This window comes from Cryptomeria japonica, chromosome 10 (genome assembly GCF_030272615.1).
Source record: "Cryptomeria japonica chromosome 10, Sugi_1.0, whole genome shotgun sequence".
NCBI lineage: Eukaryota > Viridiplantae > Streptophyta > Pinopsida > Cupressales > Cupressaceae > Cryptomeria > Cryptomeria japonica.
Window position 1 is genome coordinate 2,800,567 of NC_081414.1, and position 144,179 is coordinate 2,944,745.

Sequence of the window (144,179 nt, forward strand, 5' to 3'; positions counted from 1 at the left end):
ATTATTAACTTTGGGAGAGTGGGATGTACTCAGTGTTGATGATATTCCTCAATCTTCCCAGCATCAAAGAATGACCGAACTCCAAGGATACGAAGTATTATGAAAGCATGATGAACTTGAAACGGTGATAAATTTGAGGCCACTACAGATGATCCAGATAAATCTATTTGCAAACAAAAATTTTGAACTTTGCAAAATATGTGGGAAAAATATTTATTTATTGAACACTTAAAGCAAAAGCAACTAGAGATGTAAGACCTAATAATGTATTGAAAACCTAATGGTGGAAGAAAAGAAGCGGCAATCAAGGGGTCCCACCGATAAGGAAAATAATGTGCAATATGCCTTATGTTTTCAAGAAGGATAAAGATGTGGTAAATGAAGGTAAACGACATGAATTTTTCTTAGAATACAAATATAAAAAATACTTTACAAATAAAAGAAAGAGGTCAAAATATGAAAAAGTGATTTTTCAAAGTGAAAGGGGAAAGATTGTTAAGAAATTCCAATTACTTAATGCATACAGCAACATAAAGGCTAATAAGATTGTCCCATAGTTCAAGAAATTATTCTTGTGAGGATGTTTAACTCAAGGGGTGAACCTTTTTCATGAAGGTGGCAAAGGGGAAATAATTGCTTGTCAAAGTAAGATGGCAAAATAGAGAGTAATTTTATATGAAAAAGGTGATTATTTTGTGAAGCACATTATTATAGAGTATTTTTTCCAAAAGGGTGAAGATTTAAAATAAAAGTAATTATCAAAGGAGAAATATTTTAAGGTCAAAGAAAAGATTAACCGATAGATAAAGGTATGACATATGAGTGGGCAGTTACCATCATAAAAAGTATTATTATTCAAACCATGAAGACTAAGGTGATTAAAATTAATCAATTGAATACATTTGATTTAATGAAGAGACGTGTGCTTAAAGTAAAGGGATGTAACCCAAATATGTAATACATATATGTAAAACATTAGAAATCATTAAAGGGGAGGAATTGTCAATTGTAATCTATATAAAAAGAGATGTAATATATCATCAAATATGAATAAATAAAATACAATCAGTGTTCCTTCTTCTCTATTGTGTTGTAATAAATTTCTCTTCAGATCAGTTCTCAGCGATAACCATTTAAAGCAAGTGGTTGTTATCTTAAATCCTTGTGTGAAGATTTTATGTTATAATTGCAAGTTAGAAAAATATAGAGTGCATCTGAGACAAAAGGCAGCTATTTGCATTTTATTCCAATTGGTCTTTTTGTGAGAGTTAAATTCAATCAGTCTAACTATAATTGAAGATATCTAATTGTAACATTGAAGGTTAGGTAATTGACAGATCCATCCAAGGGAGGATTTAAAAATTGTCTTTCAGAGTTATACATAGGGTTTGCAAGTGAATGAATCTACTGCCCAAAATAAATAAGGCACTGGTTTAGTTGCATATAAAATTCAATTCAAGGTCAATCAAATCATTTTGATTTTTATATTTATGTTAGTAGGAAGCAGAAGTAGAGAATAGGACTAAGAAGTAAAGATAACGGAATCAAATCGAAGCAATAGTTAATCAGAACAGTAAGATAATTTATCCCAAAGATATATGTCACTTTGAGATAAACAACAGAGGTAGAAAGTACAATATACATATCTTCTATAAAAAACACCAAGTAAGAAGATCAGTTGGTGAGTAGGTACACCCGCCTAGGTTCTATAGATCCTGAAGTGAGGGAGTTAGCAAGGTCTTGAAAGGTTCACTCTATTAGTTTGCCAAATCAATTGGAAAGTTCGAAGATAGGATCAGGCATAACCTTAGAACTTTTCCAATCTGTTGATTTGAGAACCAACACACCTTGCTGACTCAAAAATAGTGAAGGGGGACCCGGTTGACAAAATATATTGTAGGCTATATAACATGTGTTGGAAGTACATTGACGGGAATTTCATGTACTATACCTAATCTAGGAATACATGTAACTAAAAGGGAACATCACCTCTTTTAACACTAGCTTATGTTGGAATACAAGTTTTTTAATCTTTACATGTATGTTTGCTTTACATTGTTTTGGTGATGCATCAAATCAAATGGCTTACTTTTTAATTGTATACCTCATTGTATGTTTCATGTATGCTCCATGTATGCTTTGTGTATACTCCCTACATGCTTCATGTATGGTCCATGTATATTTTGTGTATGCTCCATGTATGTTTTTTTATGTGTGTGATTCATTTTATGTGTCTTAGTATGTGTAACTCTAAATTATCTAAACATTGTTGACTTATAGAATCCTAATATTGGGGGCTATTACATTTATCAACCTAACAACATTCAAGGTTTTCAATGCTTCAATGAAAAGATTTGGCTTCATATATTGTCACCACTTACAATTTCACGCTAGCTTTAGCACTCAATTTAGCATGGATGTTTGTATCTAATTATAATGTGCATATTTCACTATTTTTATAAGAAAATTATTTTAGTCCCTTATTAATGAGCTTTTCAAGGACAGATCTCACTTGGACACTAGTGCCCCCACACTAGCATATATGTGATAACATTTCAGCAAGATAACAACATGTAAATTAATACTTTAAGAATGTGAAAGAAAGAAGAATCAGGCAGAAGAAAATAAATACCAATAGCTCCAACCAAAAACCTCAAAATCAATGTCATCTGAATCCAAACATCTAGGAAGATAACCAAGACCAAAGAGAAATCATGTGAATCATACACTTGTAGAATGTACTTCTACATACACCTCTAAATGCAAATTGTGCCAAGTCTGATCTCCTTCATAAAATCCAAAAGAAAATCCATAACAACACCTAACACATTCAATCACCAAGATCAAACATAAAATATGTATCATGTAACCACCATGGATGAAAACTTCTCACACCAAGAAGACCAAACCCAAAGTAACCATTTTAATATTAGGAAATCATCCCAATACACCATCTCCTATGATCCTCATTTATCAATTTCATAGTAACAAATGTGTGCAAGGAGATAACCATGTCATAACATCTCTCAAATTGAATCCTCTAGAACCCTCTAACCTTCGCTCAAGACCCATATCTACAAAAGATAAATCATAAAAGATAGCTCATCTGAAAGTAAAAATTGGCAATTCCTCTCACCATGATTCACTCCAAGTAAAAACTCCTCTCAAGTCTAAACTAGATGAAAGCTCCTCAATCTTCCTACTGAAACCACTCTCTCAGCAAATGTCTCTTAAACAAGAGGACATCAACCTCACCCAAGTCTCCAAGCATCCATGAGCACTTGTAACAAATCAATCCATGTCAAACTCCAAAATGCAACATAGCATTATCGTAAAGCAATCAAGCAAGTGATGGTAAACTCAATACCAAGAAAACCACACAAAATCAATTGCCATTGTTCCAACTGCATATCTACATAATGAAAACATGAATATAATCATGACATCATGATCTTGTTGAATACACCATATACTAAGTGGGGTGGAGGGTGAATTAGTATTTGCAAAACACAAATGCTTTAGGACAATTCAAATTCAAAACCTTAAGCATGTTAGCAGCAATGAATACCAATGCACAACAAAACACCAAAATTACGTGAAAACCCCAATAAGGGATCTTCATTTCCCACCATTTTGTGTTTTCTTCCTCAAATCTAGTTTTTCAAATTCCTCGTCATCAAGTTTACACATTATCAAGTGGGTATTTGTAAAATTGCCACCATAATTTAACATGTCTTCTGAGCTTTCTAGCCATATAATTTTTTTAGATTTGAACATTAACATAATAATTTTTAATTTCTTTTATCGATGCCTCTAAAGTTCTTAGAGACATGTGTACCATTTTTTAATAACTTTTTAACTACTTGTCCAAATTTGAAACAAATTATATATAATTGTTTTACACTTCATTCTTTACACTTCAAAAAAAAATTCAATTATTTTGGTGCAAGCTATGTGATGCGCTCAAGCAGGTACCTGATTTTTAGGATGCCCCCACTTTGAAAAATCGTTAAAAAAAATAAACTCAACAAAAATTATAAAAAAGACACAACTTCTAGTACTCACTCTTAACTATCTTTCTACCAAAGAGTTTTCTAAAATACTAAATGCAACTATAACTTTTTTGACATGCATGCTAGACACTGTTATGTTTTGCTAAAAAAATAGGAACACTTTTGTTTGCGTGAAATATTTGACCCCCTTAGTCTTATTCATTTTTTAAAAACTTTAATAGTTTGGAAATTAGATTCAAAATACTAGAATTCTTGTTCTTTTGGTATCTTCAAATTTTGAGTGGATGAGTCTCAAATTGCTCCTCCAAGTTCAAGTTTTGTTGATTTCAAAAAAAAAAGGTGGTCACTTATACCCCCTTTTTGTTCACCATCTTGGTGCATTACCCCTTTAGGAGATCTTTAGAGACTCTATCTCTCCATTCCCAAATGATCTTATAACAAATTGTCTTCTTCCCCTTCCACATGCACAATTCATACCTTTGATGATGATAGTATAGAGGAGATTGAGTATATTAGAGGTCTTGCATGTTATGATGGATCAAAGGCCTCTTCATGTTCCTACTCCTCACATTGAGATCCCATCTCAATGTTCATCAACTTCTATTGTTTCTGATCAAATTGGCATTGGCTAATGCATAGCTCCCATTAATTCAATGTAGCAAGACGTTATTCTTCCAAACACAACTACTTGGAATTTGTATCTTGCACACATATCATCCTTGTTTGTAGAGTCTCATATTATAGATCTAGAGAATTATTTTGAAGACATTCATCTCCTCTTTGTTGATAGCCATGTCAGTGTTGTCAGCTTATTTTCATCACCCATGGAGTTTGTTCTTCATCATTTTTTACAAAGTCTTGATTTGTCACCTCTTACATTGATTGGGCAATATCAACATCTATCATGGGCATAACAACATTTGAGCATTTTCCAAATTAGCACAAAGTATTTGGATTTAGATTCGCACATCTTTCATTTTATGGGAGTGGCTTTTCATATCTCCAATGGATTTGTTTCTTCCTAAAGGGAGAAATGTTGATTGTGGGTAGTGGATCATGTTTTGTCTTCAAGCATTCATCATTGGCACATGAGTTGCTTCTTCATTGAGGGGATTTCTATCCTCGTTTTCTCTCTCTTATGGGGGATACTCATTATACTATTGTGACAAAAACAATCATTTGGGGGTCACATTGAGTCCTTCTTTCCTTCTTTCTCTAGTACAATTATTTTATTTTCTCTCTTTTGGAGAGGAGTTTTCTCCCGCTAGGTTTTCTTTGTTCCTCCATTTGTGAGAGTTGCATTAGTTTGTACATGAGTACCTAATCAAGCCTTCATTGTCAACATTAATTCATGCATGCATTCATATTATCTCTTTAGCTTATCCCTAAGTTAATCTTAAGGGGGAATGTTGGAGTAATTAGAGCATTTATCTAATTATTTATTAATTAGGTCATTTATTACTTTTTCACTTTGTGTTAGTTCCAAATGTAGTTGAGATTAATTTAGCTCCTCCTTTACATTTCTTTAGGTCTCCTAATTTTAGCATTAGGGTTTTTCACCTAAGATTTCATTCATCCTCTATAAGGATTCATCATTCATTTTAATTGTATCTCTTAGAATCATTATTTTTTGCAATAATACATAATTCTCTAGTTGTTATGGAGCATACAATCTTTGCTTGATGTCTTTTGTGTGATATGTGTTTTGCTTGCAAATGAATCTTGGATCATGTGATTGATCATCAACTTCTAGAATTATATATCTTTGTATAATATGTGTTCTTAAATTAATTAATTTCTTCTTGTTATCTTATTTGTATCTAAGTTTCCTTTACTTTATTTGCTAAGGTTAAGTCTTATAATTTTTAAGTATATTTATTTTTCTAAACATATAAATAGCTTCTTTTGTATATTTAAATGGGATATTTATTTTGGTTTTATCCTTCATTTTATTTTTTTGTCATTTTTATTTGCATAATTTTGGATTTATGTTTTTGATTCATTTATTCCCTCTTAAATTATCAGGTCTTTAAATCTTTAAAAATTTAGTTTCTTAATTAATGATTATTCTTGTTTTAGTAGGCCTTGAGTTTTTATTTTTTAGCCTTGATAGATTTCCCTATTGTTTTGTTTCTTTGTTTTTGCATTTATTCCAACTTTTATGTTTTTTAGGAATTTGAGTTTCAATAAAAGGATTTTCTTTTGGTTCTTTTCATTTTCCTTTTTATTCTTTTGTTCTTTTTTTCTTTTTTTTCAACCTTGAATCGTGTACAACCTTCACCCTTCTACCTCTCTCCTCTTTTTATCTAGTAGTGGTCTACAAACTAGCTTCTTTCTCCTACAGAGGTTGTTCATCTCAATGATGGATCATGGAGTGTGATCTGAAACATTGATGCAAGAATTTCTACACAATTGAATCCAGAAATCCATTACAATTAATATCACAAACTATGAAAATTTGATGAGTTTAATTACAAATCTATGTTTACAAATTTATAATTTTATTCCTTCTACAAATAAATTATACTCTACTAGAGGATAACGATAGAGACAAAAAAAAAATGTATAGAGGGTGAGAAGCAGGAATTGAGGAAGCTGAATGGTCATCTTCCATTTCCATATTCTCACTTACAAAGCTTGGATTAATATCCTTCATCACCTTGTATTCTATGTGTAGCGTCCTAAAATTGCGACACTTGCAATTTCGACTGCATTTGGGTCTTCACGATGGCGGCGCAACGTTGAACCTGAATGGAGACCCCAAAACCTGTTTATAACACCAAAAACTGCATTTTTCTGCACCCTGGCTTGATCCCTCCTTGCACCCTGCTGTCTCGGGAGGTGGGAGGACCATGGCGCCCAGCGCCCTGGTCCCTGGCCCTATTTTGGGCCCGGTCTCTTTTGGGCATCGGGTCTTTAAGTTTGCAATTCGGGAAATAATGTTTCCTAGTCGGCCTAAGGTCGGGAAAATCAGTCTATCAGCCCTAATTGACTAGTATATAAACTACTTTTCCTCTCCTAGAAGGGGAGGAAGAAAATAAGCAAGAGCAAGACGTGGAAGCAATATTCAAACATTCAAACATTCAAGCATTCCTTCAAGCAATTGAGCATTCTAAGTCTCCATTCAAGGCTAAGTGTTGCATTCAAGACAAGGATTCAACCATTGAAGAGGAGATCACATACAACATACAACATACTACATACATTACACCTTCGCATGTAAGAATACAAACATTCTTACAACAAGGTATCGGTACTTGTTTACATTACAAACATTTACATTTACAGCATTCTCATTTCTTGGTTAATTCCAAAACCGGGGTTTGACCTAAAGGCAAACCCCTAATCCCTAACCCCCCAATCATCCTCTCTTTTTTGTGTGTAGGTTGCAGGTACGCGGCTATAATTGAAGATCTGGAATCCTTGTGCAGAGACGAACCGATCCCCCTTCGTTTTGCGGATTTTTCAGAGGACCGTGTGCATGCCGGGCGCCATCGTCCAGTCAACTTTCGCTCAAATTTGCAGAACAGCACCGTCTCGACATTTTACTGCTAATTCCAGGTCCGCAGCTTCATCCTGTATCCCTATCTTTGTTTATAAGCGAATCTTTCCTACTTTACATGCATTCCTAGTTCAATCTTTCTATCTACATTCTTTACAAAAGAGGGTATCCTTGCTATCACAACCCTTGAAACTCATTTAGAATCCAATCTTGCATTGTGTGGGATTGGATCTTGTGGGTTTCAACCCCTCTTTTGAATGTAAAGTCTCTCCTAAGTGAAAACCATCAACCCTAGTGACTCTCCCTTCTCTCTCCTTGGAGTTGGGGAGGGGAGAACAACTAGGGTTCGATTTTTCCGATTTACACTATGTTTTATTTGTTATCTTCTCCTAAATAACTCATGTTGTTTTTCCTTATTGGTTTCATTGCTTGGTTGTTTAGATTCATCTCTTATCTTATGTAGGTTCTTTTTAAATTTGAATGTTTGTGTTCTCCCTCCCGTTCCCTTTTTCTAGTGCGAGTGCTAATGTTTGTCTTGGCAAGACTCTAGGTTGTTTAGTAGTGGCATCATGCATTAGCTTAACTTATAACTTATGTATTATCTATTTTCTACATTTAACTCCCTCATATCAGTTTAACGGCTAGCTCTAGTGATGGTAAAAAAGATGAAATGCAAATTGATGCTACAGAAAACTCTAGTAATCCCATCAAACAAACCTTTGCTAACCCTCTTGAGTAGGATAAAGATAATCCGCTAGCCTCTCCTCGCTCACAAAAGCCATCTCATAAAGACACTCACCGGCCTAAGGCAAGAAAAATAATATTTGTCGAATGCTACAAAGAGGACTATCTGTTGTGTTTTTTAGAGATGCTTTATGCAAAGATTGTAAATTCCTCATTTAATGCATCAAATAAGGTAAAGCTTGTGAATTCTTCCTTTCTCCTAAGACCCTCAATAACTTGAATGCTTCAAATGAGATTGAAAAAGACCAAGTATGGCTTATATACAATTCTCATATGCCCTAATAAATCTTGCATTAAATATTCTTCAACTTTAGTAGCTTTTACTTACTCTATCAAACAACAACATGCAAAACCCTTTGCAATCCTCTGCAAGAACATCATTTGCTCCGAAAATCACACCAAAGGTTTTAATATTACTAGACTATTATGACCATAACTTCTCTGACCAATATGCTAAATATTTCAGCATCTGTGCTTTACAGGGGGGTAGATGAAATTTGCAAACATAGCCCCTCCTTAGGCAATACTCTTCAATTTAGTTTTCGGAAGAACCCATTGCACCATCTTGAGGTATAGATCCATTCTTCTCCTCACTTTCTTCCTTATTATCTGACTTCTTAACACGTCTCTTGTATCTTATTTCTTTCTTGTTCCATGTCAATCTTCTTCTGTGGAACAGAGAGACTTGTATTCTATCCTTTTCAAAACCTGGCAATATGTCCCTGCTTATTGCAATTGTAACAAGTAGGGCCATGTTGTAGACCATTTTAACTCCATCATAATTAAATTTGTACTCAATAGTATGGTGACCAAATTTGTTACATGTAAAACAATAACCATTGAAAATTTGAGCATTTTTAGCATTTTTTGTATTCATGAAGCCATTCCTTATCATTCTACTTCTACACTCATTAGTTTTATGTCCAAATTTGTTGCAAGCATAACACTGACCATTAAATGGTTGAGGTCTTGAGGACCTAAATGATTTATGATTCATCTTGGTTCTACACTCAATAGCTCTATGTCAAAACTTATTGCAAGAAAAGCAATTACCTTTGAAGGATTGAGAGTACCTAGTTTGAGCAATTTGATTAGGGACTAACCTTTTGAGAAACTTCTTCCTGCTCCAGACTTGAGTAAGGCTATTTTGGTAATCCTCTAACTTCTTGGATTCATCTTGTACTCTCTATTTCCCTTCATCTATATTGCAGCACTCTCCTTTTCCAAAACCAAGACCATCCTTGTCCTTAGGTGATTTCTGAACATTGAGCATTTCATCAAGCAAATCACTACCACCTATGAATTTCAATCCCTTTACAATTTGTTCTTTTGCGTATTTTCACTCCTTTCTTAAGGAAACAACTTCTTCCTCAAGCCTTGAGCATTCAACAGATTTTTTATGTAGCTTGTTTTCTAGACAGTTAGCGGTCTTCTTTCATTCTTCAAATTGAATCTTCAAATGGAATATTATCATCTTCTACTTTAATAATTTTACCATCACACTTTTTTATTTCTTCTTTTTCACCTTTTGGTTTGCCAATTTCATCTTTAGCCATTTTGAATTTGTCCTTGCTTTCATTATCCTCTGTAATTTGAGTCTTTAACCTAGCAATCGATTTTTCCGCTTTGAGTTCTAGCATCATCTAGGTCATTAAAAGCAGTCCTACATTCCTCTAGATTTATTTCTTCATCAGTGGGACCAAACATCCCAACCTATAGGTTCCATGGCATCTAAATTTGTTTATGAACCAAAAAATTTCAGACTTTCTCTAGACCCCATGTGTTCAAAATCGAGATCTACCTCAATTGTTAGATTGTTCCTTCAGGAACATCACTTTGATACCAATTGTAGAACACACACCGGATGTTGGGGGGACGATTCATTCGTTAACTTTTGAACCATTAAATTTAGATCTACAAAAATAAAAAACAAGAACAGAGCCATCACACAAGGACAAAGATTTTTACATGCAAAAGACGATAAGGGGAAAAACCATGGTGAGTATCAACTCACAATATATGAAACAACTATTACAATGTTTGTTTTAGGCTTATTGCCAAGGAAGCTTATTGTCACCTAGACTTCCAGGGTAAGGCGCACTGCCCTATGCCAAGATACAAAGACTTCCAAACTGAAGATCAATTCTTCAAGGTAAGATACAATAGCATTACAATGAACAACATATGGTGAACTTTTGTAGAAGATGCATCTTGGAAATGTTGATAGTGCAGTCCTCTTGTAGCCCAAAACTAGTCTGTCACTCTAAATTCGCACACTCCATGCACCTTTGATTCTATTTTTACTTTACACAATAGGGTATTTCACACTAACTCTCACATCTCCATCAAGATTAGTATATTTGCACACTTAACAAGTAGTTTGTTCTTCCTTATATATATCCATCTCTAACTCCCAAAACAATCAAGTAGGTCGGCTCAATAAGACCCAATAAGTGAAACGTGTGACAAGGCATAAGTCGGCTCGAAACACAATACATCATCAACAAAATAGGTTGTGAATCAACCCAAATCATAGTTGGCCTCAACAAATAAAAACACACCTTCAAACATTCTCCAACACAAATAGAATGGATCAAGAACCCGCACACCTAGTCGGCTCCAAACATCAAAGTTGCTTATCAAAATGCCTCCAAACAACATGAGAGCCTCCCAACACATAATGTGAACTAGGATCAAGACATGAAAACCAATAGAGTCATTCTACAATCATCTCTTGAAAGGATTAGCCATCAATTATTGATACAAAATAACTAACTCATTGAGCATGTAATCATTGTGTAGTCCTGATGGACTATTTAACAACAACATGCAAGAAACCATCAATCAAGGAACCAAGAGATCTACAATTCATGTCATGGATCCACTACACCATCCTTATCAAATCCTCCAATCTGCATGAGTATATCTATTAAGGTGAACAAATGCTAAGCACTCTTCTAATTGTACTGTAACATACTTCATTATTATTCTAAGATTGGAGAATCAAACACTTATTATAACTTTTTTAGTAGAAGATATTATCAATTGAAATCTTGACAGTAGACTGTTGGCATATGTGCAGAATATGTTGACATGATGATATTGTGTTGTCATTGATGTCAATATGCTGAAAGAATGAACCGGTAATATGCTCAAGAGAGAACCGATAATATGTTGAAAGAGAACCGGTAATATGCTGAAGAGTGAACCGGTAATATGATGAAGAGTGAACAGGTTTATTGAAGTTAAGCAACTGGCAAAGTGAACCGGTATAATGATGAGAACCGGTATATGTGCTAAAGGTGAAGTGGTTTAATATGGTATGACTACCGGTTGGTAGTCTCAGCTTCAGGGTTTCCGGTTGAAGTGTTTCGAGCCTGTGTGATTCAACCGATGGCATTGTGTGATGAGTTAGCAGTATAATGGAGATCATATCGTGTTGCCATGTTAGCCTCGTGCGCGTGAATGATCTTGCATGAAGGGAAGTGATCCTATCTACCTCGGGAATGTGCGAAGTCTCTGCAAATGGTGGAGAACACGTGATGGGTTATCACCTCCAAGAAGTGGTGAAGAACGAACAATGAAGAATGTCTTGAGATCTGTTCAAGACCGTTGTATTCAAATGCAAAGTGTTCAATGGTCAAGATTGAACCGACTAAATTGCTTAACCTAAATGTTTAGGGTTTAGGATTGATGTTGCCGACCTATCTGTTTCCTATAAGGTCAATGTTGTGTTTCATGTTGAAGTTGTTAACAAATGTTGTGTGTGTATCTAAAGTGCAAAGATACGTGATTCTTGCTAGACCAGATAAGAGGGTTGATACTTGCAGAATGTGTATGCAGAAGAAAGGAACTACAGCGGGTCTACATTGGCATTGAGTGCTATTACCAGATCATTGTAATACCCGTTGATCTCTAATCACTTGAACAGTTGGAAAATCCCTTATCAGGGTAGCTTTAACCAGCTTGTTGTAAATCCTTTAACAGGGTGACTCAAAGCCATTGAGTTCATAAAATCCTCTAACAAGGTAACCCCTAACAAGGTTTAACCCTTAACCGGGTATTCTAGCCATCCCTTAACCGGGTGACCCCTAACAAGATCGGTTCCTAACAGAACCTATTGTAACAATCGTTAACTGGACTAGGCTTCTAACAGAGCGGGCTTCTAAAGAGTTCAAAAACAGTTTGTGGGTATTCATCCCCACCGTGGTTTTTCCCAGTTGGGTTTCCATGTGAAAAAAAAGTGTGTCATATGTGATGTCTTTTTCATGTGATGCTTTGATGATTTCTGTTAAGAGGTGAATCATGTTGATCTAGCAAGTTATTATATTTCTGATGATAGATTACCTATTTATGCACAAGGATAATGTGGAAAATCTTTGTAGGTTGTGTGGTAAGATAAGTGTTTTCCGGTTTATATCTTTCACAGTCTCATTGTCCTTAACCGGTAGTAATTTGGTTTATGACCGGTGTTAGTGATTGCCAGTCAACCTCATTGTTTGCAGACAAACCGGTTCAGGAGAAGTTTTTGTACCTGTACTGATTCACCCCCCCCCCCCCTCTCAGTACCGGTTTGGTACTCACTATTCATCATTGTGTTATCAATTGGTATCAGAGCGTCCTCCAGGTCCTTTGTGTTGTAAGCTTAACCGCTTGAGGGAAAGATCTTATTGTAATGATGAAGAGGGAAGGTCCAAAGTTCAACAGAGAACTTTAAAATATGGAAGGACAGAATAAAGATATACATCAAAAGCATGGGTGCTCAACATTGGAGCTATGTTGAGAATGTTTATGTTATCCCTACCGATACTCTCACCGATGACCAAAAGAGAGAGATTCAGGAGAATGGGCAAGTCATGGAAGCCCTAATTAGTAGTTTGTCTAACATTGAGTTTATTGATGTCCAGGATAAAGAAAATCTCAAAGAAGTATGGGATACTCTTGAGAACATATATGGCAGTGATGAGCATGTGAAACAAGATAAGGAAGAAAGACTTAGAGGAAAGTTTGAAGACATGCGGATGGTTGAAGGAGAGACCATTCAACAATATGGAATAAGAATCAAAACTGTTGTTGGAGATATCAAGAGTGCGGGTGGTAAAATGGAAGATTCCACTGTTGTTAGCAAAGTTTTGAGATCCTTATTACCGATCTATGCAATAAGGGTGGTTGCTATTCAGGAGTTGAGGTCAATAGACAAAACTAAGGTATCCCTAGACTCCATCATTGCAAAGTTGACAGCCTATGAGCTAAATAGTTTTGATGGCAATGTTCAGAAGACCGAATCAGACTTTAGAGCATCCGCTGCTCCATCTAGAAAAGGCAAAGAAGCTAGTACCAGTGGTGAACCAAGACAAAGCAGAGAAATGGATGATGAGGAGATCCTGATGGAATTAGAAGTTCTTCTTGCCAAGAGACTCCCTAAGGGAACTGGTAAATACAAAGGTAAGCTTCCTCTGAAATGCTTTTCTTGTAACCGGATAGGACACATTGTTGTAAACTGTCCAAATGGTGATAGCAAGGACCAACTGGAAAAGTTCAAGAAGTTCAAAGGAGGAAACCGGAGAAACTGTTTTGTAGCAGTTGATGAAGGTGTCACTGATGAGGAATCAGAAGATGAAGAAAATGAGAATATTGTGTTTGTAGCAGTCAAGGAAGATGTGTCAGACAAGAAGGCTCTTGTCTCCCGCTTTGATAATTCCAATGAGTGGATTATTGACAGTGGTTGTTCTCACCATATGACTGGTGACCGGAGTAAGTTTATTTCTCTGGAAGAGTATGATGGTGGTGTGGTTCGTTTTGGTAATGATGCACCATGTATGTGTCAGACAAGAAGGCTCTTGTCTCCCGCTTTGATAATTCCAATGAGTGGATTATTGACAGTGGTTGTTCTCACCATATGACTGGTGACCGGAGTAAGTTTATTTCTCTGGAAGAGTATGATGGTGGTGTGGTTCGTTTTGGTAATGATGCACCATGTATGGTAAAAGGCAGAGGGTCCATATCTCTGAATGGAAGAAGCAGTGCTGACAATGTGTATTGGGTAGAAGGTCTAAGGCACAACCTTTTGAGTGTTGCTCAACTGAATAATAATGGACTCACTCTAGAATTCAAAAATAGAGTGTGCAAAATCAAAGGAAAGAGTGGTGAACTGATCGCTACCGGTATGGAGACCAAAGGTAACCTATTTCAGCTAAATGTTAATGTCAGTATATGTCTTATGGCTAAGTTTGAAGATAGTTGGATATGGCATAGGAGACTCTGCCATGTAAAATTTGACAATATTGTGAAGGCCAGTAAGATCAAGGCAAATAGAGGATTGTCGGTGCTGAGCAAACCGGAAAATCCTTTGTGCAGAGAGTGTCAACTGGGGCAAATGTCTTCCTCAACTTTCAAAGGTAAATCTTTCACTGCAGACAATTTACTTGATCTTGTGCATACTGATTTGTGTGGTCCTATGAAAACTAAGAGTGTGCAGGGAGATAGATATTTTATGATTCTTACAGATGATTGCTCAAGAATGATGTGGGTCACATTCTTGAAGGACAAGTCTAAAGCCTTTGGAAAGTTCAAAGCTTTCAGAGCACTAGTAGAAAAGGAAAGCGGTAGAAGAATCAAATGCCTTAGAACTGATCAAGGAGGGTAATTCACTTCCGGTGAATTCAACAAATATTGTGGAGAGAACGACATCAAGAGGCAACTGTCTGCCCCCCAGACTCCACAGTAGAATGGCTTAGCAGAAAGAAACAACCGGATTGTGGTTGAAGTGGCTAGAACTATGTTGATCCAAGGAAAGGTTGCTCACACCTTTTGGAGAAAAGCAGTGAGCACTGCAGTCTACACAATGAACCGGGTACTCATCAAAAAAAGAAAGGATAAGACTCCGTATGAGTACTGGACCAGTAAGACACCAGTGGTAAGCTACTTTAGAGTATTTGGTAGCAAATGTTATATCAAGAGAAGTGAACATCAGAGCAAGTTCAATGCAAAATGTGATGAGAGAATATTCCTAGGATATTCCACCAAGAGTAAAGCTCTCAAATGTTTCAATAATAGAACTCAGAGAATCATTGAAAGAATCAATGTTAGGATTGATGAAAACTCTGAGAAACCTCAGGAAACCGGCAGTGAGCATGTAGGAGATGAACCGATAGTAACCTTCTAGGAACCGGTTGCAAATCAGCCCAGTACCAGTAATTGTGCTCCTACACCGATGGATGTTGAAGCTGATGAAGATGAGGATGAAGAAGGAAAGCAAGAGGAATCTATTAAGAATATACCTAGGTATGTAAAACTCAATCATGATCCTAAGCAGATCATAGGAGACAAAGATGGAGGAATTCTTACAAGAAGAAAGGTTAGAGAAAACTCATGTATGATCTCTGAATTTGAGCTTAAATCATTCAAAGAGGCACATAAAGATGAAGACTGGATCAAGGCAATGGAAGAGGAACTTGATCAAATAGAGAAGAATGGTACATGGTCTTTGGTACCCATACCGGAGCATAAAAATGTCATTGGAACCAAATGGGTCTTCAGAAATAAACTGAATGAGGATGGCACAGTGGTAAGGAACAAAACCAAACTAGTATGTAAAGGATATGCCCAAGAAGAAGGAGAAGACTATGGAGAAACCTTTGCTCCAGTAGCAAGATTGGAAGGAGTTCGTATGCTTCTTGCATATGCAGCTTTCAAAGGATTCAAGGTATATCAAATGGATGTAAATATGCATTTCTAAATGGAATACTTGTAGAGGAGGTGTATATAGAGCAACCAGATGGGTTTGGCCTATTAGAAGACAGTGACATGGTGTGTAGGCTACATAAAGCATTGTATGGACTGAAGCAGGCACCTAAAGCATGGTATGAACACTTACACTCCCATCTTGTGAAGATTGGATTTGAAAGAACAAGTGAAGATAGCAATATCTACTTGAAATCAGAAGGAGATCAGATTCTGATCTGTGAAGTATTTGTTGATGACATAATCTTTGGTGGAGATGACAAGATGAGTCATGACTTTGCAGATGAGATGAAGAAGGAATTTGAGATGTCACTCATAGGGGAGATTAAGTTCTTCATTGAACTGCAGATTCAACAAATGAAAGATGGAATCTTTATTACTCAGTCCAAGTATGTCAAAGAGGTGCTAAAGACCTTTGGCATGGAAGACAACAAACCGGTTGGTACACCAATGGTGACCGGTTGTAAACTATCAAAAGAGGATGACTCAGCATTGGTAAATGAGAAGGAACACCAATCAATGATTGGTAAGTTGCATTATGTAGTGCATAGCAAACCGAACATTGCACATGCAGTGGGTATTACCGCTCGGTTTCAGAAAAGCCCAAGAGAATCCCACTTGGTAGCAGTCAAGTGGATTCTTAGATATCTGAAGGGAACTATTGACTATGGATTTTGGTATCCATACAATGATGATTTCAACCTGAAAGTGTTCACAAATGCCGATTGGGCTGGTAATGTGGATGACCGGAAGAGCACAACTGGTGGTGCATTCTTTCTCGGTGGTAGACTGGTCTCATGGATGAGTTAAAAGCAGAGTTGTATCTCTTAGTCTATAGCAGAAGCGGAGTATGTTGCAGCTTTTATGAACTGCACCCAGACTATTTGGATGAAGCATGTATTGAATCGCTTCAAAGTTCCTGTATCTAAACAGGTAAGTATATTTTGTGACAATACAAGTGCAATTAACATTTCCAAGAATCCAGTTTTACATGCTAGAACCAAGCACTTTGAACTCAAGTATCATTTCTTGAGGGAAAAGGTTCAAAACAAAGAGGTGATATTGGAACATGTTTCCAGTAAGGAGCAGTTAGCAGATATATTCACCAAGCCTCTACCGAAGGCTACTTTTACCTATTTGAGAGGTGAATTAGGAATGCCGCCCCTTCAAGAGGTAATCTAAAGGTTTGTGCTCCACATCAGTCAGATCTTACTTTGCTATATCTTTTCAGGATTGATGTGTTGAAGGATGCTACTCCTCAGGGGGAGCAGCATAGTGGAACAGGGAAGCTTGTGCCTCCACTTTGGCATTGTTGTCAAAGGGGGAGAAGATGTCAAGTGGAAAAGATATCTGCAGTATTAAGGAGAAGATGTGATGCAAAAAGAGAGATATCTTTGTATATTGCCACCAATGCCAAAGGGGGAGATTGTTGGCATATGTGCAGAATATGTTGACATGATTATATTGTGTTGTCATTGATGTTAATATGTTGAAAGAATGAACCGGTAATATGCTCAAGAGAGAACCGGTAATATGCTGAAAGTGAACCGGTAATATGCTGAAGAGTGAACCGGTAATATGATGAAGAGTGAACAGGTTTATTGAAGTTAAGCAACTGGCAAAGTGAACCGGTATATGTGCTAAAGGTGAAGCGGTTTAATATGGTATGACTACCGGTTGGTAGTCTCAACTTCAAGGTTTCCGGTTTAAGTGTTTTGGGCCTGTGTGATTCAACCGATGGCATTGTGTGATGAGTTAGCAGTATAATGGAGATCAGATCGTGTTGCCATGTCAGCCTCGTGTGCGTGAAGGATTTTGCATGAAGGGGAGTGATCCTATCTACCTAGGGAATGTGCAAAGTCCCTGCAAACGGTGGAGACCGCGTGATGGGTTATCACCTCCAGGAAGCAGTGAAGAACGAACGATGGAGAATGTCTTGAGATCTGTTCAAGACCATTGTATTCAAATGCAAAGTGTTCAATGGTCAGGATTGAACCAACTGAATTGCTTAACCTAAATGTTTAGGGTTTAGGGTTGATGTTACCGACCTATCTATTTCCTATAAGGTCGATGTTGTGTTTCATGTTGAAGTTGTTGGCAAATGTTGTGTATCTAAAGTGCAAAGATACGTGATTCTTGCCAGACCAAATAAGAGGGTTGATACCTGCAGAATGTGTATGCAGAAGAAAAGAACTAAAGCGGGTCTGCATTGGCATTGAGTGTTATTACCAGATCATTGTAATACCTGTTGATCTCTAATCACTTCAACAGTTGGAAAATCCCTTAACAGGGTAGCTTTAACCAGCTTGTTGTAAATCCTTTAACAGCGTGACCCAAAGCCATTGAATTCATAAAATCCTCTAACAAGGTAACCCCTAACAGGGTTTAACCCTTAATCGGGTATTCTAGCCATCCCTTAATCGGGTGATCCCTAACAGGATCGGTTCCTAACAAAACCTGTTGTAACAGCCTTTAACCGGACTAGGCTTCTAATAGAGCGGACTTCTACTGTGGTTTTTCCCAGTTGGGTTTCCACTTGAAAAATATGTGTCATATGTGATGTCTTTTTCATGTGATGCTTTGATGATTTCTTTTAAGAGGTGAATCATGTTGATCTAGCAAGTTATTATGTTTCTGATGATAGATTACCTATTTATGCACAAGGATAATGTGGAAATGAGGGTGTAGGTTGTGTGGTAAGATAAGTGTTTTCCGATTTATATCTTTCACAGTCTCATTGACCTTAACCGGTAGTAATTTGGTTTATGACCAGTGTTAGTGATTGCCAGTCAAGTTCACTGTTTGCAGACAAACCGGTTTAGGAGAAGTTTTTGTACCTGTACTGATTCACCCCCCCCCCACCCCCCTCTCAGTACCGGTTTGGTACTCACTGTTCACCATTGTGTTATCATAGACACCTAAGACACCACCAAGCATAGATACAAAACTGCAAAACCAAAGGATATAATGTGGTAGGGTGTGGAGCCAAATACATCAATTTTAGACTGATATTTTGCCATCTGATGAATCTCCAAATGGCTTTAACATCACTGACCAATCATCTCTCAAATATCCCAACATACATCATCTAATCTACCGATGTTCTATTTAACCAACCTAGTGACAACGCATTGCCATACATTAGCTTTGATATCAATGACAACACATATTGCCAACAATCTCCCCCTTTGTCATTGATGGCAACATTGTATGCATATCTACAAAAATCCCTCTTTGACAAACATCTAGTCTCTTTTTGCCTTATCTAGTATCTTTCCCCCTTACTTGATATCTCTCCCCCTTTGACATCAAGGATAAAGAGAATAATATTTACACCAATCATAAACAAAACTGTACATACTCCCTCTAACAATATGCATTCATTTCAAGATTCTCCCCCTAACTGTGTTATTCCTCCATTATCTAAAAACTTCCAAAAATGTACTGCAACACTCATACAAATCTTTGCATATACACAAGATAACACAATTGTCTTACTAGCAAGTAAATACAACTCACTTGGATGGACATAAAATGCTCTTGTAAATGACTTTGAGTTGTGACACTGTTGATTTCCACTCTTCTTTTGTCAAGGCAAGAATATAATTCTAACATTCAATCTCAATAGAAGATTCTCTACTTCATCCAGGGAACCTTAGATCAACAATGTTTCTAAGTTGGTTGTACCGCTTCTTTATTTGTTCTTTTAGGTTCACACGCAATGATAGTTGCAAGAAAGATTTTCAATTTGCACTTTGGTTACTTTGTTCTTATCATTCTTCATATCATATGCACCAGCTGACTACACAATCTGGGACTCAAGAGAGTCTATCTGATCATTTATGCTCTTTGTAAAAATTGACCACTTGTGACAAAACTGATATAGTGAAATGGCTCCATCTATACACTCCTTAAAATCATTCAAGTTGTCCTACAACTTATCGTTTGCAACTATACATCTGTCAGAGACATCATCTAATCTCTTGTCATTCACATTTTTCTCAATATCCCTCTATTTTCTTTCCTACAAAATAGATACATAATCCTTGAATGAATTAGTAAGAAACTACAACTATTGTACGCTTGGCAATGTTGCATCAATGGTTACCTCTGAAAGGCCTTCTTGCAAGATCTTTACTACCTCATCAACCAACTCTCTTTTTTGCATATGAGTTTGCAGTATCTCCTTCTGTGCAAAGTGGTGAAGAACGTCACCAAGATGTAGCTTATGTATCGGAGAAATGTTTGCCAGATCCACTTGAACTTGCTGAAATGGAACTTGACGTACTTGTGGGATGACTACCAATTGAAATTGTGATTGTAAGCTCAATAGGTCCTTAAATAAATCACCATAGGGGGATGAGGATCCCTAACCAATCTTAGAACTACTTTCCACCTATTATTCATCTTTCTCCTTTTCTGCATTTGTGTCAGGTTACTTTTCCAAAGTCTTCTCCACTTACTCATTAATATTTGCAGTGCTCACCAAGGAACTAATTTATCTTTGTTTTATTCAGTGTTCTCTAGAACACACTCTTCTTTCTTCACTTTTATATCTTGCTTCTCATTTTTCAGAGGGGGATTATTATCTATTTCTTATTGTTCTTTGGGAGAGATGTATCTTGTAAATCTTCTTCAACACCAACATATTACATTTTTCGATCTTCTCCTTCGTTCTTTGGAGCAACAATTTCCTCACCAATCAAAATGTCACCCAAGATGTCTTCTATCTTCTCCTCAATTTGCTTAATCAACCTCTTGATTTCTTCTCTATCATTTCCCATAACAATGTTGATTCTTTCCTTGGTCCTCAATCCAATAACTAGCACCTATGACACTTTTACTCTTCTCATGTGCAAAGATCCACTGGCCTTCTCTAAGGCTTGTTGTCTTATCTTCGCCTCTTCCAAGACTGCTTCATGTCTCTCCATACTCAAAGCATTGGCAGGGCTTTTAGGTAGCTCATCAAGGATCTCATTGAGACCCATATTGGAAGTCCTCATGTATAAAAAAATATCTTTATCAATTATTTTCTTGCCACCGTCAAGCACTTTATCATACGATTTTGTTGTTTTCTTCAAAGCACCATGTTGTACAATTGCACTCACAACAACAACAAGATCCAAAGGCCCATGTTTGGTCTCTTGTAGTGTAGCCTTTTTAGACTCCTCCTTTCCTTCACTTATATCTTTTGTACTTGCTTCTTCATTTGTCTCCCTTGATCTTTTCACCCTTTTTCTAAAAATAAATTTTTCATTTTGCTCTTCTTCTTCCTCATCATCATCATTAACAAGCTTCATTTTCTCTCTTTTTGTTTTCTCCTTTTGCCTAGGAGCTCTTTTCTCAACTAATTTTGCTTTAACGGGAGTTTTGGATGAATTGTTTGTTGCGTCGGAAGGTGGTGATATCTTCAAAGCAATGATAGAAGTAGCAACTGCAGACCTGCTAAGTTTTCTTGTAGCATGTCCTGAAATTCCTTCTATAGAGGGAACACTCTATGTAACCTTTCCAAAGGCTTCTGATACTCTTGGAAGATCATTTTTCATATACAATGCATACATTTGTTTTGCATGCCCTACTTCTGAAAAAAAGGTGGATAACCCTTCTGGGAATGATAATTCCTCATTTGAACAAATGGTTAAAAAAATGTCCCAATTCTGCCAATAGTTTTGGTCCTCAATTTGACCTAACTAATCTTGATGTTATGAACAAAAGTGTAGATACAAATATAAACTCTAATATTGAAGGAAATAATTTGGACATCTCACCTCAAAACACAAGGCCTTCTGAGTATGATATCCACAATATTTCTCTTGCAAACCACTTATTTGAAGGATATATTGAAGTTGTTAAAGTTGTGAAAAGCCAAGAACCCAAATTAGGTGTCTCCAATCCATTGGTTAACCCTAGACCTATAGACAAAGAGAATTTATTGGGAAAGAATAAACCCCTTCCAAAAAAATGCTCAATAACTGGCCTTGGAGACCATTATGTCTTAGGCTAAGGAAGCGAACTTTAAGAAAGATACTTGGGGTCAAGATGAAATGATGCTAAGCACTAATAATTCAAAGGCCTTGGGGCTTCTCCCCAACCATGCAACTGAGGTCCCAATTCTTAACTACTTCAATCCCATGTATTCAACCTCTGAAATTGAAATTGCCAAAATTACATTGGGGGGAACAAAGTAGTTGAAACTCACAAGAAGAGGAAATAGATTGAGAGGACTAAAAGTATTGAATCCCTAAAGTGAGGTGGGAGGAATCGAAAATGATAAGCAGCTAAAGGTAACTCCAAAAATGACAAGGTTCCACAATGTTTTGAGTGTACAAAAACCAGAAGTCCCTTCCCCAACCCCCTGCCTCTTAATGAGATTGAATATTAGCAATACAAAAAATATATTCTTAGTGCTTTTTATAAAGATCGACCTAAACCGGATATTCTTTGCCTACAAGAAATCAAAGTGGTAGGGTTTGAAAAAGACTATGACCTTAAATTTATATGGAATTCCACTAAGGCCTTTTCCTCCATGCATGAAAAGGGGAAAGGAGGATATGTTATTCTTATAAAAAAATAAGTAGGCTAAATTGGTGGTTGATTGTGGCTTATCCCCTTGTAACAGGATTGTCTGGGTCGAGCTTGATATTGAATCTGAAATTTTGGGTGTCTACTCCATATATGCCCAAATGATTACAATAAGAGATCTCAATTATGGGCTTGGATGACTTCAAATCCCCCTAAACTTAACTAGCTTATTGCTGGTGATTTTAATTAGATTGAACATAAAGAGGTTAAAATTGGAGGTAGAAAGTACAGCCTGAGTTGGCCTAGTGGTGGATAACTTGTACTCTTGAAAGAGAGATCATAAGTTCAAATCTTGAAGGGGGTAGGGTATGTACATCTTATCGGCTTCGGCCCATTACCGATCAAAAATAAATAAAAAATTGGAGGCAGAAAGGTTCTCTGAAGAGGCAATGTATTGTATTTTTGGTCTAGAATGAAGAGATCCGTATTTTTTATAGACCCCTTGGAGAATATGAAACCTCGGTTTAAAGACACGATTCAAATGGAGTAACAATCAATCACAAAGCGAAAGGATATACTCTAGGTTTGATAGGTTTTATGCTCATAAAAGTGTTTCTAGCTTCAAACTTGATGAAAAGGAGAGGGTTGTCTCTCTATTCCCTACCACAATGTTTGACCACTCTCTGATTGAGACTTGTGTGGAATTTGTTGGCCTTATCCCACTGTATAGGAGACCTTCCTCCTCTTGCTATAAGCTAAATACTTCTCTCCGTAATGACACTAATCGTATGACAGATTTTAGGGTTGCTACTGTGATTTCCAAAAGTCTTAACAAGGGATTTTCACTGCAAAACTGGGATAGTCTTGTCTCTCTTTGGAGGGACCTGTTCAATATTGTTAGTAAAAAGAAGGCTATAGACAGGAGAAATATTGAATTTTTCCTTCAAAACAAACTGATTGGTCTGGAGGGAGAGATTCAAAGGAACTGTGGGGACTTGTCTATGGAAAGAAAAGTTGCTAGAGCCAAATCCTTGCTTAGAAAGATCCAAAACTATCAACATTAGGGTGCTAGGATTAAAGCCAAAATGGCATGGCTTCATAAAGGAGACAAAGTCCCCAAATACTTCTTTAACATCATAAAGCAAAAGTAGAATCAAGAGAGGATAGGTCCCATCAATGTTGATGGTATCACATTTGGTGACAGTGAATACATGAAAAATATTTTTTATTCCTTCTTCAAGAATCTATTTTCATTTGAAGAAAACTCTAATTATGCTAATGCCAGGGAATTTTGCATGAAAACTATCCCAATCAAGGTTAGTAAAGAGGATGTTGATTCTCTAGATGAAAACATCTTAGTGGTCGAACTTGTTTCAACTATAAAATCCTTTAGCAATGGCAAAGCTCTTGGAGTTGATGATTTACTCATTGAGTTCTATAAGGCTAACTCAGATAGGATTGTAGAAGAGCTCTTAGAGGTGTATAATGAAGCTTTCAACACTTGTACCTTAAGAGAGAATATCAATAGAGGAATCATCAAACTCATCCCCAAGGGGGGAGACAAAAGCTTAATAAAAAATTCGAGGCCAATTACTTTCTTGAATGTGTCATATAAGATCTTGACAAAAATTCTCGATATCAAGTTAGGCTTTTTGTTAAAGAAAGTTGTTTCAATGACACAAACAGACTTCATCAAGGGGAGATATATTTTGGAAAGCCTAAGAACTAGCTAGGAGAGGATGTATTGGACTAGACACGACAATCAATATGTTGCTACGATCATTCTAGACTTTGAAAAAACCTATGATAGAATTGAGTGGCCTTTTATGATGAGCATAATGAAAGCTCTAGGCTTTCCCCCAAGGTTTTGTAGATGGATTACTATCCAATTTGAAGATTCTTCCACTCAAATTGACAAATGGTGATCTCACTGCCCCTATTCTACTTGAAAGGCCTATAAGACAAGGATGTCCTATTGCCTTGACCTTATTTGTGATTTTTGTAGATGCCCTACATTATGTTTTGAGAACATCATTGATCAATCTACCTATTGCTAGTACAAGCCTCCCTGATTGTAATGAACAACTTCTAAATGCCCCTTTTGGTAATGACACTGCTTTATTTGTTAAAATGAATAAGGATAACTTTGAAAATGTTTTGCATAGACTGGAGATCTTTTGTATGGCCTCAGGTGCTAAAATATCTAGCACCAAATCTTCTATTCTTAGTTGGGATCCACTTCCACCTAACTGGCTAAAAGATCAGAAATGGTAGTGGTTGGGACCTAATAAGGTTGTTTGATACCTTTGCATCCCTTTTTCTCTCTCCCCTAATCTAAAAGATATGTGGGAATGAGTGTATCTAAAAGTTGAAAAGAAGCACCAAAAGTGGCAAACCCACCTTTCATTGGCCAACAAAATTCAATTTGTCTAGAACATAGTTAAACTACTCGCCAAAGCCCAAAAAAAAAACTCAGGAAAAACTTGGCCAATACTCGACAAAAACTCAACAAAAAACTCGGGAACTTTAAAATTTGCTTAAATTTAATTAGAAATGCTTTTTTTTTGCAAAATTCAATGAGAAGATGCATCCCATGAGTCAACAAATGAGAACAAAAAAGAAACAAGCTAAGTCTGGATATATTTAAATGCAAAGTGGGTGCAAAATCGCATCCTCGTGAAGAATGTTGATGGCTGGAAGCAAAATAGTAAATAGCTTTTGTAGAACTAAAAGTAAATAAATATATACAATTACATCTTCCTCTTCCCAGCTCTAGTAAAAACTAGGGGAGAGGTAGAACTAGAGGGTCTAGTCCTAGAAATATGTTGTGGGCGTGATTGTGCCTCCTCACTCGATATGACTAGCTCAAATTGTGGCTCGTCCTCCATCTTGGATGTAGCTCTACCTCTAGTTGCACCTAGCATTGGTAATGACTCCTCATCCTCCTCAATGTCATCTAGTGTGAAACCAAATCCACTCTCCTCCTCCTCCTCCTCCTTTGTAGCCTACCTCTCCAAATCATTGATGTCATCCTCTATAAACAATGGAGGATGCTCTTGTGATGTCCAATCACTGTAAAGAACTATAACAACCAAATCAATTAGACCATCTAGTGCTTCATCTACCTTCCTTATGCACAACCGCAGATTATATTGCACAAAGACAAGGTCATTGAGGCATTTTTTAACTAACTTGCTCTTCTCCGTGTGGATGGCCTCAAACAAGCTCTAATTGGGCTCACAACTGGATGAACTACAAGGCTGACATAAGATTCTGAGGGCATTTTTTTTGAGATTTTGGGTATTCCCACCCCAACTTTGCCACCAAGCATCTGCAAAATAAAATTAGGTTGAGGGTAGCACCCCTTGTAGGGGTCTAAGGGTGAGAAAGAGAAGGGTAGAGAGATAGGTCTAGATCTTGGGGGAGAGAGGAGAACAGTAGAGAGGGGGATAGAGGAATAGCAATAGGGAGATAGATAGGTCTAAAATTCGAGACAAATAAAGTGAGTGAGATAGAGAGAGCGAGAGAATGTTGATAGGAGCATACTGATTATTGAAACAGATCTTCTAAAACCTGGAATTTGCATTATAACTTGTAGAGATTTGAAACCACTCAAACATCCTGCCAATATATACATGAAATATAACTTAAAAGTATAAGAAAGGAAAAAGACATATTCATATGTGACTAATACTTAAATGTTACATTTCATGTATATATTATGATGGAGAGACTGAAATTGACTTCAAAAAAAAAATCAATGTAAATCAGTTTACAAGTATTTGGGAGTGTGTTTTTCCCCTTCTCAACAAAATACAAGACAGAAAATGATGAAATAAAACTCATTTTTGTCGTTTTTTGCCTTCATTCACTAGCGAGCGAGTTTTTTTTTCACTAACACACCGAGTTTTTGTGGCGAGTTAAAGTCGTAAAAACTCGCCAGGGAAAAATACTCGCAAGTTTTTTAAAACTCACCGAGAACTCGGCGAGTAGTCCAAACTGTAGAAAGTTTTGGCTTCACATGCTATATATTTTTCTTCCACCTAGTTATTTGCTAATTGTCATTTTGATAAGCTTTAAAAAATTCTCAAAGACTTCTTATGTTCATATGGTCTTGGTAAGGGAAAGAGGCATGTTGGAAACTAGAAATGGTATTGTTTGACCAAAAGTCTAGGTGGTCTTGGCCTTAAGGACTTGAAAGTCCGAGGTATTCCATTAGCAGACAAGTGGATTATAAAAGCTTGTGAGGGTGATGAGCCCTGCAAAGTTCTCCTTAGAATCAATCTAATCTTATCCAACCCAAAAAAGGTAAAACATGAGGGAACTTGCATTTGCATGATATTCTTTTTGGGAACTGGATTAGAATGATAGTATTTGGTCTGCTAGGCTTAGTCATATCTAGTGAAAGTCCGGTTGAAGCAAAAAAAAAGCTTGCTTTAGATGGTTGTTATTGCTTAAAAAGCTTGTTGTAGGACATTTTTTAGACGTGGTTGGTGTCCCTGCTAGAACCTGTGATCTTTGCAATGTTAATGAGTCTTTTGAGCACTTATTTTTGAATGTCAATATGCATTTTCTTTGGGGTCTATGTTTTTGGAACAATTACTTGGTTGGGATTGCAAAGAAAGTTTTAGTAGGTTCGAAATTTTGTTTGGTTATGTGAACACTTTTTCTGCTAAACTTAATGAGTTTTGGCTTGTTTTGACAAATGAGACTTTGTGGTATATCTGGAAGAAGAAAAATGAAGAAACATTTCAAGGCAAAAGAAGGTACCTTACTGAGTTCAATAGTGAACTCACTTTTCTTAACATTGTGTTGTAGGTCTCTGCAGTCTTGGGAATCCCAAAAGACAGATTTATGATCCTGCTGGAAGAAGGTTTGACAATAGTGTACAGAACAGAGATTAAATTTGTACATTTCTTCCCAAATGGAAGAAACAATTTGAACAAGGAAGAGCTTGCACTACTGCATGAGCACGTGGATCAGAACAAAATCAGCGAACCCCCTAAGAAAGAATCTACCAGACCGAAAAGAGGAGAAAAAACTTATTTTCAGCCCATTGTAAAAGAATCTAAAGATGCTTGAAACAGAGCTGGTACTTATGAATTTGATTATGTTGAGTATAATTGCAATGCCAAGGGGTTGTGGGAGTAGTATATATGTTATAGAAGGCTGATGTAAATCCTTTTTGATACTATGGCATATGTGCAAAAAATCCTTTTTGTATAGGGCTTGATGGTAGTAGTTTTATATGTACTGGGGGTTTTATATCTTTCACTGATGGAGAATTACTCCTCATAATGTACTCTGTTTTGTTCTCTATATCTAATTATAAAAAATTGTACTATATTGAATAAACGTCAACTTTTTAAATAATTGTTAAATATAAAAAAATAAAAGTTATGTAAAAAAAAATCACAAATTATTTCTTAACATTTTTAAAAATATATATTTATAATCAACAACAAAATCTCAAAAATCACTAATTTACATCATCTTCAAATTCTTGACAGCTTAATTGCTACAAGTGTCAAAAGTGAAAATTTAGTGAAAAAAACTGATTTGAACATCTTACTTTGGTCAATGATATCATTAAGCCAACTAAAACAATTGCATCTCGTGACAATACAGAGCAAGAGACTAATTAAAAGGAGGGAATTAGATATCATTGAAAGTTAAGAGTATATAGGCAACAATATATACACCTAGAATAATAGCTTCTCATGCAAAATCAGCCAAGTGGTTATAAATCACTATTAGTGATTATAAAACAATTAGTGCTTTTCTGTTGAAAACTAATTTCCTACACTCGAAAGTTGTTGCCAAGAACTATAAGGGAACTTTATAGGTGGGATCAGCCATCCTCAAGATAAATAAATTGCCCTTATCTCCACGAGAAACCCTTCAAAATACAAACAAAAGATAATAAATAATATGTTAAATGCAATAATGTAAGCGTGCTCCCTTTCAAGAGTTATAAAGGAGAAAAGATAAGACTGCATATTAAAGATAGATACTAGAAATGGTTTCACTTGAATATCATAAAAGGAAGACAACTCAAGAATCAATTTATCAATGGTAACACCATCAAAAACAAAACAGAATCTGTTTCATTTGTATGATAAATAAATATATTAGACACTAGGTCAATAAGATTTATAACTTTGGTAATATAAATTTGTATAGGAATTGGAACTAATAAATATTTGGTATGTCATTGAACATAATAAACAATTCGAAGTCTCCAATTACATTCAAGTTGTTTACTACTGATAATTTTCAGTCAAATTTATAACCTGTTAGAGTTATCTTTTATTAGCTAATAATTATTTATTTAATTATTAATCTATTATACTCTATACTTAAGCTAAATTTAGGAATCTTATAATTCTTTAGGGTTTTCACCTTTAGGGTTTCGAATATCCTTTTATAAGGATTCTCTCTTTGTAATTTCATAACAACTGTAATTATTGAATTGCATTCTTGTTGCACAATCAATATGACTCCTCTTTTCTGGATCTTTGAATTCTGGCCTCCGCAGTTTTTTTGCTTCTCTCTTTCTATGACAGGTTTGCATGCAGGTGATCTTTGGGAGCTGCAGAGTTGATTTTTCCTCAACTCCAATATAACCTAACATTTGGATTTGCTTGTCTACAAAGCTTTTTGAAGGCTTTCACAAGTATTGTTTACATCAAGGATGAAAAAATCGTGAAAAAATCACCTAAATTGCGATTTTTCACAAGTCATTCTGGCAAACGATTTAATTGTCATTTAAATCGCAAACGATTTTTTCTTTAAAAAACGCCATTCTTAGACACCAAAAATCGCGATTAAATCGCGACTAAAATGTAGAATATCGCGGTTTCAAAACGCGATGAAAAAACAAAGGTCACAACCCTAAAAAGATTTTAAAAAAAGGTCACGTGAAAATTAAAATAGCAATTTCGGCTTGGTCAAAATGCATGATTGCGGCTTCCCTCCCCCCGATGGCTGACGCCCGACGATAATCAACAACATTCAACCTTGTAAAAACCGGTGCTCTTCCTTTGTCATTTTCCGTCCCGCCGAGAGAATGCCTTTCGATCCAGAAGTTCTAAGTTCTAACTTCCATGCTTGCGAACGCTTTGCTTTCATGGCATTCAATGCTCTCCTGTCAAGACTTCATTTGGAGATTTTTAAGTTTTCTTATATGTAGTTAAAACTTTTCTATAGTTTAAATTTTTTTTAAACATATATTTTATATTTGAATAATTTACATTTATTAAAAAATTAATATTATTTTATTTATATTAACATTTATTAAAAACTTAATATTATTTTACTTTACTTGTTTATTTTTATTTTTTAATATTAATATTTAATAACAATTAAACATATTTAAATATTTAAATTTAATTTTTTTAACTTATCAACTTAAATATAATATTATTAACTTAAATATAATATTATTTTAAACTTTAGTATTAATAAATTATACTTGTTACTTATAAATTTAATAGGAGTAAGATATCTGATATATAACAGTTTTTAGTGTATGCATGTGTTTTTTTAGAATATTTTAAGAAATTATATATTTTCAAATGTTCGATAATTTTGCCAATTTATTGCTGATTTTTTCCCGATTCCCGATTTTTTTTAAAATTTCGGCCAAAAGATTTATTGCCAATTAAGATATTTACATTTTTGGTTTACATTATAATATCTAAAAATTAAGAAGAGAATAATGTTGGAGAATGAGTCACCTTTCGTTACTTCCCTTGGTTTATATGAACACCTACATATACACTGAATGCCACAGTTCGCTTGTCGAATGTAGTCAAATATACAAAGCCAAGATTGATGGTTCCGATCCCACCCATACATACAGAAAAGCTTTTAAAATGTGTGAAGCATCCTTCTCCTCACTTGCTAGGACATAAAAAAATCTCAACAAGTGCATTGAATTACTTTCTATAAAAAAGACTTATGCATATGCAACTGAAACTCTGATTCTCCGTATTCCTAAAGAAAACAAGCTTTACACTAGCTGAAAACACAAATACAACATTATAGTCTGTTTAAAACTATAAATGCAAAGCCTTGCTTCAGCCAACACAAGAAATAAGGTTTCGGGTGATTCTTTGTCTCCAACCCAAGATCTTGTACAAGTTCTAAGAAATTGAACTTGTCTGAGAACACGTATAAAAAAGTGCATTGATTTTCCTCCCTTTGAGCTCCAGTTTTACATGGAACAATTTGGTTACCTTGTCCTCATCCTGAGCATTGCCTCTGACTACATTTGCTTCTTTTTGTGTGGTTGCACAAGAAATTCTCTCATCTATATCCAAAGTGCATTCAATCTCTTTCATTTTGTGACATGTAGAAGCATTCTTGTTCTTCTCGGGGTGCAATTTCAAACAAGCCTTTTCTTTATGACCCTTCTTTTCACAATGTTTGCAAAATCCTTGTTCTTTGATTTTATCATTGTTTTTCATGGTTATGTTAGCAAGTTTTATTGCCTTTCTTTCTCACCCTGCTGTTTGTTCAGTTTTTTTTGTTGTTCTTGTATGAGCCAGATTTATTTCTATCTATCTCCACATAATGGGCCTATGCCCTAGCCTCGTCAACTTTCCAAAGTTTTTCCATTAGAACATCCATTTGGAGATGCCCAAACAAGCCTCCAAGGTACTTGTGTAGTCTTGGACATGTTGGACTTGCCTTTGTCGAAAGAAGTTCCATTGAATTTCTCTTTCTTCTTCATAGCATATAGGGTAAAACTATTTCTTGAACAAGGACTTGAAATATTCCTGTTTTGTGACCAGAAGAGCAGAACTCATTTGTCATGAGATTACATACACTTCATACCATGTTAAAGCATGCCTGGACATCTTCAAAAAGGTGAAGGAAAATTGCTGTTGAGGGTTCAATTTGTGAAATCTAAAGTAAACCTCCGTTTGTGAAATTCATTGGTATAACTTCTCTACCTTCACTTCCCCATCAAAAGGTTGTATCTGTATCTTTGCCTCAACTTCAAATGGAAGGTTCTTGCCACTATTTGAAGTTTCTCCATGTTCATATCAATATGTAATTTTGGACTTTCTGCGTTGGGCTCTATTCTATGCCCAGAACCTCTATGAAATTACCATCAACACATTCTGAAACATGTCCGTTTTCCCATATGCTAAGAATTCAAGGAAACATCAACTTCTAACCTCTCGAATCTTTCCTCAACCTCATCCATATCCTTGTTGCCTTGATGTGCCATCTTCTGAGCTTGATTCCACCTCCAAACCAATTTCAGGCTCAAAACTTCTCGATCTTTCCACTACAGCATGTTATGGGTGTAAAACTGAAGACCCACCAATATTCTGATAAAAGACAACCTGCAGATGTTTCAGACCTGCTCTAATATCAATCTGATTCATAAACTGGTCAATACACTTCTAATAAGCTCACCAATTATGTATTCTAGCTTTGTGACTACACTTTTCAACCTCTAATCAGTCATAACAAGTGTTATGGTCTTCAAAAATGGGAGACTCCAACATAAGAATCAAAACATAATGACAGAGCAGTACAAATAACGAAGCAGCAGCAAAGAAGACTTGACAATGACTCAAACACACCAATTTGGTCTCTAGAAACCCTACAAAGCAGGAAAAGCCACTTTGAAGAGCAATTACCCTCCAGATCACTGTAAATCAGTCAAGCACAATCAAGGATAGTATATGTACGTCTGAACATGACCAATACGGCTCAACAAGTTACAAGACCTCAACCATACACCAAACAGCTGTTCTATTCCAAAACCCTAATCAAACATGACCAAGACTGGAAAATCCCCTTGCTCTAAAGCTAGACATGAATGTCTACCCATGTGCACACATCAAAACATGTTTAGATAACTGCCCACACACTTCCCAAGGCTGGAGGTATGCAAGACAATGCATGGAAATGGAAATGAACAAATAAAACCCTTCACATTCTTTTTGCACACAAAAGCCCGTGTTGAAACTCATGCAATACCAAGTTTTCCCAATTTTTTGCAAATGTTTTGGTTAGTCACTGAGTCCAAGCCAAAACCATCCTTGTCAAGTTTTGCTGATTCGTGAGCTTTAAAAATATGATCAAAGGCCCTCCTTACTTCTCCCTAGATAAGTTTCCTAAAACTTTTTCTAGCATCTTATAAGTTTGAAAGGAAGACTAGAACCTAAGTCCTGCAGTGAAATTTTCTACAATCACAACTTTACAAAAAGAGTGATCGCCATTGCTCCAAATTTTGTATTTATCAACTCAACAGCCTTATTGGATTGAAGTAATATTGAGGTCAAGTAGAATTAGGCACCTTATTTAGATTTTACACTCCAATAGAGGATACTCCCACTATTTCTTAACAGGAAATGACCAATTTGTATTTAATAATTTTAAATTTTATGTATTTCCCACCTATAGTATATATAATTATGAAAAAAATTGCAATACAAGGTTTATCTGTCAAGTTGCTTATTCCGGTGAAAAACATTAAATCAACTCTCCTTGCAGTGTTCACTTGTTCAACTTATAGCAAGGTAAATAAATGTCTCAAATATTCAAGTTTGTTCTCCTTGAAATGAAAGCCCATATTTCAATTTCACATGAGAACAAAAATAAACAACATTCATTGTTTCTAAAAATCACAAATCCAATGAAAGGGTTAAGGCTGCTAATTTGTGACAGGTTCTTTCTACGCTAGCAAAAGCATTGTAATGAACATTTTGTTTTCAATAAAGTCATTTTCTCTATATTCTTTTGTAAAAGCATGTGCTTACATATGCAAAATCACATCTGTTTTTCATGCAGCATTCTATGTACTGTGACAATTTACAGCACAGGTACTGAAACACACACAGATGACTTTTAGCCCTAGAACCCGTAAAATTTTGACTTTTTAAAATATTAAAAGTTGCTTAGTATTTTCTGGATTTGACCATGTGAATTTTTTTATTACCACACGGTCAAATCCAGAAAATACAAAGCAACAATCAATATGGACTGTGGAAATTTCATGTTTTTAATATTAAAAATTTTCAAAATGTGAAATTATTACTTTGTTGCATAGAAACAGGACTCGGACTTGGCTCGGACTCAGCAAGGCCGACCCAAACTCGGACTCAGGACTTGGAGTCAAACTCGGCTTCAGACTCGGCTGGACTCGGGAAAGTGAAAAACTCAAGAAATTTAGATATTTTTAAAGATTTAAAATTTGTTTCATGCACCCTTTATTGAATACACCTTAAAGACACAATAACATCATCAAACTCGGCTCATTTGATTACATACACAAGTATACATCAATCACATAAGCATAAGCGCAAATTGTAGGTGAAGGAAATAACAAACATAGATTTATAAATATTGTCAAATGTATACAATATTACAAAACTCATGGAATAAAAAATCCATGTTATGATATGATCATCATCAAATGTTCCATACAAATACCAAAGGTAAATACAACTACAAGCCTATGGCTCAGAGGAGCCTGCACACTCCGGCCCCGGCCCCCTGCGAAGGCATCTAAGGTAGGTCCTGGATGATTCGACAGCCATAGCCACTCCCCGTGACACCATGCCATACTCACCAACATCAGGAACATCTATGTCACTATCTACCTCTGAATCTCCTGTCTCTACTCGTGCTCTCCACTCCTCCTCTGCCATGGCTACAGTCTCAGCCTCTATATCTACCTAGTCGATCCAATCAGTGTCAGACTCGGAGGTTAAATTTTCCCTACTTCTATCGACGCAGTTTCCCCCCATATTTTTCAACGGGTAGCGCCCCCAAGGTGGGGTCAAGGGCCAAAAACTCTTTTATTATTTAGTAAAGGCATCAGGTGTTATTTTTCTATTGGCTGACATGTTGTAACCCTAATTTTTCTCATTCTCAAGCGGAGATTGTAGTGAACAAAGACGAGGTTATTCATTTTTAAAAAACTTTTTAAATGCATTTTTTTGGCCTTGTCGCCGGCTGAGTCCCAGGCATGGGACTCGCCGAGTTTGGCGAGTTTATGCCAAACTCGCCAACTCCACAAGTCTGGCGAGTTCGCCCCCTGGACTAGGACGAGTCCGAGTCTGCACTCGCCAGACTCGAGGGGCATAAATCATACTCTGACTCGCCGAGTTTGGCAAGTTCTGGGCGATTTTCCGATCTCTTTGTTGTAAATTGTAACAAAAGTAATTACACAAACTTATAACATCATTTAAAAAGAAATTGTACAGTTTTACAAACAAAAGGAAGGTTAATACCAAGATACAAGATTTTCCAAGGTAGAACAAAAGAACATTTCATGATTAGACCATACCTCAATTCATCATCCAAATATGTAATTTCCAGCTCTCCTTGGGCTTGTGGAGGTGCATCAATACTTATCTACAAGAACAAGGTAGGACTATAAAGTTTCATTCACATCCATAGGATGAGGAAATGAGCATGTTAACAACTAGATGGTTGGAAAAAGATGGGAATCCAAGTGATTACAAAAGACTGGTGAAAAAAGATCAGAATGAAAATAAAATTAACAATAATTCTTAAAATAAGAGCATTGCTCATCAACAAAATCAGAATAAAATATGATAATGCTCACCAAACCAGCAATCTTGAACTTGTCAAATTTTACCGATACTCTACTCCCACTTAGAGGGGTTAAATTTGCTGTTACCTGGAAGATTGCATAATGCTCAAATGTGATCAACAAAGTAACATATGGAAGAAATTTTATAACATTCATAAAAAAATCCTTTTAGGGGAACGTAAGATTACCGAAAGCAATCGATTACATGAATTGGAAAACGATCCATGCAATGAGAAGAAAACATTAAATGAGATGTATGAAACACAATATTCATGGATTTCCCAGCAATAAATGCATGCTTACAATATGAGATATTCCCTGCTAAAATGCCCATAATAGTAGTACAATCATAAAGAAAGCAATTATAATAGCATATATATACAGCAAAATAAAAGTATTATAATTATTATCTCTATACCCTTTTCTGCTCTGTGCATTTATTTATGCAGTGTTAATATATGTATATTGCCTCATCTTCCTAAAATTTGAAGAAACTTTCATACCACTCCACATATGCATTCTTGCTTTAAGTAACTTGGTATTAATCTATGCAATATATAATATCCCTTGCACAGAGTTAGCTCAAATCCACAAGAATTTTTTGTGATCACTCAAATCCTAGCTCTTTATGATCACCAACTTTCTGATGTGAGCAAGATAAGGGCATACAGAGTCTAGAATGATGATAATGAAAATTTAATTAAATTATTGGTGGCTAGCTAACCAATTTACAATAGAAGCAAAGTCATCAAATTGATCAAGCTAAAACAGTTGATAGGATATGCAAATTCAGATCAAGCCAAACTAGTTAAAACAAACAAAATTATGTCAATGCTAAAATGATAGACTATATAACTTGATTTCAATACATGCCATGCTGATAGATAATATTTTCAACAATAATAGGGTCTGACGGATAAACTGACCAGAATCTTTTACAATGATAAACAAGGATCTAAAGGTGAACCAACCAAGATTTCAGTAATCAAATAAATTATTGGCAGTAAACCATCCAATTATTATTATCTTTGAGAGGAAAGTAATTATTACACTTCAAGGAAAATATCCATGTATTATGTCAAATAAATATCCATTATTAAACAAGGAGACATTTCATCAAAAAATTGGAAAGCTAACTAAAAGCACATGAAAATTGAAATTATTACCCGAAATCTATAGCAACACTCAAGAAGAAGGAACAACTAACAACAATCTTCAAGCCCAACTACATTACTCATAAGATGTTCAAAATTTCAAATACAGCTACTTGTAAACACAAACTACTGGTAAAACTAAGCATAACATTAAGACTAGTAGTAATTCCAAAATCTTGACCAAGCAGTGGAATAATGATAAAGAGCAAAAATGTATTGTCCCCTACCTAATTAACATAATTAATCTATTTCAATATACTAAAATTGATTGAGAAACTAATCATGAAGCCAGTCATTGATATTCTTCAACTTATTAGTTATTAACAAGTGCTTATTTGTTTTCCCCTTTAGATGATTAATTTCATTATTCATAGTTCTTAATATAGATATCAGACCCTGCTACTACTTCAGTTTAAGGGAGAAGGGTCTATGTATGTTATTGTTGCCATTTTATGACACCCTTGGTCCATCAATAAGAACCGATAAGAGATACGATCCATGGACCAGCGCTGCCCTAGTTGATCAAGGAGAAAGCATGAAGTGCGAAGTGTTGCCTTGTCCGGAGGAAGTTCCTCCCTTGGCCTTTTCTTTCTTCCCCGGAATTCCGGAACCCTGAGGTTCCGAGGTTCCTCCTCTTTGTCTTCTCTCGCTTTTCCTTATCCGGAACTCCAGAACCCCGAGGTTCCGAAGTTCCTTCCCTTTGCTACCTCTCCTTCTTTTCACGGAACTCTCTTTCTTTCCCTTTCTCTTCTTCTCTCACGAATTCTGGAAGCCCGAGGTTCCGAAGTTCTTTTCTTTTCTTCTTCCCTTCCTTGGAACTCCGGAACCTCGAGGTTCCAAAGTTCCTTTGCACAATTCCGCCTTTTCCTTGCCTCCTAGTTCCCTCGGAACTCCGGAACCCCGAGGTTCCGAAGTTCCTTTCCCTTGCCTTCTCCAGAACCCCGAAACCCTGAGGTTCCGAGGTTCCCTCCTAGCCTTTCCTCTTTCCTTTCTCTGGATCTCCGAGATTCCGAAGTTCTCTTCCTTTGCTTCCCTTTCTTCTTTCCCAGAACTCCGGAACCCCAAGGTTCTGAATTTCCTTCCTTAGCCTTTTTTTTGTTCTCCGGAACCCCAAGGTTCCGAAGTTCCCTACTGTGTCTCTTTCCTCTTCCCCGAAACTCTGGAACCCCGAGGTTCCGAAGTTCCTTCCTTAGCTTTTTCCACTTCGGGAACCCAAGTTTCCGAAGTCCCTGGACTTCTTCCAATTGGTGACACTTCTGTTTGCCACATACGAGTAAACGATTAAATGCAGAAAGTAAATGCACAGAACATAATGGAAATAAATTAAATAACCAGTCTATGTATTAATTCAACAGTCCATGTACATCAAGTGTTTATAACATTAAACCCAGATACGACTATCATGATGATACTGAGAAGGAAAGGTATGCAATATATAATACCCAAAGGGGTGCGACCAACTGTCACCTCCAACTACCCTTCGGGACGACTAACTAACTGCAGAAACTCATAATTACCAACGACAACATAAATATAATATGACAACATAACATAATGATTATTCCCGACAACATCATCCCCCCCAAGAAAAGAAGTCGTCTCTGGACGACTTAATACAAAATAGAGATGACATTAAACAAAACCAAGGTAGAGAACTGCAGGAACTGCAAACGCTAGTCGAGCGTGGAATTCATACACCTGTTGCGTCCTCACCTGAAAACCCTTCTCTGCTACCATCCGATGCTCAAGTGCGGATTTCACCATTAGTGCTGCCTTTGACATCAAAGTCCTCCTGTGCCTAAACCAAACTTGTCTGCAAAACACGCTTTTCAGTCTCAGCCTCCACCAACTGCTACTCAAATGATACTATCTCCCTAGCCAATTTTTCCTCGATAGCCACCCGCGCTACCCTCTCGGCATCCAACTCCTAGGTACGCTGAGCTAAGTCTCACGCTACTCCTGCCTCCAACTTGGTGGTCAACTCCTCCCGAGCCCTCTGTGCATCCACCAAGGCAACCTCACGTCCAACCGAGACATACTCTGAGTTCCTCAAAGCGTACCATTCATGCCTGAAAGTGGCCACAACCCTCTGGCACAAAGGCTAGGAGACGCCTCAAATCCTCCATCACACTCCCCAAAGGCTGATAACGGAACTGAATAACTCCCTGGTGTCGTACGACTTCACGTTCTTGCAATGCCTTCCCTCAAACTCTATATTAATTTAACAGTCTCTATATTAATTCAACAATCTCTTATCTTGGTGCATCACCTCCTTTGATTTCAAACAATTCTCTCTTCTCTTTACCTCTGCAATTTGTTAGGATAGGCCTAGGATTTAGTTTTGAAGTGTTGAGTTGGTTCAACACCTGCACTTGATGGAGAAGGAAGCCGGCCTTCTCCGGAGATTCAACCCCCTTGCGCAAGGTCCCACACTTCGGGGTTGTTTCCATGTTTCACAATGTTGCTAAGTTGATAGCTCAGCAAGGGTGCAAGCTTTTGTGATAACAGTTACCAAAGCACTTAGAGACCAATTACAATAGGTTCCCTCAAAGTTTATAGATCCAAGCCCTTACCTATCTTGAGTCTATACCCTCAAGGCTTATGGGTCGCCGATCCCCACCCTATCTTGGGACTTAACCTATTGCTTGGATTTAGACTGCCCCTCTTTGGAACATCTCATTCCCATCTTCTTAAATACGGACAGTAATAACATGATTCAGACTATAAGTATGCTAATTTCTTATGTATTATGAATATATATGATATTAAGTATGACTGTCATACATATTGCAGTCTATATTAATATTACTATTAAATTCTGCATAAGAACATTATCAGGCATTGTATATTAAGCATACATATTAAGCACATCCTCATGCATACCACCAAGAGCAAGGATGTTACTGTCTGTAACTTAATAACAATTCTGATCTAATCGATGGTGATCTCACTGGATCCTTTTGATTCCTTTCCTTTATATCTCTCAATCCGAGGGAGAGGTCACACCTCTTCATCATTTATATGCCCTTTGGCAAGAGACACATCCTTTGAAAGAGTGCAACTCTTCATTATTTCTGCCTTTTGAAAGGGACACAACCTTTCACAATCAGATCTGCACTTCTCATTCCCAAATTATCCCCTCTTCAAATGAGTTCTCTCCTCCCTTTTATACCTCATATTTGGGGGAGTCACAACATATCATTTCATGCCTTTTGACCATTCATTAACTTTAATCAAATTTTAATTATATTTAATTATATTCTTTTATATTTTAATTTTATTTTTATTTTTTTGTATTTTAATTTTATTATTATCATTTATTATTAAATTATATTTCAAAGTGGGGACATTACAAAAAACCACAGATAGCAGCTGAAATTGAATAAGCTTATACAATTTATATTGATCCAAACATTGAAACACTTACAATGATACCTATAGCAATACTACGGCCTATACCAAGGAAGTACAGTAGGTAGAAATTACCATACGATATGAAAGGCAGGAATATTTATTAGCATCACCAAATTTAACTTCTTTTTAACTTGCATTTGAACACAAGATATTCGATGATCAACAAGGAGATAACCTTTAAAGAGAGGTATCACGGCATTTTGGAAGGTAAAGTGGGTCCCATAAAATAACATTATCCTCCCTAAATAGTATAGCGCTTAGCAGATTTCCTTGTCTTTTCATTTGCTATAGATGGATTTAGAGAGTTTCCTGGATGGCTGCATACATTCACACTTTTTTATTACAAAATATCAAACCTAGGCAATCACATAGAACTTAATGGCAAGTTGTTGTCAGAGTTTGTCTCCTCAAAAGGGCCAGTAGTCAAGAAATAACCCAAATTTGCCTCAACACTTACAGCTAGCAGCAAGTGCAGATATATCAGCAACTTTAATGCCTATGATCAGCAAAACTACAATTGGTGGAAGTTATGCTGTAGGCTACAAAATTATAAATTAAAAGCTCCAAGAACATTAAATAGATAAATAATATAAACCCCTACAACACCACAATGAACTCACAAAACTGAAACATTGGAAATATCATTACTGAAATAGAAATCTTCAACACAACAAACTGGAAACACCCCAAATAACAAAAAAAATCTAAAAACCCACACCACAAATAAACACATGAAATTGAAATCTTCACAACAACAAAAAACTAGAATGGATGCATGCAACACTCCGGTGATCTTTGGATGAAACCACTTAAGGGTTTTCATCTATGAAATTTGAAACCATCTTGCCAAAGGGTTTTCGTCCTCGAGTAAGAGAAGAAGAATTCACATTCATTCTCTATAGAAGAAGTTCATAAAAATAAGAGACCGGCCCTTTTTTTGAGACCAATCCTCTTTTTATAGCTTTTTGAAGGGAAATAATATTATATTATTTTCTTTTTGATTATTATTCCCTCAAAGTCATAAAACCATAAGTGCCATTTTTCACACACCTTTATGCACCTTGTCTCTAGTGACATTTTGAACATTCACTTATATCAACCATTTAAAGCTAGTTCCATAGTTTCAAAAAAGGGGACATGACACAACATTACTTCTAGTTCTTTTCAATCAATACAAATTGTTTGAAATAGCTCAATAGTATTTTTTTGCATTTATTGAGTTCAATTGATCCATAAGGATCAAAGAGAAGATGAAATATCCTGCACAAGACTCTTCATGTTCCATGACTCCTCATGCTCCACACATGACCTTTCATGTTCCACATGACTCCTTACATCTCATGTCTCTTCATTCCAAAAGCATGAGGACGCTTCATTTGCTTTGTTACCACACATTTGAAGACATGAAAGGGCAAATTACATCAAGGAAAGCAAATTTGAGCGTTAAAGTGACTAGAAGATGAAGTTAGCTGAAAAGTGAAACGGTAGATTTTATAAACTAAGAAGAACAACTAGAAGTTATATCTCTTATATTTGTATTTGTTTGTTTTGAGTAACAATGATCAGGTGGACAGCCACTAACGGGGCATGTGGAGTTGATTCCCAAGCCCTCGGGGATCTTGCACAATGGCAGCCTCCATCAAATGGTTGGGTGAAGCTAAATTTTGATGGTGCCTCTCAAGGAAACCCTGGCCCCTCAGGGGCAGGATGTATTCTTTTAAACTAACTTGGTAACACCATATTTACTGCATCCCTTCAACTAGTTCTGGGTACAAACAACATGGCTGAGTTTCAAGCCCTTCTTCATAGGCTTAAATTTTGCGAAGCTCGCACAGTCACCCATCTGGAGATAGAAGACAACTTCCTAGTCATCATCAATGCAATTAGACGAAGGGCCACCCCTAGCTGGCATCTCCAAGCTCTTTGATGAGATTCTCCTTGTACTCAACCGCATCCTAAATACACTGGCCAACTGCGTATACTGTGAAGCCATCTCAGCAGCAAATACTCTTTCCAAGTAAGCAGCAGATGGAGTTACCTCTTTCTCCATTGCTCCCTCGGCATAGCTGGCAGAAGTACTTTCTTGTACCTTGAAGCCGCATTCACTCTTCCATTTTTTTGGCACGCACTGGATGGTCTTTTCCAAGGTGGGTGAGCGTATTCCCCAGTCTACAACCTTCAAATCAATCACTTCAACCTCGATCTGATCTCCTTTCAATACACTTCTCTTTCTCTCTCACAACCATGTAGCACCTTGTGCTGGCAACCAGTTCTATTATCGTCTCATAATCAGATATCTTCCCATTTTTCACCTAATTTAATAGATTGATATCTATACTATTTGCAGTGTTCACCTTAACGAACATATTTACCACCTCAAGTTCTCATTTCCTTCCCATTGATGGTGTGTGCAGGCTCAATTGGCTCGTGTTCGAAGGAGCCACATTTGTAAAAGGCCCAAGTGGAATTTTTTGGGCATTCGGCTTCCCACATTAGACAAAACCACTCACAATGCAGAAATGGATACCCCAATCTGGTAAGTCAGTGCTCATCAATAGATGGCTTATTTGGGCCAAATTACAGACCAACGTTTGAATGTTGTGTTTTTAGCACCAAATGGTCACATGTTGGAGGTGATAAAGATGATGTTGTGTGAGGAATTCATGATTGTTGAGAATCATTACCATGTCAACACAGACATTTCCTCTTGGTCTGTGGCTTCACTCTTAGATTTGGGAGATCCCAAGGGCCAAGTGCTGGAGTTGGCCAACACGCTGGTCAAAACAGACTTTCTTGGCAACCTGGAGCTCATGTTAGCAGCAGCGCACTTGGGAGTGGGCATTCCCAGCCCGGTGGACATTCCCTATTTCCTCAATCATGGCATTCCCAATCTGTGGTACCCTTTTCTAGGTAATTCCAGGGCTATCACCATCCTTGATCATCGTTGCCGAGCAGTTGAGCATTGTGCCACCCTGAAGAAGATCACTGATATTGAGCCCTCTTTGGGTACAGAATGGATGACAGCCTTCATGAAGAAGGTCGTGCAGGAACAACACCCTAAGGAGAAGGCTGGTGAGCAGGCTTCTGATGAAGAAGACTGATTCCCTTTTACAACTAGAAGAAAATGATGCATATGGTCGATTTTTTAGTCATGTTGTTTATAGCATCCATGGGTTTATGTCTATAGTACAGTTATGATTTTCTGCTAGCATAGCAGTCATGATTTCTGATTGCATAAGCAGTTTTTGCTATGCTTTACATTGTAATGTCTGCTCATTACAAGAGCATCTATTTTGGTTTGGCTCCTTAGCCGTTACAATTCCACTATGTACAAATACTTTTAAATTTTAATTAATATAAATACTCCGTTTACTTATCAAAAAAAAATAATGATCAGGTAGACAAGTGATTGCGGCTACCAACTGATTTTTCCTTATCTTGAGGTTTGCCATGATTAAAAATACCTTGCGTTGGGTTACAAACTTTCTTTGTTAGTTATTATTTCCAGCACTAAACAACATTCCAGCCCTTAATTGATTGTCATTTTTTTTTCAAGTAGCATAGTAACATAAATTGTTATGTTTTGTTGATTTCTTTTGTAAACTAGGGAAATCATGGATCGTTTTGGTATAGGAATTGTTAATCCTTAGAATTTGTAATAAATTTTTATCTGAGTGACCAGGTCTTTGAGGCATAATGAGTTGCTACCTTGCAATCTTGAGATCTCTACTCAAAGTAGAAAAAGAAGGTGAGAATGGATAATCTGGACCAGTCAAATTTAAGTTATCAAAAAACAAAACTTTACATTATATTTCTAAAAGACAACTTATAATTAATTATTTAAAAGGTTATTATAAGTGATTGAATAAAGTGACACTAAAAGATTATTATTTAAAAAGTTATAAATAGGCACCTTTTAGGGCATCTGGATAATTTTCCTTTAAAAAATTCATTCTTCCCCTCAATAATGAAAGTGACTTTTTGAGAACTTTTAATTAAATATTACTTTAAATGATCCATTTTAATGTCATTTTTAAATAATATCTTTTTAAGTCACTTGTACCCACGCCTAGTGCTAACACTTTTTTGGCTCTTTTAAAAACACTCATGACATAGGCCACCCTTCTTTAAAATAAATAAAGATAAGTTTCCTTTATAATATACAGTCACCTTAAGACAACTTGAATTATTTATTTAATTACTTTTATCTACACATCCCAAAATCTTAAGAAAGTTAGTGCTCTCCAAGAATGTTGGAAATCTCCAAGAATGTGGAATGCTCCCTAATAGTTGGATCTGCACTTGGAAAAAACCATTGTATTCATCTTGACCCCTAGAAACCTTTGCCATCATCAAAAAACTGGTTTTGATAAAACTGGTGCTCTCCAAGAATCTTGGAATGGACTGAAAAAGGGACATTGCATTCTCTAGCAATGGTCCACTCAAATCCCTAGCCGGTGGAGTCTTAAACCCCTTACCAACAACTATCAATGCATTTACCAACACTTCCCATTATGGACTAATTGCCACATTAAAAAAATATATTATTGTAATACCAAAAGTGTGTTGCTGCCATTCTAGCCTCATCGTATTTCTCCTTGTTCCAAGAGATGCCTTCAATAAAAGGTTGGCGCCTCAAGCAACTGTGAGGAATAAAGAAATTTGGTGAAGATGGAAGAACATAGAACTCCCATGAGTCTTAGTAATGGAGGAAAGTGGATGCTAAATGAATGGGCCGATAAAAGAACCTATGGATGATTTTAGATTGAAACTCATCGCTATTGCAACTACTTACCTTATCCTCTTCCTTTCATTTTTCTTCGTATCAAAACTAGTAAGTAGGGAATCAATTTCTCTCCTCACTTCACACACAACAAAACATACCTTCATATCATGTCCAAGTATTAAGCAAGATAGTATTTTAACCTAAGTTACTGGTTCCGGTTCGGATTCAGGTTCGGATTCGGATACGGATTCGCGGATTCAGCAAAAAAAAAAAAAAATTTGGGTACAGGTACGGGTTCGTCCGTATATATATATATATATATATATATATATATATATATATATATATATATATATATATATATATTTTAATTTTATATATATATATATTTTTTAATTTTATATATATATATATGTTCAAACTTCAAACATCAAAATTATATATGTTCACAGTTCAAACATACAAATATTAAGATTAAAAAATTTGTTTTTTAATTGTTTTATTTGTTTTCTAACCCGTGGGCCCTGTTTATGGGAACCCACGGGCTTGGGTTCACCCGGGTCCTCCTGGGTTCGACGCAGGACCCACAGGGAACCCAGCCGCCTGGGCAGGACCCGGGTGGGACCCAGGTCGAACCAGGCATGGACCAAGACCGGGCATGGACCAGGACCAGGACCCAGCCATTTTTGGCAAGAACCGGTAACTAAGATTTTAACCTATTGATGCCATAATAATAATAGCTAACCTAGCCCTTGCCATCACCTACTATGCCATGCTTCTATAGAGGGTCTTTGCTGCCTTGAGTTGAACTTAACCATTGCTCATTTTAACATTTGAAAAAAATCGGTAGGGTTTTGAAAAATAAAATGGAAGGGTAAACATTCAAAGTTAAAATAGAACAAAAGACTATCAAGAAGGCTTTGAAATGAGAAAAATTAAAAAAAGGGCAGCATATAACACCTCAGTTTTCAGCATTTGTCATTTGAAATTCAAAAAAGAATAGAAAAAAATTAGATACATATTGTAGACACCTAAAATTGTCCATCTTAATTAAATAAATATTTTATTTATTTAATTGGTCCCACTTCCTCTATTAATTAAATAAATCTTTATATATTTAATTAATTCATTAGTTTTTTCACTCTGACACATCATTTATCTCTTAATTCTCCTCTACCTACCCCCCTCATTATTTTATTATTTTTCCTAACTACCCTCTTATTATTTTATCATTTTCTATACCTACCCTCTAATCCTAGCCGACCATTTATTTATTTTCACCTCTTAATCTTATCCCTCCATTTTCTAAAGTGTCTTCTATATAAGAGGATTCTTTTATCCTTCTAAGCCTAATAAGCAATTTAGCAATCTGGCAATCTAGCATTGGAGCGTACTTTTTGCATTCTAGCATTATTATTTTGTATCTATCATATTTCAAATCTTCATTCACCATAGCTTCTTGTGCGTGTGCTTCTAAGAGCATCATTTTTTAACACAAGATCTTGGTTGATAGAAGTGCAATGGAGTAGTTTATAGCATACATGTGTGTTTTTACTTTTTAGTTTAGATTTTGGTTTGCATTGTGTGTGTTTTGCAGGTACTCTATTGAAGATGTTGAAATAAATCTGAATCTTGTCCCATAAGATTTCAGATATATTCTTTTTTTCATCCACACATATCATTGTCAACTCCACTTTTTATTTAAATTGCAAGAATCGGGTATAGCACCCACTACAAACTGCAGTGCACCTAGTAAACTTTTTAATGTGACCAGTGACAATGATGCAACACATCATAGAGTACCACGTGGGCTGGGGGGAGACTAGACCTCGTGGGCTGGGGGGAGACTAGACCTCGTGACCTCATATTTTACCATTGGAAGCTCTCACCAATCAAGCTAGGCCCCCAGCCCCATTGTCAACTACACTTCAAACTCAATTCAATCTTCAAATATTCCTTCCAAACACTATCTCAACATTTGAATCAGGTTATTTTGCTATCTACTACACCTCTGGAAGATAAAATCAGAAAAATAAAAAATAAAAATGTGAATTTGGGCACATCTATTTTATATATTTTGCGCAAGAGTGTCTAACACCAAAACTTTTGAATCAGATGCTAAGAGTCAGCTAAGTTTTTTTATACACTCAGACGAGTCCTGCTGATTCCACGGACCAAACTCAATGCACGAATCTTGGTGGCTCACCATGGTTGCAAGCATTCTTGCGAGTTATGATGAGTCCATAATGCCATTTGAAACTATGCTATGAAAGGTGGGTTCCACCAATTCCAGTTTCTTCAATCCACCGATCCATCAAACAGATCACCAACTAGCTACATTACTTAGGATGGATGCCAAAGGATTATATTATGGGCCCAAAGTCATGTGCTAAGACTTGGGTGGGTTTGTGATGACAACATCCAAGGAATCATTATGTGCAAAGAGGAACAAGTAGCAGATGGAAAGTGGAGCTTTTGACCAAGCAATAAAGTCTCCAAAAGGACAATAATTTGGCCACACAGCAGATTTGGCAGCAGCAGCAATCTATTTTCTCATCCAAGCATTAAAATCTGGAAGATGACTTTCAGAAAGAAACTGCCAATAAAAATGACTTATTGGAAGCCCATTAGTAGAACTAGATGTAGTGTCAAGTGAGCTTGTTTGGATCTAAAAGTAGATTCAACTGAGCACCAAAAGACAGAGACCAAAATGTTGATGCTTTGGCTGAAGATGAAGATGAAGATGGTGAAAGTGACACTAAGAATTGATGTAATAGTAGAGGAGAAAAGCAAGGAAGTGAGCCTGTAAACAGACATATAGATTTTGACAAAATTGCTAGAAGGCTAATCCTTTTTAGCAAAAGCAGCCTACCAATTTTAAGCCACCACCCAAGTTAGCTGCAGTGCTGTACGCTATCCCCCCCACCAGTTTTTTCTGAAGTATTGTCAAATCCATTTTGGGGAAGGGAGGAAGGAATGGAGGGTCAAATGTAAGTGATTTAGTTAATGTCTTAACTAGTTCAGGCATTCCATATTGTCATTTGCAATGGTCCAACATTTGTCATAGATCAGCCCTGAAGACTAAATAATATATAATTATATTGAAAAAAAATAAAATAATGTCAGTTTTATTATTCAAGCCAGAGTTACTTACTGTATAGCTACAATTAAAACTTTGGTTTGCCAAGGTCATTGGGCGGTTGCCAATTATTTTCCCTAATTCCCACACCTGTTTTCCTTAGGCATGTACTGTCATGGCCTAGAGTAACAAGGGCAGCTCTTGCATGTACATTCTCCCAAGCCTATAAGACAGTTTACTTTGATATTGCTATAATACAATCATTGTTGCTTCTATATTATGCTACTCTCATTTTACTGTACTGTATTTTTGTTCATATTTATTTATATATAATTGTGTTGCTGGGTTTATGGTACATCTAGAATAGGCAACCTACAGTTTGTAGAAATGAGTAAATAATAATATGCATTGCAAGCACTAACCAATAACTAACCTAATATTTTCTCTTGTAAAATCAAAATCAAATAAATAGTTCACTGCATTGGCTAAAAGTTAGCTACTAATGAAATTTTCTGAATGTTATTGCCCACATGTACATATAAGTGAGATTCAGGAAGCATGAATGCATGTGCCCATGACCACTACTAAATAATAATTTGCATAAAAATGAACAAGAAAGAATAAAGACGTACCTGATTATAGAAAGGCCAAGTCTCCAGATTTTGTGCCCTTAGAGTATAATTATTAATTGCTTGATATATTTTCCCATTGGGCCTTAAAAACTTTGGCCTCTACACAAAATATACAAAACCAAGCATAAATATACAATAGATTCAATATTTTGTGCTGAAAGTAAACTACATTTTTTGCTTACCATAGATTCAAAACTGTGCTATGAGAATAACACTAATAATCATAAAAGCTCACAATCTATAGTAATCAACTTGAACTAAAAAACTATTATCAATGTTAGAAAAAAATGAAATAGTTTATGAGATTGAAAATTACAAAGATGAAATGGGTGATGAGAGTACCTAAAGCATCTTATATTTCAAATAGAAATAGTAATATTTCAAAAAACTTATAAGGAAAAACTAGGAAAGCAAGCAATACAGCCAAGTACTAACAAGACTCCCTAACTCAAACACAGCAAAGAAGAAGCCATATGGACTTGTATGGTCTATAAGAATATATTGTATGCAATGCCAAGACCGGTCATCTAGTGCCCTACATCAAAGGACATGCATCATATAGTGATCGATTTTGTGAATTTAGGTGGTTAAGAAATCTTTTATCTTCATTGCCACACAAACATCATTAGAGAAACTAGCTAAGGTTGATCATGACCTATGCCAGCTCTTCCTCTTGCACCAACCCAATCGTCTTCACATCAAAGGAAGATGGTAAATGGTGGTTATACATTAAATACAAAGCCTTAAACAATATTATTGCGAAAAAAACTGCTATCCATGTCGAAGGATGTGTTGTGACATTTTCACACATCGCCCCATTGCAAATGGGAACCCTCACTTTTAGCTTGGTAGTATAGTGGTTTCAGCTTAGTCATCTAGCTTGGCAAATAAAATTTGCTATCTTTAACCTCTTGCTTGTGAGGGGATGCAAAGCCTTTGTCGTCAAGATGTGATCAAGTCGGGTAGTCTAGCAGCAGTCAAGTCTCCCTTTGGATTGATTTGGAGTCTTTGCAGCTCTACGTGCTCAAGTGACAGGTGAGAGTCAAGGTACTCCTTGGGTGATGCTTCACAATGCAACCTCTAGGTCAGGTCAAGGTGAGTCTCAGGATAGATAAGTAGTCAAGTGAGCAGGACACCCTTAGGTCAGGATGAAGAGGAAAGAATTAATCACGCCTAAGTAAATGAAAAAGGGGGAAGTATGAAAAGAATACAAGTTAGTTTTCCTTGGATTTCCAAGAGGAAACTCAAAGATGAAACCCTCACAGTGACAGAGTCAACCTCAAGAAAGGATAAAGTTCAAATGCAGTAGTGATTCCATGAGTGCTAAAATCCACGACTTGGATACCTTTTGATCAATGTGAGTGAGTGATGATGAGATGCAATGTTTATCTTTCAAATCCACACTCAGGATTGTTTGCCACATACGGGTAAACGATTAAATGCAGGAAGTAAATGCACAGAACATAATGGAAATATATTAAATAACCAGTCTCTGTATTAATTCAACAATCCATGTACATCAAGTGCTTATAACATTAAACCCAGATACGACTATCATGATGATACTAAGAAGGAACGGTATGCAATATATAATACCCGAAGGTGTGCGACCAACCGTCACGTCCAACTGCCCTTCGGGACGACTAACTAACTGACTGTTGTAACTCATTATTACCGACAACATAAACATAATATGGCAACATAACATAATGATTATTCCCGACAACAAGGATGAGGTGCTCAACCATTCAATGAATAAGGTGAAGTGCTTGGTGAAAGTGATTTCGTACTTAGAATAATTTTTGTAGAAGCAATACAACACCAAGTCAATCTTGTAACAATACTATCTTTCACTTTGTGAAATCGATGGACTTGAAAGATGAAAATAAGTTTTGTCCACCACCTTGTGAAATCCACACCCAGGTAGAATCCATGACTTGGTGACCTTGAGGTGAGAGCGAAAAAAGGTTGCACTTAATTGAATTTAGCCTTAGAATCCTCCAAGTTCGCAAGCAAAGGTCTTCGATGATCAACTTGAGCAAGGAATGATGAAATCAACTTGAAGAGGAAGTCATTGGGTTTATCCATGAGTCACCAAAATCCACAACCTTGCTAAATCCACAACCTAGTGATGGTGACTCCAACTAGTCTCCCAGTGCAAGAAATTCACAATCAAGAGTTATTGAAGGTATTGATTGAGTGAGTTGCATCATCCTCAAGTGTTGATGAATAATCTTGAACTAGGTGAAGTGAAATGAAGATCAAGTCGAGGTGGAGGTCACACTTGCAATGTTTGTCCTTGAGTTGCTCATATCCATGACCTAAGAGGTGTGGTAATGACTTTTGTCCTTGAGTTGCCAAAATCCACGACTCAAGCATGAAAATGGCAAGGTTGATCCATGAAGTGAAGGAGAAACGATGAACTTACTCAATCCTTGACTTGGAGAATGAAGATCAACAACATGATGAAGGTGAAGTAATTGACTAAGTGTTGGGATTGGCAAGCTTGAATGATGATGATGATGACTATCCTCCACTTGCAAGAACCCACGCTTTGCCAAAATCCACAACCCTCCAAAATCCATGACCCTCCAAAATCCACAACATGAGAAATCCATGACTTGGAGGTGGATGGTAGTAAATTGTCCATGGGTTGAGAGAATCCACGACCTAGTGAAGATAAGTGCAACATCCATATGTTTGAATAAATGAGTGCCAAGTGAAGTGAGTTCATGATGTGATGAAGTGATCAATGCAATCAATAACTTGGAGGTGGATGTGAGCAAGTTTGTCCATGGGTAGTGAACATCCATGACGAGCAAAAATCCACAACTTTGGGGCGAGGGGCAACAATTCTATCCTTCACTTGGAGAAATCCACAATTTGTAGGTCTTGAGGGTCAAAATCAAGTAAGAGTTACACTAACAAGTTTATCCTTGAACCTTCAAAATCCATGACTTAATGCCCTTAATGCTCAAAGTGGATGAGAATGGAGGTGTGCGAATTTGTCCATGAAGAGATGAAATCCACTGTTAAAGTGGATCAGATATATATATAGGTAATTTTTAATTTTAATATAGTACTTATTCACAAAGATGTCAACTGCTGTACATCCAAGGATAAATTCTGCTGAATGTATTTGTCACAGTATTAACCACTTTTGCTTATTCCTTTGACTGCAGATTACAACTTGCAATGGAGTATTCTTCACACTAGTGATTACCACTTCCACGGCAGCCACCCTTGATGTCGACGTGCTGACTGTCGCTATCTTTTGTCGATATCGACCTGCAGATTGTTTCTTACTTATCACATTAACCTTGCCTTCAATCCAAGTAGATGCAGATTGCAACATGTGATACACACAGTTGGTTATCTCTTCCACAGCTGTCACATTTCCAGATTGTCGATCTGCTGGTCTCTTTTTTCATCTTATCTGACTTTCATTGACAGCATGCTATTTAAAGCAATAGTGTGTAAGAACCCAACTTGGCTCTCCTCTGCTGACTGTTTCTTTTGAATGCAATAGATTTGAATTTGTTTTGGTTTTTGAATGTTTATAGATTTTTTTGTGTTTTTTTTTGGTAATAATGAGCAATGAAACAATACTGGAATAAACTCCTATGCTTAAAATAATACTGGAACAATAATATTACTGCTGGAATTAATTTACGAAACTATCAAGGGAATGTTTGTTCTGTTTTATGGCCAATATGCCTGGAAAACAAATTCATTACAATGTAAGATAAAAACCTGATTTTTGCTGTCCCAGTAGTTGAAAAAATCTGCCAACTGCAAATTTTAATTTTTTGAAAAAATTACTGTTCACACGGTACTGTAGCAATCCGTACGGCGGCACTATTCACGCGGTGCTGTTCACGCGGCACTGTAGCAGTCCGTACGGCGGTACTGTAGCGTTTACTGTAGCGCGGGTACTGTAGCAGCAATTGTATTTTGAAATGATTGCTTCAATTTTGATTTTTAATGGCTGCCAAATGAAACTGTAGGTCTGCAATTAATATATATTCGAAAATCTGCATACCCTAGATGTCTTCCCTTCTTTTTAAAGCCCAAATAGAACTCCAGAATGAAGCTCTCCTGAAATGCCAAATTTAGTGGATATTTCACCACCTCAAATGGTTGCAACACTGAAGAATTGTCGCTCTCCAATGGCTGACTGAATCAGAAACCCTTGGCTTCTTCTCCCAAGTTCATAACAAACAAATATCAATTCTCTGGATGGATGATATAAAATGAGCTCTTAAGTCCCTTCTTATTCTTTCTTATGAGAGCTCGAACACTTTCTAGGCCAATGTGGGATTAAAGACATATTCACACATTATAATATTAAAGTGACTTTATTATTATAAAGTTACTTTATAACTTTATAATAACATTAAAATATTTAAATAAATCACTTAAGTCACTTTTAATTAAATTAATTAAATATAAAGTCACCTTTTTTAATTTTATTTTATTTAATGACTTAATAAGAAATTAATTTAATCAATTTCTCCTTATTTCTCCACTTAGCCTTCGGAGAATGTAAAGGCTAAGAACTCCAATGAGATGCTAAAAAGGTGGGGACATTACATAGTGGTCCACAAAGGAGTCACGACTCCTTGTGGAATCGACATGATTCCTCAAGGAGTCGTGACTCCTATGTGGAGTCACGTCGGCATCCATTAACTAAAACATAACCCACGATAATATCGTCAGTCTTGCAAGAGATATAATCGGTTAACCAAACCGATAGTGATATGCTATCATTTGCAATGAATCGATAATGTTAATTAATGAATTAATGTAATTAATATTATGAATAATTAGTAATTACTAATTATTCATAATATTGATTATAATATATAATCATAATATTAACCAATCAATACATAAATGATTACATAAATATATATCTATATGTGAGCAGAATAATATGGATAGATATATGGATGAATACAAGAGAAATGTCTAAGGTCGTAACGCCAATTAGACATTTGATTCATCCGACCGATGCTATCTATTTTAACACTCCCTCTTAGCAAGGGAGGATAATCTTCTATCCTACAACACTTTATTGTGATCACAATAGATTCATCTATAAAAGAAAGATATCACCTCACTGTGATATCTGAAGATATGGCATATCCACAGCTATCATGTCTCATGATATCCACCATGATCTCGTAATGTAATACCCACCATTATGGCTTGTCCACAGATATCACGTCTCATGATATCCACCTTTATGGCAAATTTAAGGATATTGATTCATGGCATGTCCACGGATATTACGTCACATAATATCCACCATGAACATCTATGTTAGTAACATCATCTAGCATGGCACATCCACGGATATCATTTCTCATGACATCCACCATGAACAGATATTACTTAGAGATGACAACTATCATGACATGTCCACAGATATCACGTCTCATGATATCCATCATGATGGTAAGATCAATATTGTTAGATCGTCATCTTACAATAAAAATTAGAAATACAAGTGTCCATCATTGAGAGATCGTCACCTCCAGATAATGTTCACAGGGGCTCAACAAGAACTGAACCAATGTAGTCATGGAGTCACACACATGACACTTAATCATGAACCATATCAGATTAATAAAATTTTATTAATAAGAGTTTACACTTTAAACACCTTAAAGCATACATTAGTATTATGAAACCAAATCAATGTAGCTTGGACTCAATCTCAGCTAAAGCTACATTTTCTACCATACCAAGCTTACCTCAAAAGTATGCAAACTTTATTCTAGAGAGAGGCTTGGTGAGGGTATCTGTAGTTTGTTCATCTGTACTAATATATCTCAATTGAATAACATACCTTTCCGCTTGATCTCCGCATGCCTTGACCTTTCATGAAATGCAAGGTTGGAGTCTGCATCACTCTTGGTGTATTCCAAGCTCACCAAGTCTCCATCTATTCAGGAACCTCATGACCTAGGAGTCAGTGTAAAGGCTTTCCAAACTATATATATGAGACTTCATCTCATGAAGCATAGTCTTATGATTGATCATTAGAGAAATTAACTTGACATAGTCCACTCCCTCTGAATCAATATGATCAAGATCCTCGGATATCAATCGAAGCATATTCTCTTAACTACTCCCTCTATCATGGAAGCATCCCCTACTCACATGGTCCCAATCATGGAAGATATCTTGCTTCAGGAGACTTTCATCATCTGGTATGATCTTCATACAGTTGGAAGTGCTAGATCCACAACCACCATGGATCTACTGTCATAAGATTGAGCCCTAGGCAGGAATATGACCATCCTAAGATTTAGAACAAAATCTCCTTGCAATATGCTCCCTCTCACTGGGAAAGCCTTCTTGTCTCAACTTGCTTTGTAACCCTAGATGCTATCATCATCTACACAAATGCCTCCAAGGCTTTCACAAGTAAATTGTTGCACTTCTGCAGGTAAATATTTGTTTTATAAAAGAAATTGAAATGCAAAATCTCAGAATCTCCACTAAAGTCCTTTGTATATTCCTCCTAAATTTCAATCTCTTCATCACAAATAGAACTTCAAAACTCTATAACCTCTTCCAAGTCAGAATATGAATCCATCTTAATCCTTTTGCAGATAGGTCTCACCAACATTTGCAATGGAAGCTTGAGGCATAGTCCTGGTTGGACGTTGCATTGCATAGTGCTCATATTTGTCACATCTAAAACATTGGATTTCTGAAATATCCTTCCTTCTTTTGAATGTAGGAGCACCACTGGATTCCTCATCTTTCTTTCTTTTGAAATATCCTTTCTTACCTTTCATCTTTGAGCAATGCGAGGCAAGAACATGAATGTCTTCATTTATAGAGCTTTGGCCAATGGCTCTTATCGCCAATCTAGACTCTTCTTGAATGCAATCAGTTTTTAGACGATCAAACTTAGGAAGTCTAGATCGTGCACTTATCCCTTGAATGAATGATTCCCAAGAAGAAGGGAGACCATTGAGGGCTAACATGGTTAACTCTTTACTTTCAATTGTGTGACCAATGGTGGAGAGCTGGTCTCTCAGTTCTGTTATCCTCATGAAGTATGAGGTGATAGATTCGCCCTTGATCATCTTTACATGATGGAGTTGTTGCTTTAGGGAAAGAGCTCGACTTGTGTTGTTTATCTCATACATGTTCTCTAATGATTTGAACATGTCAAAGGCAGTCTCCATCTTGGAGATAATTGGCACGATATGATCTTTCACTGAGTCAACTAACATCTTCATGGCTTTATTGTTCTTTCTCATCCATTGAAGCTTTTTATCTTCTTCTTCTGATTCTGGTATAGCTTTCTTTACGAATTCATCTAATTCGTTGTCTCTTAAGGCAATCATAATCCTAAACTTCCAAGATACAAAGTTGGAAGCTCCTTCAAGGCAATCCTCAAATCTAACACCATTCACCATTGTGACTTATAGAAGAGAGTGAGGAAATTGAGGATATATAGAGAGTAGTCTCGCCTATATAAATCTGATCTTGATCTTTTCTTATGCTGGCTCTGATACCATGTTAAAGTGGATCAGACATATATATAGGTAATTTTAAATTTTAATATAGTACTTATTCACAAAGATGTCAACTGCTGTACATCCAAGGATAAATTCTGCTGGATATATTTGTCACAGTATTAACCGCTTTTGCTTATTCCTTTGACTGCAGATTACAACTTGCAATGGAGTATTCTTCACACTAGTGATTACCACTTCCATGGCAGTCACCCTTGATGTCGACGTGCTGACTGTCGCTATCTTTTGTCGATATCGACCTGCAGATTGTTTCTTACTTATCACATTAACCTTGCCTTCAATCCATGTAGATGCAGATTGCAACAGGTGATACACACAGTCGGTTATCTCTTCCACAGCTGTCACATTTCCAGATTGTTGATCTGCTGGTCTCTTTTTCATCTTATCTGACTTTCATCAACAGCATGCTATTTAAAGCAATGGTGGTCCACAAAGGAGTCACGACTCCTTGTGGATTCGACATGATTCCTCAAGGAGTCATGACTCCTGTGTGGAGACACGTCAGCATCCATTAACTAAAACATAACCCACAATAATATCGTCGGGCTTGCAAGAGATATAATCGGTTAACCAAACCGATAGTGATATGCTATCATTTGCAATGAATCGATAATGTTAATTAATGAATTAATGTAATTAATATTATGAATAATTAGTAATTAATAATTATTCATAATATTGATTATAATATATAATCATAATATTAACCAATCAATACATAAATATATATCTATATGTGATCAGAATAATACGGATAGATATATGAATGAATACAAGAGAAATGTCTAAGGTCGTAATGCCAATTAGACATGTGATTCATCCGACCGATGCTATCTATTTTAACATCCACGACCCTAGGATGATATCTCCAACTTGTTCTTGAGTGCAAGAAATCCACGACTTTGAGTGACTTGATGAGGTGATCACAAAAGTTGGGTGAGATCCACGATTTAATGACTTAATGCTTAGAGGGGCTTAGACAAGAGAGTTCGCCTCAAATCAGCTTCACCTTCATTTTTATCCTTCACTTCACGGAATCCACAACTTAGAGCTCTTGAGGGGTATGTTAGAGGATTGTTGTAATGATCAAATTTGTCCTTGAACCTTTAAATTTCACAAACAAGGTGTTTTAATGATCAAGATAGGTGAGAGCTGAAGTGAATGATTTTATCCATGACTTCATGATCAAATGCAAGATTCGTCCATCACTTCCCAAAATCCACAACTTGAAGATGGAGAGCAACACTTGTCCTTGACTATGTGAAATCCATGAAATGATAAAATTCACCACTTGAAAGAAGAGATCTATCCATGAGATGCTGAAATCCACAAAAAAGGCATCTTGGCAGATTTTTCATGCACCAAAGAAATCCACGAAATTGTGGAGTTGATAACATTTTGAATCAATTAAGGAAGATTGTGTTTTGAAGAGAGCAATCTGACCTTTTATTTATACCTTCAAGGCGAAATTCACCATTAACCCAGCCAACTTGGATGAGGAAAATTGGGGTTTTAATTTTTTTTTTAAAAACAAAATAAGGGCTGGCAACATTGGCAACATTAACCCGGCTGACCTTGATAAATGTTCACGATATGAAAACCTTTCATTTCCCTTGGAAGATTGCATCAGTATTGTGTAGTTGTTGGCAACACGGCAAAGCAAAGCTCGGTTTAAGGAATACGTCCATCCAAGCATGATCCAATGCTATTATTGATCTTAGGAGTAGATTAGATTTCTCTAAATCCTCAATCCCTTTTGTCTTTTTTTCAAATCAAGTAATTTCCACGTTCCAGCCGCATTCAAGCATTCATGTACAACATAAGTCCCCTTGTGACTCCAGCAATATCACATCAAACCATTGAGTTATCCACACGTCAAGACCTAACAGTATAAACCTTGGAGTCATCTCAAGAGATCGCTTATTCAGCATTTGGGAAGATTTTGTTCAAGAGAGGATAGAGTATTCAATACTTTATTCTGTGTTCGAAGTGTCATAAAACACACATCAACAAGATGGATGGCTTATTAGACCAACTTCAAGGTACAAGCTTCCCTCCAAGATAGATACCATATTAGGATATCATCAATTTCTGGAAAACCATATTTGGAGCAAATGACAATTTATTTCAATGGTCAACTATATGCTCTAGAATGAACAACCTTCAAGAAATAGTTTTTTGTTGTTTATTTTAATAATATATGCTTATTTTCAACAAAACAACATCTGAGAAACTAGCCAAGGTTGATCATGACCTATGCTTGCTCTTCTGCTTTGTAATGTCCCCATTTTGAGCAAAATTGATTTGTGAGCATTTAGCTCAATTTCCAAGATTTCCCCGTAAGCTTCTTGGTGTGTTGGAGAGAACTCCAAACTTCTTGGAGTGCTCTAGATTGATTAGCAGTGATTTTGGTTCTTGGGAATGAGCATAGTTGGCAGTATGCAGCGCCATGACACTTTCACAAGTGTTTTTTGACACTTGGGATGTTCTCCAAACTTCTTGGAGAGGTCATCTATTTTTAAAAAGTCACCCAGTTGGTTCCAATCATCATCCTACATCTCAGTGTCATCAGAGTTTGATTTGGATGTTGTTTCAGTGTTTTATGCAGCTCAGGTAAAATTAATTAAATGTTCACTTGTTTTTTATGTTATATTATTAAATTAACAACTTTAGTGTAATATCATTTTAAAAAGGTGTTTATGTTCGTCAATGTGGATGCTTAGGAGAAATAAGGAGGCCTTTGCACATGAAATGAAATGTTCACCCCTAAATTTTTGTGTCTGTTTTGAAAGAATTAGACGGAGATGCAGAAAGTGTTTTTTGTTTCATGTTTCATTTACCATGTTTGATGCATACATTGAATATGCATTGCATTGAAAGAGAATAGACAATTCATTTGCATTAAACCATATTTGTCATCATAACCAAATCAATAAGCATCAAGCATTTAAAATCAGACTTGTAAAATTAATTTGCAGACCTGATTACAAAGCCAAGTAGTGGATTTTCATCCCTTCAAGTGAACAGAAAACTCTCCAAAAGATTCAGGACTAACACCCAACCAAATGCAGACTTAAAACCAGAGAAACCCATGCCAAAGTGCAGATTGGAGTGACCGGCAAATACCCACATGCCCAATGAGAAATGGTGCCCACCCAAATTGAATTAACAACGGTATGTCTTAAATGGAGGAAATAGGAAGCTGGTTGCACATTTGAAATTTGAATTCCCTTGTTTGCTGCTGGTAACAGGGTCTAAACAGGTCAGCTCAGCACCTACTGCAAAATGTTAATTCGCTCTCTCAAATAGCACACTTATTGAAATAACTTTCTCCAACAGGATATCTAATATGAAATAATACACCTAGCAATCAAATCAGCAACCCAGAAAGTCTCATATGTCTCAAATCAGATATGTATGGCCCTCCTGGGTGATACGATAAAGCTCATCACATCATAAATGCCAAAGTATTCAACCACCAAGTGATGGTAAAGTGTTCAAGTGAGTAGAGCAACCCCCAGTAGTAAGTACTAACTTCCAAATGTGAAGCGTTGGGAAGATGAACTCAAATACCAAGTACAACAACAATATGGCCAGTAATGAGGAGTGTGGCCCAGAAACGATAAATGGTACAGACTTTCTCAAACTTCATTCTGCATCCTTCAAAAGCTACAACCAGCATAATAACATGATCAGCAACCAACCTTAACATGAAAGACAAGTACAGTGCCCACCGTGGGTGGTCTGAAATCGTACGGACAGGCTAGGAATGGTACCGCCTGCCGAGAATGGAAAGTATAAACTAACCTTATCAAAGGTAAAAGTTAAAAGTTTGGCTTTCTACCAAAAAGTTTAAAGACTCCACAAAAGCCTCAAAGGAGGGTGGAAGGCTGTTAATGGTCAGAGCAACCATACCATTGTCATCTACTTGTTTGTTGACCGCAACAAGTTGATCACTAAGATCTTTGGATTTTAGAATATGCTCTAACAAAGACCCCCTTATGCAAATTGGTAGAAAAAAACAAATTCTTCAAATACAAGACTATGTTTCTGAGAATTGATATTTATCTTTCAAACTATCTCACGGGCTATGTGCAAAGGCAGCACTTCAACTTTCAAGAATTAAATTATCTGAGACTAACAACTTGAGAATCAACAGGGCTTCCCTATGATGTCTTTCAAAGTCACTTAGGTGATTAATAGGCCTATTTTTTGTGCCTAACAAGATTATGTCACATTCTTGGCAATAGCTAGTACCTTGTGACTCTAGATATTATAATTTTTCCCCATGAGTTTATGTGCCTCCTATAATACTAGATTCTGTATATTTGTCATTTTCCTAGAAAACCCGGAAAACAATCTTTTCCTAGAAATTTTGAAACCCTAGCAACCCATTAATTTGAACCAAAAAACTTCAACTTGGATTCCAAAAAATAAACTATCCCAAAAAAAGCAAAATTTGATCTTGAAAATTTTTTCAACCCTCCTAAAATACTTTCAAATTTCAGAAAAACAAAAGAATACTGTTTTTTAATATCACGAAGCTTTGCAAGAATTTTAAAAAATTGAAATACTTGTGAACTGGAAATACCCATGATTATAGGATGTGCCCTAGCAGCAACAAAAAGGGAACCTTGGCTTTCAAAATTTCTAAAACTCTCGTAAAGCAACTACCCATGCAAGCTCTAATAACTATGAAACCCCAAATTTTCATGCCCTAAAACCACAATTGTACAAAAACAAGCCCATGGTCATTTGATGATATCTAAAAATAATGTGAATCACATGCCCTAAACGCATCCTCAAAAATCATATGACTTCAACCCACAACCTAAAAATGATTGAAATTTTGCCCATGCAGCATGCAATTTCCTTAAAAGAATGGAGATTTGACTGCCATGAATGCTAAAACAAGAAAAAACCTTCAAAAATGCTTGTGCGCAACTATGAATTCCCACAATTTTCAACTCACAAATGTGTATGAAACGACCAGGATTCTTGATGCAGAGGCTTGGATTCATGACTCAACAACTTGGAAACATTTCAATGCCCTTCACCAAGGCTTGTATCACAGATCTTCTGGCATCCCAACATCTCAAATACATAAGGACTCATAAAGAATCGGGTTCTAAACAACAACCATATCATACTTCACGAACTCAAAACTCCCCTTCATAATGATTCCTTGCCTTATGGCTACAAATGACAATTATGGTTTCTACTGTTCACTAGACCCTAGTAACTTCAAAAACTTCCTGTAGCACTTTAATATTACATCATTGCACCCTTGATAACCTTCAAGAATCAGAGATCTATCAACCATCATATCTTATACAGAATCATTACTAACACAATATTTCAATACCCTAGCAACTCTCACAAACATTGCTTCCACACACTTCCTGTTTTGGCAGCGACAGGAGCCTATACAGAAAAATGACAGTTTGACCCCTCAAAAGGCCTTACTAATTTTTCTGATAAAAAGAAAGTTTTATTATAACATCATTAGCCTTCCTCTCAACCAAGTTTCAGATCTATACTTAACCATACATAGTTGTACTAACATATTTTCTAACTGCAGATTCTGGAAACTATTTTCTGAACACGTTGCCTTCACAAAAATGATCATAACTTACTCATTTCTCAATGAAAATCGATAAAACTTGAAGAAAATTAAATTTAGTTCATGTACCAAACAAATAAAAGTGGTTTCATACCAATATCAAGCCATATATGTCCATACAACTTGCTACAATGTGACTGTTCCTGTCTTCACCAGTCTGATTTTCACTATGAACTGCAACAAACAGTCATTAATAACTTTTGAAATATTGACCATGAAGCCAATCACTCCGGTCAGATTGGATATTGCTTAGTTACAAAACTTTTCTCCAATTTATAGCCAGATCCAATGGTTAAAACAAAAGTTATGAGGATTTTACCAAAACGGGTAACACTTGGCAGGGTTTTGACAGTTTTTGGAAAAACAATCATATCTCACAAAATACATCATAAAAATGCACAAGAATGGATTCATATGAAATCTATGAAGTGACCAGGATTCTTCTAATTAGTAACCCTTAATGCAACTATAGAAACCCTTTTCACGACTTTACCCTAAAAACTTCTAGTCCTTTAAACACAATCTCAAACAATGCTCCCAATTTGTCAGGTGGCCTTGTGAACTTGTCCTATGCCTTTTGACTTCCTCCTTCTGAAACTCCTCCAAATTCCATACAATCAAATCAATCCAACTATAATACCTATTCTAGTAAAAATCGAAGAATGAGATTTGGAGAAAATGGCATGCTTTCTCAAGTTAAGAGCATTGCATTTTATTATTAAACATATGCGACAAATAGAAAGCAATTATAGTCTAACAATAGATGGCAATTATAATAACCTCATAAAAGGCTAACTACATTTTATTATATTATTATTCTAATATCTACCATCAACAAAAAAGTTAATGAAGATGATATGGTTTCTCATGTTATCAATAGTTTGCTATTTTCCTATGAAAATTTTGTGGATTCTCTGCATCTGCTAGTAAAGAGTCAAACTCTCACATTTTAAAAAGTTAATCCATATTACCATAAAAAGCATGGAGAAAAGAGCAAGTGGGAAGGTTTAATTCTAGACAATTTGAGAGTATGCTTGCTGAGCAATATAAAAATAAAGTGAAGAAAATTCAACTTTTGAATCATAATCTAACAGAAATTCCAAGATGACAACATGGCCTATCCTGCATTAACAAGAATTCATAAGCTCAAGCTAATATGGCAGAAATTGAAGTGGTGTAAGACTTTGAGGAATAATAGACATTCATGGTGTCTTCCTGGGACAACAGTGATGCAGATTGTTGTTTTTTTAATCTAAACCATTTCATCATTCCACTTCCTGAAAAGACTGATATGTTAAAATTTACTGTCAATCTCTGTTATTTAGGTTTTTTTTCACTGTGTGATGGTAGATCACATGCAATAGATAGGATAGGGGGTTATAGGATTACATTGAGTGATGCCACAAAATTCACAATTAGGGAAGCTAGGTTTGTTCCAAAAAATAAACAAGAACCTGGTATCTATTAGTCAACTTACAGATAACCCTAGCATTGCTATAGAATATTGTGGAAACGAATGCACTATGAAAGTTGTCAAGCAAGGAAGGATGGTTGCCCTAGGCATTAGGAAAAGTGGGTTGTACAAACTAGTTGATTTTGTCATGATTAATTTGTATGCATTAGTTATGAAGGGCAATGGTAGCATCTCATGGCATGAGAAACATGGATATCGCAGCCTCCAGTAGCTAGGCAAACTCAACATAACATACATGGTTCATGGTTTGCCAACTATCCAAGAGAAGTTGGACATGTTCCATCAAGATGCATGGAAAAGTAAAGTAAATAGCATACATACTAATCAAATAAACAACACAAGAAAAAATTTCATATCATGTGTTTCAAATTACGGTGGAAATCATATGCAAGTAGAAGTGACAAATAGCATAATGATTCACTAGTTCTATGCACAGGAATTGTCCCATTCCATCTTATATTAAGTATATTTTATAAACCTACATATACAGTTATAAAATGTCCACTATGAGGGCATAGAATATCATGAGGCCCAAGTTAATCTCAAGGAACAACCATCAAACAAGATATGACAAAGTTGTATGTTATCCCATTGAAGTTGAGAAGAGATTGCAAACTATTAATCCCAGCAGATTTGTGACTCAATTTATTTTTTTCTCTCTTAGTGTGTGCTTGTTAAAAAAGACAATATATTAAAACCAAAAACCTTTAGTATTTTTTAATTTTTATGCATCTAAATTTCTACCAATTCAACATTCAACCAATTCATAAGTATTAATTAGTGTTGAACATACAAACCTGCCTCTTTAAAATTGTTTCTGAGGTGGTGTATAAAAGCTCCCATTTTCCATTTAAAAGATTAGACATAAGAGGCTGTTTTGTTGGATTTGTAGCTTCCAGATCTTGTGCAATCTGATTGATAAACATTCTTGTGTTAGAAAAACAACAAAAAGTTAAAAATACATAATACAAGAATTAGGATAATTTTGATCACGATGGTGACAGTCTCACTGGAGAAACGCTTGTTCTACGCAAGGCAATTCTTTTCAGATACATGAGAATCACTAGTTCTACGCAAGACCATTTTTCACAAATCAACTTGAATCTCAATATTGGCATAAAAGAAATTGAAAATATTGCAATGTTTAATGACATTTAATCTTTGCATAAAAGTTAAAGATCACTTGTAAGTAAAAAAAAAAAGTTAAAGATCACTTTATGCTTACAACTCAGTAGAAAGTTACATATTGAATCTTCAAGTTAGATAGAATTAGAAAACAAAAAATCATTATAAACAAAAATAAAACAAGATTGATGGAGAAAACAAGGATTAATCTCATGTCCTCTATGATCTCTTTTAGCCAGCCCATCAATAGCATGAGACTGATGTTCATATCATGTAATTGATAGTTATGATGCCAAAATGTTTACGAGGAGTTCTCTGTATAGTGTCTCAATTGCTTGCAAACTGCTTCTAGAGTGGACAATACATGGCATCAAAACAAATGTTGTAGTTTTTCTCAAAGGTATACAATGAGGATTGATGGAGAAAATAAGGATCAATCTCATGTCCTCTATGATCTCTTTTAGCCAGCCCATCAATAGCATGAGACTGATGTTCATATCATGTAATTGATAGTTATATTGCCAAAATGTTTACGAGGAGTTCTCTGTATAGTGCCTCAATTGCTTGCAAACTGCTTCTAGAGTGGACAATACATGGCATCAAAACAAATGATGTAGTTTTTTCCAAAGGTATACAATGAGGTACATAGCCTAAAATCTTGACATTTTCATTCAGCTTGATGAATAGCCTTGTAAAATTTTGAATCGATATGCTTTAGTTGGATACTGTGGATGAAATTTTTTCAGAACTTAAGAACAAAACTATATCTAGCAATGTTAAGCAGCCCGCAGCTGGCATATTTTTTGAATTAGAAACCTCACCAAGCACTCTTCCCTCTTTCCAATTTGAGACTAGTTTTTTAGCCCAATTATCAACTGTGGCATGCAATTTTTTAGCAAAACATCAGTTGTTTCTTATCAATGGAATGTGAAATTTTCTGTTAGGGCAATTTTCTGTAAGATGGAGCTCTCAAGCCTTCTTGTGCCATTTTAAGTTTAGTAACCTTTGAATGGAAGGCTGGTTATCCCTATTGGCTAATTTAAATGCCATAAAACCTTAGACCCTTTGCCACTAGGATTTGAAATAATATAAGGACATTTGAGTTTAATATTACAAATTCACACTTGTGTCCTATACTAAGTTTCCTAAGCATTACTTCTACTGCCAAAGCTTGCACCACAAGAATGGTGTTGTGCATTAAGCACACATCATCCTATTTCACAGGGAACCCCAAGTTTTTTTTTGTTGCAATATGTCTGTCCGTAAGAGAGAGAGTTAGGCGTTTTAAGAGCCCGAGTCAAAATCAAGCAATCCAACCAAAATCGATCATTCCTTGTAGAATCCCGAGTTCTTAGGGTAAAGCAAAAAACAAGAATGGAGGGCGTTTGAAACATAAATCTCACTTTGTTTCTCAGAGGCCCGAGCTTCCATACGAAGAGAAAGGCATTCAAACACAAACTCATGCATTTTACTCTATGAACCCGAAGCACTTGCCGTTGCTTAAAACAAAATCGCGCGTTTCTAATACAATGCCCCAAATTGCAAAGGGCATTACAACTTAAATGCAAACAAAGAAAATCATGCAAAAGGGTCAAAATACCTGAAATGAAGAGCAATGAGCATTCAAAACAGAGGTTTGGCAATTTATGTTGTTTTGCAAATCGTGCAGTTGCCCAGAAAGTTTGAGTCATACCAAAATCGCACATCCCTCTCACAGGCCTGAAAATCACTAAGATGAATGATCAAAAGGTTCAAATCGTGCAATATCATCATATGAGCCGAAATCTTCAAAGGCCTCATTGAGCCGAAATTAGAGACCACCTAAAATTCGTGCAAAATGACTTAGAAGCCTGAAGTTCATAAGAGGCGATAAGGTTTGCAAAATTGGCTTTCAGGCTGAAAATGATAAAAATGGGTAAAACTTGCGAAGTAAGCTTATAGGCTGAAATTGGCTAATAGAACGAAGTCGCGAAATCGACTCATTTAGCTGAAAAAGCTTCAAATGCCTAAGTCGTGCTCTTCATTCTTTTAGGCCGAAAATAACCCAAAGGCAAAGTCGCGCGATTTATTTCTTGCAAAAGGAACAAAAAGGCCCAAAGTTCACACAAAATCGCCCAAAACATATCAAAAGTCCGAATTTTATAAAAGAGCAATATAAACCAAACTAGGGTATTTTGCTAAAATTGCAAGAAACAATGTCACGCATTTTTACTTGAAATGCCGAATTTCATTCAAACAACTTGAATTACCCAAACTCGGCCTTTTCCCACAACTTGCAAAGAACACAAAAGTTCTCATTTTTTTAAATGGAAATACCGAATTTGGGCAAAGTCTCACATTTTCATCTAAATGGCCAAGTTTTCTTCAACAAGGGACATTTAAAAGTTAATTTTTTTTTTGTTAAATTAATTTATTTTTTTTCAAAATGATTAATTCAAGTCAAAATTGATAGCTTGCATAATCAACGACATCAGGAAGAGCTAGAGCGTCAGCTTGAAGCGCAAATTGGAGACACGATCCCGAGCGACACCAAGAAGCAAGAATGAGGAACATGCTGCAAGGCGCAAGGTCGAAGCAGCAAAGCACAGGGAAGCGCACCACCGCTGAATCAGAGTTGAAGTCCACCAACCAAACCGAAGACAAAGAGCACACAGAATGCAACGAATGTATGCATTCTCAAAAATGCACAACTGGAATTAATTCCAGAAATCAGTTTAAAAAATTGAAATGCTTTATTGTACATGACTGCCTGTGGGCCCCGTTCAAGATATTTTAAAACAAGGGGACACAGGTCAGTTATTTCCAACTACTAGATCGACTTGAATTGATGCCAAACAGTTGTAGGTAGTTGAAAATATGGTTGGGGGGATAACTGAGATGGGCAGTGGTTAAGGCTACCAAGTTCTAGAAGGCAGATTAGGAATGTTGGATGCAGTCATTCCTGGCCCTTGGTTTGAATTGTAAAATCTATAAAAGGCAGGATGCCTCTCATTGTAAAGGGTGATATTTTTAGGGTTAGACAGTTAGATTCTAGTTAGATTTTTTTAGAGTTAGACAGATAGAGCAGGTTAGAGTTTTTGTAGAAAGTTAGATTTTAGTAGTTAGGAATGGAGTAGAACTGCAACAGAAATTGTTGTAATAGCAGCTGAAATCAATATATGGACATTGATTTGGTGTTTATCATCTTGGTTTTATTCTATTTGCATGGTTTCCTTCAACAGGTTTAGATAGATCCTTTTGGTGTGCAGGTATTTGATGGATTTGGGTTCATATAATTGGGGATATACCGATTGTGTATCCCTATGTATGGTTAGTCTGAGCCTTTAAAATTGTGTTTAGTTCAATTGCAGGTGTCCATCTGAGCTGTGCCAAAATTGGGTGTTTGGGCATGCACCTGCGATCTGAAAATCTTCTAAATCTCCCTTGAAGATTGCACCGTTCTTGCGAGGTTGTGAGTTATTATGTCCAAGCAGGGATTGGTTTGGTTATGTTGAATCTGTCTACTCACACACCAGTCTAGTTAATTTTAGGTCTCCTATCCCTTCTCTTTTTCTTTTATTTCGCAATCTGAAAATTGCAGTAGACCAACTTGTTGCAAACGTAAGGCCCCTTGTGCTCCCAACAAAACACATCAAACAACTGAGTTATCCTACAGTCATGAACTGACAGTTGGAACCTTGAGGTCGTCCACGTTGATCAATGTAATGTCCCCTACTAGGTTTAGTCTCGTTTTAACCATAATTAATCCATATCAATGTACTTATGACTAAACCCAAATTGATTAGGAGACAAAACTATCTTAAACATCACATTTCATAACAGAGAAACATAACCTTCTAGTTGATATCAAATTAATAATTCCATCTGATTTATAATCTTATATTTACTTACTCATTCAAATTACTATACATACATATATATATATATATATATATATATATTTATTATTTATTATTTATTTTCAATTAACATTAATATATATATTCAACTAGAGAACATCCCTTATAAAATATTATAATAATTACAACCATTATATTATTCTCTATAATTGTATTATTACTTATTTTAAATAGTATTGTAATATACATTGTAATTCAGAGCAGTTCTTATAAACTATTATAATAATTATAATTTTATTATTATTTTTATCTAAATTTATACCATTATTAATTCTGCATAAGAATGTTATGGGCTTTCATATATTAACATTCATATTAGATACATATTAGGTTATGTTAGCAGTGTTAATATTAACAAAGTCAGATTTATTATTAGTGTTAATTATATTCTTAATACCAAGTAGAATCGGCCTGTTAATGGGCTGCTGAGGGCTAATCTTTAGAGTAAGGGCAATCCAACCTGGAGTGGACTCCACCTGAGAAGGGGTGGATTAAGATTAATTTTGACGGTGCATCGAGGGGCAATCCAGGGCCCTCGGGTGCTGGGGTGATTGCTCGAGATGATCAGGGAAACATTCTGGCCATTGCAGCCAAGCGATTGGTGGATGGATCGAACAATGTTGCCGAATGTCAAGCTGCAGTGGAAGCTATCCTTATGGCTGGGAAGTTGGGAGTCAAGAAACTTCATTTAGAAGGTGATTCCCAGGTAGTGGTGAATGGGATTGCGCAAGGACGATTGGAAGCGTGGTTTCTAGATAAGCAGGTGCGTAGGATGCAATTGTTGCTGAACAATTTTGAAGATTTTAAAATTACCCATGTCCTGAGGGAGGCTAATTTGGAAGCTGACAAACTTTCTAATGTGGGAGCAAATGGTTCCTTGGAAAATTTGTTTAGCATGTTTGAGGACTATAGAGATTGTAGTCTTTTTGAGTAAGACTCGAGTTGATGGCTTTGGAAAAGTGAACCCAAGTTCGATTTTTTGTGACCACACGCAACCTTAGCACTGTGGGAATTTAAGTCCCTCGTGGTGTGTGCTCTTCAATCTTGTTGCAAGTGGCCTCGAAGTGTTGGTTGATGATGGAGGTGTGCGGAGGATGTGACTGGCGATGATGTTGGGATTAATGTGTAGCGTGTGAAGCTTTCATGACAAGAGATGGAGGCGGCCTTTAAGTCCCTTGTGTGATTGATCCCTGGCATTTTGTGGGAAAAACTTGGTTTTTGACGGAGTGCTCAGGGTTGTTTTCTGTGTAGCGGAGAGAGAGAATGGAGGCGAATTTTTCGCTGGAGTCGGACGGACAATTGCCTACTTTTCAAGGGCCGATTTCGAGCATCAGGCTTACGAACGTTTTTAGAGTGGACGGAGATGCCTTATGGAGGGCTATTCGGCTTCTGTTGGGAAAGGAATTTCTTTCCCAAGATTGGCGACCCAGAACAAATCTTGACATCTTGTCTCTGTTTACTGCTTTGGCCTTGCAGGTGGGGAAGTCAAAGGGGGAAGTGCAGCGGATCTCTTCACTGGTTATGCGACCCAAATGGTCAAGAGGTTTGCAGGATGTGGTGGCCCGTTCTGACATTGGTGTGGGGTTGAGGATGGCGGAGGGCCAAAGCAGGAGGATTGGTGTGGATGTTGGGGAGTTGCAACCTTTTGTAGTTTGGTCTGCTTCTCGACCAGTTGCTTCGCAGGTGGAGGATGCAAGAAATGGCTAGGTGGAGATTGTGAACTTTGTTCGCCAGTTGGGGCCGACTGAGCGTTTCAACATCCGTGGGAAGGTGACTCCCATTCGATCTGAGGCTCTCCTGGACGAGAATGGGAGGCCTCTGGTTCGGCATCAGCTCCCAAAGAAACCAAAGAAGGTGGTGTAGCGTGGGTCGCTGTGTGGAGGAAAGCCTGGAACAGTGCCAGGTGGTGGGAGTGAGCAGCAGGTGGCTGGTCCCAGCAGGGGTATTCCCAATTTCTCACAAGAGGAAGCTTTGGGATGGTTTCGTAGTTAGGTTGGGCTGGCTGGGGTTAGTGGTGTGGTCCTTTTTGTATTCGTATACGACCCTTTTTGTGAATATGGGTCGTTGTAGGTAGATGCTTGGGTTCTTTTGTAGTAGGGGCGTGTCCCCTTGGTTTTTGCAGATTGTCTTTCTGCCCCTCGAATGTAATACTTCTTTTTCAAAGCAATATATTACTATATGTTATCGATCAAAAAAAAATACCAAGTAGAATTAACAGTCCCATATATTCATACTTTACCAGTCCGTATAACTGCTGCATTAATAGTATTATATTTTATTAATAGTATGATATTATGTTAACAGCATCATAATGTGTTAACATTAATAATATTATATTAACAACATCATGTTGTATTAATAGTATTATTGTTATATTATCGGCCATCATATTGTATTAATAACGTCCTACGATTTATTAACAATCTTAGATGTTCATATTCTTACCAGCCGTATTACCCAGGTCATGGGACTGCTGACCTCTCTTTATTTTCCTCTTTTCTTGTCCCCTTGTTTTCCTCCTTTTTTTCTTCGTAAAATCCCTCCTTCCTTTTCGCTAGAGAAAGACTAATCCTATATTAAAGTATTTGGATGGCTATGACTTTTCCCCGAGAAGACGTGAGCATTAGAGGGAGGTGCTGTGCCTTTTTTTTTGGGGAATTAATATATTCTAACCTTAACCGATGCATCTATAATTATCATTGATTGGTGGTAATCTTTTAAGTCAGTCCTAATATATATGTTTTTAACATATATTTGTTATTATTGCTCTCAATTGGATTTACTTCATAATTTAATTACTATATAATCTTTGATTTCAATATAAAGATGTTATTTAATAATAATCAGTTTATTATTATAATCTTTTAAGTTAAATATGAAGATGTTATTTAATAAAATTGATAATATAATAATCAGTTTACTATTAAGAGGTTCATTCAAATCTTTTATTTGAATGAACAAATAACTCATAATTAAATAATTGGTGCATAAGCCCATTCAGATATAAATTATTATTATTATTTGACAATACGGGGACATCACACGTCACCAGATGTGGGGTTATGACAACCCTCTCACTTTAGAGGAAAATCGTGAAGTCTCATAAATGAGACGATTTTCCCATATTATTAAATGTTAATCAATAAATGTTTTAATTATCGTATTTATTTAATCACAATAATCCAATGTCCAAAGAGGGGTTATGACAATCAATTAAAAACAACATTAGGGATTCCTTACACAAGAGAGGATAGGATACTCAGCAAGAATCATTCTATTCTGCGTTGGCTGGAGAGAGTTGTAGCGATACGATTTTAGCCACATCAACAAATAGGAATTGCCCTCTTATGCCGAAAGTTGTGTGGGGTAACTACAAAAAAAATCACCCAGCTCCTTTAGTGTAGTATGCTCCTTTTGGATAAGTATTTCCTCCATTCTAGATTTGCAAGTGCAATCCTAAATTTTGAATGTGTGTTGTTTTTGCATAGTTGTGTGTGCAATTGCTGCAGGTACATTAAATTGAATTCTAGCATATCAAATTGTAATGGAAGAGATATATTGGTAGGTTTGGGATCATAGCAACATGCATTGGCAATGACTGGCTAATATTGTAGAATTTTGAGAGGAATTTTTGACCGCTCACACCAACAATGTGAGCAAACTTTGGCCTGAATGGTTTAGCCAATTGAATAGCGGCTACTCGCATAAACTTCACAAGCCAGACATGGTTTAAAGTTCTAAACCCTTCATTTAGTTGCTTGTCAAGAAAGTGTTTGCCCTAATTGTGCTCTCAGAAAGCAAGAGAAGGAGAAATTTTGAAAGGGCGAGGGAAAACTACTACTCATCGACACTCTTATCACTTGCCTATCATTTGACTGCTCTTCCATTGATCCAAAAATGGTTTGCATATTTCGGGGTACACACTGCAAGATCACTTGTAGGTCATTTGTAACAGCACTAGAGACATGTATAGACTGCTATAGCTATTGTGCAAACCGCTACAGGAATTGTGCAAACCGTTACAGGTATCATGTGGGCTGCTACAGGCATCATGCTGGGTGCTACAGGTGATATAAAATTGTTGTCCATATTATATTTTGTGTCCTAGAAGATACAAGGTCACTTATGGAGTGTTTTCCCAATCTCATGCAAGTTATAGGAGCATTATTCTTCTGTTTGAATCACTGTTGGGACAATTATCATGCATCAACAATATGGTGTATGTTAGAATGAATTGCAGTGAGCACATGAGTGGAGAAAATTCATTTACAGGTCCCTGGCAGTGGTCTGGAACATCATTGGGAGATCTAGAGTGCTAGGTATCCATTTCTTCATTTGTTTCAAATTAATTTTGTGATTGATATTATTGAGAACCATTTTAGGGCAGGATGCCACAAAAGGGACAATAGGTTTCTTATTCAGTGTCTAGTTGACTTTGGAAAGGCCATATTTGTTGTGAACCCACATTGAGTGACATAAGGGTGGCAAACTTGCTTGAGTTAGCATGTATTCTTCCAATCTGCAACTATTTGTATTCCATATAGTTGTGATGGCTCATGTAGATTGGGTAGACAGTAAAACACTTCATATTCTATGTTAAAGGCCACTAAGGTTGGCTGGCAGATTGTTTGGGTTTCCACATGGAATGGTTATGGAAGGATAAACTATTAAAAAGGCAGTCAAATACCATTTTGGGAGTTCAGTTAGCTGAGGAACACTCTTAAAGTTGTGTTGGAGAAGACAGACAATGTGTGTAGAGTTGCAAGGGCATAGTGGAGACAAGGTCACAAGTGTACCATGATTGTAGAGACTTGTAAGATATTGTAATGGCAGAATCTCCATGTAATAGCACTAAATAATGATAAATACCTAATGCATAATCTTCCTAAATTTTTTCCACCTGTTTGAGTTTTTTCCAAAGGACCCTTCATGTTATGTGACTGTATCTTGTTTATTTGCATTGTTTTACTATTGATTATATTTGTTCCTTGACATTCCATGCACATTAATACTACTATGGAAAAAATAGAAAGCCTATAGGGTAATTTGATGATGTAGATAGGGCTAACAACTAGCAATTCACTAATGATGTATCACTATGATTATCAATCCAATGATATGTGAATCACATATTCCCTACAATGCTTTCTCAACCTTAAAACCAAGATCCTCCCCCATCAGTCAATTTGGTCCTCGTGGGTAGAGTGGGAGAGTGCCTACAAGCTCTAATGTCAACATGAGGGCCTTTCTTTTTGGAGTTCTTTACTAATTCTTCTATTTTGAGGCTAAAACATGTCCTCATATTTATTGATGCTTTCTACAAGATAGTTTGCGTCTATATTCTAAAACATGAGATGATGTGTTTAGCAACTTTCTTTACTTCAAATCTCTTGTAGAGAAGCAATCCAATCATTAATTTCAACAACTTTGAATAGAAAATAGAGGTGAAAATTTTAGCTAGTTCAGTACATACTACACATGGTATTTAGCTTTAACATGTCCCATATACTTTGTAGTAGAATGGCATTTCTAAAAGGAAGAATTTTACATTGAAAGAAATAGGTAATCACATGATTCAATCGAAAACCTTGCATCCTAAGTTTTGAGTCAAACCCGTGACTTGAGTTGCATATATTCAAAAGCACATCTTACATAAATTAGCAAGGAATGGAAATTTTAGACTAGGGCAGGGAAGAGGAAGAAGCTAAAGTTGTGTAGATGATTTAGGGTTTCATTGTAGTGTAGGGGCCACCTAGCTCAATTGAAATATCATATCCCTATTTTCTTTGCGCGTCTTGTTTTCATGGTCAATTTGGATTTTGTTTGTCTACTTACTTAGCTTGAGCAAAATTTCTTGTGTTCTCCTTGGCATGGTTTTCTACCTATGGGCCACCTAGCTCAAATGAAACCTCCTATCCCTGCTTTCTTTGAGCATCTTGTTTTCATGGTCATTTTGGATTTAACTTGCCCTCTTGCTTAAGCTTGAACAAGATTTCTTGTGCTCCCAGTGTAGTTTTATACCTACTTTCTATGTAATTTGTCTCTACAAGTGTCAAAATGACAGTGACAATTCTGACCTTAATATGCTGCTGTCCACAAATTGATGAAAGAAGATATTTCAGCTGATGAAAAAATGAAGATTTGTGCGAAATCTGGTCACCAAACAGTCCTAAATCCAATCAATACAATGGCATAAACAATGGCTGGTCAGAATGTAATTTGTCTCCAAGATAATGATTCAAGCTGTTCCAAACTGCTGTAGCTTCATTTATGAGGCTTGACTTCACTGAAAACTGATGAAATAGAACAGCTAACTGAATATTATAATAGCCTTCAAGTAACAACATAATGTCCTCTTAAAGCAACTCAACTGCTGCACCAAACTGTAAGATGAATCATAACAAAAGGAAGCCCACAGTCCATAACATGTAACACCAAATTACCCCTGTTCTAGTGAAGCACCTGCAATGTCATGATTGGTTGGCTATAAGATGTTGATTTCACCTTTCTATCTTCAAAAACATCCTCCAATAATGGCAGCACTCCTTTAAGAAATATGGCGGCAGACTTAGAGAATCATTCCCTCATGAAAAATCAATTGTTTTGCCTTAACTAATCCACAATCTGCCTTAAAAGTGCAGCCCAACTTCTAAGGGAAGATAGGGTTTCAAACCCTTAATAAGCATAACAATAACTTCCCCCAAAAACCACGATTTCACCCTAAAATGCAGTGCCTTTATAATCTGGTATATGATCTTCAAGGATAGTTCAAAACATTTATTTGCTTTGTAATTCTTAGGATTTGTGCTCCCTTTAGAGCCTGCAAATAAATAAATTGGAAAGATATAGCAATACTCAGCACAAAATTCCCTCATTTAGCTCACCCATTAATTCTCGGTGAATCCACCTCTACATCTTTTCTGCACAAACTGTGACACTAATGAATCACACAATATTGGCTAGGGAGAGATCTTTCACCACCGAAACCAATCCTTCTTTGGGGTTTCATCTAAGGCAGAGGAGATTAACACTGTTCAACTTCACAAAGAAGATAGGGTTCTATAAAATATTTGAAATAAGTTTCTTCTCCTCCAATTTCCCTTTTACAAGCATTCTTGGAACTTTCCGGAATTTAAATTATTTTATAATCTTAAATCTTCAGCTCCAAATGAGTGACTGAATTTTGTTCTTTACTTTTTCAGCACTTTAGTCATTTAAAATTCACCATTATAAATAAGTACTGTAAGTTGTCTTTTAATTCTTCTTTTGACAACTTCAATTTTAATTATTTAATGCTTTAATTATTTTCCACACATCTGCCCAAAGTTGCAGAAAATACAAATATAGCCCAAAAGGTGAATTCTGAATGCACCAACATACTCAACAACTCACTATAGATCCAGCTTATCGTTGAAGATATATCTATGATAGAGATCATCAATGCAGTGTTCCTTATTTATTTTGTCTCGTATGGGCTCCTTAGCTTCCGTTCTTTTCTTGCCTTGTTTGTTGTCGGTGACTCTTCATGTTGCTACGGTTGTCGGTGAAGGTGATGTGGCTGTCGGTGAAGGTGATGAGGCTGTTGGTGCAGATGTAACTATCTGTGCCTTTCCCTCTCCCTTCATGTGACTCTTCACTGGAAATTCCAATATGTTATATTGATTATTCTTCCTTGTCTCGTGTTCTTCTTCTTCGGCAGTTTCAATATTGGCTTCTCTCTTTCATAAAAATCGTGAGATTGTGTCTGACAAATCAGAGATATTATGTGTTTCCTTCTGCATACAGAGTTTTCAGATACATTAAGGTTTTGGATTGTATGCGAAATGTATCATCTAAGTTCATTCTTATGATTGATTTGTAGAGAATCAAACTCATATTATTGTGATTGATAGTAATCTGAGACTATCATCAGTCGTATTCTTTTCTTAGATATAATAAAGTTCATTTTGAGTGGGCTGGGTTTTTCACCCTCGGGTGGAGGGTTTTCCCAGGATAAGGGCTTGTGTAATTGTGTTTCATTCTTTATTTTCTGTTCTCAGTTTTCTATATTCTGGTTCAAGTTTTAACATGGTATCAAAGCAGGTCTAGAAGATCAATCCAGAACCAGAATTTTTAAGTTCTTTATTTCTTTCAGCATTCATTATGGTGAACGGATTGAAAGTAGAAGATAGACTAGATGGTTTGTCAAATTTCTCTTCTTGGAAATTTAGAATTCTGATCAGTCTAGAAGAGAATGATCTCCTTGACTATGTCTCGAAAGATGTAGAACCTTTTGTTGATGCAGAGAAAGTTCAATGGAGAAAGAATAAGACCATGGCTAAGAAAATTCTGATTGATTCCGTTAAGGATCATCTGGTGCCTATCATCTCTAAGTTGGATTCAGCTAAGGAAATGTTTCAGACTCTAAAGGATCTTTATGAATTCAACAATACCAGCAGAGCTTTAGCCCTTAGGCATCAACTGCTACATGTGAAAATGTCTAGAGGAGAATCTGTTACTTATTATTTCATGAAGATTTCTGAGTTAAAAGATAAGCTCAGCGCAATTGGAGATACTTTTGCTGACAAAGACTTGGTTATGTTAGCTGTGAATGGACTTCCCATCTCCTGGAAATCCTTCATTCAAGGCATTAGTGGAAGAGATGATCTTCAAAAATTTGATAGGTTGAAGGCAGATTGCATTCAAGAAGAATGCAGACAAGAAGCAAGAGGTTATGGTCGCAAATCTCATCATGAAGATGATCATGTGCTTGCTGCCCATGCATCTAAGGGGAAAGGAAATAAAGGTAGCTTCAAAAGATTCAGAGACAAGAATGATGAGTTAACCCCTGTTGCAAAGAAAAAGTGGAAGGACCTTTCTAGAATTTAGTGTTTTAGATGTGACAATTTTGGTCACTTTGCCAAAGATTGTGTTTCAAAATCTAAGCCTCAAGCAGTTGCTGCAAATGTTGAGAATCCTTCTTCTCAAAGAGAGTCAAGTGAAAATTCTGAAGGATTCTTATTTATTTCTGCACTTTCTAGTAATGTTCCTACCAACTGTGATACATGGTTGATAGATAGTGGAGCATCTCGTCATATCACTGGTTTTCGTGAGCACCTTTCAAACTTGAAAGAAAAAGACTCTCGTCTTCAAGTTATCATTGGTGATGATACTTGCTATTCTGTGAAGGGTGCTGGTTATACTTCTTTTCAGTTGGACTGTGGTATTCCTCTTCATTTAAGTGATGTCCTATTTGTTCCTGGTATTAAGAGGAATCTGATTTCTATTTCTGCATTAGAAGACAAAGGTTATCATATTGCTTTTGCTGATGGAAAAGTACTTGCATGGAAGAAGAACTCTAGTATTCAATCAACTCATGTTATTGGTGTTCGTCATGATAGTCTTTACAAGATTTCAGCTCATCCTATTCAAGTCTTAGCTCATGATTCTTCAAGTTCAAATGAGTTGTGGCATAAAAGATTTGGTCATTTAAATTTCAAAACTTTGTCTTCAATGGAGAAGGTTGTCATTGGTCTTCCTAAGCTGAATCAAAACCATGAAAGTGTTTGCAAGGAGTGCGCTCTAGGTAAGAACATTAAGAGCACCTTTCATAGTAGTGAAAGTAGGGCAAAGAATGCTCTAGAATTAATTCATTCTGATTTATGTGGACCTATGTCAATTGCTTCTCTTAGTGGTTTTTGGTATTATGTCACCTTTATTGATGATTTTTCTCGTAAGTGTTGGATTTACTTTCTTAAGTCTGACGAAGTGTTGTCCAGATTTAAAGAGTTCAAAGCTCTAGTTGAATATCTATCTAGCAAGAAAATAAAAAATTCTTAGATCTGATAATGGAGGAGAATATGTTTCTGTTGTTTTTCATAACTTTTGTGTTGAAGCTGGGATTAAGAGGGAGTTTTGTGTCCCTTACAATCCTCAACAAAACGGTGTGGCTGAAAGAAAGAATAGGACAATTGTTGAAGCAGCAAAGGCTATGATTCATGACCAAAGTCTTCGAACATTTCTTTGGGCCGAGGCTTGCAAGACAGCAGTTCACATTCAGAATCGTAGTCCTCATCAGATTCTGAACAACTTGACTCCTGAAGAACCTTTTACAAGTGTCAAACCAGATGTAAGTTATTTCAAAATCTTTGGATGCCCTGTTTATATTCATGTTCCTAAAGAGAAAAGATCTAAATTAGAACCTTCAGGCAAGAAAGGCATCTTTGTTGGTTATAGTGAATCTTCAAAAGCATATAGAATCTACATTCCAAGACAAAAACAGATTGAGATTAGCAGGGATGTTTCGTTTGATGAAGATGTAGCTTGCATGAAATTCAAAGAATCTAGCATAGAATCTGATAAAGAAGATTTTGAGCATCCTCAAGATTTAGATATAGCTGATCTGAATCCATCTTCAGACATTCAGAGGGAGTTTACAGATGTAGAAGATCTTGTTGATTCAGTTGATCCAATTGATCCAGTTGACTCTATAGTTACATCATCAGGTCCCAGTATTAGTTCAGCTAACAAGAAAAGACCTTTGTGGGCTAGACATACTATGGAAGATGCTGAAAAATATGCAGCCCCTCGTGGTACTTTCAAAGAAAGCAAAAGACCTCACAAGTTTGTTGGCTATGTATCTTTGATGAGTCATATCTTAGCATCCGATCCTTCAAATGTTGAAGAGGCTTTAAATCAGCAAGTGTGGAAGGATGTCATGATAGAGGAATATCAATCTATTATGAAAAATGATGTATGAGACATTTTTCCAAGGCCTAAAAACAAATTAGTGGTTTCTTCTAAGTGGCTGTTCAAAATCAAACATGCAGCTGATGGGAGTATAGAAAAGTACAAGGCCAGATTTGTAGCTAGAGGTTTTTCCCAAAAGGAAGGTATGGATTTCGAAGAAACCTTTGCACCTGTAGCACGTTACACTTCTATCAGGACTATCATAGTTGTTGCAGTTGTTAAGGGTTGGAAACTTCATCAAATGGATGTGAAAACAGCCTTCTTGAATGGTAAAATTGAAGAGGAGGTTTACATTGAGCAGCCAGAGGGTTTTATTATTCACAATAGAAACTCTCATGTATGCGGACTGAAAAAGGCCCTATATGGTCTTAAACAAACCCCTCGTGCTTGGTATGAAAGGATAGACCACTATCTTTTGAGCTTAGGTTTTCTAAAGAATGATGCTGATCCAAACTTATACTTCAAGTTATGTGATGATAAGGTGCTAATTTTAGTACTATATGTTGATGATTTATTCCTCACTGGTAATGATGATCTCATTGACAAATGTAAGAAGGATTTAGCTTCAGAATTTGAAATGAAAGATCTTGGTTTGTTACATTATTTCCTTGGACTTGAGGTATGGCAAAGACCAAATGAAATCATATTGAGTCAAGGTAAATATGCAGTTGATATTTTGAAAAGACTTGACATGTTAGAGTGTAAGTCTATGGTGACTCCTATGGAAGTAAATCTGAAGAAATTACATGAGGATGCAACTACTTCAGATTTAGTTGAGCCTACTATGTATAGACAATTAATTGGCTCTCTAATTTACTTGGTTAACACAAGGCCTAATATATGCTATGCAGTTAATAACATAGTTTTAAGACTCGTGGACTCGCCATAGACTCGCGAGTCCAGTGGCACCACGAGTCAACTCGCGAGTCTTTCACTTGGACTCGCGAGTCTTTTGACTAGACTCGTGCAACCCAGAAAACAAGTCGAAAAATTATCTAAATCTTTTTTTTCAAGTCAGACTCATTCCCTTCATCAGAATATATAAATGAAATATAACATTTAAGTATAAGTGGCATTTCAATATGTCTTTTTCCTTTCTTATAATTTAAGTTATATTTCATGTATATATTGGCAGGATGTTTGAGAGTGGTTTCAGATCTCTAGGAATTATAATGCAAATTCTAGGTTTTAGAAGATCTTTTAAATTTTCAGACTTAGTCAAATTTCAGTAATCAGTAGGCTCCTATTAGCATTCTCTCGCCCTCTCTATCTCACTCACTTTATCTGCCTCGAATTTTAGACCTATCTATCTCCCTATCACTCTTCCTCTATCCCCTCTCTCTACCACTCTCTATCTTAGTATCTCCTCTCTCCCCCAAGATCTAGACCTATCATTATATGCAATTTTGTAAAAATTTATAAACTTATGCTTCTATTATACATTTTAAAGTTTGAAACTATGGGTATGAATGATGAAATTTCAAATATTGAGTGTTTGAAGATCATATGACATGTGTAATGTTTCAATCATGGCTCTTATGTTCTCTAAATACATTAATTTCTTTATGTTTTTTTGTAAAACTACAGTTTTTTTTTTGCCGAGTCCTTGTAGAGTCTTTTGCTAGTCTTTCACGAGTCCGAGTCCGAGTTCAATTTTTTGGTTTGCCAAGTCTATGGCGAGTACGAGTTTTAAAACTTTGGTCTAGTATCGACTCCTTAGCTTTCATGCTTTTCTTGCCTTGTTTGCTATCGGTGACTCTTCATGTTGCTACGGCTGTTGGTGAAGGTGATGTGGCTGTCGGTGAAGGTGATAGGTTGTCGGTGAAGGTGATGAGGTTGTCGGTGCCGATGTAACTGTCTGTGCCTTTCCCTCTCCCTTCATGTGACTCTTCACTGGAAATTTCGATATGTTATATTGATTATTCTTCCTTGTCTCGTGTTCTTCTTCGGCAGTTTCAATATCGGCTTCTCTCTTTCATAAAAATCGTGTGATTGTGTTTGACAGATCAGAGGTATTATGTGTTCCTTCTGCATACAGAGTTTTCAGATATGTGAAGGTTTTGGATTGTATGCAAAATGTATCATCTGAGTTCATTCTTATGATTGATTTGTGGAGAATCAAACTCATATTATTGTGATTGATAGAAATCTGAGACTATCATCAGTTGTATTCTTTTCTGAGATATAATAAAGTTCATTTTGAGTGGGCTGGGTTTTTCACCCTCAAGTGCAGAGTTTTCCCAGGAAAAGGGTTTGTGTAATTGTGTTTCATTCTTTATTTTCTGTTCTCAGTTTTCCATATGCTGGTTCAAGTTTTAACACTTATAACAATTAATTTTTTCAAAACTAGAATACTCCAAGAAGTTTGGAATGCACCTGAAAAGTCAATATTACCCCCAAAAAGAATAATGAACTCATTTTGATACCCAAAACACATCATCATCTGAACTCCATTCCAAAACGAATGGCACTCTCCAAGAAAGTTGGAGTTTCCACAAATGTTGGAAAAGCTAAATAAGGGGACATTACACAAACTCTCTCCTTAACAATTGTAGCTTCACCATTTTCTTGTGCCTATAGGCCTTCTACAAGATGTCCCAAGCTTCTTTTGACTTTATTGCAATGAGTTTCCTTGGGAAAATTAATCATGCAAGATTAACTAGATCAATAAAGCACCTTTGAAAACCTTTGCTAATTCTTTTTCAATTGGTCCTCATCTTGTGTAAGAGCATTGTAGTCTGTTATACTTGTGGGTTCTAATTAAAACTTGTTCCACCAACTCCCACATATCTCGCCCCCCCAAACAGGGTCTTCATTCTGATTACCCAAAAATCATAATTGCCTCTTTTGAAAATGGGTGGGGTTGATTGAAGGCATTGCCACTATTGTTCAAAGCCAAGAGGGAAAGTGCTTATGCTAAGACTAAATGTATGCCATCTTACGGATCTGCTGCCCACACTATAAGCCTACCAAAAACTGTCCAACCTTGGCTGTGATACCACTTGTTGGTTTGGGGAACCCCTTAAATAACTGATTAATTCATAAAAAAGTAATTGTTGATTTATAAAGAGATACAGACCACAGCATTAATCATGAAAAATAATGTGTTGAACCTGAGAAATGTGCACATACAGCTCTGCTGAGCTCAATAAAGCTACAATCCCGTGGAGGGGAAGCTTCCTAAAAAATTATAGTGGATGCTGCTGATATTTTTTAGGAGTATTTCAAAGTGGGTGGTCCCATGAATTTCGTAGTGTAGCTTAAGCTCAAAAGTTAAGTTCCAAAATTTACAAAAATTGGTGGTGTCATGAATTTTATTATTTTGCATATTCAATTAAACAGAGCAAATAAATGCTAGCATACATATCTTAAGATATGTTAAAGATGCAGAAAGATATCATTATGGGAAATGATTAAACAATTATAAAAATACAATTATGAAATCCTAAGTAAAGGTATAAATTCTAAAGCAAAACTCAAGGGCGGTGTTATAGGGAGCAGTACTAGGAAAGAGTTGTGCCTTATGAACCTTTCATTACTGTTTGTTTGATTTTGTGGTTGGTGTTTTGCATTAGTATATCAATCAAATGATTTTTTCTCTTACTCTTGATTCATTTGTATGGTAGAATTGATCCTAAAGGATAAAACCAATAATTTAAATATCAAAAGAAACTCGATTACTCAAAGAGGTAAAGAAATTGAAGACTAGTCACCGAATAAAATTTCAGTACAAAATACGATAGAAATTTTGCAGGTGAGATTGAAAATTTAAATATTGCTAGTTAAGAATCAGATAATTCAAGGTTTTTTAGTTCTTTTGTTTGTATATGCTGCGAACCAAACAATGAACTTATTTGATTATTATTGTAGACATTTTATATTAAATTGAAGGAGTTTTTCAACCAACAAATACGTCAAAAGACATATTTCTATTTAACAAACACCTTAGATTTGTGATATAACACCACCTATGATACAAAACCTACAGTAAACCAAAAATATGGTCACAATCTTTGTGAATTTGAGAATGAGGTGAATGTTTTTGGTGGAATGGCGGACAAAGCGTGACTATCAGAAGCCGGAGGAATATTAGGCAAGGGCAGTTTTGGCTCAATCTAGTGATGGTAAAGTCTTAGCACAATATGCATTGAAACCATGTCCTTTTCCAAATCATATGGCAGGTCATTAACCTGTTTTGAAGATGATTAATTGTGGCTTGTGAAGAAGCTGATCAGTAAATCAGAGAACAAGGGACACTTTCCTAGGACCTAAATCCTTCACATATCACCTCAAGATTAATTTTTTAAAATCCTATAATGTTGGACAATATTTGCTATGGACAAGGTAGGCATCAACAAAGTTCATTGCTGCATTTCCATCCATTCAATGGTCTTTACAACATGTTTTAAACTTGGTCATTTTCTCAAGAGTTTTCAATTCATAGTATTGCAACTTGGACTCTTAGTTTCATATGGATGGGACCTGGTTTAATCCTGTATTTATGCTTAGATATAAATTTAGGGGCATCTACCTGCCAAATATTTGATAACCATATTGTAGTGACATTTTCACACATCGCCCCATTGCAAATGAGGACCCCCTACTTTTTAGGTCCTCTTGGTCTTTTGGTTGTGTTTCTTTGGGTCTTTTTGCAACAATCCCTTTGATCTCCCCGGTCTGCAAGTATTTTGGTGAAATTTGATCAAGTCTGCAAGTCGTTTGAGAGAATTTGGAAAAGTGGAACCTGTTTTGCCTATTTTAGGGTTTTTCCCTTCTAACTTAGATTTGAGGTCTTTCCCTTAGGTTTTTGGAAAAACTAAACATTGCATTGGAATCAGGACCCTTCAAGGAACCTACTAGTGAAATTTGAGCCAATTCTGAACAACTTTCTATTTTTAGAAAGTTCCTATTTTTTAGGGATTTCACTACCTCCCGAATTGTCTTTATTTTGCCAAAAATCAAACTTACTATTTTTAGCAATTTCTATTTTTAGTCTCTCGATCCCAGTTTGCCCTAATATGAAATTTGGAAGTACTTACTATTTTTAGTTAGTCTATATTTGGTAGGTTCTTCTGTCCTGACACTGAAGACTGAACATTCCTGAATATTTGCCTAAATCCAAAAAGTTGAAAGAGTAAGCAGTTGATCAAAAATGGTTGTCTGGATTCATTCTAGAAGTGGAAAAGCTCGAGAGAATCTTCCAAGGTAGAGAAAATCACTTCAATCCAAAATGGCATCCCAATCTTGAAAGATGAAAAATTGGTTAAGTCTGGTGAAGAATCATGAAAAGTCCTTACCTTGGCAGTAAATTGATTCCAAAGATAGCATGGGCGCCAAATCTCTTGGAGGAATTTTCCTCCAAGACAAGGAATCCTTCACCCATCGAAAATACACTCCGAGAGATAGGGCACCAAAATGGAGTCATGGAATATTTTTTCTCCATGACAAAATTCCTTCACCACATGGAATCCACGCCCAAGCATGGAGGATGGGCACCAAAAGAGGGGTGTGGAGGATTTTCTCCCCCCATGGAAAATTCCTCCACGACATCAAATCCACACCCAAGTCCTGGTAAGAGCGCTAGAATGGGGTCATTCAGGAAAAACTTCTCAACACCAAAATCCTCCACAAGGTCATAATGGCGCCCAAGTTAGGTTGGTGAGTGTCAGATCCAAGGCATGGAGGAAAGTTAATGAATTGCCAAATTCCTCCAGGATAGTGAATTAGCACCCAAGTTGGAGATGAAGCGCTAGACAAGGGTAAGGAAAAAATTTCTTTCTGGATGAAGAATTCCTCCAAGACATAGAATTGAAATTGGAAGGAAGGCATAGAAATCAAGTCAAGGAAGAATTCAAAATTCCTCTCCCAAGCATGGAAATTCCTCAAAGATAAAGGAATTTCAAGTTTAAGGAGAAATTGGCTCAGAGAAAGAATTTACTCTCTCCTAAATTCCACAGCTCAAAATGGAAAAAATTCCTAAAAAATAGGAAAGGTAATGAATTGATCAAAAATTTCTTCCCAAGGAGAAAATTACACCCAAGATGAAGAAATTCCGGGAAAGTGAAAATTTGACTAAGTGTTGGAAATTCCTTCCTTCGAGACAAAATTCCAGGAAAGTGAAAAATTGACTAAGTGTTGGAAATTCCTTCCTTCAAGACAAAATTCTTGGAAAAGGTAAAAAATTGGCTAAGGCATGAAGAAATTCCTTTCTCAATGAACAGATTTCCAAAATTTCTTGTCCAGTTCAAAATTCAGAAAAAATTCCTTCCCCAGTGAAGAAATGCACCCAAGGTAAAGAAATTCAAGGCACGAGAAAAATTGGCTAAGAGAGAGGATTTTCTCTAGAAAATTGGCTAAGAGAGAGGATTTTCTCTCTCCAAGACTCGGGACAAGACAAAATTCCTTGAACATGGAAAGTGGTCAATGGTCAAGAAAATCTCCTTCGAGACACGAAGTGTATACAAGAACATAGAAATTTCCCTTCAAGACAAAAAATCTCTCCGGAAAAATTTCTCTCCTTGAATTCTAGACATACAGGAATCCTTCAGAAGTGGAAAAGATTGCTAAAATTCTTTCAAAGCAGGAAAATCTTCCAAAATGTCTTTTTGTGAGCCCAGAATAGAAAGATTCTTGCAAAAGATGAGTTGGCAACATGCAAAGGGAATATTTCGTATTGATGAAGCACAACCCAAAAATTATAGAAGTTCCTATGACAACGGGGTCCACTTGAATGGCGAGAATCTATTGAACTTATGGCAACATGGTGGGGCATTCATTGCTGGAATATTTGACCAAGTGGTGGCTAAGTCAACGCATGCTAAAGTAGTGGAGCATCTTTTGCATGTAACCATCGTATTTAGGAGATGATGGAGCATTTATTGCATTATGGGTTATTCTTACATGGTGGAGCATTTAGGACATCATGGGCAAACTTGATAGATAATGGTGCATTTAATGCACAGTGGACGCCATTTTTAGCAAGCAGGAATTTATTGTAAGTGGGCATGATGGGCATTTAATGTTTATTCCCTCCTTGTTGCATTCATGTGTGTGGAATCTTTTGGGTCAAACCCTAATTAGGAATTGCATGTAATCAAGGCTTGAGGCCTATGTAAAGGAGTGATCCCCTCATTTGTAAAGCAGGGAGATTTGTATGAAATTGTTGCGAAAAGTTCTTGAGATAATAACAATGAAACATTGTTCTCTAATGGTGTCCACTTAAGTTATTTTTCAAAACTTGCATGGTTTCACCTTCTTCACTTAGAGTAGAAGTAGAGTAGTGTTTTGATTTCAATGGAGAATGTAATGGTGTTTGATGAATTTCCATGGTTCATACTTTTTGCATCTTGTTGATTATGAGTTGCAATGTAAAGTTAGCCTAAGCCACTAAATTTGTGCTAAGTTCGATTGTGGATAGTCGTTTGGATTGCGTCATTTTGGGTAATCAAATGCACTTTCTCGATGTGAAAATCCTTCAACATCCTTGGAAGATTGCACCAGTTCTTGTGGAGCTGTAGTTAATCTTGGAGATGCAAAACTTGGTTTATTTGGAATTTGTCCATTAGAGCACTATTTATTGATATCACTGCCCTTAGGAGTAGATTTAGATCCTTCTAACCCTTTCCCCTTTAAGTTCAGTTCATTCGAAGCAAAAGCATCACAGAATTGCTATATCCGATGATGAAGTTCTAGCCACAGCAAAGAAGTGAAAGAACGATCCAAACATAAGTCCCCTTGGATTACCAGCATATCACATCAAGCCAATTGAGTCACATCCATTGCATAATCGGAACCTTGGAGTCAATTGTTTAAACTTATTGCAATCTTAGCATACAACTGAACTTTGATCAATAGAGAATAAAGTGACCATTGGGCAACTTTACTCTGTGTTAGATGCTGTCATAAAAAACACGTCAACACATACCTAACATCTACTCCTGTAACGCATTAACTCCTATAAGGAGATGCTATAACAGTCTATAGAACTGAAAGCTGCCTTATTCTGTCTGAAAACTTAAAATAGTAAAGGAGAGTTAAAAATACCTCAGATGAAATTTATAAAGCTTGGATTGCTAGGTCACTGCTGAACACCTCCAGTTATAATCTCAGAACCTCAAATTTCTCAAAAGTGCATCAAAACTCCACCAGATTTAATGCTGCACCTGAATGCAAGAGCTGTAGGAAGTCTAATGGGGAGAATAAAACTTTAATAAAGGCTTCTACACAGACAGAATGTAAGTTGTGGACTTAATTCAGTTTTCATTTAAATCTGCATGCATACCTCTAAAAAACACCATTGCAATCCAAATGTGCAGCTTTAAAGCGATAAAAAGTATTGTTATCGATTTGAAAGCAAAACCATTTGTTTTCCTGCAGGCAACATGGAACATCTACTTTAAAATTGCCTTTAGTTTTTATGCATTTTGGATTTTGGTTTTTGTGTACACAATCTTTCAAACACCGTTTTGCCATTCTAAATGTCTCTCGGCGTAATAAAATGTTGATGATTTATAGCTTCAGTCAGATAAAATTAAATGTTAAATTGGCCTTAAGGCCTTCAACATTTAATAATATATATCATTATGTTATTTATGATTATTATTGTTAAATTGATTTGATAATTATTACTAGTGTCTTGTTTGCCATGCTTAGTGAATGGGTGCGATATCTTGTGACTGTCATATCTCTCCAAAGAGCGATGACTCTTGACAACGTCACCCATCGATGCATACTAATTGTTATACCTGCATCGGAGATTAAGTGAGAACAGCACATCTGACCGAATTCAACTGATAAGGAATGAATAGCATATACGGTGAGCAATATCAGATCTATGACATATCGAATATATAAATACAGCAGATGGAGGCAACCAGATCGTATTTCAACATCAGCAAATTATATGTATTGATTACAGATTGATCGCACAACATTGGATAACTCTAATAATAGATGACTATAGTTGATAGATAAGAATCAAAGTATATAACTACAGCAGATCGGTTATACTTCATTGCTGATCCAAACTTAACATAAAATGATAAAAAATTATTTGGTGGGAATCTAAAAACTCCAGATGATTGACAAGTGGCAGAAAATTTACTAAGCTGGTGAGGGAAATTTCTAGCCCCACCCCAAATGCACCTGCTTAAAATTACAATCTAAAAATTAGGAGCTCCTATTTATCAATAAAAGATTCTAATTTATCATGTAGCATTTTCTTTTGCCTCATGGGACTCCCTGCTCAATAAAATAGTTCTTGAAGCCCCTCCATGGCACCGCAGCTTAATTTCTGTAATGTTCCCTTCCTAATTTGCCCTAGAATGTAATGTCCCCACTTTGAAATATAATTGAATAATAAATAATAATAATAAAATTAAAATACAAAGAATAAAAATAAAAATTAAATTAAAATATAAAAGAATATAATTAAATATAAATTGAAATTTTATTGAAGTTAGTGAATGGTCACAAGGCATGAAATGATAAGTTTTAACTTCCCCAAATATGAGGTATAAAAGGGAGAAGAAAACTCATTTGAAGTGGGGGGATAATTTGGGAATCAGAAGTACAAATATGATTTAAATAAGAAGTGAAGATCTGATTGTGAAAGGTTGTGTTCGATTCAAAGGGCAGAAATAATGAAGAGTTGCACACTTTCAAAGGGTTCTAATGGTGAAAGGGTGTGTCTCTTACCAAAGGGCATACATGATGAAGAGGTGTGACCTCTCCCTCACATTGAGAGATATAAAGGAAAGGAATCAAAAGCATCTAGTGACATCATCATCGATCAGATCAGGTCGGAACTGTTATTAAGTTACAGGCAGTGACATCCTTGTTCTTGGTGGTATGCATGGGGATGTGCTTAATATGTATGCTTAATATATGAAGCCTGATGATGTTCTTATGCAGAATTTAACAGTTATATATATATATATATATATATATATATATATATATATCAGTTATGTCTAGTTTCATTTATATATATATATGTTCATAGTACAATAAGATATCAATATATTCACAATCTAAGTACTTAATCAATTCTAATTCTTCCCCCCATATGCAGAGGCGTGGTGTTGCTAGGGAGCGGCAGAGTAAATCCATCCCAAACAAGGTGAACCCCAAGGGTGAATGGACTGGTCTTCCTGAAATCTGGGCTTCATTATAGAGGTGGTGTCATTGTGCCCTAGACAAGCAAATTCCCATCTAGGGCTGTGTTGACGTGTATTTTGTACACAACCAAACACGGAATAAAATACCCAAATGGTACCTTATCCTCTCTTGATTAAAGCCTCTGAATGCTGAAGATATTGCGAAAAGGATCTATCAGGGTGACTTCAAGGTTCTTCGTTGTAGGATCTCTACGTGCGGATAAGCACCAGTGGTCGTTGTAAATGTTGTTTCTTCAAGGGGTCTTACGCACTTTATGAGAAAGCTGGTCCGTGTTACTCTCGTTTGACTGCAGGAACAGGATTTTCCTAATACTAACAGATTCTCAAAAAATAGCAAAAGATAAGGGTTTCAAGAGATGAATGCTAATCTAATCCTAAGAACGACTCAATGTAGGCTAGACTTGGTAAAATTCTACCAATTTCAGTATCGCCAAGAAATTACAACTCTACTGGAATTGATGCAATCTTCTAAGGTGATTAGTGATTTTCAAATCATCAAGGATATAGATACTATCATAAAGATACATATCAATATTTCAACAATGATTGAATGTTTAAGCAATCTCAATATCTCCAGTTGACCACACAAGGCGTCCTTACAATCAGTAAGAAGCTAGTGGTTTGGAACATGAATCTCACCAAAGATCAAGCACAACACTTAGTCTTTCAAACTTAAATACTACTTCGACTGAGAATGATTCAAGAAGATAAACAATCATGAAGATAGCCACAAGTATTGCAATAAAACACCATGACTTCAATATTTTATTGATCTCAAAGCCAAATAGACAACAATTGTTCAAAATTCTTTCTTCACTACTCAATCTTGCAACACAATAACTTTCTTCTCTAAGCTCTCTCTCTTCTCTAACTTCTAACTATTGACTATCAACTACTATCAAAATGAAAATGAGTGAGGGTATATATAGCATCCTTAAATACAATGAATGGCCCAGATTGAAAGAAGATCAATGGCTGAGATTCTGACACCTAAACCCTAATTAGGGTTTGTTACAAAAAGGTCCCCATTTAGATGAACATTATTAAATGCATAGCCAAATATTTAATTGGCACAAATATCGAGGAAACATAGACCAATAGGAATTAAGCTGCCACATCATCCTATAACAACTTTTCATCTAGAATTTTGTTCCCTTTCCTATGCTCTTTCTTAGCATATCCAACGAATCTGGACACAATTCCCTCAATCTCAGCAATGGGAATCTCAGGGAGATTCTTCATCCATTCTTCCAAGTGAATGACCTGATCAAAAGCAATGAGAAGAGCTGTCTCCCATCCAGGTTCAAGTTCTTTGATCTTCTCAATTAGGAACATGGTAGTGAACATCAAGTCTCGCTGCTCATCTGTGATGACGTTCTCCTCTTTGCAAAAGATGACCTTGACTCTCTCCTCCAACTCTTGGATGTCCACATCCGTCTCAATCTCGATCCGCCTACCAAGAATGGTACATAACACCTCGAATACCTTATCTTGAATTGGATGGATGATACCTTCAACTTGACTGCATTTGGTGCTGATATCTTCAAAAAGGACCTCTTTCATCTGGAGCAGAGCTGACCACTGTAGGAGGTTATGAGTTCCTCCATCCATTATCTTTTCTTGTGCCAGGATCCGTCTTGGTGTTTGCCTTATTACTTGCAAGATAGGAATGATAACATCTCTAGTGTGAGTGAAAGCGGCTACAGTTATCATTAAATTATGGATAATCTCAAGGACCTGGATAGCTCGATGAATTGTCTTCATCATTCTTGTTGCAAATTCAATGGCTACCGTGTGGGATTTATCAATCCAAGAGCTCATAAGCTGAACCAAGCTTTTGACCCTTTCTGCTTCGCCAACTGATTCAAGAGGAAGTGCTTGTAAAGGAGATACTGCTGGATCCTGACGTCTCAAGGGCTGATTGAGATGACTAAAATAGCCTCTCCAAGCACCGACCTCTCTCTCAAGCTTCCTATTCTTTTCCATTTCTTCCTTAAGTTTGTCTTTAAGTGCTTCAAATGAATCGGTTGCTTCTTCCATTGCTTGTTCAGTAGTGAGTGGACCAAGCTCAAATGTTTCTAAGTCATACTCATCTGCAAGAATTTCTCCTTCATACTTGTCCACTACTGGTGTAGCTATTTGCAATTTCCTGGATCCTGTCTCATCCCTTATCACCTTGGAAATCTTTGTGGCCTTCTTCTTTTCCATTACCTCTTGAAAATTTCCTATAAGGCTTTCTAAATCAAATACATCTTCTTCCTCTTCAACCACAATCACTCTTGTCAGTCTCTCTTTTAACCAATCCGGATGGCGGATCTTGGTTCTCTTACTTGTATTTCTTTAGGCAGTGGTTCATCTTCTCGGAGAGGAGATGTCGCTTCATCATCATTCTTCTCTTCATGTAGCTCATTAGCATCAACTTGGGGAGATTGACTTGATGAATGTTGAGGCGTCTGTCCCTTCTCTGGTTTGTCATTTTGTACCATAGATTCCATAGATTCATCAACTTCAGGTACCATCTTCTCTTGACCTTCCCCTTGGCTTGCCTTCTTTTCATGTCGAGAAGATGTACTTGATGGGTGATCTCGATTGGCCTCTTGCTTCTTCTTGGAAGATTCCTTCTTCTCGGGTCTTTCTTTCCTCTTTGCACCTCTAGGATGAGAAGTGTTCTCACTCACGCTTGCTTCTCCTTCTTCTGGTCTTGACTCTAAAGTAAAAGTCATTGATACATTCTGCTCCCTCAACTTCTGATGTTGTACATCTACCCATCTGCGAGTACATGATAAAACAGGAGCCATCAAAGCTCTCAAGTCGAAAACCTCGGGCTCATTCCAATCTATCTTCACTTTTTTATCTTCTTTGCCATAGGATGACTGGAGGTATCTGCCATTATCTTGGACTTGATCAGCTACTCTATAAACTTTGCATTTCCTGATGAAATCTAAAGGTAGCCTGGAATGCATTTTTCTTTTAACCTCTAAATCACTTGGGAGATTCATCCAAAAGTCCTCCACCTGAAACTCATGTTTGTATTTCTTACCGACTGTCTCCTCCATATAACCGTAACGATCAAAATTCTCCAGCAAGGCAAAGGATGTGAATAAATATAAAGATAATTCCTTCTCTACATCTTCCGAAGCTTGAGTATTAGGACATACCTCAACTGAATTCCCCAATATGATGGGCACGGGAATTCCATTTCCATGCTTGTGTCTGGATGCCTTCGCATAAGCTACCAACTGTCTGGTCACCTCAAGTAGCACTATCCTATCTGTCGGATACCTCGGCAACATGTAGGGAGGTGAAGGACACCCATGAACTCTGATGTATGTAAACTTTTGAAACTGGATGAACCATGCACCATACTTCTTCATAAGTTCTTGTGCATCCAGAGATAGTCGATTATGAATCCCACCTTGCAATATCCTAGTAATGTTCATCGTGAAGGTATCATTGACTAACTTGTAGTCACTTCTAGGCGGATGATGCAGATGAACATAAGAGTCACAAACTCTCACTTCTCTGGGTCCTCTTCCAATCACTCCTCTGTGAGGTAGCCCTGCATACTCGAAACTCCTGATCAAGGCATATATAACATATGAGCTCATGTGGAATGATTTGGTAGGTCTTAGCCTTCTCAACTGCACATCCAGATTGTTGCTAATAATTATGGCCCAATGAAGCATTCCTTTTCCTTGGACTATCACTTGAATGAAGAAGAACATCCACTTTTCGAAGTAGAAGGCTTGAGGAGCCCCTGTAACTCGATTGAGCAAAGTTATCAAATCTCTGTACTCCTCCTGGAAGTCGATCCTATGCAATGTGTTGGGAATCTTGCTCAGGCAAGGCCGACTTTTGAGCAACCAATTCTTATTGATGAGATTCAAGCAAGTGTCGGGATCATCTTCATACATTGATCTAGCTCCCTCTAAGCTTTTGTAAATCATATCTTTATGCTCTAGAAGATGAAGAGCTTCACTTATAGCTTCCTCTAAAAGGTAAGCTAAGGTGTTCCCTTCCTTGGATACGATCGACCTTGATTGTGAGTCATAGTGGCGGGCACACTCGATCATCAGCTCATGACACTTGACTGCTGGAGGGAAATCTGCCGCCTTGATGATGCCACTTTCAATTATCTTCTTCGCATTGAAGTTTCCCAAGTTGGTGTCTCTGATACTACTCCATTTGGACACAATCCTGGTCTCCAATTCGTCATTCTTCTGATCTTCCTTGATGAGAGCAAGGCGACTAGTAGATGCTCCTGCCTTTGGAGTCGCCATCTTGACACCTACACAACATTTCAAAATTAGTCCTTGAGCATTAAAGGGTAGGAAGATTTAAGATATTAATTAGGAAACTTCATGATAAATCTAGAGTTATCATTTCCTAATTAATCAATCAACACTTAGGCTTTTCTAAAAAAGTGTCCAAAAAAATCATGTCTTGCACAAGGATATTAGGATAATTTCGCCATACCTCCTCTTGAGTACTAACTCTAAGACCTTTGAAAATGATGCAAGAGAGAATGGACTTCGCTAGGCAAAGTTTAAATCATAGCCCTCTCTTGGATGAATTGCGCCTCCTCTAGCCTTAAAAAGAATAAACTCCACCTTCCTTAGCCTTCAACACTTAGTAGAAATTCGCTCCAAACAAGCTATATTTCGTTCCTCCAATTTGCTCTCCAATTTCGCACTTAGAAGGAATGATTGAATGATTTGAAATGTGAAGCAACACTCCTCCAATATATAGAGTGCTCACCCTACTCCCTTCAAGGCCAACTTGGCAAAAAAAAGGGGGTAAAAATAAATAAAATCTCCAAAAAAGGGTGGCCAACTTGCAAAATAAAGCAAAATAATGCCTTGAGCGCTCACTAATAAATTTTAATTTAATAAAAAATTAATTTTAGATGCCTCCAAAGTAAAATTTCGATTTTTTCAAGGCTTAAAATTAATTTATTAAATGCAAAATGCTTTGAAATTAATGCGAATTTAAATTTAATTTTCCAAATGCCTCAAATTTAGCAATTTTGGTGCTTAGTGCGAATTGGAGAATATCAATTTTTTAAATCAAGGTCTCAAATGAAGCTTGCAAATAATTTCGCCCTGGACCCTCTCCAAGGGTCAGGAGCGATTTTCCAAATTTAGCCTTGAATATTTCATACCTTGACTCTAAAATCTCCTGGAGGGTGAATTCATATCCAGTTAAGGTCTTGCATTTCAAATTTTGGCATTCTGAATGAGGAATTCAGGTGGAATTGTAGATTTCGCACCGGACCCTCTCCAAGGGTCAGGAGCGATTTTTTTATTTTAGGTTGTAATCCACCTTAGCTTGATTGTTGAAACTCTCAACATTATTTCCAAGATCTATTTCCTTGCACAACTGAGTTACTTCATCAAAAAATCTTGAAGGAAATAATGCCTTTAGAGGAATTTTGCCCTGGACCCTCTCCAAGGGTCAGGAGCGATTTTCCAAATTTGGCTCAAAATTGGCATTTTTCAAAGTTCAAAATCTCTTCAAGGCATCTCAAATAGGTTTTCTCACTGAATTCCAGTCTTATTTCTATCCATCTTAGGAGAAAAGGTGTGATTTTGGTGTTTTTCGCCCTGGACCCTCTCCAAGGGTCAGGAGCGATTTTTTCAATTTAGGCTCAATCCATCATCATTTTTCATTGAAACTTTAATTCATCACTAGGCAATGTCTTTCCTTATCCACTCCATCCAGATTTGTCTTGTTTCTGCAAGGTAGAATGAGAGGTTTTCAAATTTTCGCCCTGGACCCTCTCCAAGGGTCAGGAGCGACTTTTGAATTTTAAGCATATTCCTTCATTCTTTAGGCTTCAAATCACCTCTAAGGCATAACACATCACGTCCTTCACCTATCCAAGCAAGATTTTGTCTTAATTCCACAAAAAAAGGAGAGAACCTTGGAAATTCGCTCTGGACCCTCAGCAAGGGTCAGGAGCGATTTTGATAATTGCCTTCAAAACTTACATTCTTAACAATCTTCCTTCACTTCAAGGCAATTCCAACATCATTTCAAACTCATGCCTAGTCTTAGCTTCGCTCAAACTTGGAGGAAAAGATCCAATATTAGGTTTTTCGCCCTGGGCCCTTAGCAAGGGTCAGGAGCGATTTTTCCTATTTAGCCTGATTGCTTCTTTGTTGATCCTCCAAATTATCTTCAATGGGTAAAACATGCCTTTTCTCATCCATTCCAACCATAAAAATCATTTTGATTTTGCAAGAAAAATGTGCTTTTTAGAATTTCGCTATGGGCCTTTAGAGAGGGTCAGGAGCGAATTTTGCCATCTAGACCAAAATGCTTCACTTTTCATCTTAAAACCTCTTTGCTAAGGAAGATTTCATCTTGCATTATGCTATGAAGAGGTTTTTATGCCCAAGAAAGGTCAAAAAAATGTGCTTATAAAGAATTTCGCTTTGGACCCTCAACAAGGGTTAGGAGCGAAATTACCTTTCTTGAACAAAACTCCTTCATCTTCTTCATTTTCAAACAAGTTTGGAGGTTTCATCATGCTCATTTCACCATTCATCATACCTTTGATATCTCAATTTGACCAAACAAGGCTAGAAATGACTCAAATAAGAACTTTCGCCTTGGACCCTCTCCAAGGGTCAGGAGCGATTTTGAGGTTTTCAACAAGATCCTTCATCATTTCAGGTTAAAAACCTTTTCAGGTGGGTAGAGGAAGTTGTTCATTTTCCATTCATGTTCAAAACTTGGTCTTCTTTCACTGCAAAATGAGGAAAATCAAAATTTCGCCCTGGGCCCTCTCCAAGGGTCAAGGGCGATTTTGTCCTTAGTTGCTCAAAATTCATCATTTTTCATGTCTTTAAACCTTCAATTGCCTCAAGTGACGTCCAATCCTCCTTCCGGGAGACCCTGCACAAAACAAGTTAGCCAAAATCAGTGCCCAATAAGCTTAAACAACATTTTCGCCCTGGACCCTCAACAAGGGTCAAGAGCGAAATCCTCATTTTAGGCTTAACTATTCAAAATTTAAGTCTCAAACCACTTCACAAGGCAGAGTCAGGTTATTTTCAAGGCCAGGAACCATTTAGCAAATCCATCAAAAAACAAGAAATTGTGTTTAGGATGAAGTTCGCCCTGGACCATCAGCAAAGGTCAAGAGCGAATTTGGCATTTCAGGCATCATCTTACTTCCCAAAAATTGATCAAAACTTCTCCAGGCAAGAACACACAATTTCAGCCTCAAACATGTCAACACTTAGTCAAAATTGTGATGGAAATCCAATTTACAAGGAATTTCGCCCTGGACCATCAGCAAGGGTCAGGAGCGAATTTGACATTATCAGGCTCTTGATCCATTTTGTTCCCTATTTAACTTAGCCCACTAGACTCACTTTCTTCACTGACCTTGCCTAACTGACTCAGACTTGAAAATAAACTGGACCTTACCCTAAAAACCCTTATTCAATCTAGACCTAACCTGAGACCTATTTGATCAAAACTTCTCCAGGCAAGAACACACAATTTCAGCCTCAAACATGTCAACACTTAGTCAAAATTGTGATGGAAATCCAATTTACAAGGAATTTCGCCCTGGACCATCAGCAAGGGTCAGGAGCGAATTTGACATTATCAGGCTCTTGATCCATTTTGTTCCCTATTTAACTTAGCCTACTAGACTCACTTTCTTCACTGACCTTGCCTAACTGACTCAGACTTGAAAATAAACTGGACCTTACCCTAAAAACCCTTATTCAATCTAGACCTAACCTGAGACCTATTTGACTCCCCTAAAAGGTTTACCTCATTCCAACAATCTCAATTCTTCAAGGAGACACTTAACAATTTTCCAAAATTTGACTGGACTTAGCTTGAATGATGCCAAAAAAAAAAAAAAACCCTTAAGGTTTAGCCCTAGCCCAAACAAACAACTCACTCACTCAAAACCCTAAAGGCAGAGAGAAAAACAAGCAGAGAGAAAGCAAAACAAAAGCAAAAAGAGGGGGTCCCCATTCTAATGGGGCGATGTGTGAAATGGTCACAACAGGCTGCCAATTAGAAGGAAGTAAGAATTGGGCTTGAATATGGACAATATCAATTGTAATATGAGCAAACATAGTTACTTAGTTTGTGTAATTAATGCAAAGGCAAAAATAATGAGTAGTGATGTATGTTATTCCTTGGGAATTGGCAGCCTCCTAATAGGGGACATTACATAGAATTTTCCCTAAAATCACCAATTGCACAAATTAGAGCTAGGGATACATCTTACCAAGTAAATATCTCTTTAATAATGCAATCCTAGATTTGAATCCTACAATCATAACATAAGTAACATATACAAATATATATGTGTTCAATCATTAAGGTTAGACAAACCACATCATATTCATATACTATCAATAATATTATACAAGCATGTTAGGGTTTGGAGGAAGAGACATGATGGGTCTGCCCAAAGCCATTTCTACACTAGCCCAAGAGTGGATGTCTGCCAGAGCTCTTTTGCTTTCTTAGCAGCTTGTACCTGTTTTCCCCAACCATGTCTCATCTCCCTACAAACAGTTGCCATCTTGTGGAGTTGGGGCGAGGTTGTAAGGGGGCCACTTGACTCTGTATATGCCCTCTTTGTCCTAGGTCGTGATGGTCCCTCTAGGACGGCCTACTTACAAGCCCTCTCGCCACCCTCCTCTTACATCTCAAGCCCTCTCTTGCAAGGTGGATTTCAAGCAGTATGTATACCTATTCTTATCTTCCCAAAGACACATGCCCTCTTGCGGGATTGTGGGGAGGTCGTAACGGAGTTCCTTGACTCTATAAGCGCCCTCTTGTCCTAGGGGCCACTAAGGTCATCCTAGGATGGCCTACTTACGAACCCGCTCATCACCCATCTCTTACTCCTCAAGCCTTTTCCCACAAGAGGGTTTTCAAACAAGTATATTTATCCTATATTCTTTCATGGGAATATATATTTTCCCACAGAAAAAGTTGTAACAACATATTGAAATTTATGAGATTACATCTTGTAGAAGCTGAATAAGCTTTGAAGGAGGAAAAACAACAAAAGACAAAGAAAGCAGCAAAACACAACCACAAAGTGGCAACCAAGAATAGAAACAAACAGCCACTAAAACAAGTGGACAACAAACAACAGGAAGGAAAACAAGAACAGAGGCGGAGAAAAAGAAAACAAAGGAACTGCAGCCCACCAAGAAGGGAAAAACCCCCATCAAGAAGAGAGAGGAAAAAGATTAACTATAGGAATATATACTTAAACATTACTGATTAAGCAAAGGAACATGTATAGCAGATATATATGTAATTAATTGACAAATATATATAAAAATTATTTATACCCAAGACTATAGGGAGATAATGATAATCTGATGGAATTAGAGGACTCTTGCAGTCTAGGTCAGTCTGAAGTCTCTTCCTTCCAAGGGCAGTTTACCAATGTGCTGTTTTGCAACCTTGCTCTGGTTCGATCTGATGCTATTGTCTGATTTGATATTTCTGCTACTGTGAAATTATTATTTATTGATGATTCCATGAGGATCCTTCCAAAATCCCTTCCTCTATTCTTATACCCTCCTCTTGGACTGGGGGTCGTGTCATTTGGTGGACATCTTTCTTTGGATGGTGGCATCTCTTATTGCTGCCTTTTCCTTTATTAATTCATTTCCTTCATTAATTCCTATCCTTCTTTCTTCTTCTCTTCATTCCATATCCTTTTATACTATCCTATTTTATTGAGGAGACACATCTCTTGGAAAAGAGATATCCATTTAAAGGATCATGCCTCGTCATTGTTGTCCTTTCAGATCTGCACTTCTTATTTAAATCAGATCTGCGCTTCTGATTCCCTTAAGTATTCCCCCTCAAATGTGGCTCTTCTCTCGCTTTTATATCTCATGTTTGAGGGAGTCACAACTTTTCATTTCATGTCTTTTGACCATTTATTATCTTAATTAAATTTTAATTATGTTTAATTATATTCTTTTATATTTTACTTTATATTTTATTTTTATTATTATTATTTATTATTAAATTCTATTTCAAAGTGGGGACATTACAATTTCCGTCAACTTTGATGTATATTTTAAAAACGAAATTACATTTATAGCCATTATGCTAGCTCCAATTGTTGAAACCAATGTTGCAAAACTCACCAAAAACTCTTTTGACTCACGAGTACTCCCAAGTCAAAATGTTGTTTGCCACATACGGGTAAACGATTAAACACAGGAAGTAAATGCACAGAACATAATTGAAATATATTAAAGAACCAGTTTCTGTACATTAAACCCAAATACCACTATCATGATGATACTAAGAAGGAAAGGTATGCAATATATAATACCCGAAGGGGTGTGACCAACCGTCGCATCCAACTGCCCTTCGGGACGACTAACTAACTGACTACCTTAACTCATTATTACCGACGACAACATAAACATAATATGACAACATAACATAATGATTAGTCCCGGCAACATCATCCCCCCCCCCAAAGAAAATAAGTCTCTAAACGACTTAATACAAAATAGAGATGACATTAAACAGAACCAAGGTAGAGAACTGCAGGAATTGCTAACGCCAGTCGAGCGTGGAACTCATACACCTGCTGCATCCTCGCCTGAAAACCCTTTTCTGCTACCATCCGATGCTCAAGTGCGGATGTCACCATTATTGCTTCCGCAAGGAGTTCTCTTTTTTTTTCTTTGACATCACAATCCTCCTGTGCCTTAACCAAACTTCTCTGCAAAACACATTTTTCAGTTTCAGCATCCACCAACTGCTACTCACATGGTACTGTCTCCCTAGCCAATTTGTCCTCGATAGCCACCTGCGCTGTCCTCTTGGCATCCAACTCATGGGTACGATAAGAAAAGTCTCACGCTACTACTGCCTCCAACCTGGTGGTTAGCTCCTCTCGAGCCCTTTGTGCATCCACCAAGGCAACCTCACGTCCAGTCGAGACATACTCCGAGTTCCTCAAAGCGTACCATTCATGCCTGGAAGTGGCCACAACCTTCTGGCACAAAGGCTAGGAGACGCCTCAAATCCTCCATCACACTCCCCAAAGGCTAATAACTGAACTGAATAACTCTTTGGTGCTGTACGACTTCGCGTTCTTGCAATGCCTTCCCTCAAACTCTGTTTGTTCGCAACCTCCAAATTTGTCTCCCTCTACGTCTTATGGCTTCCCCGCCAATGCTTAGCTTCAGGCTTCTTTCTCACAGTACGGAACAACCCCAACACTTACCGTGACTTCCCGGATGCGCTTCGCCTAACTCTAAAAAGTGTATTGTAGCTCAAAAATAAACTGGGGGTCTTGGGGGCAGTGCCCCCAGCGGGGTCGAGGGGCAGCGCCCCTCACGGGGTCCATAGCGCACATCATTTTTGTGATATTTTAAGATGCCAAAAACCACACGGAAGTCCATGGCACACATTATTTTCGTGATATTTTAAGATGCCAAAAACCTGCTTCTCCACTCTAATTTTTCAGTGTCCTGGCTCCAGACTCCATCGAATGATTTTAAATCTGGTCGTCGTTTTGTTCTTTTTTTACGTGCCATCACCACCTTTATCCCTCCGTGCCGTGGTATTTTTCCTTTCACCCTCTTTTAAACCGTCGTCCCTGTGGCCGTGCTCCTTCAGGCCTACGGACTGTAATGTCTCGAGCCTGTACAAAGGTTAATGTCGTACGATGGAGTGGTCTGTCATACGGTGGTTGAGAAGGTCGTACGGTGGATGTTGTCCCGCCGAGTTCTACCCTCAGAGGCCGGTGACCTCCGTCGACGGTGGTGCACCGTATAGTGTCTCACCGCACGGTGGTGCACTAGGCGGTGGTGCACCGGATGGTGTCCCACCGCACGGTGGTGCACAAGGCGGTGGTGCACCGGACGGTGTCCCACCGCACGGGGCCCCACCGGACGGTGCCCCACCGCACAGTGGTTCAGCGGACGATGTCCCACCGCACGGTGGTGCACCAGACGATGGTCGACCGTTGTGGTTCCATCGTACAGTGCCCCACTGCACGGTGGTCTCCCGTGGTGGTTCCACCGTACGGTGGTCCCACCACCACTTGCAAAAAATATATATATTTATTCATTTTTTATTTTCCTAATCTAATTGTCCAGAGAGTCTTCGGCTCGGGTCCCGTGCCTCTAGGATCACCCTTCATCCTTCTCAGTTTGCCTTGCCCGAGCATCCCACACTTTTCTCCTGTGCCTCTCAAGTCGCCTGCCCGGCCTCTCGGGTCCCCCTCCGAACTCTCAAGTGTCCTTCCAGCCTCTCGAGTCCCCTGCGTGCTTCTCGTGCTAGGGTTTCAATTTGGACCCGTTGATGGCAAGTCTATTTTCAATGGCCATCCGAAGACCTGGAACCATAAATTCTACAGGAACCACGGTCTCCTTCCCGTACATAAGAAGGAGAAGAATAAAGATTTTGAAGGTTGCGGCCTTCCACACAGGGTTCCAATCATTGCCGACACGAATGATCTTGGGATTATCTACGTCACCGAGGTTTGGGGCGTCTCCCTTCCAATATTCTGTGTATTCCGACAGGTACACCTCCTCTGTTACTTGCTCTGGTTCCTCTACTTCGGGCCTGTAGCTCTAGAACATTTCATAATCCTCCATCTGCCAGTGGAAGAGCCCGTTCAATGACCCCGTCTCATCCTCAGAGCACTCTCCTAGTTTGAGAATCCCTTCGTCGTTGGGCTCCCTGTAGCCCTGTCCTTCGTCCCTCAGGTCGCCTTCTCCTTCACCCTCCGATACCGAAGATGATGCCAGTTCCTCACTAACCACCTGCGTCCCAAGGTCTATGATAAACTTCCTTCCTCCATTCTCCATAGATAGAGTGTTCTTCTTCCAGTTGTGGGTAGCCTTGGCTGCCACCAGCCACCCTCTCCCTAAGATCGCATCATACCCTTTTTTCTTTAGTAGGATTACCACAAAGTCCAATATGAAGGGTTGCGTCCCAATGGTAACTTGCTGGCCCATCAGTGTCCCGATGGGTTTGATTCCATGTTGATCTGCTCCCAGCAGATTGAATGTAGATGGCCACAACGTCAGCTTCCGCTAGGTTTCTTTTGGAAGAACATTCACTCCTGATCCACCATCGACGATGGTATCGGTTATAATGGTGCCAAGGATACCCATCTCCACAATGGTCGGGTTCCTTCCAGTGTTAACTGCCAGCAGCCTGGGGTCTATTGCAGACCCCCCAGGAACATCTGTGCGGTGGTTGGTATTGGTGCGTGGTTGGGAGAGATTATTCAGCAGCGCCGTTCGTAATTGAGGCATCGTCTAGAGGAGGTCGTGTACCTTCATAGGCACCTCCAGTTTTAAAATTTGATTTAGTATAGCCTCCTCCGCCTCCGATCGGCTGGAAGTACCCACCGTACCCTTCACCTTCGCCCCCTCTCATATCTCTTTCTCAATTTCTTCCCGTGCTTCCCGTACCCTTCGCTTCTCCATCTCCGAATCTGGGCACATTGCTTGTCTAGCTTGGGTGCGGGTTACGGCTAGCACTTCCTCTTCTTTGGTTTCCTCGATATTGAGCAAGTTGACACCAGACTTCAAGCAGGTGGCGTCTTCGTGGTCTCCCGGTCCGCACCATTTGCACAAATATTGTGTGGCCTCTCCCTTCGGGCAGTCTCAGGCGAAGTGCCCCCACTGGCTGCACGCTCTGCATTGTATCATCGGTCGGCCTTTGGAGTCGTATTGGATCCGGCTCCTTGTATTGTTATTATTGTTGTTTCGTCCTCCCCACCGGTTATCTCAGTAGCCTCCCGATGTTGCATTGTTGTTCGCCGGGGAGCTGTCGGTACCGCCCGACGTAGTTGGTTGTTCCTGCATAAGCAATACTTGTTGGTTTCGTGTTTTCATGTTGTATGGGCATTCCCTGGTGGGATGCCCCATCAACTGGCATATATCACAATAGGCTTTCTTTGGGCAGGAGCCTTTCGTGTGGTCGTCCGTCTTACAATCCATGCACCAAAGCTCCCCTTCGTCAGTCTTACTCGAACCTCCCTTCATAACCTTCAGCTCATTCATCATCCTCAGCATGTCCTTCTGCAAGGCTTGCACCTTTTTGCCGGACTCACCATCACTGTTGCTTCCCTCGAAAGAGTCATCATCCTCGGACGAGCTATCCTTCTTCTTTTTCTTCTTGGATGTCTTGGTCTCGCTCTCGAGATCCATCGCTCTATTATATGCATCTTCGTACGAGGTTGGTGGAACAATTTTCATCTTCCTCCGGAGGGAGTTTTTCAGTCCCTCCACGAGCCATCTCTTTTTCAAACCATCCACTGGTTGACTCTCCATTTTCCCCAATAGTTCCTTGAGCCGCTGACTATAGGCTCGGACCGTCTCGTTCTTGTTTTGCTTTGTGCCATAGATTTCGGCTACTATTTCATTGTCATCTCTAAGGAGGCGAAACTCTATCTCAAACTCCTTCAGGTTGGGCCATGTGCCGACTTTGGTCTTATCTGTATCGGAGTACCAGTCAATGGCCACTCCCCTTAAGGTTGCTGGAAATTGTGTTATCCATTCATCCTGGTCAGTAACACCATTCGTTGACCATATGGTTTCGCAAGTGAGGCAATGGCGGACGGGATCTTCCTTCCCGTCGCCGTTGAACTTCGACAGCTTCTGCTTACTTGCCATCCCACTGCTGGGTCTCACTCCTCTGGTGCCTTGTGTGCTTGTACCTAGTGATCCTCCACCTCCGCCTCCGCCTTCGCCTCCTGCACCTGACCCTCCACTCGTGGGTCCTCCAGAGAAGGTTGTTGACCCCGAACCGAACAAATTGCCTTCCGTACGGTACCCTTGTGCGCCCCCAACACCGTCGGCCATACCGTCACCTTCGGTCGTCTCCCTCCGATTGTCCTCTGAAATGGACAAGTTCTTTAGTAGGTCTCTGGTAGCGTCGATCAGGTTTAGACTTCGCCTTGTTTGTTCCACCAACTCTTCGCGACTTCTTACCCTACGATGGTATTCTGGCGAACTATAGAGTTCTCCTTCGGCACCCTCCGTGACTCCTAGGTTCCCTTCGGGCAACCCTACGACAGTGTAGAGAGTGTAATTATCTCCGTCTATCTCTGCCTCCGCAACCTCCATGACACCTCCTGGGTTCCCTTCAAGCAACCCCTCGGCCGGTCGTCCCTCGGCAAGCTACCTTAGCCTACGCCTTCGTTCTATTTGTTGTCTGAGATTCAACGCTCTTTGTGCCACTTCCCATTCATCAATTTGTATCTTTTTATTTTTGTCCTTATTTAGTATATTGGGCATAAATCACTTCCGTACATAGCAAGCACACACCATGTACACAAAAAAAAAACTTTTATTATTTTCCCTTTCGGCCACAATTTATGTCAACATTGTGTCGGGATTATTACAGGGTTCAATTTCCCCTTCGCCTCTTGCCATCACGCTCTACGTCCCAACGACGATTGTTTTCTTCATACTGTTGGAGGACCTGTTGGCGTCGCTCCTCACAAGCAATCTCCTCCAGGCGGGTTCGCTTGCCTGTGCAAGCAACCAGGGGAGGTGGTTCATCAACCGATTCACTGTGGGGCTAACTTCCAATGCGGTCCCCACGGCACTTGTTGGGACTTCAGCCTCCGTGGCCTCTCTTCGAACATAGGTCTCGATGGCTACCTGAAGCAGGATTGAGAATTCCCTTGTTGCAGTGTCCTCTCCATCGTAGAGTTCCGTTTGTGCGTCGTCGGCCTCTCGGTTAATCTCACCGATGGTTAGGCCCATCATGTCCGTACGCCATCCGCTCCTTCCTTTCCCGAGTATGTCTAGGCAACGGCGCCAAATGTTTGCCACCTACGGGTAAACGATTAAATGCAGGAAGTAAATGCACATAACAGAATTGAAATATATTAAAGAACCAGTTTCTATATTAATTCAACAGTCCATATACATCAAGTGCTTATAACATTAAACCTAGATACCACTATCATGATGATACTAAGAAGGAAAGGTATGCAATATATAATACCTGAAGGGTTGCGACCAACCGTCGTGTCCAACTGCCCTTCGAGACGACTAACTAACTGACTGTTGTAACTCATTATTAACGACGACAACATAAACATAATATGACAACATAACATAATGATTATTCTCGGCAACAAATGCCAAGTGAGTTACTCGCCCAATTATTCTCCAACGAGTTTTTGAAAAACTCACAGCGACTTTTTCCTATAAAACTTGCAAATAAATGCAAAAAATTGCGAGTATTGTATTAAAAACCCGTCCAAATTCATATAATTTATCTTTTCTTGCTTTCAATTAAAAAACTCTATTTCATTGGTGGTAAAGGTTTCAAAGGCCTTAATTGCATTGCCCCCAAACCCCACGAGGGGTGCTACCCTCGATCCCGTTGGGGGTGTTGCCCCCAAACCCCCACAAGGGGTGCTGCCCCTTGACCCTGTTGGGGACATTACCACCAAACCCCCACAAGGGGCACTGCCCCTTGACCCTGGTAGGGGCATTGTCCCCAGACCCCCATGAGGGGCAGTACCCCTCAACCTCATTAGGGTCTCCACTCCCAAATCCCCATTAGTTATTAGAATCTGCAAGGTTACCGGGAGACAGGGGTACTTGGAGACGCTAGAGACTAGTACCGATACTAGTACGGCTAATTTTCAAAAATAGGAGATGGGGGTACTTTGAGATGCCAATTTTTTCTAATATAATTTAATAATTTCTAGAAAATATCATGACATGGAACTTTGAAAACACAAACAGTGGTAAAGTTTAATGTTATATTTAAAATTGAACAAAAGTTGAAATTAAAATTGCTTACACTACTAGTACCATAGCCAATCTAAATGGCATGTGCATTGGGAAGTTTCCGGAGACATTTCTAGTAACGGAGACGCATCTTTGTCTCTGGTACGCATCTCAGGGGGTAGGAGACGCATCTCCTAGTAAAGTAGAGAATCTGTCAAATATAAAACTTGATTACAATGAGGGGGTGACGGGGAATTGAGATATAACTCTCGAATGTGCCTACTTAGGTGTTATTATTGCATAACTTGCCAAAAATCTTTTTAGATGAGGCAAATTCTACCTATGACATGGCTAGTTGAAGTGGCATTATAACTCATTTAGAGTTGAACTTGTTTCTTGGTCTATGGTATGTATTAAATTCTAATTTTGATTTTTATATGATGGAATTTAGTAATATGCTAACTACTGTTAGTTGCACTTTTATTGCCAACACGTCATGCATGGTGTCAACAACTAAAGCTAACTAAATAGTCAACTGATTTATCAATACAGTCGTTTGTGCATCTCAATTACTTGGTCCAAAAAAACTCAACTCCTTACCAAACAGCTGTTCTACAATTAACTCAACTTCTGGATAATAACACCAACTGTTCTAACAGTTAGAATATTCACTGCTTTCCACAGTTATTGGAAAAACTCTTAATCACAATGAGCATAATTTATTTAATGTGTGTATTCACAAAAATCACAACAGGAGCGACAAAACATAATCATCGATGAGATAAAAAATATCTATATTTTTCCATGTTTAGCAAAATTAATTGGAAAGGACAAACCGCCTCTTGTTGTATAAAATGAAGCTATCTATGTTAAGGTCTTCAATCACTAATCACTCATCCATTTTGTTGATAGGCCACAAATTGTGGCTCAAAACATTGATTTGGAAAGTTTCTAGCCAATGTGTCCTTAGATTGTGGAAGCTTGAAATTATTGTGAACAATGATATACATTAGGTTATGACAGATATTTCTGGTAGACAACAACCCTGCCAACAACTCAAAATCAAGATAGGTCTATGTACATTTCTTCTCAATTAGCCATTCCCCACAAAGCATAACATCTTATTTGTTAAATCATAGCATGTCTAACAAAATGCCTAATCACCTGACAACACATATCCCGATATTCAGAGAGGTAAGAAGGCATCCTTGTAACAATGCTTGAAACCCAGTAGTAGTTAAAGGGGATGGAATAGGGCCATACAGCAAAGTAATTGGCCAACGAATTTCACCTACATTAATGATGGTAGCCCTACGCCAAGATGTGGGAGTGAATTCAACCATTTCTAACAAGGAGACAGATCAGGCAAAAGAGTTGCCTCTATAGGGCCAGCCTCGGGTGAAATAATTTCCTCCACAGGGCCAGCCCCAAAAATTGTAAGCATGGGCAATACTGAAGGCAATGGCTGCCCAACACTCCCACCGAGGAATTCTCTGATCTATCAATCCAATTAATATCCAAGGCATGAAGAATTTCCATAGCATCCCACACCTTGTTTCAGTATTGTTCTAAATGGGAGCTATCTCCCAATCATTACTGATGTGCATCAATGCTATCTCTCCTGCTCCAAACCACTCTCGCAGTGACCAGTAAGACGAGCGCCTCTGCCTTTTGCCTATGTCCACAGGCTTCCCCAGCCTGAATCCTCCTTCACTCAGGAACGCAATTCGTTTGCTCTAGAGCCAAAGGAAGGGTGAATCAGAAGGCATCAATATGTATGTCCAGTAATGTTTAATCAGTGAGCCAACTACGAGCATTGAATTTGGCATGTATTTTTTTGATGAAATAGTTCCGTATTTATTAACCAAGAAAAATACATACAGCCTATCCTAAATAATAGAGACCGAAAAGCATCATGCCCCAAAAGACCAACAAACCAGTAAAGCCAAGAAACGAAGGATCAGACAACCCCAAAAGGAAGCAGCCGTCATACTCTCCCACCCCCTGCCTAAAACAAAAAAGGCGGCCCTCTACAACATCACAAAACAAAATTCATAACAAATTTACACAACTAAAAGTATAAAACAAACGCTAGGAAGGGTGTCCCTGTCATGAGGTTATCCCATCCTCCCTAAAACAGGCCCTTTCCATCATCCACAGGCTCCCATATTGATTTGCCGGTCGCAGTGTTAATTAAATTAGCATGTCAGTGCGCTCTAAGATGTCTATTTCCAGATTAAAAACCAAAAACTCAGATACTCTGCAATGGTTAAGAAATATTAATTCAACAATTGCTAACATATAACGAAGAATCATCGTTTAAGAAGTAACCTTTTCAACTCGGTACTGATCATCAGGAGTAGCGTTAGCTCCTCTGTCTAAGGGCGCAATTGCTTGAAGCAGCTCCTCTTTCACTACTGCCCTGTCTTTTTTCTTCGAAAACGGAAACAGGGACGCCTGCGCCTTCACGGGCCTAGAAATACAAATAGCCACGCTCAAATAGTTCACATTGCTTCTGGTAAAAGTATCCACATTCAAACGCGAAACCCTTCCTGTGAGTGGCGCAGTTGGTTCATTGAGCACCAGTGCGCTCTGAAGTGGATGATGAATGCATTTGATGGCCATCCTCTCTTTGTGGCGAGGGAAATTCCAAAATAGCAGAATCCCCTCTACACCATTGCGCTCGTGTAAATGTAAGTGGCATTGCGAGTTTGCTCGCGTGGCACACGAGGTGCCACATCCCGAAATCTATCTGCCATCCTCACCTATTATATATTTTGCTCCTGTAACTTAACAGACCTTATCTCTTGGGTGGTTGTTGCTTCGTTATATTTTGCCCTTCGCGTTTCCCACATCAAAAGTTAACGAGATTTAATATTCGTTTGAAAGACCTAGACTTGTCGCCTCCAAACGATTTGATTCGTTTCTGCTTGCACTTTTGTTTTTTAATGGCCTTTTATATTATAGAAGAATATTACATTATTAAAGAAAAATTTAAAATATATTTAAAAATACAAATAAAATAAAAGTTAAAAAGATAGTTTTATTGATAAAAACAAAGTCAACTATTTCCCCTATGTAAATCAAAAGACCAAAATAAGGAATACTAAATTTTGAAGGAGAGTTAACCTAGTATGCTATGTAAGCTAATTAATCAATGTAATTAATAAACATGAAATATTAAAATATTGAATGTTAATTTAGAAAATTAAATTTAGTTTGTGAAATAATAAAGATTAAGATTTTATGTAATGTATAATGTTGATTTATTTTTATAATTAAAATGGATGCTTTCATTACGATATGTATCTTAGTATTATAATAGTTTTGAAATTGTTTAAAGATTTATTTTTTTTGCAAATTTAATTTCTTGGTTTCCACAGAATTTCAAGGGACATTTGAATCTAGAAAATAAGGTTATTTTAATTCACCCTCATAGAATTGTAAGGGGACATTGTCCATGTTCAACTCACTACTTACTAAAGAAATGATCCAATATGTGGAAACAATTTGTAACCCATAGGAATGAACCTACATATAATAGACAGACGCAACATATTTGGTCATGATATATGTTCTTTGTCATTGTTAACGACTAGCAATATTGAAAGTACTCTAGGGAAAGAAAAAGAATATCCATTTGATGTGTTGTGAATGTTATTTTCTAACTTCTACGAGTTTGGAGGCGAAGCGAAAGAGCAAAAGAAAAACATATAGTTTGCAATAAGGGTGTGGTGAAGGACGCACAGGCCCTCCTCCATTGAGGTTTGATTCGCCCTGCTAGTAAGTGGCCTTTTTACAGTCTAAGTCTTTTCCTTGTTCAATGTTATGTTGTGTTGAATTATTTATTGCATATGGTTAGTTGTTTAAACTTTGTTCTCCTCCCATGTGTATTTATTGTGGGATGTGCACTTGCATTTATGAAATTTGGCTTAGTGGTGTACTATGCATTTAATAGATGATGGCCCATTTGTTGGCCTTGAAAGGGAACAAATTAATAAAGAAGAAAGAAAACATTTTGTGATGTGGTTGCAAAGAAAACTATGGAAGTTCCTACCTCTACATATTTCATTTCAAATTTTCAGAACAAAGTGGGCATAGATGGCATCGAGGGAGGAGGACAAGGTAAGCACCTTCCTTGTGGTCCTAAAAAACTTATTGTTTCACCTAATCCTTAAATGCAAATGTTTTGAATGAAGAAAAAGTCAGATTAAAAAATGTCATAAAAAATTCAATGGTGATAGAGAGTAACAAATTGCAGACTAGGAAATTTTTATATGAATGGATCAAGAATGTGTAGTGTAAAAGGCTAAGTATCCAAGTCTCACAAAAAGGGCTTTAAATTTTGTTCTTCAAAGATTGCAAAATACAAGAAACTATTACCAATAAAAAATATTGGAATATTGGCAATTTTATATTCAAAGCCCTAAAATGGTCTCCCAAAGCTATCAATGATGAGGTTTTGGTATTGTCATGCCCTTGATGGATAACTATTAAGAATGTTCCCCCACTATTGTGGACCTTTAATAAACATTTGCTAACCCCATTGGGAAAAGTTCCAATAGTAGATGAGACTAGGGCAATCCTATCTCATATGGATGTTAGGGTATTGGTCTCTCTTATGCTCGGGCTTGAAATACTTGAGTTTACTGATATTAAGTTTGAAGATTCCTCCTTTTCTTGTGAAGTAGAAATATTAGAGGGCCTAAATGCTTGCCACTTGAGCAAGAGAGAAGGGCACATAAGAAAAAATTGCCCAATTATTCTTAGTAGGCTCGACAATGTAGTTACATCTCAAAAACCTAATAATTCTTCGCTTGGTGGTTTTACCAAGGTTGTCTCACCTACTAGCGTTGTCATTTTGAATCCTGGCCTCAAATCCCTTGTAGTTGAAATTAGCAGCTCCTTGAACCATGCTTCTAAAAATGAAGTTCCCATTAAATTGGTAACACTTGTAGAGTCTCACAATGTTGCTCCTACCTTGGTTGACAAAGGTCACCTGACTAAGCTTTCTTATGGGATGCCCAACACCTATGATTATTTACCCCCAGTAAGGAAGGAAAGGTTAGTGTTATGGCCTCTAGTCACTCCCCTTCCCACCCTCGATTCTCTTGATAAACTACAATCTGCTATTTTTTGTACTCATTTAGCTCTAGAGTTTTGATGACTCTTTTTATCTACTCCTCTAGTGTATCTTTGAATCACAATTATCCCAATTCTTCACCCCCTCTCTGCTATGTGATCTCAAATTCATTTAATCAAATGCTTGTCGCTACCAACTCTGATGAGATTAATAAAGGCATAGTACCACTTAGGCCTAATATCCTCCTTGAAACCTAAAAAAAATGGCCAATAGATAGTGTTGGATAAAATTTGAAAGAATATTACCCAAAGAAAGAAAGAGATGAAGGATAAACATAATTATTCTAGAATTGATGTTTCTAACAAAATTGGTTTTCCTCACACAAATAATCTTAATTTGAATGAGGAATGTACTACGTTGAATTTAAAATCTTCCTTAAATAATAAAATAGATTCTATGGTTAAAACATAGTTTAGGAAATTGAAAATAAAAATTAATTTTCTAGGAGTCTACAAAAATTTAAAAGCTTAACAACTTCCTGTACTCCCAAGGTGGATAAAAACCAAAGATAAGAATAATAATTTATAATGAACCTAGTTATGGATGGTCAAACTATAGACCTGATGTTGATTACTAATAGAAATATCAATAATAAGTACTCAAAGGATAACTATGCAAAAATATTGCCTCTAAGACTATTCAAGCTATTAAGTCTTTGCAAGCTCTTAGCAATTTGACCACTAACAACTTGAAAATTAACTTTGATTTGGACTCTGCAACTATACCCAAACATGGGCTAGAAGTTGTCATGTTTTGGATATAAGTGGGGGGCAGAAACAGACACTAATTTAATTTATAATGGAATAAATAACCTTGACATGAAGTTATGCAAAGAATTTGAAGGTAACATTAAAGAGAATAAGATGGAGAACTATATTGAGTCTTCTGCAAGAACTACTAGGATAGGATATAGCTTGGAAGTTTTTGAAAGGAAGCAACTCCTTTTTTATGGTTCTTCCCCCACCTCTATAAAGGCTAATAAGGATAAACTCATTCCCATGAGCAATGGTAAATTTAATATATCAAAAAATAAAAGGAAAAACAAGACTAAGGAGTCTCCAACTCCTAAGAGACAAAATATTGTATTCCTAAATACTTTGAGAATTTTAGGAAATTAATGGATGCATCCCAATGACTGTGACACATGTGATTTCAACACATATCTTTGAATGTCATGGGACTTGAGTCCCTTAATAGAAAATATATTGTAAGAATGTTCTTGAAACTTTTTAGGAATAAAGGTGTTGTCCTTTTGCAAGAGGTAAAGGCTACCAAGATTTCATTCGATACTAATATTAGATTTATATGGAAGGATTTAGTCTAATATTCCACCAACCATGAAAAAGAGAAGCTTGGTGGCTCTTTTATTTTTCTTTGTAATAAGTGGGCTCAACTTGTTAGAGAAAGGGGTTCTTCTTCATGTAACAAGGTTGTGTGGGTGATCACTGAAAAGGATGACCTAATGTTCAAATTGTGTTTAGTTTATGCGCCTAATGATTATAGGGACATAATAGAATGTTGTAAATGGCTCTATGATCTTCATGACATACTCTAGATCATAGGGGTGGACTTTGATATGATTGAGCATCAAGAAGAAAAGATTGGTGGGACAAAGATGGATTGGAAAGTTAATGAGAAGTACTTCTAGTCAAGAATGAAATCCAAGCTCGACTTTTTTTACCCACTAGAGGGTAACAAGAAGAATCTAACTAGTTATTTGGTTCACATGGTGCAACTCTCAACAAGGTGTTGGCATTTATGCAGACTATGTTGACATGATGATATTATGTTGTCATTGATGTCAATATACAGGAGAGTGAACCGGCAATATGCTGAAAAGTGAACCGATATAGTGTGGTGAACTGGTATATGTGCAAAGAAGTCAACATGTATATTGAAGCTAAGTAGCTAGCAAAGAGAACCGGTATAGCAGTATAAACAGGTATATGAGAAATAGGTGAAGCGGTATGTTTGTCCAAGTGAACCGGTATGATGGAATGTGAACCGGCATATGGAATGTTTTCTAGTAAGGCTTAATATGGTATGACTACCAGTTGGTAGTCTTATCTTAGCCTGTGTGATTCAACCGATGACATTGTGTGATGAGCTAGCATTGTAATCAAGATCAGATCGTGTTGCCACATCAGCCTTGTGCACGTGAAGGATCTTGCATGAAGGAGATTGATCCTATCTGCCTCGAGAATGTGTGAAGTCCTTGTAAACGGTGGAGAACGCGTGATGGGTTATCGCCTCCATGAAACGGTGAAGAATGAATGATGGAGAATATCTTGAGATCTATTCAAGACCGTTGTATTCAAATGCAAAGTGTTTAATGGCCAGGATTGAATCGCCTAAATTGCTTAACCTAAATGTTTAGGGTTTAGGGTTTATGCTACTGACCTATCTATTTCCTATAAGGTCGATGTTGTTGACACAATGGTGTGTGTGTATCTAAGTGTAGAGATACGTGATTCTTGTCAGACCAGATGAGATAAGAGGATTGATTCCTGCATAGTGTGTGTGCAGAAGGAAGGAACTTAAGCGGATCTGCATTAGGCATTGAGTGCTATTATCATATCATTGTAATATATGTTGATCTTTAACCACTTCAACAGTTGGAAAATCCCTTAACCGAGTAGTTTTAACCAGCTTGCTGAAAATCCTTTAATAGGGTGACTCAAACTCATTGAGTTATTGAAATCCTCTAACAAGGTAACCTCTAATAGGGTTTAACCCTTAATCGGGTATTTAGCCATCCCTTAACCGGGTGATCTCTAACAGGATCAGTTCCTAGCAGAACTTGTTGTAACAGTCTTTAACCGAACTAGGCTCCTAACAGAGCGGACTTCTAAAGAGTTCAAAAGCAGCTTGTGGGTATTCATCCCCACCGTGGTTTTTCCCAATTGGGTTTCCACGTGAAAAATCTGTGTGTCATGTGTAGTATTTTTCATGTGATGATTTAAGTGATTTGTGTCTGAAGGTAAGTCATTTTGAGCTAGCTGTTATTATATTTCTGATGATAGATTACCTATTCATGCATAAGGGTGAAATGGAAGTTTAGTATTAAGTTGAGTGGAAAGCTAAGTGATTAACCGGTTAATGCTTATCAGAGTCATTCTTAGCTTTACCGGTTGCACTCTATTTCAGACTAGTGTTACTGTCTATCAGTCATTTGCAGTGTTTGTAGTCAAACCAGTTTGGGAAATTTTTTGTGACTGTACTGATTCACCCCCCCCCTCTCAGTATCGGTTTGGTACTTATTGTTCATCATTGAGTTATCAATTGGTATCGGAGCATCCTCTAGGTCCTCTATGTTGTAAGCTTAACCGCTTGAGGGAAAGATCCTATTGTAATAATGAAGAGGGAAGGTCCAAAGTTCAATGGAGATAACTTCAAACTATGGAAGGATAGAATGAAGATTTACATCAAAAGCATGGGTGTTCAACACTGGAGCTATGTTGAGAATGTTTTTGTTATTCCTACCGGTACTCTCACTGATGATCAAAAGAGAGAAATACAGGAGAATGGGCAAGTCATGGAAGCCCTAATCAGCAGCTTATCTGACACTGAGTTTATTGATGTCCGGGATAAAGATAATCCCAAAGAAGTATGGGACACTCTTGAGAATATCTATGGTGGTGATGAGCATGTAAAACAAGCTAAGGAAGAAAGCCTTAGAGGGAAGTTTGAAGATGTGAGGATGGTTGAAGGTGAGACCATTCAACAGTATGGAATAAGAATCAAAACTGTTGTTAGAGATATCAAGAGTGTAGGTGGTAAAATGGAAGATTCCACTGTGGTAAGCAAAGTTCTGAGATCCTTATTACCGGTCTATGCAATAAGGGTTGCTGCTATTCAAGAGTTGAGATCAATAGACAAGACTAAGGTACCCCTAGACTCCATCATTGCAAAGTTGACGGCCTATGAGCTAAATAGTTTTGATGGCAGTGTTCAAAAGACTGAATCAGCTTTTAGAGCTTCTGTTGTACCATCCAGAAAAGGAAAAGAAGCAAGCACTAGTGGTGAACCAAGACAGAGCAGAGAAATGGATGATGAGGAGATCCTGATGGAATTTGAAGCTCTTCTTTCCAAGAAACTTCCTAAAGGAACCACTAAATACAGAGGTAAGCTCCCTTTGAAATGCTTTTCTTGTAACTAGATAGGACATATTGCTATAAACTATCCTAATGGTGACAACAAGGACAAACCAGAGAGGTTCAAGAAATTCAAAGGAGGAAACCAAAGAAACCATTTTGTTGCAGTTGATGAAGGTGTCACATATGAGGAATCAGAAGATGAAGAGAATGAAGATATTGTGTTTGTTGTAGTAAAGGAAGATGTGTCAGACAAGAAGGCTCTTGTCTCCCGCTTTGATAATTCCAATGAGTGGATTATTGATAGTGGTTGTTCTCATCATATGACTGGTGACCGAAGCAAGTTTCTATCTTTGGAAGAATATGATGGTGGTGTGGTTCGCTTTGGTAATGATGCAACATGTATGGTTAGAGGAAGAAGGTCCATCTCTTTGAATGGAAAGAGCAGTGTTGACAATGTGTATTGGGTGGAAGGTCTCAGACACAATTTATTGAGTGTTGCCCAGTTGAATGATAGTGGACTCACTCTAGAATTCAAAAATGGAGTGTGCAAAATCAAAGGAAAGAATGGTGATTTGATGGCCACCGGTATGCAGACCAAAGGTAACTTATTTCAACTAAATGCAAATATAAGTATATGTCTTATGGCTAAGTTTGATGATAGTTGGATATGGCATAGGAGACTTTACCATGTAAACTTTGATAACATTGTGAAGGCCAGTAAGATCAAGGCAATTAGAGGACTGTCGATGCTGAGCAAACTGGAAAATCCTTTGTGCAGAGAATGTCAACTGGGGAAAATGTCTTCCTCAACCTTCAAAGGTAAATCTTTCATAGCTGACAACTTACTTGATCTTGTGCATACTGATTTGTGTGGTCCTATGAAAACTAGGAGTGTGCAGGGAGATATGTATTTTATGATTCTTACAGATGATTGCTCAAGAATGATGTGGGTCACATTCTTGAAGGACAAGTCTAAAGCCTTTGGCAAGTTCAAATCTTTCAGAGCATTGGTAGAAAAGAAAAGTGGTAGAAGAATCAAATGCCTTAGAACTGATCGAGGAGGGAAATTCACTTCCAGTGAATTCAACAAATATTGTGAAGAGAATGGCATCAAGAGGCAACTGTCTGCCCCCCGGACTCCATAATAGAATGGCTTAGTAGAGAGAACTATGTTGATCTAAGGAAACGTTTCTCACACGTTTTGGAGAGAAGCGGTGAGCACTGCAGTCTACACAATGAACCGGGTACTCATCAAAAAGGGAAAGGATAAGACTCCTTATGAGTACTGGACCGGTAAGACACCAGTGGTAAGCTACTTTAGAATGTTTGGTAGAAAATGTTATATCAAGAGGAGTGAACATCATAGCAAGTTCGATGCAAAATGTGATGAAGGGATATTCCTAGGATATTCCACCAAGAGTAAAGCTCTCAAAAGTTTCAACAATAGGACTCAGAGAATTGTTGAGAGAATCAATATTAGGGTTGATGAAAACTCTGGGAAACCTAAGGAAACTGATAGTGAGCAAGTAGGAGATGAACCGATAGTAACTTTTTAGGAATTGGTTGCAAATCAGCCCAATACCAGTAATTGTGTTCCTACACAGGTGGATGTTGATGGTGATGAAGATGAGGATGAAGAAGAAAAGCAAGAAGAATCTGTTAAGAACATACCTAAGTATGTCAAACTCAATCATGATCCAAAGCAGATCATAGGAGACAAAGATGCAGGAATTATTACAAGAAGAAAGGTCAGAGAAAGCTCATGTATGATCTCTGAATTTGAGCCTAAATCATTCAAAGAGGCACATAAAGATGAAGACTAGATGAAGGCAATGGAGGAGGAACTTGACTAGATAGAGAAGAATGGTACATGGTCTTTGGTACCCAGACTGGAGCATAAAATTGTCATTGGAACCAAATGGGTTTTCAGAAACAAGCTAAATGAGGATGGCACAGTGGTAAGGAACAAAGCCAGATTAGTGTGTAAAGGATACGCCCAAGAAGAAGGAGAAGACTATGGAGAAATCTTTGCTTCAGTAGCAAGATTGGAAGGAGTGCGTATGCTTCTTGCATATGCAGCTTTTAAAGGATTCAAGGTATATCAAATGGATGTAAAATCTGTATTCCTAAATGGAATACTTGAAGAGGAGGTGTACATAGAACAACCAGATGGGTTTGCCCTATCAGAAGACAGTGACATGGTGTGTAGGCTACATAAAGCCTTGTATGGACTAAAGCAAGCACCTAGAGCATGGTATGAATGCTTGCACTCCTATCTTGTGAAGATTGGATTTGAAAGAATAAGTGAAGATAGCAATATCTATTTGAAATCGGAAGGAGATCAGATTCTAATCTATGAAGTATTTGTTGATGACATCATCTTTGGAGGAGATGACAAGATGAGTCGTGATTTTGCATATGAGATGAAAAAGGAGTTTGAGATGTCACTCATAGGGGAAATTAAGTTCTTCATTGGACTGAAAATTCAGCAAATGAAAGAAGGAATCTTTATTACTTAGTCCAAGTATGTCAAAGAGGTGTTGAAGACCCTTGGCATGGAAGACAGTAAACCGGTTGGTACACCAATGGTGACCGGTTGTAAATTATCAAAAGAGGATGACTTGGCATTGGTAAATGAGAAGGATTACTGATCAATGATTGGTAAGTTGCATTATGTAGTGCATAGCAAACCAGACATTGCACATGCAGTGGGTATTACCGCTCGGTTTTAGCAAAGCCCAAGAGAATCCCACTTGGTAATAGTCAAGTGGATTCTTAGATATCTGAAGGGAACAATTGACTATGGGTTATGGTATCCATACAATAATGATTTCAACCTGAAAGTGTTCACAGATGCTGATTGGGCTCGTAATGTAGATGACCAAAAGAGCACAGCCGGTGGTGCATTCTTCCTTGGTGGTAGACTGGTCTCATGGATGAGTAAAAAGCAAAGTTGTATCTCTCAGTCTATAGCAGAAGTGAAGTATGTTGCAGCCTTTATGTACTGCACCCAGACTATTTGGATGAAACATGTAATAAATGGCTTCAAAGTTCCTGTATCTGAACCGGTAAGCATATTTTGTGACAATACAAGTGCAATTAACATTTCCAAGAATCTGGTTTTGCATGCTAGAACCAAGCACTTTGAGCTCAAGTATCATTTCTTGAGGGAGAAGGTTCAGAACAAGGAGGTTGTGTTGGAACATGTTTCCAGTAAGGAGCAATTAGCAGACATATTCACCAAGCCTCTACCAAAGGCTATATTTACCTATTTGAGAGGTGAATTAGGGGTGCTGCCCCTTCAAGAGGTGAACTGAAAGTATGTGCTCCACATTGGTCAGGTATTGCAGTGTCCAATATTTTTCAAGATTGATGTGTTGAAGGATGCTACTCCTCAGGGGGAGCAGCATAGTGGAACAGGAAAACTTGTGCCTCCACTTTGGCATTGTTGTCAAAGGGGGAGAAGATGTGAAGCAGAAAAGACATCTGAAGCAGAAGATGTGATGCTAGGTAATATCTTTGTGTAGACACCCAAAATTATCCAATCTAATTAAATAAATATCATTATTTATTTAATTATTCTAAGCTTAATTCTTCTATTAATTAAAAAAATCTTTTTTTATTTAATTAATTCATTTATCCTCTTCTAGCCTTATTTCTCATTTAAATAAATACATTTATTTATTTAAATTATCCTTTTCCTAAATTAAATAAATATCTTATTTATTTAATTATCCCACTTCTTCTATTAATTAAATAAATCTTTATTTATTTAATTAATTCATTAACCTTTTCTACCCATGACACATGTCATTCATCTCTTAATTCATACACTACCTACCCCTTTCATTATTTTATTATTTCCTTTACCTACCCTCTAATCATAGCCAACCTCCTTTTACACCTCTCAATCTTATCCCTCCATTTCATATAGTGTCTTCTATATAAGGAAATGCTTCCTTCATTATCAAACCCTAACTAACTAACTACTTGATCAATTGACTACTTGGCATATGCGATCCTACTTGCAACCACATTCCATTCTTTGTTGAGCTCTTGTGCACATAAAATCTAAGAGCAAATATATCAAGCAAGATCAATGGAGATAGGAAGAATGGAGATCCAAACCCTATTGGACATGTGATGGTATAATCTTTGTGATTTCATTTGATTTGCATTGTCTTAGGTAATCTTCATATGTTATGGTGGATCTTTGTTGTTGTTAGGCTAGGGTTTTGTGGTTGAATTCATTTAGCCTTTCAATATCATTATTATAGTTATCCATTTTCACCGTAAACATTTTGGCACGCCCGGTGGGACTCTTGTCCCTTTCGCATTTAACATCCTTGTTGCAAATTTTGTGTTTTGAAGTGGCAGATCTGGCATTTTCCACAGTATTTTGATATTTTCGCGTTTGCGTATTTTCGGGTCGCGTTTTTGATTTTCTTTCGCGTCTGTGACATCTGGAATCGCATCTATGTCCTCGACAGTATTTTATTTTGCAGATTCTGGAAACCTCGTCTGTGTTGCTCAGTCGCGTCTGCGGTGTTTTTAGACGCGTCTGTGTCCAGAAGTCGCATCCGGGTTCTTGAGTCGCGTATGTGTCTCATAGAAGCGCGTCTGTGTCAGGGAGTCGCATCTGTGTAGAAGGTGACCGCGTCTATGTGCATTGATTTCATTTTTGGAGTTTATTGATTCAGTTTTTGGTCATTCAATATTTCAGATCCAGTTTATTTTGAGCTAACATTTTCAGATCTAGCTAATGAAATTAGTGCAGCTTGTCTTGAAAGCAAAATCATTTGGTTGAAGGCTCCTATTTTCACAAAGTCTTTTGGATTTAAAATTTACCTAACTTGTGTGCTTGCAAGAAGGGGTGATTATTTGAAACAATCCAAACTACTAACAACTCTTTGTTGTAGGTCCTTGGCAAGGGTTTTTTGGATTTTTATTGTGTGCTTTGTTTTCAATAGACTAGCAAACACTTCAATTGGTGCACTAAAATTGAACCATTGTCTTTTGTGTCTTGAGCAATAGGCTCTTTTTGTTTAATCTTTAGAGGGCCTATCTTCTCGTGTGGTCATTAGGACTACTAGTGAGAAGAGAACGACCCAAGTGGTAGCGAGGAAAACCCACCTCTTCCGAACCACTATAAATAACTGTATTCATGGTGAAAACTATGAATAATGTGTGTTGATTAGTTCATATGGACACTATGTCTCCCCATAAACCCGTTTGATCAAATTTATTTGATCATTTGTAGGGCGTAACCCCTACCGACTGGGAGCCTTCTATATTTACAGAGCTGAAAGTGACGCATGTATGGCCACATGAGCGGATGCCCTTACTAGCACCTTTTTGTTTTAGAGGCCCAAATCCTTCTAGTTGTTGGGGCAGGAGGTTGGACCTTTGGTAGCGGCCCACACACATACGGTTCTTAGTAGAGATACGAAGTTCACCACGGGGAGTTTTCATGGGGACTGATGCTTGGCTGACCCGAGAAGTGAGTGCTGAGGGTGGAGCCAGTGAGGTCAAGCATCTAAGTATCCGCTCTGAATAGCATAGCCTCGCGGGTAAAACTCCATGTGGGATCAACAACTATTGTCTTGGCTAGCCATAAGAATTGTTCTTGACTTATTTTAAACATTCAAACATTCAAGACCAAATAGAAAAACATTGTGTCTTTTGTGTCTTCAAGTGTATGCAAAAACAATTTATACATCAAACAACACACTTTTTTTGGAGTCATTTTGAGTCTAGACATTTGCAAACATTGAGTCTTCATCAACATTGTGTCCTCTTGTCACGAAAAACAGTCAAACAGTCAGATTTGGTCACAACAAAACAACTTCACAGATTGGAAAAAATTGCACAAATTTTGTAGAAACACGTCTGTGTTGAACATAATAGCGTGTGTTGTATAACCACATTTGTGAAGGGCAGAAACGCGTCTGTGTTTCCAAAATCAATAGTGCATTTTACAAAAATCTCAGAAACGCGTCTGTGTTAAATAGAACCACGTCTGTGTTAAACAGAACCACGTCTATGTCAGGAAATCGCGTCTGTGCAGTATACAGGCGCGTCTGTGTTTAGAATTGAAAAACTTGTACAGTCCAACAAACAAATACAGTCAGTTTCGGAATTCTTGAGCTTCCTAGGTTATTTCTCTAGGGTTTCATTTAGCATTCAACCTGTCTTTGGGCCTCACAAAGTCCATCATTGCTTTACTCTTTACATTACATTCACATTTGTCTAAACTTGAGTCTAAAGGTCACTTGCTTGTCCTCATCATACTTTGTCAACACACTACATACAACAACATTTTGCTAAGTGGTCCCTCATCAAGGTCTATCACCTTTGGGTCTCATTTGGTCTTACTTAGAGTCAAGGTCAACTTACCTCATCAAGAGAAACTATCCTCTCTTTGGAAGTCACACCTACTCTACTACATACATAATTGGTCTTACACTTTGGACATTGCAAGCAAACCTCATATTCATTTACATTCCATCCAACTCTTGGTCTTCCATACTTTTTCCATTTTCATCTAGTCTCACACATCTTGGTCAATACCTAGTTCATGGTTGAAACCCGTCTTCAAAAATCTAGGAGAGAAACTAAAGAGGCTCAAGAGTCCGCAAACATGAGTGTCTATGAGTATGACAATTATGTCTTTTTCAATATTGATCATAACACATTACCTGACATGGATGCCTATAGAAACATTCCAAATGTTGAGCACATGGACACTACAAACAACAATGATACACACAATGATGATATGGAAGAATCCATTATGGACAACTTTTCAGTACATTCAGCAGATATGGAAGAATCCATTATGGACCCCCGCTTCAATCGATTGATTGAGGAAATAATGAGGAGGGATAGACATTACTTCTTACAAATGATGGCACAAAGTGGAGCCAAGATCCCTCATGATTTCGACATGTCTCAAATAATGGAACATAGACCTTTGCAAAACCTCACTCCAACATGGATCAAAGAAGGCCTAATAGTGGAGGCAATAGAGGACCACATATGGTGCCTGAATCACCATCATCTTTGTTTCAAAAACCAGAGGTCCCACATACACATGGTCAAGCATATGATACTCACCTTCGCAGACCATTATGGAAGTCCTATGCAGAAAGATATGCTCAATCACATACCAATGCTAAGGATCAACCACCAAAGAAATTGGATATTCAAAGGCATGCTCAAAATTTGGACACAAGGAAACCCCATGTCAAATTTGGGGGCAACACATTAGAACATGACATGCCTGTAGAGTATGGTATACATGGACAAAATAGATATGGCATTCCTCAACATGAATCTATACCAAGTGGTCCATATATGCAGCATCACTATAGACCTCCTCCATATGAACATGTGTATGATCAATATCATCCATATATGCAACATGCTCCTCCTCCAATTGGTGCCTCAAGCATAAGGTATGGTCCAAGAAGTCGATCTCCACCTAAGAGCAATTTGGAGCAACAAATCAGGGACTTACAAAAGAAAATGGAGGACATAAATACACCGAAGCCAACATACACAATGAGAGACATATGTCCCTATCCATTTGACAAGAGCATTCCAATGCCTCCTTTTTTGACACACTTTGTAACGCCTAAATTTGATAAGTATAGAGGAAAAGGGGATCCTAAGGCACACATAAGACAATTTTTTACAACCTGCATTGAGGTAGCAGCAGAAGAGACATATTTGATGAGATTATTCCCACAAAGCTTAGGTGATCAAGCTATGGAATGGTTCTCTCAACTTCCACCTGGAATTAAGTCATGGGGTGACTTAGCAGAGGCATTTATCCAGCATTTCTCCTACAACATAGAGACAGACATATCAGTCACTACTTTGTGCAACACCAAGCAAAAAGAGGGAGAGTCTTTTTCATCATTTTTACAAAGATGGAGGAATCTAGCTAGCAGATGCTCTTGTGAAATTCCACAAAAACAAATGGTAGAAATGTTCACCCAGAATGTTAAAAAGACATTGGCTATGATCTAAGGAAAGCTTATTTGTCCACCTTCAAGGACGTCATTGAAAAAGGCTTAGCAACAGAGAAGGTCCTAATTGAACAAGGAGTCATTAAAATATTCAAAGAAAACAAAGATGACTTTAAAGGAAAAGACAAGCCAAGATTTTGGAATAAAAACAAGAACACAGTCAATGATGGTGTTGTTGATGCCAACACAGTGCGACCCAAATTCATCTTTTCGGGATCAAGTTCTACAAACAATCAAGTGAATACTCAAACAACTTCCAGATCATGAAGGAAGTACACCCCATTGGGAGAACCACTTGAGTCAGTTTTCAAAAAGCTAGTGGCAAACAAGGTAATCACTATTCCAGATTTTCCTCCATATGAGCCAAAGGTCAAACCGAATTGGTGGAATGATGATGAATATTGTGAATTTCATAAGAGCAAGGGTCATAAGACAGGAAATTGCCATCGATTGAAGAACATCATACAAGATCTCATTGATAGAGGTGACATTGAGATTGAAGGACATTCCTCCAATCAAGAACATGAGATGTTTAAGGAACCATTCCCAAAGCATGACAAGGGAAAAGCTAAAGCCACAGATGACCAAACCAACTATACCAGAGCAACCTATAACTATGATTCAACTATCAATCACATTTCGATGGACAATTATGTCTCTACCATTATCATCAAGGACAAAAACCCTGAGAATTCTACTTGGAGACCCAAGATTGTCCTAAAAGGTGTTGGATCTTCTTCCGAACCAACCTCTGAATGTAATGCTACAACTCGCCGAGGTAAATTCACTTTACAAGGTGCTCCAGCCAAAAACACCGCATCTTCATCAACCAAGCCTGAGTACGACCTTGTAGAGTAGTTAGGGAAGACACCCGCACTCATCTCCATCCTCGAGCTCTTACGTATATCCCCTGCACATAAAGCCATTCTTGACAAAATCTTGAGAGACACCGCTATCCCTACTGATCTGAACGTGGACCAATTTCAAGCCATGGTGGGATATCTTTCCATTCCACACTCCCTTACATTCACATAAGTTGATGACGCCTCCGTGAGCCAACCACATAATGCACCACTACACATTGAAGCCTTCATACACAAACATCGAATAAAACGAGTCTTGATAGATGGAGGAGCCGGTCTAAACATTTGTACATTGAGCACAATTAAACAATTGGGATATTCTGATAAAGATGTGAATTCTACAAACAAAATCACCATCAAGGCATATGATGATGAAGAGCGTTCATCCAAAGGCATAGTCACCTTGCCTCTCAGAGTTGGGCCGGTTACGAAGGATGTGGTTTGTCAAGTCCTAGACCTAGATCTCACATACAACATATTGCTAGGATGTCCTTGGATTCATGAAATGAGGGCAGTCCCGTCTACATATCACTAATGCATTAAGTTTCCTCACGATGGAGTTGAGATAACAGTTAATGGTGATCCTAATCTATTCATATATTGCAATAACCTAAGATCAAAAACTGAGACCATCATTCCCAGTAATCGCGAAGCTGTTCCTTCTTTGGCATACATTGATCTTGAGTCATTAAAACCTTCAACATCAAAACAAGGTGAGCTTAAAGGCAAATTTCAAGACAAGGGCATGGGGGAATACACTTTAAATCAGACCATGTACTTACAACAAGTCATGAGTTCACCAAAAGAATATGGAAGACCACATCCTAACAAGCAAGTATCCATCATTGTACTTAAATGGGACCCTACTACCTTTCAAAGATGGGGTGAACTGGAAGAGGAAGACTTATACAAAATGCTTTACAAAGACATTGAAGATGATACACAAGATCACATCAGTCTACCATGTGAAAAATATGGCAAAGGCTTCAAGATCCTACAAAAATTTAGGTATGATGGAAAAAGCCCTCTTGGGTTACGAAAGGAAGGCATCATTGAACCTTTACAACCTGAACTGACATTCAAAAAGGAATGCTCGAAGGGACTTAGTTTCCCGACTTCCAAGGTCCACACTCAAAGTACAGAAGAAGCCTTACAAATCAAAGCTGCCAAAATTCAACAAGAGGATCTTTATTCCACAGACTCCAACGAATGGGAATGGGGTTCAGAAAAATCCTCCAGTGACTACGAGCTCACTGAGACATTCAGAGAGCCAGATGAACCCATAGAAGAAGAGGAATTTTATAAAAGATTCAAAGTTGGTCAAGAAACAACCCATGAGGATTCCACATAGTCCTTGTCTCAAGGTTCTAGGTTGAAATCACATAGGATGAGAACACCTCTCCCAAAATGCGCTACTAGTGATGATAATTTGGATTTGTTCACGATCGAGACTGATGAGGAGAGTGCCATCGATGACCTCGATAATTACCTTGACATACCCAAATATAACTGCATCTTCACTCTTAGCCCCGCTAACTTCGAAGACATTAAAGGCCTTCCCCTTGTTCACCACCAACTCATTGATTGGGATCATGAAGGACCTGCACAGTTTGACACATTCCAAAATGATGAAGTTTTTATTGACTATCTTGGCATACGAGACGATCTTCCCCCTAGGGACCATAAAGTGGGATACACTATAGAACTAAATAACATGGCATATTTTGGTGAGGGCGTCGAACCTTCCAGTCGCAAAAATGTGAAAATAAGAAAAAACCAAGGGTCTTATGGCGAAAACCACACTGTGGCACTGTCTGACCCCAAAAAAGTAAAAAGAAAGGACATATCTAAGGGCGAAAACCTCTCTGAGGCACCTGCAGATGGAAGGCTCGACATCCTCCTAGCATCATATGAGGAAAAGTCATCCATGTTGGTAGAGGAGACTATCAAAACAAACATTGGTACAAAAGAAGTTCCACACAACATATTCCTGGCTCAATCTTTGACGGAGTCAAAAAGGTCAAAATTCATAAGTTTCTTCAAAGAACGACAAATCAACTTTGCATGGTCATACGCTGATATGCCTGGATTAGATCCGGATTTGGTAATGCATCATTTGACAGTTAAACTGGGGGCAAAACCAATGAAACAGAAATTAAGAAAGATGCATCCACAAGTCGCATTATTGGTCAAAGCAGAGCTTGAGAATTTATTGGACGTCGGATTCATACGCCCAATTGATTATCCTGAATGGATCTCCAACTTAGTGCCTGTCAGTAAACCAAATCGCAGCATCAGAATATGTACAAATTTCAGAGACATCAACAAAGCTTGTCCTAAGGATGACTTCCCATTACCAAATATTGACTTGATTGTCGATCTCATAGCAAGTCATGAAATGTTATCGTTGATGGATGGATTCTTTGGTTATAATCAAATAAAGATCGTGTCTGAGGATCAACACAAAACATCATTCACTTGTCCTTAGGGAACCTTCTGCTGGAATGTCATGCCCTTCGGGCTAAAAAATGCAGGCGCTACATATCAAAGAGCCATGACTACTATCTTTCACGATCTCATGTACATAACTGTGGAAGATTATGTTGCCGACCTCTTTGGAAAATCAATAGACAGAAATACACATTTGGACATACTTTCAGTCATCTTTGATCGGTTGGAAAAATACAAAGTAAGATTAAACCCCAAGAAATGTGTCTTTGGAGTAACCTTCGGGAAGCTCCTAGGATTCATTGTATCAAAAAGAGGAATCGAAGTTGATCCAGCAAAATTCAAGGCCATCCTAGAGATGCAACCACCAAGAAATATCAGTCAACTTCGGTCTTTACAAGGGAGACTCCAGTCCATACGAAGATTCATAGCGCAACTTGCAGATAAGTGTAGTCCTTTTCAGCACTTACTAGATAAAAACATCAAATTCAAATGGGATGATAACTGTCAATAGGCTTTCCAGACGCTCAAAGATTATCTTCTGAATCCGCCAGTTTTTATGCCACCAGTTCCAGATCAGCCTCTGTTACTATACAAATTGCTGAGGGCAAGGAAAAAGCAGTATACTACATTAGTCACACATTGGTGGGATATGAGCTAAACTACACACCAATTAAGCGTGCATGTCTCACTGTGGTCTTTGTTTTGCAAAAATTACGACATTACATACTCACTCATAAGACTAAGTTGGTTGCAAGAATTGATCCATTGAAATACCTTCTCAATAAAGCAACACTTACTGGGCGACTAGCCAAATGGGTAATGATCCTGAGTGAATTCGACATCAAGTATGTGGACAGAAAAGCAATAAAAGGACAAGCCATCGCCAATCAATTAGCGGATGCCCCCATGATAGATGATGTTCCTCTAAGTTCAGAATTTCCAGATGAATCCATTTTAACAATGTCACATGCAAAGCCATGGCAACTGTACTTTGACGGCTCATACACACAGCATGGGGTAGGAGCTGGCATCCTCTTTATAACTCCTCAAGGGGATTCTATACCAAAATCATACCGCTTATCATTTCCTTGCACTAACAATATAGCGGAATATGAGGCATTAACAACTGGATTACGGATTGCAGTTCAGTGGAAGATCCAAGAACTTCATGTTTTTGGGGACTCTCAACTTGTAATCCGTCAAGCAACTAATGATTACCAAACAAAAGATGAAAAATTAATGCCTTACAAACAAATGGTGGATGACCTGAAACAACACTTCACAAAGATAGACTTTGAATCGAGCCGCAGATGCCATGGCTACAATTGCTTCACTGATTGATCTACCTCCAAATGAGACCCACTATGAGTTCTTGGTGGATAACCTTTTGGTTCCTTCATATGAAATCTTTCCTACTGAGATGATATGTGTCGTTGGTCCCAAGTCCTAGTTATATGGTTCCATTTTCACATACCTTCGTGACAATACCCTACTTCCTGATCTATCAAATAACCAACATCGCACTTTCATTCGCCAATCCTCTCGATATGTCATTTTAGCTGATATCCTATATCGGCGAGGTCTAGATGGTACTCTTCTTAGATGTTTAGAAAGCGACGAAGCTCAGATTGCGTTACGTGAAGTACATGAAGGGATATGTGGTCCACATGCTAGTGGTCCTACCTTAGCCAAGAAACTCATCAGGACTGGATATTACTGGCCCAATATGGAAAAAGACTCATATCACTTTGTCAAGAAATGTAAGCAATGTCAAATTCATGGAGACCTCGTCCATGCACCAGCGCAAGAACTTCAACCAATTGCATCTCCTTGGCCCTTTTGTCAGTGGGGACTTAATCTCATAGGCAAGATTCACCCTCCTTCTTCCAATGGTCATAAATTCATTATCACTGCCACAAAATATTTCACAAAATGGATTGAAGTCGTGCCTCTCACACAAGTCACTGGAAAATAGATTGCTACGTTCATCCTCAACTATATCATTTGTCGATACGGTATTCCTGTTTCCATTATCACTGATAACGGGCGTCCCTTAAAAAATCAAGATGTTCATGAACTCTGTGACCGCTTCCATATTTCTCATCATCTCTCCACGCCATATTATCCCCAAGGTAACGGTCAAGCTGAGGCATCTAATAAGACAATTCTTAAGATCCTAAAAAAGATAGTCGATGACGATGGCCATAATTGGCATATCCAACTTAATCCTACACTTTGGGCATACCGCACAAGTGTTCGCACACCTACAGGAGCTACACCCTATTCACTTGTCTATGACGCTGAAGCCATCTTGCCTATTGAGGTTGAGCTACCCTCTTTACGAGTCTCTTTGCAAAACATTATCAGTGATGAAGACTATAGGGTCTCTTGCTTACAAGAACTTGAACTATTGGATGAACGAAGACAAACTGCTTTTAATCACCTCAAAGCTTATCAACAATGAATGAGTCACAGCTACAATCACAAGGTCAAGCCTTGCACATTTGAGGTAGGTGATTTGGTTCTCAGAGAAAACCCCAAAAATCAGCAAGACAGAGAGAAGAAGGGCAAGTTTGAACCAGATTGGCTCGGTCCTTATATCATTACAACAACATATGGATCTGGTGCATATCAACTCTCAACTATAGAAGGTGAACCTTTGGAGGATCCTATCAACAACATGCACCTTCGCAGGTTTTACACATAGCTCTTCAGAGTATCCTAACTCAAAAAATACAAAAAAATTCAAAAAATTTCAAAAATACAAAAAAATTATAAAACAACAAAATCGTTACTTGGTGAAAACCTGGCAAACAGGTGCCTTGTGACACAAAAAAACATTGAAAAATCAAAAAAAGTAAAGAGAAATAATTTTGTCCAATGGTGAAAGGCAAGTACCATGGTGAAAACTAGGTCACCAGTGCCATGTGTAGAGACATTGCTCCTCCCTCCTTCAGGATTCACTTTCATCCTTTCACTTTGCACACACTCACGACCAATTCATCCATAATAAACTTACCCATTCTCATCATGGCTTGTTATTGATCTACCTAAGATTGGTTTGTCATCCATAATAAATCAAATCTTATCTGTTGCTAAGGCAAATCCTACGTCTAGTGATGGGTGTGGAATTGAGAGCATCACATGTTTCAAGGAGTACAGTTTCTTCTAGCTTCCTTCAGTCTATCCGTGCACAATCCGCAATAAAGCAGCATCTGCATCGTCGATCCACAATAAAGTTTTGTCTTCTCCACAATAAAGTATCAGTTTCATTGATTCAGTCAGTTTCAGATGAGACACAGCAGCAACAATGGGCTTCAACAAATCAAATCTTTCAACAGACTCAGACAACATTATGGTTCAGTGCTATCTATCCTTTTTGTGAAAGTAAACATTGTGACCACAATCAAATAAGACTTATACAAGTGACAAGAGACACTAAACTTGAGGACTACAGTGAATGTTGGTGTCGAGTCTTGGTTTTCTTTTGATTTTATCTTTTTGGTGACATGTCTTTTAGCTTTTCCAAGATGTCTCTGACTAGAGATTTTTATCTCCAGGATGTCTTTGACTAGAAAGGCGAGGATGGGGTATCGTCACCTATTTTTCTTTGCTATCTGTGGATTGTCTCTTAGTAATGCTATGAATTGTCCAAGGATATGAGGACACTGAGAGTCTAGTATGAACTGGGGCATTTCTTGTTTGCAACTGTCTTATCTCCATGCAAACGGGTACAATAACTTTCTGGGTCGAACATATGCCTCGATTGTCATAACCTACTTGCCATAATAAAGCTCAATGATGATAATGCACAAGAAGCTCTTTCACTTTCATATCTTCTATCTTCCATCCTCCTTTCTTGATTGACTTCCATCATCCTTCTCGAGTCCGCGTAGCCTGCTATCACATGACTGAGCATAATGACACACCAAAAAAAACAAAAAACATTTGCATTTCATGTAGTTTGCACATGCATTACCACATATAAGCATTTCATACATACATATAGATATCACAACTGCATCACATCCTGCACACAACACCTGTTAGCACAATTTACATTTGCATTATCATATTCATCTGCATTACATACATTCACATTTGCATTTGCATAACATATTCAAAACATAAAAGAACAAAAATATTGCATTTCATCATGTACATATTTGCATCCATATCATAAGCATCACATAAGAACATCTCATCACATAGGTACACATGCATATAGCTTCCGCAAAGATGAATCATCTCATATATATAATCAAAAGTGTCATGGTACAATGATGTCAAAATCATATGGCTATAATCACCCGCAGGTGTCTACATCATCATACAAAATGGTACAATACTGATACATAGGGAGCCCTCTATGGCTATGATGAACTCCCTCCCTCGGAGCTGCCTGGCCTCGATGGAATCTGAGCCCCTGAAGGACCCACCCCAGGATCATCCCTCATGTCCCCTCTCTCTGGTGGTGGTGGAGGACCCATAACCCCACCGCTAGATGCCTGTCTCCTCCAGCTCCCTCCCGTAGCTGTTGCTGTCCGCGATGGTCTATGGAAGCTCCTCGCCCGCTGATCCGCTGGCACTACACCATAATAGAGATCCCGCCAGTAGCCTATCTCCTCCCTTGCCCGTAGGACATAGGCATATCCAGCCCCTATGTCCTCTGTCGCCTGCCTCCCAGCCCTCAGTGTTGTCTCAGCCTCTGTGTAGCGCTGAATGGCCTAGTCCTGCTCCCGCTCAGTATCTTTGAGCCGCCTCCTGAGTCTATCCCTCTCCCTCTCTAGGTCCTGGATCTCATCTGCCTGTCCCTGGCAGATCTTCCTCAGCTCCGTCAACTCATCCTCCTCTGCATCAGCCCCCTTTGGCTCCGCTTGTGGCTCCCCCTGTACAGGTGCCTGCCCCTGTGCCTGTGCCTATACTGGTGGCTATACCTGTCCCTATCCCTACACCTGTCTGGGACTCTGTGCTACTGGCACCTGTAGCAGTAATCCACCGCGACCCCTCACCACTCGAGCCTGTCTGTCCTCTCCACCCTCCTTCCATGGTGCCACCCTCCTCTCTCCAATTGCCCCCCTCCTCCTCTGTCGGCCTCTCCCCCCATTATCTCCATCATCATCACCATCCCCACCACCATCTCCATCTAGTAGCTCTCCTGGATCCGTCAGGCGTGGGAATGGATGCTCGACCCAATATGTTGTGTACTCTACATCCATGTCGGCATCCTCAATCTCTGGCCATATGTCCCAGGGTAGGGGCATCATCTCTACTAGTTGTGTAATAGCCTAATCATATGATGGTAATGGCCCAAACTGTGCCTGATCCTTGACAGTCTGTGCATACATGCCTGAACCCCGTGGCATCCGCTGGATCCTGCCGAACTGCCTGCCCACCCTGTCCACTAGCTGCCTCTCCAGTACATAGGGCATTCGCCCAATCAGATACCTGCTTTGGAAGGTGTAGGGTAGCTCTACCGCATCATCCTCCCACTTCTCACATCCCAGGTATGGCCTTCATATAACCATATCAATGTCATCAATAACCTACCGCTAGTGCTCTAACCTGTCAATCCGTGGCTGTGAGGTGATCATGTCGTACAAATGCATGAAACTGCGTCCGTGACCTCTGCCCCTAAAGTGTATCAGTCTCATCACTAGTAGATGCTCATAGGCCCACACTTGTAACAATGTGACCCCGCAGCCCAATCCCACTGACCCATGGTACACAAACTGATGCAGCTCATAATATAGGTGTGCCAGCACACACGGTCCCCAGGTATATCTGGTGTGCTGTTACCAGTGTCTCCAATGTGCTCCCCCAGCCCACAACCAACCCTCGTGTTGCTCTATTGGGACACAATAACCCACTGATCGCTCCTCCTATCATCGCTGGTAGTGCCAATCCTGTCTGTGTCATGGTATCCCATGCCACATGCCCTGCCCTCATCTTCAGTCTTGGGTCCTGGAACACTCATCTCAGGGCCTCCCTGTCTCCATCTCGATCATAGGGAATCAGCTCCCCATCGATCAGTATCCTCAAAATCCTGTATACATCCTCGAGGGTGACTGTCATCTCCCCCATCGGTAAATGAAAGGTGCAAGTCTCGGAGTGCCACCTCTCCGCCAGTGCAGTCAGGAGTCCCATGTTCGCCCGAAACTCAGGCACATACAAAATATGTCTCAGACCCATAGCCTCAATAGCCGCTTGGTCCTTGAAGGTCAGCTCAGGTTGCAACCTCTGAGTCGACGGGAATCTTTCCCGTGACTCCAACATAGGCAAATACTCCTGCAATCAAACAAATCAATCATGTTAGTCATAGTGGCATTCACTGTTCATCACAAAATGCTACTTTTTATCTAAGTGCATATGGTACTCTATCCTAGTGACACTCACTGTTCATCACAAAGTGCTGCTCATATTTTAGTACTCCCTGTTCATCACAAAGTACTATATCTTGGTACTCACTGTTCATCACAAAGTGCCTTGATCTATCCTATCCTAGGGCCTCTACTTGAGTGAATCCTCTTAAGTAGTTTCCTAATTGGCAACGTATGTTCTATCATAGAATTGTCAATCCTAGCCCTATTTGCAATCATAGTCTTCCTTAGAGGACCTGCTTGAGTGTATCCTTTCAGCAACTTATCCAATCGACAGCGTATGTTCATCACAGAATTGCCGATTTGACCTAGAAGACACAACTTCACATTTTTGGACACAAATGCGCTTTCCTGACATAAACGCGCTTGTAGACTGCATAAACGCGCTTGTTTTACATAGGCGCGCCTAAATGACACAGATGTGCCTATGCTCTGCATAGATGCGCCTGGGCGACACAAACGTGCCTGCCTAGCATAGACGCGCCTACACAGCATAGACGCGGCCACATTTTGCAAAGACACGTTTTCTAGCATAGACGCGCTTGACACAAACACAGACACGCTTGGCGAGCACAGATGCGCCTGGCACCAACACAGACGCGCCTGGACATTTTTGACATTTTTTTTGGACCCTATTCTAAGCGCATTTATTACCCTAGCTAGCATGCATTAATGACAACAATAAATGCATCAAAGTACGAGGAGGTTTTGCGGTACTTACCGGCTCTCCTGCTTCTGCTGGCCTCTGGAATCGGCGAACGTGGTCGAATCTGTGAACCAAAGCCATTGTTGCTGACTGCTGCTGCTCTATTTTCACTCTGCACTCTGCTCTCATGGATGTGTAGATGACAATGAGGATGTATTTCCCTCGTGATCTCTCTTATAGACAACCCTAGCCCTAGCCCTCGTTTCCCGAGTCAGTCTTCATTATCCCGTGACTTTGTCACTCTATCCGGTCAGTCCATTCTAACCTTTCTTTCTTATTGAGAGATTGTCTGCGATCTTTTTAGACATTTTTTCATCCAATCTCTCGAGGGGGCATATCATTCCCATCTTGGGGCAACTTTGTATCAGTTCATCTTATCTTCTTTGAAACAACGTGACAAGCCGCATTGTCTTAAAGAGGGGCAAAATGTAGACACCCAAAATTGTCCAATCTAATTAAATAAATATCATTATTTATTTAATTATTATAAGCTTAATTCTTCTATTAATTAAATAAATCTTTATTTATTTAATTAATTCATTTAACCTCTTCTAGCCTTATTTCTCATTTAAATAAATACATTTATTTATTTAAATTATCCTTTTCCTAAATTAAATAAATATCTTATTTATTTAATTATCCCACTTCTTCTATTAATTAAATAAATCTTTATTTATTTAATTAATTCATTAACCTTTTCTACCCATGACACATGTCATTCATCTCTTAATTCATACACTACCTACCCCTTTCATTATTTTATTATTTCTTTTACCTACCTTCTAATCATAGCCGACCTCCTTTTACACCTCTCAATCTTATCCCTCCATTTCATATAGTGTCTTCTATATAAGGAGATGCTTCCTTCATTATCAAACCCTAGCTAGCTAACTACTTGATCAATTGACTACTTGGCATATGCGATTCTACTTGCAACCACATTCTGTTCTTTGTTGAGCTCTTGTGCACATAAAATCTGAGAGCAAATATATCAAGCAAGATCAATGGAGATAGGAATAATAGAGATCCAAACCCTATTGGACATGTGATGGTATAATCTTTGTGATTTCATTTGATTTGCATTGTCTTAGGTAATCTTCATATGTTATGGTGGATCTTTGTTGTTGTTAGGCTAGGGTTTTGTGGTTGAATTCATTTAGCCTTTCAATATCGTTATTATAGTTATCCATTTTCACCGTAAATACTTTGTATATTGTCATCAATGCCAAAGGGGGAGATTGTTGGCATTTGTGCAGAGTATATTGACATGATGATATTATGTTGTCATTGATGTCAATATACAGGAGAGTGAACCGACAATATGCTGAAAAGTGAACCGGTATAATGTGGTGAACTAGTATATGTGCAAAGAAGTCAACAGGTATATTGAAGCTAAGCAGCTGGTAAAGAGAACCGGTGTAGCGGTATAAACGGGTATATGAGCAATAGGTGAAGCGGTATGTTTGTCCAAGTGAACCGGTATGATGGAATGTGAATCGACATATGGAATGTGTCGTGCTCTATGAAGTGTACTTGTACCTGCAAACACAATACACTCAATAAGTCATTACAAGCATGGTTAGAAGATTTAAATCAAAGAAAGACAAAACCATAGCTAATTGACTTATTGCCTCCTAGTAAATGCGAGTATGAAAAATGCTCTCAGATTGGATTATACAAAATTCAGTGACTTGACTACACTTAGATGGAGGATTTGAATGATGCAAATGCATGATCTCAGCAAGAATAACATGATTAAGCTACATGAATGATTGATCTAGCATGATTAAGCTAAGATTTAAGCTAAAATTGAGCATGATAACATTGCTAAAACTGATAAACTATAAGCTAGATGCCTATAGTAATAATGCATAAGACGAGAATGAGATGGAATCCATATTGGTCAAAATGAGGTCTATTTATAGGATTTTCCAAGGCTAGGGGTGAGTTGGCAAGAATCAACGGTTGAGATTGATCTAAAGATATCAATGGTTAAATTGGAGGAGATGGCAAAGGGGTTGGATTAAAGGGAACATTTGTCATCTCTATGGTGACAAGTGTCAAGAGGCTTCTAGAAGGAGTGGGATGAAAGGGAACATGGTGGTAGGTAGAATGGGTTAGGTTTAGGAGTGGTAGAAGTTAGGAGCATTTGAATTTAAAAATTCAAATAATATGAAAAGGCTAATTAATCTCAACAACTCATAATTGATTTGCTTTAATTAATTAGGGGATTAGAATAAATGATTTTGGATGAGAGAATTAATTAATTTGAATTAATTAATTAAAGGGGTGAAATGAACCTATTTAATAAATCCTTAGATTTATTAATAAGTAGATGAAAAGGGAAATTTAATCAAATTGCTTAGTGAATTCAATTAAATTGGGGAGGAGGATTGATTAAATAATTGCTTATTTAATTAATTATCTTCAGACCATTTTTAGGTGTATACAGAATGTTTTCAAGTAAGGCTTAATATGGTATGACTATCGGTTGGTAGTCTTAGCTTAAGGGTTTCCGGTTGAAGTGTTCCAAGCCTGTGTGTTTCAACCGATGACATTGTGTGATGAGCTAGCATTGTAATCAAGATCAGATCGTGTTGCCACCTCAACCTTGTGCGCGTGAAGGATCTTGCATGAAGGAGATTGATCCTATCTGCCTCGGGAATGTGCGAAGTCCCTGTAAACAATGGAGAATGCGTGATGGGTTATCGCCTCCATGAAATGGTGAAGAACGAATGATGGAGAATATCTTGAGATCTATTCAAGACCGTTGTATTCAAATGCAAAGTGTTCAATGGCCAGGATTGAACCGCCTAAATTTCTTAACCTAAATGTTTAGGGTTTAGGCTACTGACCTATCTGTTTCCTATAAGGTCGATTTTGTGTTTCATACTGAGGTTGTTGGCAAATGGTGTGTGTGTATCTAAGTGCAGAGATACGTGATTATTGCCAGACCAGACGAGATAAGAGGATTGATTCCTACATAGTGTGTATGCAGAAGGAAGGAACTTAAGTGGATATGTATTAGGCATTGAGTGCTATTATCAGATCATTGTAATATCTGTTGATCTTTAACCACTTCAACAGTTGGAAAATCCCTTAACCGGGTAGCTTTAACCAGCTTGATGAAAATCCTTTAACATGGTGCCTCAAACTCATTGAGTTCTTGAAATCCTCTAACAAGGTAACCTCTAATAGGGTTTAACCCTTAACCGGGTATTTAGCCATCCCTTAACCGGGTGATCTCTAATAGGATCGGTTCCTAATAGAACCCATTGTAACAGTCTTAATCGGACTAGGCTCCTAACAGAGCGGACTTCTAAAGAGTTCAAAAGAAGCTTGTGGGTATTCATCCCCATCGTGGTTTTTCCTAGTTGGGTTTCCACGTGAAAAATCTGGGTGTCATGTGTAGTATTTTTCATGTGATGATTTAAGTGATTTGTGTCTAAAGGTAAGTCATGCTGAGCTAGCTGTTATTATATTTCTGATGATAGATTACCTAATCATGCATAAGGTTGAAAAGGAAGTGTAGTATTAAATTGAGTGGAAAGCTAAGTGATTAACCGGTTAATGCTTGTCACAGTCATTCTTAGCTTTACCGGTTGCACTCTGTTTCAGACCGGTGTTACTGTCTGTCAGACATTTGCAGTGTTTGCAGTCAAACCGGTTCGGGAAAGTTTTTGTGACTGTACTGATTCACCCCCCCCTCTCAGTACCGGTTTGGTACTTATTATTCATCATTGAGTTATCACAAGGCAATGAAAGAATTTATTGTAGGTTAGACAGATTTATGTCAATAAGGACTACTTTAGTTTTGACAAAATAAATATGGTTGCATTGTGAAGGTGTACCCTTATACTTTATTTGACAATCAATTTATCCAAGTGAACATACTAATGAACAACATGGTTAGTAATGCGTGTAAAAGATATAACAATTGCATACTTAATACAAACTTTCTACAAGATGAAGATTGCAATAATGCTATTTCCATGCTTAGAGAAATAAATAAATGGATTTTAAAGGACAAAACTATCATTGAAATATTGGAACACAATGTTAGTGGATGGAAAGTAATTTATCAAACCAAATGGAAGAAAAGAGATATGGATAGTAGGAAAGTAGCTTGGATGGTCTTAATGGGAAGCTTTTGGAGGCTGCAGCGAATATGCAGAATGGTCCTACCAATATGATCCTAAATGAAGAATTGATAATGGCAAAATATTCCTTGATAAAACTATAGACCAATAAAATCCAAGGCATTAAAGTAAGGGATAAAATGAATTGGCTAAGGAATGGAGACAAAGGTTCCAAATTATTTTTTAGGTTCATAAAAATTAAAGAAGAGAGAAGATAGACAATGTATGGGTAGAGGAAAAGCTTGTTTATGACTAGGAGGATATTAAGAAACCATTCCTTGGAATCTAGAAAAATCTCTTCTCTTCTTAAGGTAATAACTCCAATTGTCAAGATGTAACTATTTTTTGTAAATAATGAATTTCTAGGAAACTAAGGAGGACATTGTAACCCCTTGCCAAGAAACCCTAAAGGATAAGAGAAAATTACACAAGAAATGCATGGTTTTATATTTAATTAATAAAGTGTCATCATGCCTCATAATACAAGTATAACACTCAACCTCAAGGTAAGATTAAGCTGTTGAAGATCAACAATGCACAAGCGAAAGACTAAACACTCAAAAATCCAAATGAACATGGGGAAAGGTCTTAAAAACATTATTAAAAGGTCTAATAGGTGTTTATGATCACACATGACCATTCCCAAGGTAACCAAGTTTGATTTGTCAAACAAGACAAACTATTAGGTCTTAGGTGTCGCGAATGGGCTCTGGTGAAACCCAGAATGCAAATAAATACCCCTAACTCTATACAAACTCATTAAAAACCTACTCAAGACCCCTTATATGGCTCCCTAATTTCATTATCTTCATAATGCATCCAAAATTGGGTCAAATTGACATCTCTAGCCCCCAAAATCACCTCAGGATTGAACTAACAAGTATAGGCTCCTGGGATAAAACCAGACAAGATCAATGAACACTAGCACACAAGATAGTATCTTCTACCCACTCTGTCCTTGGGCTGAACTAGAGTGTTATAAACATGCTATTATCCTCTAGACTGGTGAACTCATGCTAACATCCCAGAGACACGTGTTTGTCCAAAACCAATGAGCTTCTCAGAAGGGCTATATGAAGCCTCAAACACACTACAACCCTTAGCAAGTTCATATCCATATTCCCCTTGAATTAAGATAACTAGGCAAAAGGGTGATAAATAAAATCAAGAACGAGGTCGGCGAGTCATTGGGTAGCACCTACAAGGCTAGTCGAGAATCAGGTGCACTCATAACATAGTAATTGCACCCAAAAATTCCCATAACTGACTTCACATCACTCATGGATGCCCAAAATATCAAGAGACAAGATCAAGAAACCTTGGGACACCCAACAATAGTCTTGGTTGAGCCTAGAATGACTCCAAACACTCAAAGCCACACTATCCATAGTCAAGAACTTATCACCACAATAGGAGATGTCTAATCCAGTCTCCAAAACCATAAGGAACACATATAAATTTATTTTAAGAATCAAACCAAATGTTTTTATGATAACATCATAATAAAACATCAAATGAGAACATGCAAGATCAAGCTTGGTGGTTGGTTCTAACACTGGTCCACTAAAGATGCATCCATTTCTTACAATATACTACAAGTTACATTGAACTCTTCTTAGAGTGTCCCAAATACAAATCATCCATGATTAAAATTCTCAATTGTACCAAAAACATATATTACAACTTGCAATAAATGAGAGAAAGAGAAGAACAAGTGTTGAGGAAGGAGAAGGAACTCTTCAACCCACGAGGGCTTCATTGGCTAGGCAATATTATATCGCATGCATTCATATTGGGGGGTTTAATATCCCAAAAATGAGGGTACAATATATTTCCTATTAGTGAAGATAGGGTGGTTTTTAATTTGGGCTATGAAAAAAAGCAATATCTGGTGAAAATAGGGGGCTTTTAATTCAGCCTGTGTATTGGGAGGGGGTGACAAAAAAGGAGTTTAGGGCAATATTTTTTGAAAATAGGGGGATTCTTTAGTATGCCATGAATGCAGGTGCTATAACACAAGTTCACTAAGTGAATCCCCCATGACTCAACCACACACGATCCAAGTCCTCTGGTCCCCAATGGTGGTTGACAATGCCACCTGACCATGTGGAAAACGTAGGTCCACCCCATTGTGCTTGTGTAGATATTCACACAGCCCAAATAATCACACACTCAAGCAAGGGAGGCAAGTAGGCTCACACAAGACCAAACATGAAGTAACACTCAACATGAACATACAATCAATCAAGGACATAGTGCCAAATCAATATATGAACAGAAAGAAAGACATAACCTCAATGTAATCCATATGTAAAATAAGTAAGGGAGCACTCAACAAGGAGCATCAAAACCAAAACATCAAGAATAATCGAATCTCATCAACCAATCACCAAAGAGATAACAAGACCAAAGGGCCACCAAATAAGGATACCTCTAAAATCCATCAATAAGCACAATCACATGGAAGACAATTCCTCTTTCAAGTGCTACTCATAACTATAGGGCTAGGTACATAGAGAAAAAAAATGGGGAGTCTCATCACATAGCTCAAATGAATGGCTCATGTGGAACCGAGTAGTCATCTCATATGAATGAGGAGACTTGATCATGCTAGATCAATGCCCCATAAATGGCCAAGCCTTCCCAACTCATCCTTAGTCTAAACAAGCACTCAAGGCCACGAGAGGGTCATCCACTTTATCTTGGTTCATTTTATCAATGTGCCATTAGTTTTCACTTACTAAATGTCCAATGAGTTACCCTAGAAATCCCATTGTACCCCAACCCCCATCGGACACCACTTCCATCATTGGTCTTATTACCTGCCCTAGGCCCAAGAAAATCAAAATATGAAACTCATGACAAGATGCCAACATGAAAATCCAAATTCAATAATAATTGGGCTCAACATTTTCAATATCAATCAAAGAAACACGATATACATTGACATATTAACATGCATTCAAAACATACTTGATTGGCCCTAATGCCAAGAGAATAAATCTGAATCGATCCAACAATTAAATTCACACACACACACACACGCACACACACACACACACACATACTAATACTCCACAAAATATTTTCACATTTATAGCATCCAATTCACACTTTTATCAAATGTCCAAAATGACCAAAAACCAGTCATGGAGGTCATCCACCATTGATGGACCTCCAAAAAAATTAAATTTTCAAACATATTCAATCAAAGTTTTGGGAAAACTGTAAGGAAGTAAAGTAGCGGAAACAACTTCCTACACTAACCTTGAGAGGAGGGTAATGCAAAACTTTTTCAGATCATTACAACAGTTACAGAAAATATAAATAGATATAATAGCATTCATACCACAACACAATGATTTACGTGGGGAAAACCCTTTCGGGAGAAAAACCCCACCCTCCAAAAGCAGCTCAATATTTTATTCAGCAATCAAAAACAGATTACAAAATACTTGCAGAGCAAGCTCTTCGCAGGAGTAGCACTAATCAGAGATTCAGAGGCAACTTAATAGCCATAAGACTCTTACACACAACCTCTATCTCACACACCTCATAAATAGGAGATACAATACAAGAAACCGTCAAACGGTATTACAAAACCATGGGCTAAAAACCACCCAATAAGGTGTAGCCGACCTTATCTCCCTTCTATGACATGTTAAAGCACACATCAACATGTGTCGCTCCCTTTTACAGCTCATTTATGTATTCGATACAAATTATTTTTTCCTATTTCAGGAGTACAAACTTCCGGAGGCCATAACTTGAGAACCGGGTGTCCGATTGACGAACCGTTTGAAGCGCCGGAAAGCTCGCGAAGTGCTCTATCACCTCGTAACCGCTTCGCCGGTTACGGCCACTTTTCAGGGCGTTTCGGAGCCTCTAAAGTCCCCAAAATTAAGTTTAAACATTTTATTGCACCCCTCCAAGACGAAAACTTTAATATCTTCAAAACTAGCTGTGACCTTGCGACGAAACTTTACCGGAATGCTTATCTAGCCAACCAGAAGCTTCAGGGAGAGTTTCGCACCATTTCGTGCTCAAATGAAAACTTACTATAAATAGTAACCTCACATAAATGCAAGGTTGAGACACCGTTTTCCCAACAAATCTCCCACTTGTCGAACACCTTGCATGAGCGGAAGGGAATGTCAACACAATGAATCAATTGCTAGGGGCCATAAGGCCCATAGACTCTGAACACCATCTGAACTTCTCTGTGCTCACAGCCTTAGTTAAAGCATCTGCAACATTCATCAAAGTTTCCACCTTAACCAGCTTCAACCTACCATCTTCGACCATATCTCTAACAAAATGATACTGAATATCAATATGTTTGGTCCGGGCATGAAATGTCGGGTTCTTAGCTAGGCTAATTGCACTCTGACTGTCACAGTAAACTGTCACTGTACCTTGTTTTATTCCAATATCCGAACACAGTCTCTTAAGCCAAATGGCCTCTTTACAAGCATGAGTAGCTACCATATACTCTGCTTCAGTAGTGGATAAAGCAACCACAGCCTGTCGCTTACTCATCCAACTAATTGCACCACCAAACAAAGTAAACACATAAGCACTGGTGGATCTTCTGCTATCAATATCGCCTGCCCAATCTGAATCCACATAACCATGGATATCAAGGGAAGTAATGTCTCCAATTGAATTACCATGATAACACAAAGAATACTCTGAAGTACCCTTCAAATATCTGAAGACTCTTTTGACTGCATCCCAATGAACTCTACCAGGATTAGACATATATCTAGAAAGTACTCCCACTGCTTGGGCAATATCTGGTCTAGTACAGACCATAGCATACATCAAGCTTCCAACTGCACTCTGGTAAGGCACTCTGCTCATGTCTTCCATCTCCAATGGGGATGTAGGACAATCTGAAACAGATAGTTTCGTTCCAACTGTAAAAGGAACACTCAATGGTCTACAATTCTGCATGTTGAACCTCTGTAACACTGAATTCACATACTTACTCTGGCCTAGCCATAGCTTTCTGTTCGCCCTATCTCTTCTAATTTCCATCCCAAGAATGTGCTTTGCTGCACCAAGATCTTTCATTTCAAATTTAGCAGCGAGCTGAGACTTCAGTTCTGAAATCATACCTTTCCCTTTACCAATGAATAACATATCATCAACATACAATGCAATGAATAAGAAAAGATCACCATCAGATTTATAATAAACACAGTGATCTGATTTAGAACGTTCAAATCCCAAACTCAACACATATGTATCAAATTTCTGGTACCACATCCTAGGACTTTGTTTGAGGCCATACAAAGATTTCTTCAATTTACAGACCAAATTACTTTTGCCTTTCACCACATAGTGCTCCGGCTGTGTCATATAAATATCTTCCTCCAAATCACCATGAAGGAAAGCAGTTTTCACATCCATTTGCTCAACCTCTAAATCATAAGCAGTAGCAATAGAAAGCAAAAATCTAATGGACGTCATTTTTGCAACAGGAGAAAATATCTCACCGTAATCAACACCCTCAACCTGAGAGTAGCCTTTTGCAACCAACCTTGCTTTATACTTCTCAATGCTTCCATCTGAACCAATCTTTTTCTTGAACACCCATTTACAACCAACAGATTTTCGTCCTTCAGGCAATGGTACAAGATCCCATGTATCATTCTTTTTCAAAGCTGCCATTTCTTCCTCCATAGCAATCTTCCAGGATTCTGCATCATTCATACCTAATGCCTCTTCTACAGATTTTGGTTCATCCACACTAGTATTCAGAGCAAAAATACATCTCCAATCATCAGGTGAATACCTTTCAGGTGGTTGTCTATGTCTTGTAGACCTTCGAACAAGCTGAGTTGGAGGTTCTTCCTCCTCTTCTGAAGATTCAGAGCTGGATGAGCTCTCCTCAAATTCTTGCCTATCTAGGGGTCTCGATTCAACTCTTTCAGGTGTAGAAGGAAGTTGAATCACATCTTCTTTTTTAGTCTGTTCTGGCTGCAATGTAACAGAAGGAGACTTAATTTCTCTAAAAATAACACTTCTACTGTGAATTACCTTTGGTGCAACAGGGTCCCAAAGCTTGTATCCTTTCACACCATAACTATACCCGATGAAGATACATTTCACAGCCTTGTTCTCCAACTTTGTTCGCTTCTCCTTTGGCACATGTGCATATGCCTCGCAACCAAAAACTCTAAGATGTCTCAATGAAGGCTTGTGACCTGACCATGCTTCCATAGGCGTTTTATCAACAAGAGCTGATGTAGGAGACCTATTAATCAGGTAGCAAGCAGTGGCAACAGCTTCAGCCCAAAACTTTTGTTCAAGACCAGCACCACTCAGCATACTCCTAGCCTTTTCCATCAGTGTCCTGTTCATTCTTTCTGCAACTCCATTCTGCTGTGGAGAATACGGAGTTGTCTTCTGTCTGTTAATTCCACAGTCTTTACAGAATCTATCAAAATCATTAGAGCAAAACTCACCGCCATTATCAGTTCTCAAACATTTTATTTTCTTTCCAGTCTGCAACTCAACCATTGCTTTAAATTCTTTAAAACGACTAAAAACTTCAGATTTACTCTTTAGAAAATAAACCCATGTCCTTCTACTAAAATCATCAATAAATGAAACATAATATGTGGATTTTCCAATCGAAGAGACATCTACTGGACCAAATACATCAGAATGGATAAGATCCAAAACACCACAAGTTTTATGAGAACTCGAGTAAAACTGAACGCGGTTTTGTTTTCCATAAATGCAATGCTCACAGAAATCAAAGTCAAGGTTACAGTCATTCAAACCTTCAACAAGGTTTTTATTTTTCAAGGTCCTTAGACCCTTTTCTCCAATGTGGCCAAGTCTCTGGTGCCATAACATAGTCTTCTCTGCAGGTAACTTTGCTTCAGACGAAAGAGCACCCTTAGGTAC

The 144,179-nt window shown here is 37.8% G+C and overlaps 1 protein-coding gene across 2 annotated transcripts; it reads right to left on the reverse strand.

Moving 5' to 3' along the window:
* Positions 1 to 28,162: 28,162 nt before the first annotated feature.
* Positions 28,163 to 108,270, reverse strand: LOC131069419 (probable plastid-lipid-associated protein 4, chloroplastic). Of its 2 annotated transcripts, XM_058004835.2 has the most exons (6): positions 107,778 to 108,261; positions 63,572 to 63,685; positions 48,116 to 48,214; positions 35,123 to 35,197; positions 34,841 to 34,908; positions 28,163 to 28,423 (listed from the first exon to the last, which is right to left on the reverse strand). In XM_058004835.2, exons 1-6 carry the CDS (start codon positions 108,069 to 108,071, stop codon positions 28,351 to 28,353), a joined length of 723 nt encoding a protein of 240 aa, XP_057860818.1. In that variant the 5' UTR covers positions 108,072 to 108,261; the 3' UTR covers positions 28,163 to 28,350. The 2 variants fall into 2 exon arrangements, with proteins under 2 accessions (XP_057860818.1, XP_057860819.1); XM_058004836.2 differs by lacking the exon at positions 35,123 to 35,197 and having other exon boundaries at positions 107,778 to 108,270.
* Positions 108,271 to 144,179: the final 35,909 nt, after the last annotated feature.

What these genes read in the sequence shown, in the direction of transcription:
- LOC131069419 (XM_058004835.2), bottom strand. Translation starts at nt 108,071, where the DNA reads ATGGCCATCAAATGCATTCATCATCCACTTCAGAGCGCACTGGTGCTC. An exon ending in ATCAGTACCGAGTTGAAAAG is followed by an intron (nt 63,686 to 107,777) that starts GTTACTTCTTAA and finishes TTTATCAATCAG; the next exon opens with ATTGCACAAGATCTGGAAGC. An exon ending in TATTTGGATGATGAATTGAG is followed by an intron (nt 28,424 to 34,840) that starts GTATGGTCTAAT and finishes TGTATTTTGAAG; the next exon opens with GGTTTCTCGTGGAGATAAGG.